Here is a 144179-nt window from a genome sequence, read left to right on the forward strand (position 1 = left end):
TGATTCTCTAAATCAGACCTTCACATAATCAAACTTTTTATACACATATTTCCAAGTAACATTTTCTAAATGCATATCCAAAGAAGTGCCACATTTTCAAAATTGACTTCAACGCATCCAATTATGTTCAGCACAGCATTTCCAGCAGTTATTATTTTCAACACAGTATTTCCAGCTGTTAACGCTTTCTAAATTAAGAGAACATCTCAAATCAGCACAACAATTTTCAACATTAGATTAAACATATCCAATTGGATTCAGCACATACATTTCAGCCAGCATGTGTTTCTCACGGTCCAGACCGGCACTTGTTCTCGGCAATAAGAATGAAAACAACAACTCTATTTACACGTTACAATATTTATCAAAATTATCATTGTGCCCGCTATCAAGCTTAGATAATGTGGCCATTGATGTATCATTAACTCATGATCAATAGTTAACCATAATTAGATATTCTATTCAAAGTTCCCAAGTTGACAGATTTAAATCAGGAAAAAGTGAAAAAGGTAGTAAAAAGAAATATATAGATGCCTCGTAGTAAACATACACATTATTGTGAATTGCCACATGGTTAAAAATATGTCCTCGGCCGGGATCCAAATGGCCAGAATCTCATGAAAACTTACCCTGTCATTTTATAGCTGAGAAGTTTAGTCCAGATCGGTTATAGATAATTAACTTTATAGCGAATAGAAGGTTTCTCTTGCAAGATCTTTTGAAACCGTAGTCATATCTAAAAATTGAAAAAATAGAACCAACCATGTTGTACTGATCTCTCATGTATACATAGAGCTACCAAGCACTGAAGGATCTATGAATGAGTACTCGTGATTCGCTTTTTGATTTCCTCCATACGAGTTACAACAATCAGATTTCCAATTACACTTACCCTATTCTTTTGTCGCTGAAAAAAAATAGCAAGGTAGGTTGTGGGTAAATATTTTATTAACGGTATAAGGTTTCCCTGAGCACACCATATGAAACCGTAATCACATCTAAAACAAGCAATTGCAATGCAATAGGTCTCGCATTTACGCGAGTTTGACCAATTGGCATTGTAAATGACAATGGCTTTTATTTATGTTTCAAAAACCAAAACATAAATAAAAGGCAATGTCATTTACAATAAAAATAGCTCAAACTCTCGCAAATGCGAGACCTATTGCATTGCAAATGCTTGTTGACAAGGTTGGAGATTTAACTAGTCCGGACAGAGCCAATGCAAAATTGTCACGAATCACGTCCCACATTACCCCACAGGTTGAGTTTTAAAATAGGACTGCAGCCAGAGCCTGAAAGGAGAGCATGCAGGCTCTGCAAGGTGGCAGATACAGAACAACAAGGTATGAAAAACAAACAAGTTAATCATTTCGTTCTTTTGGGAGCATGAGGTCAAGAAATAAAGTGAAGTGCTTAAGATGAACAAGGAGAACAATGGAATTCTGAGGGACAAAAGTCAGGTTTTTCTCCAGGATATTGTTTTTGACTGGTTTTAAACAGCAGATCTTTAAGTGGAGCAGTTATAAGTTATACTATCTGAACAAACACTAAGAGGTCTAACATGTCATCATCCTTACAGTGCTTCTTTTTAATTTCACAAGTGCTCCACCTTCTAATCATCTTTCCTCACTGCCTTTGGATGACCCACATACACACGCCCTTGGCAATATTGACAAACTGTATCCAAATATTAGCTTTGTGTGGACTACTCTGTTAAGGTCTTAGCACCTAAAACTAGTCAGTAGCAAGGTCCACCGCGAATATTTTCAAATTGGGGTCATTAATTCCCAATGAAGAAAGTCTGACCTGATGTGTGCGATATATAGAGCAGGGCTTCTGGAATTATGCAATTGTGAGGCCTTTGAGTTTTCTGCATAATTAGGCTATGTTGTCAGAGTGGCCACAATCCATCATCTGCTGCATAATCTGCAGATTTTAAGTAAAAAATAAAATCTTTCTAGCTAAAACGGTTCAAAAGTTACTAAAAAACTGAATCATGTTGAGGTGCAGTGGAAGGTGCTTCGCAAAGGTGGACTAATCACCTTTAGTTGCTTATTGCTATATTTAGCAGTCAGATTGGTACTAAATAGATGAAACCCTTGCCCACATAGTGTTAACATGTGTGAAACTGACAACATTTTGAGAAAATACTGTCACAAAATATGCTGCATTGCGCCGCACAATTTGCCTTTTCTTGCTGCTTAATTTAGTAATCCCAGCCACATAATTTGGCCCTCCCATGCCACATAATTCCAGTGGCCCAGCTATAGAGTAATAGGCGGGTAACAGCGAATACAAAACATTATGTATGGTGTGAATAACCATATACAAATCTGGGTATTCATTGCTGCAGCACAACAGTGGGAAACAGTTGTGATGCCACCAAGTATTCGCTTCTCCTGTGTTCCACAGTGTCACCAAGATCTATGGAGAACTGACAAAGGCATAGAATTGGCGGCTGCCGGGTTCAACTGCTTCACCAAGTGTCCAAGGACCCATGGGAGGCGAAAGAATGCAGTTGTGTGCTGCCTGTGCCAATCACCATATTTCCTTATGAGCAGGTCTTTGCAGAACTGTGCTTACATACACAAAATATCCTTGGTGCAACAACATCAACTGTTAAATGGCTAAACACTTATAAGGTACAAAGTTTAGCCATGTTGTTGCACCAAGGATATTGTGTGCAAAACTAAATACTTATAAGGTCCCTAAAGCGAGACCTATTGGCTATGCCAATGCTTGCTTGGGTAGCATATAACTCTTGTCAATTGCATAATTTGATCTGAATTTCATCCAGGTGTTACTACCCGGCCACAACTGAGTTGCGGCTTAAGGCACTGCGAGTTTCTTTCAGTGCCTTTCAGTAGGGTAAATAGGGTCATTTATTCCTTGGCCTCTCTGCAAAGGCACTGAGCAATGGTCACGTATACTGGCTGCAGTTTTTGTTCAATGCAAATGTTTGGTTAGGCTGGCGTGTTTAAAGTCATATCCTTAATTATGTAGGCCCCATTCCTTTCATGTCTCCCACTTTTTTCAACCCACTTAAAGCCACACGTACAGTAATGAATGAGCGAGATGAACTACAGAAAAGGTCCTAGACAGCAGCCTGCTCTCCTGTGGAGGATGTCGAGCAAGGCGAACACTCGTCTACATAGATCGGCTGCCACCAAGCAGAGACCCCGTTCCACTCATTATGGTGAAAACGCCATCGTACGGGTGCGCATCGTCTCGTAAACTGATAGTTTATGATGAAATCGATAGCAATCGCTGTATTAACGACACATTTGGCAAAAATCATTTAGGTGCCTAAGTCGTAAGAGGCAGTCAAGTGATTCGCTCCTTGTCGCAATAAGCACAGGAACCGCGCTGGGTGGTGAGAATGCCTAACAAATGCAAACACCCATGACTTTCAGTGACCAGTCACGTCTCCTACTCCCAACTGAGTGTCACTTTAGGTCTTTCAGAAGGCTGCAGCACAGCGGGTGTCACTTGTGTTTACACAGGATCGCGAGCAAGAGCTCTCGAGCCTCTGAAGAGGTTGTTTGAGGTAATGATGCATTGTTCATGGTTTGATGGGTTTCTGTACTCGTACAATTGCGCGCACTAAAGCCCCGTGTCTCCAATAATCGCGCGTCACAACCTGCGGCGGCACGAGCTTCAGACATGGTACCGATAAGTGCTGGATGTGTCCCTCGCTTCCTTAACAGCCACAGGAAGAAGATTTTTTTTTTTAGAAACTATGACACGTATTTACTGGGCTCTGTACTGAGGTAACCTTATTTAACACACGCCAGGAAGGAGTCAGCAAATGCCATCGTGCTCACACCTCAAAGGGCTCTGAGGTGACCTCTTGAGCTTCCGACACCACTAATTGAGCAGCGCAGCCTGTTTGTGTAGGTTTTCCAACGTTTTTCCGAGCACTCTCCAGCGCTACCTCGAGTGACTCAACTCAGGGTTTGCTGTGTCACGAGCTTAGTGTTTCAAACGCTCCATTGTTTACCAGCACGCTGGGTTTCCTTTACTGCCCACGCTTCTCTCTATCGTATCGGACTGCGTGTAAACACACCTTACGGACATATGGGGCTCTGCCTCCCGAAGTCTATACCATTCAGGGCTCTGAAGAAATCCAACAGTTCCTTCAACCCCGTTTGTACTTTAAATGGCCCGATCTGCCGCATATTTTCAGTAAAGAGAGGGAGAGATGTGATTTGTCGCTGCTCAAGAAAGCACTAATTTATCAAGCGTACTCTTCTTTCTCGCTGCCTTAATGGAAAGGTTTCGAAACACAAAGAGAATACGCCCCAATCCCTCTCGAGAAGCCGCTGGAAGACGGGGACATTAGGCGCGTAATCAGCACTCTGGTGCCAAGCAGTCTGCATGGGCATTCACAGGGGCGCATGCCAGCTCCTCGAGATAAATACATAAATAGAGAGCTCTTATCTCAGACATGACTGCGGATAATCTGCTTTTAGACAGAGGATGTTTGGAGCGGACCAAGTACCCGCAGAGGGGTCAGTTCTGAAGCTTCGAGTGGTGCGCGTGCGCCACGTGAGCCATATGCTTTCAATTATCGCGAAACCAATAGGCCATGGGCGGAGCAATGCGCCCGCCTTTGGCCTATTGCGTGCTCTGTTTGAAAAATACATGCACTGAAAGCCCAATAGCAGAAGACCAAACAAAAAACACACGCACAAGCGTGTACGATTCCAGGGTCCATTTCAGAACCCCGGACAAAAGGACTCTCGCTGCACGAGCACTGCTGCGCAGTGCATCGCTAGGGGCGAGCCCTAAAAATGAAGACCATGAAACAACTGTGTGAGACCAGTTTTTCCTGCACAACGATTATGCACAAAAAAGAATGGTGAAACATCCTTAACCACAAGGGCTTTTCTATGCATTACGTTTACAACGGTACACTTACCACGTAAACGTCTTTACCACGCGTATGCCGTGAAACGTCTTCATGTTCATCCGGTCCAGTCCTTTTTTAATGTCGGCGAAGACGTGTGTTAAAGGGTACAATTCGAAAAAGGGGGCTCTCCTCCCAAAAATAAAAAATAAATGTGTAAAAAAACCAGTAACGTCGGGAAGTGGAGACAATCGGCATTGTTTTAGTGGAAACGGAATGACGCTTCCTCTTTACGACGTATGACGTCACCAAGGAAGATCGAGGAGAGGACGTGAAGAGGTAAGGGGAATATAAGTTTAAAAAATATATATAGATAGATTGAGGGAAACGGGAAGGGGTAATTATAATAAGGATTGGGGGCTGGGGTGTCACGTAAGGGTACAGGGGAGGGGTATAACCTTTAACAAGAGTATGCCATTACCATGCATGAATTTACAACGAAAATTGTTGTAAAAGTATGCGTGGTAAAGGAATATTCGTGGTAAAGGTTATCCGTGGAAATAGCATTCCATTGAAAAAGCATGCGTGGTAAAGGCATGCGTTGCAACGGAATGCGTTGTAACGACATACAACCAAAAGAATGCTCTTTAGCCCCGTTCTTTTCACTCACATCACAAATTATATCTCCCAACCTCCCAAAATACCCTATGGTGAAACAGCAATCATCAACTCACATTCAAATTTATTAGAATTATTTGACTTTTGTTAGAGGAAACCTATAGATCATTTGAAACTTAAAAGGATAATCATAAGTGGTGTCGGTAGAATGGAAATTGCAGACATTTGAAAAGAAAGGTTATTGTTTGAATTTGAGTCTAGGGGGTTTAGCGACAAGTTTCAACCCTTAATAGATGGAGTTAAATCATGATGCATTGTACTGAATGGTAGCACAATGGTTGATAAGTATTTGTAGACCCGCCTAAATACTGTTCAATCTCAGGCTCAGAGCTTTCAAAATAATAAGAAGTGTGAATAACAATTATTTTGCCTTTGTTAAAGGAAACCTATAGCTAATTTAAAACTCAAATGGATAATTATAAGTGGTGTTGGTAAAATGGAAATTGCAGAGGTTTGAATAGAAAGGTTATATGTCGCACCAGGGTTTGAATTTCAGTCTAAGGCATTCAGCAAATTCAAACATGATATAGTTGTCTTATTTCTGCTCTTGAAATGTTATCATGATGGCGTAAAGCAGCTTGTATATTAAAATGTTCAACCTCAGGTCATATCACTACTGGTCACAATAGAAGCGTGTTGCTCATTTCGGTGCTCAGGGCTCTGTGAATTATGTGTGACTCAAGGTAAACCTCTGCTGGCAGATGTTGAGTTCGAATTCCATTTCAGGTTTCATAATTGGCTCAGGTATATTTTAAAAAAAAAAACGGTTGTTCTTGGTGATTGGAGCAGTAATTGATGACAAGGCCTTTTTACGGGAAGTGTTTGTCCGTGTCTGCTCCGAGCAGTTCGTTTGGGGAAGTCAGGATGGAAATACTCACAATATGTACTTAGGGTGGACAACTGGTAAGAAGGCAAATTCTGCACAGTGACAGTAAAAATTCAGGACAAAGGGTCAAAATTCAGGTCAACAATTCAGGACAAATGGTCATTTTTAGGGACACATTTAAGGACGTTGAGCGATTATAAAATAGACATCTGACAGAAGTACAAGCCAAAATTGGGTTATGTTATTTAGTTTGTATCCCACATTCGAGTGTTGAGCAAACATTTACACATTTCTGGACAGATTTAAAGATGAAAAACTGGTAAACATATACACTCCAAGCAGAATTTGACAACTGACATAAGAGGCAGTTTTAACCATTCTACCCCGTTCCAAGAATGATAGTGCCAGAAGCATTGATCTGTTGCTGAACATAGACTTAGAGTTCACAGGCAGTAGCACTACCAGAGAAACTGTGAAAAAGAGGTAAGTGATGGTGAGAAGGGGGAGAGGACTATATGGTAAGAAAGGAGAGAGGGCTATCTACGGAGAGGGAGAGACAGAAGGTTGGAACAGTGAGTGAACCATGAGAGAAGAGGAAAGCAAGCGAGGGCCTGCCAGCCGAGAGAAAGAACAGATGGTAAATAGAGAAATGATGACAACAGAAGAAGAAAGAACAATTTTCTGGAATTTTATGGTTCATTTTGTGTAGAAACGCTGGGGTTCTTTACAACGGCCACTTAGCATAAAATTGCATCCGTCTAAAATTTGCACCTTTCATTTAAGCAAAGTTAAATTCATTCATCTTATTCCAAGTGGCAATTGGGACCTGAAAATCTTCTTGGAGTGGTGCATACCCCAAGCCTTCTCATAAACTGTTTTAGCCTGATTTTGTCTGAACATTGCGACCCATCCGCTAATAGATCTCCACGTTTTGGATTCTACCAAGTCCTCTGCCAATTCCAGACTTGCATGAATTCTACTAAAATCGAATTCCCTTAAAAAAACATCTCATCTTAATAAAGGACCATTGTAGTGTGTTTTTGTTAAACCTAATACTAGGTTCAGTGTCACTCTTGACTTTCCAAACTTCCACATTCATAAAACTAAAACCGTTATTCTCCCACTTTGAAAGTACATTCTTCTCTATTAGGGGACAGTCCCAGAATAGGGAGGGCCTTCAGCGTGGTCGGAGCCCGAAGCTGGAACGAGCTCCCAACTGAACTCAGACAGACGCAATCATTGATGGAATTCAGAAGGAGCCTTAAGACCTGGCTCTTTCCAGTAGCATGATGCCCCCGACTCTGCCCCCCTCAGTATTAAAACATCTCGTTTGGTCGGAGCGCCTGGATACCCGAAGGGTCACAGTTTTTATGTGCTATATAAATATTTATACATTACATTACATTACAGATATCAGTCAAATGAGTAATGCTGTTAATCATGGGAATACCAAAGTGCCTGAATAACTCTTCTTTGCTTTTTATATACCATTGTAAAGTCTTCTATTTGACCTTTTGTTTGAGGGAAGGGGCTGGCTCATGGACCCACATGATCTGGAGCTGTCCAAGAATCAAATCATTTTGGTGTGAGATTGAGCAGCATTGCTTCCATACTTTAGAACTGACCCAGTCTATTGATGTTCAGACTGCAGTTTTGGGCTATTTACCTGATATTAATATAGGCGTCTTGGAAATAAAAAGAGTATATATTATTGTTTTAATTGCGAGTAATCCCAACATTCCAGCAATGGTGGTCTAATTTATGTAGAACTAAGGACCTGGAAAAAAAGATATGCTTTAAGGTCGGTGCCTTACGCAAAATTTCTCAGGCTCTGGGAGGTATTTGGATAAAAGTATTTTAGTCAAGGTCAAACAAGAAATATGGGGTTGTGTGAAATATACAATCATTTATTGTCTGTATTTCTATGGCCTATTTATACCCAGTTTGTAAATTGCACTATCTTTCTGGTCATATATAATCAAATGAAATATTTTTAATAATCATGACCTTCTGTTTTATGGTGCTTTAATGACTGTTGAACTCTTCCAATAAAAAAATGTAAAAAAACAGAAGGATACAGAGCAGAGAAAGAAGCACAAAAACAGAGACATAAATATGGTGAGGGCGACAAAGAGAATGTTGAAAAGAGGAATAAATGGGAGAGGGGCATAGGAAATGCGAGATAGAGGGAACCCAGAGAAACATGTGGCTGGTGAGAGCCAGAGGCGAATGACTAGGTAGGAGAGAGGATGAAACAGATAGAGAAAAGAAAAACCACGGATGAAGTGGTTGAATAGGAAGAGAACAGAGAGATTATGTGAGGATTCACATTGTAACTTGCATGTCGGACCTTTCAATCTCAATCCTAATGTACCATATCTTTGAAAATATGTTGCTAGTCTACTCTTTCCCTTTCACGCAATGCACCACAACAACTTCACTGAGTGTGCTGTGTTGTGTGAAATGTTAGTAAATATATCCCTCAAAGATTTGGCACAAGTGTCCAGACCTAAATTTTGTCTTTGGCCTTGTACAGTGCTCCGCTGCCCTTTGGCTAGGGTTGCGCTACTGAAACTTCATATACATACATACATGCAGAAAACCTGTTTGTTAAGAAAAGGACATTTTTCAAAGAAAGAGGTAGCAAGCCATCCAAGGTTCCAGCCTGGAGCATTTGTCTGGAACTAGAAGATTCGGGTTTAGAGCACAATGATCACAGGCCTCGCCCACTTACTATGGCAAGTCAGATTTGATCAGGGCGAGCTATATTTAGGGCCTACTCAACTTTTCTGGGGAGCTGACAAACAACTGGGGTTCTGTTCACTCACAAAGTGAAGGAGCATTAAAGAGGCATTTAAATCTTGTTTTTATCTATGCACATTTATTCTGTGTTCAGAAACAGCATTCAAAAGTCAGTTTACATCTACAATTACTTTTCTTTCTCTGATTGCAAATTTGGAGGATTTTGTAATGGGAACTGTCTGACAAACATGCTGTACAAAAAGTGTGAAAGGAAAGGCTGTATGATGTCCTATTTTATTCAAACACATTTAAATAGCTAAAAAGTGAACTGTACGAACATTTCAAAATAATTTCAGTAGTTATGAAAGCCCTTGTTTTGTAATTCTGTTTGATGAAAAAATATTTTAACAGGATAAAAACAAATCAGAACACTTTACTTGGTGATATGCAAATGATAAATATGTTTGCTGAAACCTAATTACCACAGATTATTGTTTATACAATATATAGTTTTACAAGTAAAACTGCATGTTCCTGGAAATATTTCTGGCCATTTCAATGGAAAATGTGCTGTCTGTAAATGACAGTGCACTACCATCTCATGCTTTAGTAATATATTTATCGAAAGTGAGTTTTTAAAGATGAACTGAGAAAAGTTCCATCCCATGCCATGATGGCAATGCTATTAGTGAACGATTAGGCAAGTAAGGGGTCATGAGTACCCTGTATGTGGACTAGATTCTTATTATGCACGGAGCAAACGTTTAGTTTATTAAAACAAACCAAATATTTTTTTTGTACAGCAGGAATGGTTAACTCACATACTGGATAATGCTCTCTAATGTGATAATGAAAAAAAGGTGGCTTTGCAAAATAAAATATTTGCCTAGAACGACATAATGAGACCAGTTTATGGGTCAAGTACACCAAGTAATCCAAAATACTTGAGTAAGTAGGGGAAAGAGCGAGTGGCAGCTCAAGGGGCGAATGCCATCCTTCGTCTTATTTAGCCGGAGTTTGCAAATGCAGATTAGCCTTCGTTACTGCAGCATATTGCATGCACGAGACACATCCTGCCGTTCAAATTTAAAGGAATTTAATATTTGTGTTAAATCAAATAGTAATATGACATGTGGTCTCTTACCTAGAAAGGTCATGTTCATCTAAGTTTAAAGAGAAAGGTCAGTATTTTCTGAGACACCTCTGTATGTCCAAGTACATATTGATTTTGGATCTTGCTGCTAGAACATTGTATAGTATAAAGTATTGCAGTGTGAATTCTCACCAACATTTACGCAGCCTACGTAGGTAGGATGGAAATTTCCATTTGCACTGAAGATCAGGTAGAGAAAAAAACAATCCTTGCACCAGTCAGACAGTGTAAATATCGTTTTTACAAGTGTTGGTCTGTGCAAATGTTTTGCTCTGGCCAATTGGTCCACCTCTCGGTGTCGAGTTGCACTGCACTAGTTTTGCACTATGTGTATTCATTAGGATGCTTTGGGCAACACTATAAATGATATGACTAACAAAGCCTTTTTAATAATATGAGTATAGTCAGTGTAGACAAACCACATCGCATTGGCCTGGCCAATAGGTGTTTAGCAGAGGTTGGCACTTTCAAACTAATCTTAGATGCCTCTTTTTGCATGTCCAACCCCAAAGTTTTGGAATGATGCTGCTGGTTTTGCAACTCCGAGAGCGCACTGAGGCCGGCTAACTGGACCTCAGGGCCAGTGCTCTGACCCTTAGAAGTTTAATGTGTGATTGGCTTATACCAAATGGCATAATGTAAATTACTTATATGTCCCTAGCAAATGGTACCTTGGCTACCCAGGGCCTGTAAGTTAACTTGTTCCTCATGGCAGCAGCATTTATTGTGCCTCCCTGAGTGTGACAAAGTAAAACGTCTCTCAGCCTACCACTACAGATTGGTAGAGCAGTTTTAAAATACTAACACAACTTTGTCATTTAAACTAGTTTCAAAGTCCAGACCTTCCGTCAAAATATATATAAGCATCCCCTACAGCAGGCTAATTAAGTCCTAATGCAAGATGCTGTATATTGAAGAGTAAGACATACATTTCTGTTTCTTTTCACAGTAAAAAAGCCAAATTCTAATTTTTACTTTCGAGAGGCTAGTAGCCCCATTGCCAAGTACTGGGTTACATGCTGATATCTCAGCTGTGCTAACTCCTAAATGGAACCACTAAAGTTGGAACTTCAAGGTAACAAAATAACCGTTACATTAAACATGATGCCCAAGTCGAATTTAATGTAACTTTTAAATATAAGGCAACTTTAGAAAGTCACCACTCTGTTGCCCAAGTTTTTCAGTGGCCATTGGCAGATGCTGGCCACGAGGCAGCCTTCGGCCCTCCTGGGGAGAGGTGTGCACGAATCCCAGGAACGAAAACAATAGATGCCTGCTGTTGGAAGAAGTGTCACCTCTCCCTAGCAGGAAGCCACACAGAGTCTGAGTGTGAGTCCAAAAGACGAGCTTCAAAGGGACAGCTGCCTTTGATGGGTAAATAGTGGACACTCCAAGAGGAACTGCTCTTTAGATCTTGCCTAGCATTGCAGCACATGCGCTACTCGCTCATCGACATTTATTGTTAATGAGGAGTTTGAGAAAAGGGCTTTAAGCCCCGCCCCTTATTTCCATTGGCTGGCATCACCGTTTATGGTAAACGTGGCCTGCCATTGGAAATTAGGTGTTTGGGTTGCCTCCCTTTCGCTTTTTGTGCCGGCCGACCCAGACTGGCTCGCCTGCTTTGTTTCTGTCGCATAGCACTTTCTTATCTTTATTGGGCATGTGTTTCTAATTAGAAACACATGGCCCGATAAAGACAAGAGATCGATGCTTGCTTTTTTATCCTCAGCACGCCATGCGCGCTTTCAGTTTCAGTTGGGCTGCATGCACCACTTGTTGTCTTCTGGAAACGGCTCCTCTGGCTGGGAGCCGTGGAAGGTGAGGCAGTGCGCACTTCCTGGGCGCTGCGGATCTCCCTCGATGCTGTGGCCTCCCTCGTGCAGGCCGCCTCAGTGATACACAGGCCTTGGTCGCAGTTTGTGCAGCGTCTGCCAAGGCCCGTCTCACTGCTCTCTGCCAGTGCGTGTGACTCGCCCCTGTGGCACCGGTTCAAAGCTGGGATCTGTAAATTCGTCGAGGCCTTCTTCCTGCATCCTTTGTTTGTTGGCAAGTGCTCGGCTTCCGTGCAGTGGTGCGGCTTTGTTTCTCAGGGTAGACCCTTGTGCATGTGGAGGTCACAGGAGGTGGTGAGCCCGGGCTCGGCTGTGTCATGGCTGACGGAAGTCGGTGCCTACAGAGGACAACAGAGAGCGGTTACCCATGCCTGGTCTAGCCGTGTCTGCCCTCCATCACCCCAGACGGGGAACAACCTTTACAACGCAACTATTACAACGCACTACACTTACAACGCATTTTTTACAACGCAACATCCACTACAACGCATTCCATTACATTGCATGACACTACAACGCATTTTTAAAAACTACCTTTACAACGCATTCCATTACATCGCATACTACCTTTACAACGCATACCATTACAACGCATAATATTACATTAAAACCCCTACACTATCCAACACTTACCCTACTGTTGCACCCCCTGGAGTTAGAATAGTAATTTTTACCCCCATACTATCCAACACTTACCCTACTGTTGCACCCCCTGGAGTAAGAATAGTAATTTTTACCCCTATACTATCCAACACTTACCCTACTGTTGCACCCCCTGGAGTTAGAATAGTAATTTTTACCCCTATACTATCCAACACTTACCCTACTGTTGCACCCCCTGGAGTTAGAATAGTAATTTTTACCCCTATACTATCCAACACTTACCCTACTGTTGCACCCCCTGGAGTAAGAATAATAATTTTTACCCCTATACTATCCAACACTTACCCTACTGTTGCACCCCCTGGAGCAAGAATAGTAATTTTTACCCCTATACTATCCAACATTTACCTTACTGTTGCACCCCCTGGAGTAAGAATAGTAATTTTTACCCCTATACTATCGAATACTTACCTTAAATGCAATATAATATTATGCGTTGTAATGGTATGCGTTGTAAAGGTAGTATGCGATGTAATGGAATGCGTTGTAAAGGTAGTTTTTAAAAATGCGTTGTAGTGTCATGCGATGTAATGGAATGCGTTGTAGTGGATGTTGCGTTGTAAAAAAGGCGTTGCAAGTGCATGCGTTGTAAAAGTGTGCGTTGTAACGACATACATCCCCCCAGACCCTAGCTGTAATATTTCACCTCAGCCGAAAACTTTTCAAATGCTTTGCGGGGCACCTAAAGTTCTCAACTGTTAGTGCATCTTAATCCTTGCATTTTTAGTACTGTCACCTCTAGCTATAACGCAGCTGTGCACAGGAGCGTAACGAAAGCCCCAGCAGGGAGCCCCCCCTCATTTCATCCAAAGGCCTGTACATGTGTACGGCCTGTGAATGTCAGTGAGATAATTAGCTGCTCAGAGGCCCCTCATCATAATCTGTCGGAGGTGGTGGTGTGTGTGTGAGTGTAGGGGGGCAGTACATTCTGTGGTACGCCATTCCTTGCACTATCGGCCTGACCCATAGCACGTGCCACAGTCGTCCAGTGCGAGGGCCCCCACCCCTTCACACCCTCCGCTGCTGCTCCACTGGGGGATCTCGCCCTGGAGTTTGAACACCTCCGATGCACTGTCGTTTTGGAAACGCATGCCCTAGGTCGGGCCCAGAGAGTGGAGCTCACGCATGACCCGCAGCACCCCCTCTGCCGCTTGAAAAACCTGAATTTCAGGCTCACCGCTGCTGCTACCCCACCTTTCACGGAAAAGGAAAGGGCCGTGGGAATGCGTGTTCTCCGCCTCCTCCATCAACGGGAGCCCGGAAGGGTGATGGAAAAGCATGTCAACTGGAGTCCAACACGACACTGGGACTTGTGGCGTAGCAGGGGCACAGCAAGCCCTAATGCAGGTGAGGTAACTAGGTGACCAACCCCTGGTTTAGGAGAATAGAAAATAGGCCGTATTGGGGTGAAGGGGGCCCCTCACAGTCATGGGCCCCAGTGCCATTGCACCTGCTATGCTGTTGAGAGCTGCTCCTCAGCGGTGGGGGTTTGCGGGATGGGCGAACAGTCATTGGGTGGGGTGATAAAACCACTGATCCAGCGAGAGAGAATGCAGAGTTCTCGTGTTTCCTGGGTACATGGGTGCAATGCTTTCAGTGGAAGAACAGAAGTGTACGTACTTACTATGCTATAGTACCTATGTCCTGTCTGTACCTTGGTGCTACTGAGAACTGCTGCTACTCTCCAGTTGTAAGTATTGCAGTAGTTGTGCTGAAAAGTGCAGGGAGTCTTTCTTTTTAAATTCAAGAAGTGCAGGTAATTAGTACTTACCCATTTAAAGCAGTGCATGTGTGAGAAGCCCACTCAGTCTTTTTTGCTGTGCATTCTGTTACATGTAGTCCTGATTTTATTATGGAATTAACAAAACTACAAGTCCCAAATTACAACGCTGATAGGAGTCATGGATGTGTTTCTCATGTGAGAACCTTCGTCACCAAAAGACACTGCACATGTCTTTTTATCAGGTAGTGAAATATGCCGTTGGTACGAGACTCCCCTGATATACTCCCAGAGAGATAGACTGACATGCGGAGGAACTTTTAGATTTCCTATCAGCCTGACACCACTTATGTCATTCATCTATGTACACAATTGTGGTACTCTTACTAATTCGTTTTTATTTTGTTTTGCTTTATTATGCTCATATCATTTAATGTATCCTTGACATTTTTTTATGTTTATATGAGGACATAAGAATGTTCATCATTGTTCAAGTAATTTTGAAAAAACTTTAAATAAAGAATTGAGGTAAAAACAAAAAAGACGGGCAAGCTGGACTGAGAAAGAGTCAGTAACGGGTCAGTTCGAACCTGACGCGTGATTATCTTCGCCAGCCCCTGCAACCTATGAGATCTTCTCACCCTCCGGACACTCCCCCATGTAAATGAGTCCCAGTGCGAGACTTCGTGTGCTGCCCTTCCCCCTCTTTAAGACTTTAAGGGGCAGATTTATGAGCCTCTTGCGCCACTTTTGCGTCACTTTTCCCATGTTAAAAGTGACGCAAAAGTGGCGCAAGGGGCTTATAAATCTACCCCTAAGACTTTATGCGCCTCCATTCTGGGTCCTATAGAAGACGGTGTAATGCACCAACTGAGGATTCCATCACAACTTTCTTTTCTTTTTACTATGTTGCTCTTGTGCACCAAAAGGCTCCCCCAAGGTGGTGCAACTCAAAATGACTGGGCCACCCCGCAGAATGTGATGAGTGTCCTCCAAATCTTCCATATTTCACAGATATTCGTTGAGTTTTGACTGAATTGCCCCCCTCTTGAGATTTTAGCCCCCTCCTCTTGAGAATTGCCCCCCCCCTCTTGAGATTTGGACCCCCCCCTCTTGAGATTTGGGGCCCCCCTGGAGGGTTGCGCCCCCCGCGCCTCAGGAGCCTGCGTTATGCCCCTGCCAAGGATAGTCTCTGTCTGCCGCTTGCTTGGCTGCTTGACCGCAACACATGAAGGAATACAGTGACAGGGACAGGAACCATGGGGCTCATTTATGAGCCCCTACGTCACTTTTGCGCCACCGGTGCGTCACTTTTTGTGACACACCAGTGGCGTAAAACATGCGCCATGATGCGCCATATTTACAAAGTGACGCATCTACCTAGATGCGTCACTTTGTAAACCCCTGCGCATCATTATACCTGCGTCAGGTATAATGTATGCAGGGTGGGCGTTCCCACGTAAGTAAGCATCGTAGAAGTGACGCAGTGAAATCTACGAGATTTCACTGCGCCACTTCTAGGGTGCAAATGCGTCAATATCTTACGCCTGCCTCACAGCAGGCGTAAGACTGACGCAGGCCCTTTCACATGGGGCTTCCCCATGTGAAAGGACACATTGCTGGAGTTGCGTCACTTTTGTGACACACTCCAGCAATGCGTCACATTTGCGCCTACAGATACGTCAGAAATACTGACGTATCTGTGACTCCTTGTGACATGATGCGTCATACTGTAAATATGACGCATCATTGGAGTCGCAGGGAGGGCGCAGTGAAAAGTGACGCATCACTGTTTTCACGCCGTGATGCGTCACTTTTCATAAATGAGGCCCCATGTGTGTACACAGGCCAACCCTGTGCGCCTGCTTGTTACCAGGACTACTGCTGCTTCCTCAGCCGCCAACTCACCTCCGGTCCCCCACACCCACATGCTGCTTGCAGTTGTGATCGCTTTGCTGGACTTTGGCACATTAAAAGTCCTTTTTTACCAAAACTTTGTGTTGTTAATTGGGCATACCAACATCGGGGCAGATTTATGACAACTGGCGCATCCCTGCATATCAGCAGGGATGCGCCAGTTATTATGCGCCACAGCTGCGCCACCATGGATGCGCCGCATTTATAATGCGGCGCACCATGGGGCAAAAACGGCACAGATGCGTGATGCATCTGTGCCGTAAAAGTGGCGCATTGCTGGAGTTGCGTCGCAAGCGCGACGCAGCTCCAGCAATGCTCTGGGGGGCCCTATCTGTACAATGCTGCGTCAATCCTTACGCCTGCTTCAAGCAGGCGCAGGGTTTTGACGCAGCATGGGCCTAAAAGTGACTGAGTGAAATCTTGTAGATTTCACTCAGCCACTTTTAGGAGGCGTTCCTGCGCCGGAACGCCCCCACCTGCCCTGGAACGCCTACATGTGGCGCAGGGCTTTACAACGTGACCCATCTCCCAGATGCGTCACGTTGTAAATACCCCGCACCATGGCGCAGGATTTGCGTTGCTGCTGCGTCACAAAAGTGACGCAACGGCGGCGCAAAAGTGGCGCAAGTGCAACATAAATCTGCCCCATCATATTTTTCCTCAAAACAGTGTTCAAGGATGCGGCTAATGGTCGCAGAAATCTAACTATTGTGTGGAAGGCAACTATCAGCATAGAATTACTCACAATTTATTATCACATAGATTTTTTTGATTCCCCTCTCCCCCACCCAGAAATGTACAAAATAGTAAAAATAAAATTACATTAAGGTATTGCTGTGAACAATACTTCAACTCCCGGTGGATTCAAGGTCAGGCATTACTTTGCAAAGTACCTGTGACAGACTATAAGTGTCTCTTCAAAACTCGAACCTTTCGTCTCGAACACATTTGGCTGGTAAGCTGGTGTTTTCAGGTTTTTTGCCGCTTTAATGAACATACCATACATTGGTTGAAAATAAACTTTTGGATTGAAACTACTGCAGGTGGTTTTCCTGTGCACCTATGAATACTGTCCTGGAAGGACGACGCCTGTATATCATGTTCCCCTCCAAGCACCTAAAGTAACAGTAAAAGTTCACTCCGGCATTTCTCGTCACAATTCAAGGACCTATCCAAGTTTAGAGTGGTGGTGGTTCTTCCCTTGAGGTGCCATTTAGTTTATCTCTTTGCTTCCAACACTTTCTTTTTTTACATTTGGCAACAATGATTTCTATATTTTGTGAGATGCTCATTAATGGGGTTTCCCTGACATTTTTTACGTGTCGCTGGTATGGCATATTGGCAAAGTAACTAATACAGTGGTGTTTCAAGAAGCAGGCACAGACTAAGAAAGTGAGAAGCCTTATCACTGTAACCTTTTGCCATAACTTCCTGTCTCCAGTAAAAGAGGGCTCCTGTTTTTTGTGATTACCTTTTTTATTGAGTTTTTCGACATATGCAACACAGAGAAATCATATTGCAGCAAAGGTACACGTTTTCCATACAGTTTCATTTGGGTTTGTGTGATATTGTGTGATTACCTTGGTGTAAATATGTTAATCTGTGATTCACCATCCTTCTGGCCCTGGATATATTGCCCGATCCACCCACCCCTGGGAAGTGACGATATGGAGCGTAATCACAAGATGTACATCAGAACCTCAGGAGTTGCTTGTCCTCACCTTGGTGGGCACACCCTCCTCATACATGAAGTGTTTTCCTGTTCTCAACATGACTGCCAGACCACCTCCAACAGGTGCCCATGTTGGAAACTGGTAAACAGTTAACATAAGTAGAGCCCAAAAAGGATACCAAGTTTGGGAATGGCAGTATAGAAGGGCTCCTAATGGGCTGATTTTGATGCAGCACCACATATCGATTTAGCTTTTCCTTCCTATTACATTTTGAGGTCAGGCAGCAGTAAATGGTACTTCCTGGCCATATGTAGTATTAAAAAAAAGTGCCAGCACACACGCGTAAGTAGATATCTGGCATTTTCCCCCTCGGTGAATCAACCTCTAAGTGCCTGTGTTTGTTTTCAGTGACAGCCCAGCACCCAGGCAGTGGAATTGGAATGAGGGAAGTTAGAAGGTGCTGCAGCACACTCATGTACATCTAAGAGTTCATCTGCAGAAAAACCAATTAATAGCCCTGGGTTCTCCAACAATAAACTCCTGGGCTACTTGTAGCTCTCCCGCTACCTGTGAGTAGCTCTCCTGTGTACAGCACAGCCTACTACCCATCTGTTTACTCATCACCACTTTCTCTTGGACGCCTTCACTTGTGCATCTCTGGGCTTTGTTCGGTGTCGTGCGGCTGGCGGGGTGTATTCGGTGTTTCTGAGCATGGAATGAAAGCACAGCTCCGCTAGGATTCCAACCTTACAACACACCCATTAATAAACAACTGAGCTCCCCATATACTCACTCCGCCTGCTGTTCACCACCATTCACACAGAGCCCTGGCTTCAGCCTGTGAGGATTGCAGAGAGCACGCCATAGTGATGCAGCGTGGAATTTGAAATCCTCCCTTCGTCACAGACCAAATATCATACTAGCATATTCACTCAATACATTCATTGGTGGGGCCCATAACACCATCACTCACACATCATTGATCCGTTCCCACGGGAGAGATACATTTTCCAATCGCTGACATGAAAGAATTACTTTTTCACCTAAAGAACCTAATTTACTTGAACATACATTAAGTACCTTTATTAAACTCTGAACCTCGAGATATTCCCTCCATTTAGTCGACAGATCAGTTAGTTGAAATTGGATATTTGGTGACTCAATTCTTTAATCTACATTTAATCTTATTCTAATCTCTCCAAATAACTCATCCGACACATTTGTTTGTTAGAATAATAATTTTGTTTATCTAATCAATTGCAATTTAAAAGATCATAAACCAAACCACCGAACATCATAATTACCTAATCTGGCTATTAGTAGTCCTCTAAGTCAATCAAGTCGTGGAAAAGTCTTTAATTCATCAAAGTCAGGCAGCAATTCAGTCTGTCAAAGATTCAGGATAAACAGCTGTCCAGCAGTGTCACTGTCCTCTCCGTCAGCGTCAGCATTCTCCTTATAATAATGACGAATTCAGCCCTTAACTCACTATTCTACCATCTTTTATAATACATTTTATGTCAAGATGTAACAAAAATCAGTTTTAGACAGTCCTGATTGGAGGATTTGGGGTCGTTTGGTGCGGTTCTCATAGTTTTTCTGTTAAATCATCACGCTTGCTGGTTCTGGTTTTAAAGACAGTCTTTTGTTTAACAATTTTGGCAGCTCTCCCAGTGCGTCCTTGATGGGTACATCTCACATGAGGTCAAGACGAGGCCACTTGTTGCTGGCTGTGGCGCAGGCGCACTTCACCCGAAACCTCGTGGATCAGTGACTAGGCCATAATGTCGAAGTCTGCCATCTTTACGAAGGCCCAAATCGGTCAATTTAAGTAAAACAAACACAAAACGTAATTAAAACATTGAAATGGCTAATAAAATGTTAAACCCTCACTAATACCCCTATGTGTATGTAATTATCTAGCACGACAGAAACATTCAAAACGTTTATATTCACCCAACGATGTCATCTGGTGCAATTTACAATTACATCACAAAAGCAACATATATCATACAATATTCTAATTTTCTACCATTAGTATGCGTACATATATTAGTATACAAATTAGTTCAGCCATGCAAATGCAAATCCCACGTGTAATTCTTTCATTAATATAGTTGGTTAGATATCACTTCAAACAGATTAATAATATTACAATTAATAGATTATTCGGGTTAATAAGAACATACATCAATGGGGGGGGGTATACAAAATGTACTCATATACTCACTCCGCCTGCTGTTCACCACCATTCACACAGAGCCCTGGCTTCAGCCTGTGAGAATTGCAGAGAGCATGCTGTAGAAGTAGCAGTACCCCTAGGCCCGGAGCTCCCTTACAGTACACTGCAGTGTACACTGAGAGCAGGAGGCTGGCGCGTCACTGGGCTGTCAGTGCGTCTGTTCATGAGATGCATAAATCTAAGCTGCTCCGGCGCGGCTTTGCCTCAACCATGATTGTGGACTCCTGCTGTTTTGTCTTTTCTGGATGTGTGTGTGTGCATGTGTGAGACAGCTTGTCTGCTTCATCTGTTACCTTGTTTGCAGTGCAACACTGCACTCCCTAGTTCTGTCCCCCCGTGGCTTCCTAGGTAGGCCCCTCGGCAGACCCGGGGCAGCAGGCAGCCTGTGCCCATTGCTGTTGCCTGTGTCTGCAGTGGGTGCAGTAGAAACAATCCAGCCAATGCTACTTAGAGATGCAGAAGAGCACCAGGGCTTGAATGATGTCTCATGTGGTCAGAGTGGAATAGCAGTGGAGGAACTGGGGGCAGTCGGTGGTAGGAAAGGGCGGGCCTCCAGCTGTAGGAAATAACTGACATATGAGAATTCAAAGCGTTGGAAAACCACGTGCCAGAAATCACATTTGTGGGACTGGTAGAATAAGAAAAATAGGGAGCGTCTGAAATCGAATCCTGGATACGGAAATTCACATTTGTTAAAAATACAAAATCTTCCAACAGGTAGTAGAGTAAAAAGTGGATTGGACGGGCATGTATTTTGTAATAGGAAGTAATTACAAATTACATTTTTGAGGGATGAGTTATTATTTTAAAATTTCTAACACAACCCTAAACAAGCATTGAAAATGCAATAGATCTCGCCTTTGATTAAGTGAAAAACATTTGTTTTGCTAATGGTATTATATAGCAAAGCAAATGGCTTTAACTTAATAAAAGGCGAGACCTATTGCATTTTTAATTATTGTTTTTTCAGGTAGACAGGGTGGCATCAGCACAGAGGGGAAAACAGTTGCTAAATAGATTTCCTGTGGGCCTGCAGCCCTCAGGTAGCCACACCTCTAGGGCGGGCTACCAAGCTCCTTACAGAGAGAGGGGTCCTGCCATCTTGTGAGTGAGCAGAATTATGGACTCTGGGATAGTTAGATGCCACACATCACATGAAGTTGTCATCATGCAGAAAGGGATCTGGTAGCCCATTGGACTAGCAACCTCTGCATCCCCAGGCACCCCTGACCACCAGACCTCGGACCACATTGCACAGGAGAGAGGAAAAAAGAAAGACTGCTTTGCGCTTCCCTGGACCTTACAAGAGAGGATGCACTAACCACTGGACTGCACCTACTGATCCTTGGGATAACAAAGGGAGGACTGCACCTCGGGTGCCTGGCTTGTGGAAAAGTCATCCCTGAACCCCCGACAGAAGAGGTGAATTCAAAGAGTCTGTTGGCTGACTTCCTCTTACAGCTACTGAGCCACAAAAGCTGAAGTAGTCTGCCTGGCAAGTCATTAGCCACAGTCGCTTGACCGCCGATGTGCACCCTTGGCAGCTAAGTTCCAACACTTAAGAGTGGCACCTGAGTCCTCTGGACCCAAGTGAGTAATCGGAATGCAGTTTGGTCTCCCAAGAAGGAAACTAGCCTCCACCAAAGGGAACAGCTGACTTTTGCTGGTCTCACCAGGACATTGACCCCTGTCGTTAAAGTCACCCCACCAAGGCTGTGAACCCCGGAGTAGCCCCAGCAAGCCCCCTTCGATCTTCTCACAGCATCCTTGCATTCCTGTACCCCTTACATCAGAGCTACTCTATTTAAGTCTATGGTGGTTCGCCCATAAAGTCTGGAACTGGACTGAAGACTGCTTTGGTGACAAGTTAACTGTCCTACTGCTCCTTAGTGGCCCGCTTGACCTGCATCCTGCTGGAGTTGGTCACCTAGGTCACCTAAAGCAGGCCTGCATACCCAAACACTACTCTTCAAATGTTTTTCACCAACATCAATGGTTACCAATGCTTGTTGACATTTTGAGTTAAAAGCTGTAATTTACATTTTATTTTGACAGCTATATATCCAGGACCCTCTGGTCAATTCTGTTCATTTTGATTTCTAAAAATTCCCCAAAATAAGATCTATGGGCCTCATGTAGGAAGCCTAATACCGGTCGGTAACGGCCGAATTTCGGTAATTATACCGTTACCGACCGGTATTCAGACAAGTGAGATGTAGGAGTCCAAAAACCACTTTTCGGTAAATATGAGGCGGTAAATACGATTCATAGTTACCGAATTCTAAAATACCGATTCATATTTACCGAATACACAATTAACGAATCGGTAAATATGAAGTGGTAAATATGAAGTGGTAAAAATTTAAAATGACATGTAGGAGCACTCGGTAATTAAGAAATCCAGGAAAATCGGTAAATAAGAGTCGGTAATTAACACGGATTGAAAGCAGGTGGTAACCATCAACAGTGCAGCTAAGCAATCCCAAAATGCAACAGCGTGGACACCCTGGCAGCTATGTACGTCATTGCAAGGCGCCTACGTCTACAGGCAGCAGGACTGAGGGTTTGGCGACGGAAGGAACGCATCCACAGACAGCGCATCACACTATTCCAGCTGACTGATGCAGAGATACATGAGAGGTACAGGCTACACCCCGAAACCATCATGGACTCAATCAGGGACCCGCACCCACTCCTGGACCAGCCAAGAAGAAGGGCGCACGCCATACCCCCACATGTGCAGGTGCTCTGCAGCCCACATCTGCTGGCATCCGGCATTTCTCAGGTGGTGACAGCTGCGGTGGGTGGTGTATCCCAGAGTTGCCTGTCCCGTTCCTTCAGGAATTTCTTCCACCATTATATTGGCTGCATTGATGGGACACACATCCCACTCTGTCCACCAGCTGACACAGAGCACATCTACAGGATCAGGAAGTCCACCCACTCCATCAATGTGCATTCCGAATGGAATGATGTTGTGAATGGTCCCGTGGGTGGCAGAACCAAAAGGTGCGCGTATGCTATTTACAACGAGGTCTGCAAGTTGTCGCACAGTGAGGCGGCTTCCAGACTGAGAGCTATTGACCAAGCAAACATGGAGAAGGCCTAAGCCGTTATAGATATTAGCTCTAGCACTCTCACTTCTAGGATTCATACATGAGACAATAGGCACATGCAAGTACACGGCGCATGCAATGTACAAGCCCCGATTTTGGCGTGCGTCCTACGAGGTATCCCAGTGCCTGTGATTACACCTTCTTTCACTGTGCTTGCAAACAGTATTCATTTAATTATGATTAATGAAGTTTGCTGCGGGATGTGAGTGGTAATCCCGTACATAACTGTCTCGCATGAAGTTGTCTGCTGCAATACTGTTCTTTTTCCACCCCCGCATGGGCGGCGGGATGTTTCCATCTGGCCTTCGATTCCAACCTTGAAAGCAGAGTCCAACAAGTTGAGCAGAATAGAGCGCCATTGTCCCACAAAGAGGTGCCTTTGACTTCCTCTCGTGAAATATTTGTCCTTCACGTTGCTACTACGCGCACTGAGGAACAGGCGCCTCTGAATACTGACCTCCCCCTGCATTTCGGCTCTTTGATCCAAAGTATTATCAATGCCTCGTCCACGACCGGCCTGGCTCAATTTTTTTTAACATGTGGGGCTCGGGTCTCGTGACCTCTTTCCAAACTATTTTTGGTGTAATTCCGGCATTTGTTCATTCACTGTTCTCGAGCATCTTTGGAGGTGTTCCGCTGCTTCTGGCGCTGGTGGCAGGTGTGCTGCTTTAACTTTTCATACTACGGAATGGCTGCTCCTTCTGTGCCACACGAGCACCTGTCCCGTCTGCATCTTCTTCGTGATAGGATGCTTGACTTCTATGGGACTTTGCCATTGGCGACTTTGAGCCTGGCTTATGGATTATCCTTCAGGTATTCCTACTTCACCTGCGTACAACCTGTATTACACTGCCTGGATTGTCCCTTTGAATGGCCTCTGGATTTGTGCTTGACCAACATGGTGTCTCCGGTGCCGGATTTCGATCGACTGATGCGGCCCTTAGTGTCTCACGAGTTGTCCTGTTCTGGTGTCCGGATCATGGCGTGTGGAGCGGGGCATGGTATCCTGGGTAATTGGGACATCTCAGCGGCAGCCTACGACTTCTTGTCCATGAGCTATTTGGAGGAACATTCCGGGTGCCCTCTGATTGTGCTAGAGGCTCCGTTGGTTGGAGAACACGTATGTTCCTTTTCTTTACTCAATTGGATGGCTGAGACTTTTAGTGGCCCTGGAAACGATTGCTTGTTGGAAGCCGTGGCCACATATGCTGCCTATACATTCATGGATTAACTGGATTGTCGTCCATTGCGCCTGTGCTACTGGACAGCACCCTGGCGCAACATTTATTTCTTTTATTCCTCGTTTTTCTCTTCCTGATGGTCTGCTTGAGTTTTTTACTATCCTTGCATTGTGTTTTTTGGAATTGTATGCTGCAATTAATTGGACTGTAGGACTTTGGCGCTGCATTGGTTACGCCCTGTTCTGCTCTGACGAAACTGAACTCTGCGTTCTCTCTTTTCTTGCCTATTACATATTGCTTCGCTCAAGGGGGCGTGTAGTGAGTTCTCCCTGAATACGTACATGCATTGTTCAGTTGGCATAACCACGTTGAATGTTATGTAGCCATATTTGTGTCTTTGCACAGGACACTGCGTTTACATGTTCTTTCTTGAATAAACTGCTGACTCGAGACTTCCTTCAGACGAGTGCATTCTGTTGTTCCCATCCCAAGCTCTGCGCAGCGACCTTGGTCTGTACATGCTGTGACACACAGTCTGGAATTTTACACAATGCATGTTTTCCACTCTAGGTTGTTCGACCCACGATTTAGCCATGGCACACGTGCAGCTGCACATACCTGACAGTTGGTGCTTTTCATATCTCAGACATCATGTTTATTATTCAGACCGAAGACGAGCCTTCCTGCGAGGAGACTCCTGATGCTCCTGTGATGTGATTTCACTGAGCTGATCTTTGAGGTATGGGGTCCCCTATTCATGCCTGAGAGACCTTCTATAATGACATGATTATGATATTGGCTACTTAGTTAAGGGAAGGTGGTAGTATCCTCGGTATTTTCCGATTCGCTAAATACCACCTCGGTATTTACCGATTCGGTGGATACCACCTCGGTATTTTCGGAATCGGTAATTATCACCTCGGTATTTACCGAATCGGTGAATTCCGATTCGTATTTACCGACTGTTACCGAATCGGTAACTGTTACCGAATTTTTACCTACATATAACTTACCGATTCTAATTTACCGATTCGGTACGGCTCGGTATTTAAGAACCGGTAAAATGTATTTACCTACATGAGGCCCTATATCTATAAATTGGTGTCAGACTTCTTTTGTGTTGTGTGAAGTTTGTATTTTGTTGTTTTATTACTTTTAAATGCTTTACACTTGTTCTTTTGACTGCTCAAAGCCACAGCTACTCAGGCTTGAACTAAGGTTTAACAGTATAACTGGACCCAAGATGGTATTGTGAGTGTACTAAACTATGAGGTCACAAAACCACACCAATTCATTACTACTTTCCTCACATTGTTGCCTAGCAGTGCAATCCAGAAGTTGTTGGTTATTATATATAGACAATTAATAAGTTAGGACCCACTGAAAATCCACCAAGTCGACATCTGAGGAAATGTTTTTTAAAGTTTGCCAAGTTTGGTGTCTCCAAGGCATCATTTTTGTGGAGTTAATCAACTTTTCAAAAAGTGTGCATACGTTTTTTAAAGTTTGAAAAAAATAGGTAAAAGTTTGTGAAAGTTACAAAACATTTGGAAAACATGGAGATTGACTTTGCCACCTTGTCCTCACTGACAATCAACGACCTGAGGTGCTCAGCAAGGACAGGAAAGCAGGTTGGGGATAGAAGGAGGACCTGAAAAAGACTCTCACGACGAAGCCTGGAGAACCCAAGCACTCCTTGAAAGTGAAATAATCTGTGACAGTGGGGATGAGGATGATGGGAAAAAGGTCAAGGAGGAAGAGGATGAGGGGGACAACTGGAGCCTGACCCTGCAATCTTTTAAAGGTGCTCCTCCACATCTGGATGTGAGAAGAGCTCGACTTCAGTGAGGGGACCCAAAAACCTTGAGGCTCAACTTAGCCTTCTAGAGATGGAGGGAAGGAGACTGACCATGGAGAGAAGACTGGCCCTGGAGGAAAGAAGGGTCAAGCTGTGTTTGAAAACCTAAGCACATGGTAACAGCAACAGAGACACAAAAGTAATTGCAGGAGATGTCCGTGATCCCAGATTGCCTAAGGGTATTGTTCATGAATATGTTTAGGGGAATTGCATCAATATGTGGCTAGCATCCTATGAGATTACTCTATGGGTGAAGAAAGTGGGTGCTCAACACTGGGGGGTCTCTGATGTCGGAACTAGTTACAGTGGTGGGGAGGGGCAAGCTCTTAACAATTAGAGATGAGTTGACTGAGTCCTATTCACACATGAAAGAGCTTATCACTGAAGAGTACAGACAAAAGAACAGGAACGCACAAAAGGGGGCAACACAGACCTGGATGGACTCTGTGGATGCTTCTGATAAGTCACCGGGGGCTGGATCAAGACTAACAGAGTGAACAGTTATGGAGGCTCTACAATTTGATAGTGAAGGAGCACACACGTACTGTTCCTCAGAGAAGTTACACCAGCACCTTGTATATTCCAAGATATCTAGTTCGAGAGAACTGGGTAACATGGCTGATGAATGGGTACACAATAGGGTGCCAAACAAGTCCCATGGAGGTGATCCTAAAAAAGCAGGGCAGGCCTCCCTTCAAGGAAAAGAAGTGGGCAAGGGAAATAGACACAAACCCCTAAAGAGCCCCTAAACATGCCTAAGAGGGAGCCCAGAGCTATATCCCATTCCAAGGGGAGAGAGTACGTGGGAAAGAATTATGACCCTTCGAAGGCTGTGGTGTGCAATGGCTGTAGACAGCCAGAGCACAATAGGGGAGATACTGTGTGCACCAAAAAGCTGGTGACCATTCCAAAGGCATTGATAAGGTAGGAATGGGGATGGAAGTTGTCCCTGGGAATTCCAAAGGGTACACAGAGTCCTCCGTCTCCCTGGATGGGTGATGGGGATTGAACTCTTGGCTCACTGGCCTCCAAGTTTGGAGAAGTATAGGCAGTGTCTAAGAGTCAACGAGGTTGAAGTGAATGCTCTGAGGGATACAGGTGCCAGCATAATCATGGTCATGGCTAAACTGGTTTTCCCAGACCCAATAATCCCAGATGAGGTGCACTAGATTGTTATCTCTGACAATGTTACAAAGTCCCATCCCTTAGCTGTGGTGGACTTTGAGTGGGGAGGGTTACTGGTCCAAAGAAGGCAGCTGTGTCCCCTGCCATCCCAGTGTAGTGTCTGCTTGTAAATGACCTTGAAGCCTCTGCGTGGACAGAGGTGGAGAGAATGACTCCAGCCGAAATACTGGGTCTCCCTGCCTGGATGTGTGCCTCCACTGGAGCACAAAAAGCCTGGGTGAATGGCTCAGGATACCAGTAACAACAGAAAGGACAAGAAGGCTGATGAGCCAACTTCCCATTGTCCCAATATATAGAAGGAGTCGATACCTGAGGGAGGGGTCCTAGTGTCTGAAGAAGAGGCTAGTTCCTTAGGAAACTGGCCAGAGTTGGCAGTGCTTCAAGGAACAGGAAGTCCCACCAGAAAGGACTTGAACCAGGGACAAAAGACTTGGCCCACTCTTGAAGACCCGAGACACCTGGCCATCAGGCAAGAGCAAGGAGATGCCCGTGGTTCCATAAAGTGTGCTGGGAAGAGGAAATCCTGTACAGTGAGCCAAGGGACCCCAAACCAGGGCAACCAGGAGAGTGGTGGTCCCCCAGCAGTACAGGGAATTCCTTCTTAATCTAGCCCATGACACCCATTTAGCTGGGCATCTGAGTTAGACCAAGACCCTGGAAGGGTAGGCCAACCATTTTTATTGGCCTCAGATTTATGAGAAAGTGAAGGAGTCCTGTTGGTCCTGTGTCATCTGTCAAGCCAGTGGCAAGACAAGGGGCTAGCCAAAGGCTCCCTTGATACCACAACTTGTGGAGGAGACTCCCTATGAGAGGGTGGAAATTGACATTGTTGGTCCCCTAGATCCATACACAGCTTCTGGACAAAGATTCACCCTGGTGGTAGTGCATCATGCCACTCGGCATCCCAAGGCTATACCCCTTAGGACAGTTACTGCTCCTTGGAATCTTCACCAGCGTTAAGTTCATTAAGAAGGATATTTCAGATAGGGGTAGCAACTTTATGTCAGCCTATGTGAAAGCATTGTGGGAAGAGTGTGGTGTAACCTACAAGTTCACCATCCCCAAGGAAATGGTGGTCTTCTGGAGAGGTTCAACATGACCATGAATGGCATGATCATTGGTTTACCTCAAAAGGAGATGCGATGTTCCCCTATCATGTCTCTTTTTGCCTACTGGGACATTCCTCCGAAAGGTTTGGGCTTTTGCCCTTTTGACCTTCTATTTGGACACCCTGTGAGAGGTCCACTAAGTTGCGTGAGAGAGGGATATGAAAGGCCCCTCAAGAAACCTAAGCAAGATATTGTGGATTATGTAGTAGGCCTCCACTCAAGGATGGCAAAGTACATGAAAAAGGCAAACAAAAATGTGGAAGCCAGCCACTAGCTTGTTAAGCACTGGTATGATCAGAAGTCCTCAATTGTAGAGTAACAACCTGGACAGTTGGTGAGGGTTTTAGAGCCTATAGCACCTAAGGCCCTCTAGGATATGTGGACAGGGCCCTATTCCATTTTGGAAAAGAAAGGCGGAGTCACATGTCTGGTAGACCTAGGAACCCCAAACAATCCCACATGGCTATTCATGTTAACAGTCTGTGATTCCACCAGGACAGAGCAGACATTTCCATGCTCATGGGGATAGATGGGGGAGGGTGAAGCTGAAAAGTGAACCTCTACCTGGCTTACTAACAACCAGTGCTAAAGATGGCTCAGTGGAGGGAGTAGTTCCCTCTTCAACCCTAACAGATCAACAGTAGAAAGTTTGTTCTAACTCATTAAGACAGTTTGCTGGTCTGTTCTCATTGACCCCAACTCTGACAACTTGGTGTACCCATGATGTAGACACAGGTGACCGCTTGCCTGTCAAGACTGCTTGCCTGTAAGATTTATTTGTTGCCAGATCATGTCAAAGGTGAGGTTGCAAAGATGATAGAGTTGGTGGTGATAGAGTCCTCTAGTAATCTGGGGGCTAGCCCAGTGGTACTGATACTCAAACCAAATCCCAAAGGAGGGAAACCTGAGAAAAGATTTTGTGTGGACTATAGAGGTCTAAATGCAGTCACCAAAACTGATGCCTATTGTTAGACCTGGCACCAGACCTGGCACCATTGGCGTGGGTCACCCTTCCATTTTTGTCTGTGCCTCAATGTATTTTTGTGCTGGTGTTAGCTGCTCAGGGCCCTGTGCCACTGCCATCCAGTGCCACAGGGCAAGTGCTCCCTATGGGAAAATGTGTTATGTGAATTGACTTCCATGTTTGGCTTATTTGGTTTACTATCAGTCCCTAGTAGAGTGCACCAGGGGTGCCAAGGGCTTATATATCCAAATGCTGCTTGTGGGCTTGCAGCACTGGTTGTGCCACCCACAGAAGCAGCCTGGTAAAATGTGTCTAAGGTCTGCCATTGCAGAACCTGCATGCAGTCTGGTACTGTCATGCTGACTGGGCAAGTGTCCCCACTTGCCAGTCCCTAAACCTTCCCTTACCTTCATGTTAGTCACCCCTATGGTAGGCCCTAGGGCAGGGTGCATTGTAAGGATAAGGTAGGACATGCCCTGAGGTGTGTGGCATGTCCTAATAGTGAATTACAGCCATTTTCGTTTTTCACTATTGTAAGGCTACCTGCTCTCCATAGGCCAGAATGGGCTGCTAGATTATAAGACTCTATAATCCTAGCAGGCTCAGGACGCATGGTAGAAATTCATGTTTAGTATGCCTGAACTCAGAATAATAAAATACATCTTTTAGTAAAGGTTATTTTAATATCCTGGGTTTGCAAATGCTACTTTTAGAAAGTTAGCCTTTGCGTGCCTAACCATTTCAGTCCGCCTCTGGAGGGGAGGGCTATCTTCTTTGTGTGTAGCTTGAGTGACAGGGCTGGGAAGTTCCAGGAGACAGACTGGGGCTGCCAGGTGGTGAATAGAGAGATTATACCAGGATGGGTGGGAGGAGTGCACCTTTACTCTGAATAGGGCAGTGCTCTGCCACCACAATGCTGGCTCTACCCCCTGGGGATCGTCTGATGTCTCTGCCCTGCCTGCTGAAAGAAGAAGCCAGAGTCCCAACAACAAAAGTGCTCCTCACTGAAAAGAACTGGACTGGGATTATGCAAAGGCCCCCCTGGCCTGTAAAGACAAAAGAAACTTGGTATAAATGTAGGAGCCCTGCTCCTAAGAAATCAGATCCTGATTGAACCACGAAGAAACTCTGCCTGACCAGAAGGACCTGGAAAAAGCTGAAGGAGGAGTAACTTTCCCTAACCTGGGGGATTGGCCTGCAGTTGGTGCCTTGCTGAGAAAGGAGAGGAAAAGACTAAAAGAGACTTTGCACTTTGTTTTCAACAATCTCCAAGGGCTTGGAAGAAGAGCTGGCCCCCTGAACTGAGTCCCAGGACCATTGGACTCATCCGCCTTCCAAAACTGAGTTGCCTGGACAATTCTTGCCTGTTTCCCACTGGATTTGGCCCCGGTACGACTCGTACCCCATCCGCTGCGAAGCCGTGTCTTTGCCGCCCGGCACCGTGTGTCTACGCTGATCTAAAAGCGTTAGTACGCGCCGTATCCCTCCCGGCCGCATCGCACCTAACCTTCCCCACCGATGTGAGTCGTACATTCCTGGCCGCCGAATCCTGTACGCCAGACCCAAGCTTCGTTGTCCCGCAGGTACGGTTCGTACGCTGCTAGACGTACTGCACTGTGCCGTACTCAGAGCCGAGAAGCCGCATCACACCGATCCTCCTCATACGCTGTAGGGCTCGCCGAGAAGTGTCGCCGCCTATCCGCACCGAAGGTACGGCTCGAACGCCGAACACCACGGACTCTGCAAGCCGATCCGGGCCACCCGCACGTATCCCTGAAGGTCCCGTACCAACGCCGCGTACCGACGCCGCGACCCGACCAGCATCTGAATACGCTGCAGAGCTACGACCCGGACTCATCGACTTGTCCCGCACTGTCCGTCGCGGACCCCACAACACCAAGGTACTTTGTTCTGTTCGCACCGCAGCGTGCATGCTACGGACCCCGGAGTCCGCAACGATTGTTAGACTCGTACTTCCCTTGTTTTGAATGCCAACGAGTCGCACATCCAGGTACGAACCGCACAGAGCCTTGAACGAAGCGTAATTACCTGAAAGAAGCCTATTTCTTTATTTTAAGCCTTTCTACAAGAACATTGAACTGTAAAATAATACTGTGGTCGTTTTTACTCGTTACTCTGGTCTTGTGCTAAGCCTTAAATAAAGAAAACTATTTTTTTTATACAACCTTGACTGGTGTCCATTTGTGGTGTATCATTGTAGTACTGTATGTGTTCAGAAATGCTTAACCTATGACGCCCTGAGAATAGTCTTGACTGCTTGCGCCACACTATCTAAAGGATGAGCAGGGGTTATTTGAAAGGGTGATCCCCTTATCCTGACTTAGAAGTAAGAGTCCCTGCTTGTCACAAGTGCATACCTGTGCCAACCAGAGATTCCCAATTCTAACACCTATCCTATGCCTTAAGCTGATGAGCTCATTGACAAACTAAGGGTTGCCAAGTACCTAAGCACAATTGACCTGACTTTCGGCTACTGGCAGATAGTCCTCTCACAAGGAGCCAAGGCGAGGTCTGCCTTTTCAACACCAGAAAGCCACTTTTAATTTAAAGTAATGCCCTTTGGTTTGAAAAATGCACAAGCTACCTTCCAGAGGTTGGTGAATAGAGCTCTTTCAGGGTTGTAAAGTGTCAGTGCAGCATATCAAGATGTGATATTGCTGTATTCCAGGTCCACCTCAAAGAAGTGCTTCAGGCCTTGCAACAGACAGGGCTGGCTATCAAGCCAGGCAAGTGCCAGGTAGGGCAAGGTTCAGTTGTGTACTTGGGCCACCAAGTAGGTGGAGGTCATTTACAAGTTCTCCAACCCAAAATTCAGACAATTATAGCCTGGGAGTCTCCTAAGATCCAAAACGAAGTCAGATTGTTTCTTGGCCTATCTGGGTGCTATCTGCGCGTTTGTCGTGACAAATGCGCATGCGCGGGCGCCCGCGCATGCGCATTTGTGAGGAAGTCGTCGGCGAGAGAATGAAGAGGGAGCCCCGGGACGCCGCAGCTCAGGTAAGTTATTTAATTTACTTAAACATAGTTTTTTAAAAGTTTAACATTATACTTAATGTATTTTAAACGCGGGCGGGAGGGAGGCGGGTGGCGGGCATCTCGCTCCGCCGTGGGTGTGCATAGCTTGCATGCCCTACGCCTACTTCACGGATCGCGAAGTAGGCAAAGCTACGCACACTCCGCGGCCGGAGCGTAGCACTGCACCCAGTGTTAGAAATAAGTCAGGGTGCTGCATATTAAAATGTAAGATCTATATTTTAGTATGCCTTCGCTGTAGTAGACCCATTGGCAACTAAGGGTTACCCGCTGACAACTCAGCTGTGGTAACTCCTAAATGGGACTACAGAAGAAAATACTTCAAGGTATCAAAATAATTGTTACAATAAATCCAATGCTGAAGTCGAATTTAATGTAACTTTTAAATATGAGGCAACTTTAGAGAGTTACCACTCTGTTGCCCAAGTTTTCCATTGGCAGATGCTGGCCACAAGACAGCCTCCTGAGGTCCTAGGGAGAGGTGTGAACGACTCAGAGGAAATCAAACAATCGAGGCCAGCTATTGGAAGAGGTGTCACCTCTCCCTGGCAGGACGCCACACAGTGTGTAAGCCCAATAGGTGAGCTTTATAGGGGAAGTTGCTTTTGATGGGCAGATGGTGGACACATACAAGAGGGGCTACTATTTTGTTCTGGAAGACAGGTTGGCATCGCAGACAGAGAGGGGAAAACAGTTGCCAAACCAGATTTCCCATGGACCTGTAGTCCTCAGGTAGCCACACCTCTAGGTTGGGCTACCAAGCTCCACACACTAAGAGAGGGGTTCTGTCGTCTTGGGAGTGGGCAGAATGTTGCATTCCAATATAGCTAGATGCCACGCAGTGCAGGAAGTTGTCATCAGGGAGCCTTCACCTGCTCCCTACCAAGTAGGTCACCCAAAGCAGGCCGGAATACCTGAACACAACTCTTCAAAGGTTTTACAAAGTTTCCACTAGTAGTTACTAATGATTGTTGACATTTCAAGTTAAAAGCTGTGAATTATGTTTTACTTAAGAATCTATGGGCCAGATCTACGACCGTGAAAACAGCGCCTTGCAAATTGCGAGTTTTTTGCGACTTGAAATATGCGAGGCGCTATTTCCAATGTACAACAGTGTTTTTCACACTGTTAGCGATTCCCAATGGGGTCGCAAATAGAGTGGCTCATGAATATTAATGAGCCTCTCGCAATTTGCGACCCCATTGGGAATGGCAGGCCCTCCAAGGTATTGTGGCCTGCTGGGCACAGCAGACTACCATGTCTGGGACTGCTTTTAAATAAAGCAGTTTTTAAAAAAAAATGCAGCCTGTTTTCCTTAAAGGAAAACGGGATACATTTAAAAATAGAAAAAAATGAAACATTTTCGTTTAATTTTTTAAGGGCAAGTAGTGGTCCATGGGACCACTGCCTAATATTTTCCACTGCATTAGCAAAGGAGAAGGGGTCCCCTGGAGACCCCTTCACTTTTGCGACCCCATTTCCACCCTCTTGAAGAGGGTGGTAATTTGCGAGTGTTTTGCACCTGCAATTGTGGACGCAAAACATTCTTACATAGGGTTGCGCTCGCTATTAGGAAGGGAACGCCCCTTTCTAATAGCAAGTTGCAAAACCCTATTTTGCGACTCGCAAAATAGGGTTTGTAAATTCCCCATGCTGTCTTTGCATGCGCAAACGGGTTCGCAAAAATGGTCGTACATCTGGCACTATATCTCCAGAACACATTGGTCAATTTTGTTCGTTTTGGTGTCTAAAAATTCATAGAAATAAGATTAATTTTTATAAATTGGTGTTGAGCTTCTTTCATGTTGTGTGACTTTCTTACTTTATTCTTTTGGTACTTGAAAATGCTTTACACTTGTGTCTTTGTTTAAGACAGACCGTGCTAAGCCACAGCTACCCAAAGTTGAGGTTTAGCAAACGAGACTAAAATGGCCCCAAGACGGCATTGTAAGTGTATTATACTGGGAGGTCACACAAATACAGCATATAAGTATAATACGCCACTTTCTTCACAAGTGAACACAGAAGTTGAGGAAAGGCTTAGTAGCAAATGTCTCAGAAGAGGAAAGAAAAATAAGCGCTTGAAATAACAGGAAAAGTTTAAAAAATCAAAACCCTGTAAAATGTACTGGAATTTAGATCCACCAAAGCACCTCTCTCAAATAACAAACTTGGAACCACTTTGTTTTTTCACCTTGTCTGTGCCTGATAGTTTTTCCAGAAATGCAGGTAACCAAGAAAACTGAATGAACAAATCTGATGCCCAGCCGCAGCACATGCGAAAGAGGAAATCATTCACTTCCCCTTAATCTTTTCCCCTCATAAAGAAATGTGCGGAAACGTTGAAACCAGTCTTTTAAAAATAACATTGATGCTATAAAAGAGGCCCTGTTCCTGTTTCCAAATTATTCCCAGATTGAGGGTACAGTGGAACCAGCAAATGTATTGGGTTCGAAGTAAAATAGGAATATTTGGCGAAGAATTGTGTGTATGATACATACTTCCTCCCTTCTTCCAATCTAAAAAAAAGGTCAGAAGTACCTTTGTTTTCCACCTAATACTAAGATTCTATTGGTTGTAATCATTCAAAAGTTGATGCAGCTCCCTGGAAATAAAAGCATTTATTAGGGGTAGTTTATAAGGCATTTTCATGCATAAATGTGCTCTGACATGGCCCTTTTCTATTTTGGTAAAGGTTGGAAATTTACTCCAGGAATAGGCTGGTTTATCTCGCTCTCAAGAAGAGGAAAAGATCACCTCCAAACTTGGAGGAGATAGCAGAAGAAGGTGAGGAAATAGAAAAAGTGCTAATTCGGCATCATATCCCCAGTCTCTAAGTTTACCCTATATAGGGGCATATCAACAACAACCGGCGATAATTATCGCTGAGCGCACTTAGCGCTCAGATAATTATCGCCGGCTAGCGCCGATTTTTATCGCTGAGATAGCGTGCTATTAGCAACGCTTATCTCATCAGAGATAAAAATCCTAGCGCTAACTGGCTAACGTGAGATTATCGCTGGAAACCCAGCGATAATCTCACGTTAGCTTGTTGATAGGGACTCACAAACTTAGCCATGATATCCTCCTTCCATAGGATATCATGGCTAAGTCAGACCTGAAGCAGGTGTTAGGAAAGTAGCGATAACAGGTGTTATCGCTACTTTTCCTGACACTATGCTTCATAGCGTTAGGCTTGCTGATAGGAGAAATGTCGCTTAGCGACATTTCTCCTGTCATGCCAGGTCAGGAACGCCCACTTTGCATCTCATTAGAGATGCAAAGCTGGGCGTTAGGAATCCTGAAGCTAAAGCAAGGTTTCACGCGTTAGCGTGGCCTTGCTGATTAGGCGATAACATTTTCGGCCGAAAAGCGGCGATAATTTTTTATTGCCTGCTTGTTGATATGCCCCATAGATTTATGCATTGGGGAAACAGCTCGGAAACACGTCACTTCCCAGGAGTAGGACTGGAAACCTGTGCTTGTTGAAGTTTTTTTCGGTGTACGACTCTGGAAATCTGTGACTTCCGAAGATTTTGTAGGAATACTTTTACAAACTGAAGATTTAGGGCCATGTGCATCAACACACCGTTTTGCGATTTCCTAATTGCGAATCATTTCGTTTTGCAATTAGGAAATCGCAAAATGGCTGCATGAAAGTGTGTTGAACACTTTCTGCGATTCCTAGGGGATTGCAAATGACCCACCTCATAAATATTAATGGGGTAGATCGCAATTTGCGACGCCCTAGGAATCACAAAAATGGTCAGCAGACCACCATGTCCCTGATTGCTTTTAAATAAAGCAATCTTTTTTTTTTTGTAAAGCAGCCTGTTTTCCTTAAAGGATGCTTTACAAAAATAAAAATGAAAAGTTTTCCTTTCATTTTTTAAGAGCAGGCAGTGGTCCGTGGGACCACTGCCTGCTCTTAAAAAATGCTTTAACAAACTTTCACGAAGGGGTCACTTCCCATTTGTGAATGGGTTACCACCTACTTGAAGTAGTTGGTAAAATGCGAATGTTTTGTGACCATATTTCGGTTACAAAACATTCCTACATACCGATGCGATTTGGTATTAGGAAGGGGCACCCTAGACACGCCCCTTCCTTCGAATCGCAAACCCATTTTGCAATTTGGTAACAGGTTACCAAATCTCAAAATAGGGTTTGCTACATCGGAAAAGCATTGTTTGTGTTTGCAAACAGGCCGATTCTGCGAATCCGCCCGTTTGCGAACTCAAAAAGGCTTGATACATCTGCCTCTAAATCCCTTTTTTTGCAAATTGATCCCGATTGTTTTTAGGTGTGCGTGTTTTCTGCAATTATTCAGGGGAAAGGAGGGGTGCCAAAATGAAAATACTACATACCTCTTCGCTGCACTCTCCTCTGCTTCTCTGGCGAGTCTGAAACAAGGAAGCACCCTGGCTCCCCTTATCCAATCACAATGCTGCAATGCCGTGTTGCGATTGGTCTGGGGGCATGTTCCCACCATGTTCTCCACCAGGCTGTGCAATGCAGCCTGATGGGGAAAATGCGAAGTGCACATGACTGTTTGGCCGGCCCGAGTCATTCACACTTGGAGTGTGCAAACCACTCCTCTCCCTGTGCCTCCTGCCCCGCCCTGCCCTCACTCAGCCCTGAACCTGTGAAAAATTAACTGATAATAACTGTGTTATCATTTTATTTTTCCTGCTCAAAGTACAGTGAGGCGAGAATCCTCTGCCTTAGTGGAGAAGCCGCCCCTGTGTTTCTTGGTTTCCAGTTCATGACTCTCAAGGTTATATTATGTTATGACATGTAAAAAAAGACTTATGAAGTGCATAGCTGCCCCAGCGACGGGGCTTCCAAGCGCTACACCATAAACATGTAATACCTCACACAATACAACCACAAGGGTGAGTCAAAGTACCTACACATGGAAGCAGCCTAAACTGTAAATAGCCAGCTCTTAAGTAGTTTTCTGAAACTAAGATGGCTCTGTGTTCTCCTTAGATAGAGGGGCATTTTTTTCCATAAGGCAGGGGCCATGGCTCAAAAGCAGCGCCCTCCTAATCTCTTTCTTTTGGTCCGTGGACCAATGGCTAGATTCAGATCAGTCTTACAGAGCGACCTTGTAGGAGAGTATGGCAAATGGAGAACAGAAAGAATGGGAGCCCATTGGTCATACATGATCTTATGTCCTGTGCACATGGATTTAAACTGTACACATTTCTCCATGGGAAGCCAGTGGAGTTTATGGAGGAGCCCAGAGGCTGGAAAGATTTTGGGAAGAGAGAAAAGCCGTCTGGCTCCGGCATTTTGGGCAATCTGAAGCCTCTTTATAACTAATTCAACCGAATGCAGAACATTGAGGTAATCCAGATGAGACAAGATTAGGGATTGAATTATCATCTGCCAGATTGAAGGGTAAAATAAACAATAATAGGTTTAAGTCCTCTCAGAAGACCAAAGCAGGTATCCACTGGAGATCTGACTTGGGGCTTGAAGGAGAGAGTATCATCCATCCATATGCCTAAATTCTTTATGACCGGTTTGCAGTGGTGGCTGCTGCTTAACGGGGGTGGCAGAGGATAAAAAAAGAAGATCCACATACCTACAGGCCAGTCACTGCCTCCTGGTCCTCTTCAGTCGTCGACATGCAGAATGCACACAGGCTCCCCTAGCCAATCATGAGGCTGCTGTCAGCAGTGTTATGATTGGTCTCAGCACCGTGGTTCGGGCGCTCAGACGGGGACTATGAGGCTGTGCATGTTCTCCACCCAGGCTGTGCAATACAGCCGGTGGAGAACATGCAAAGTACACATGACTGTTTGGTCGGCCCAAGACAGTCGGCCAAATCATCATGCACACTTAGAGTGTGCTCACCACTCCTCCCCTGGCCTCTGCTCTGGCCAGCCTAGACCCGTCTGCACCTAAGCAGGAACGGAAAAATAAAATGATAATAACATTGCGTTATTATGATGTTCTTTTTCTTCTTTAAATTGCTTGCAGAGCAGTGGGGCGATGCTCCTCCACCTTAGCGGACGAGCCACCGCTGCAGGTTTGGGCTTGAGAGGAGGCCCAAGACCTTCCGGCCACCAGTAATGTCCCCAATTCTGGGCGTGCTATACAGCGGGAGAATTTCGGTTTTGCTAGCGTATAACTTAAGTAATTACTATTCATCCAACAGAGAGCATATATCTCTTGAAATTGACAATATCTTGCACCTCATCAGCTGGAAGTGAGAAAATAAGTTGGGTATCATCTGCATAAGAACACAGTGAAACCCGAAAGTTTTCACAACCTTAGCTATTGGCTGAACATAAATGTTAAATAGAGTAGGGCTCAGTGAAGAGCCATCGGGGTGCCATGTTTGAGGGTTTGTTGATGCACTGTGAACAGAGGGGACATTACTTGGAAAGCGTGATCGCTCAAGAAGGAAGCGAACCAAGTGAAAGCAGTCCCTTGTGTTCCTGTATGGGGTGTAACCCAAATAAGCGTGTGCATGTGAAATAATGTGAAAAACAGTGGGGAAACGGTGCAAAGGGTTAAAAAAAAAAGGGTTACAAAACAGTATTTTATGCAGTACACAAATGATTCAACTGTTTTATTATGGAACCAGAATGGTGCCAAGAGATGCACTGAATGGTCAACGGCATTTCGACTTGTAATTGCATCTGGCCATCATCAGGAACAGGTTACAGGCGATTCAGGGAGTGCTATACCAAGGAAATTAAAAGGGATAGAATAAGAAAAAGAAGGGACTAGAATGATGACATTGGCAGGCTGGAAACGGTCAATAAGGTCTAGCACAGGTACCTGTGGTTAAAAAATCTGCAAGGTAAGGATGGATTCCTCTGAAGAGGCTGAGGTATGTTAGCTGCCATAAATAAACAGGACAGTCTTCTTTCAAAGTCTTTAAAATTATTTTTCAGAGTGAAGTGACGGGCTGTGAAAAAGCGTGAGGCCTGGTGTATAATACCCTCTCTGGCCCCTTCTAAAAGGCCTGCAACCAGGAGACGCCTGAGTCTTCACTTGACACTCTTTTGTGATCCTGGACAAATCACTTTAACAGAGTGTGACAAAGATACCTAATCTGCCAGCATTATGAGTGAATGTGTGCACTGGCTGTAGTTGTGCCTGCAAGTGGTACAATACAGAAAGGCTACAGTAGTGAGCAGTGCGTGCAGAGGTAATGTATGTGCTGAGTGTCTGTGTGCCTGTGGTGGCACAATACATAGAGGTGACAGTGCAGGACAGTGTGTGTGCTGTGTACATATGCTGAGTGCAAGTGGGCCTGTAATGGTACATTACATGAAAGGCCCTGGGTTCCCCTTTGGAAGTCCCGGGACTGCCAGGTGAAGACATGAGGAGGTAGAGGAATCCAACAGAAAGATTTGTGTATTGCTGCATTCTTGTGAGCTGGGTGGGACACACTGGAGAACGGGGAGTGATGCTCCCATTGGACACTTCAAAGGGTGCTCTTTCATTCAGTGGGAGATCACAAGGAAGGGCCCGAACAAAACTCAGGAACAAGACAGGGCTGATAAAGGAATCATAAAGAGTGGGGCTGGGAGCCTGAGATTAACCTTTTGATGCACGTATCACTGTGGCTGACATCCAGGTGTGAACTCTAGTCATTCTCATAGCTTTTGTTGTTGGACTATCAGCTTTGGAGTCTCTCCTGCTGTGACAGATGGCTTTTGAAGGGCAAGAGGGGTGGAGAAGTATGCACTTCAGAAGAAGCAGAACCCAAACATAACACTTTAAAGGACTGGACCCATAAACAATTTTGGGGTCTGGAAATGGGCTATAAGAAGGGGAGGTTGAGACCTCAAAAATGGTCATCTGCCAAACAGCTAGACGAGCTGTGTGAAGAGATAAAGATCCACAAGACATCTTCCTGTGAGCATGACTGGGGACCAAAACCTGCTAGTCTCCTTGCTGGGTGAGAGGACACCACCCAGGGAAGCCAAGACCACCTGCTCCAGAGCCTGGAGCACCAGCGCCTTTCTGCTTTCCAAGGCTAGTGTGTGGCCTGTGAGAGTATTGCAGGGAGCGAGGTCCCGTGGGGACCCTGTCGAGTAGACTCCTGGTGCAAGGTGTGAGGAGACTGCTGCTGTGCCGATCTGGTCATTGCCTCTGTTCAGGATTGAATCGGCAATCCCCGTGTGCCAGGACAGAGCCGAAGTGAAGATATCCATGTAAAAAGATTTGTGTGCCCTACTTGTAGAAGCTTGTATAGCATCATTGCAGCAACCTCGTGAATTAGGGTGCACCGCAATGGGAAAGACTGCCTTGGGAACTGGCCTGAAGCCTGATTAACACCATAGTGGCCACCCCATATGCCAGAAGGGGTTGCAATGGTAAGGACTGCCATGCAGTAAGAGCCGAAGACTTGTGTGGTAGTGGTGCAGCAACCTTGTATTCCAGGAGAGGCTGGCGGGAATAAATTAGCAGTGGGGATCGGGCGAGAGCCAGTGAACTGTGAGTAGCAGTGACCCGTAGGTCACCAGGAGCAACAGGGACTTCAACTGATCTGACCCCGTGAATCAAGTGAAGATGTCCTGGGAGCATCGCCACCTCAGCGAGTTTGAGATCAGGAGCATTGGAAACACCCCCGATTTGAGAGTATGGAAACTTACCCACACAAGAGGAGCGCGGCAACACCTCTGATTCCTGCTGGAGCATGACCACGTAGGCTAAGAAGAGAGCTAATTCTGCTTTCAGCCCATTCCCCTGAGCAGGACTAGATCTTTTGAGGGTGTTCCCGGATGGGGCATCCTCCAAGATGCTGTACGCATCCTCCCTACCGGAGCTTGTAAAACTTTTTACCGGCCTACCAGGCCTGAGGGACGCGCTGCTGAAAGCGCTGTGGTGCTCAGACACCTTTGGCTGTATTAGAAGAATCAGAGTAAACTCTTGAGATAAGGTCTGCTAGAGTGCATGCCCTGGATGCTGCCTCCAGAGAATGGGAAATAACCCAGATCACAATGCGAGGAACGGGTGGGACAGGAACATGCCAATGAGACACTAGAGCCCCAACCTCAAGGGGGAAAAGTGTTATTGTCTGTGAATGCCGTAATCTTCCTTTGGGTGAGTAGAGTTAGAAATAAAATACTTATTTTTGTTATAAAAGTAAGTATCTGGCCGGATATTCAGTTATTGAAGCTGCATGTTTTTTGAGTAATGAGCTGTGTTTACTAATCTGCACACCTCCACCCAAGTGAGTCTTAGACTGCTCTTTCACGTCTACCACTGAGAGTCAAGTACAAAAGGGATACTTGGCCCAGTTGCTCAGAGTCTATAGTAGGTTGGGCCACAGACATCAGGAGTAAAAGGCCTCCATCACCAAAGTTGGGCACAGTAACCTCTGCGTTCCCTGCGACACTCTGAAAGGGGTTCCGACAGACCTCTTGCAGATATTGTGATCTTCTTCGGATTGTTGCTGATGACATATGTGGCAGATACTTAACTTTTCATTTCTGTGTACCCAAAAGAGGGGAGGAATGTGGGGCAGTTAAGAAACTGTCTGTCATCAGTGCCCAATTTCGAGGAGCTCTAGCTGCTTTTTTATTTATTTTTTAACTTTATATATATCTTTATTCGGTTACATTTAAAACCATAAAAGAAGCATCTAGATCATAAGAAAAGTTCCTAAAAACAATGCAGCCATAAAAAGAGACATTAAAAATGAAACAGCATAATTAGTTTTCGGGGAACTCCTGAGGGTGATAGCAGCTTTTAAAAAACATGCAACATTAAAAAGAATAAACTCATCAGATAAATGGTATAGAAACAGAAAAGCTAGATGAACTTGTAAAAAACCTCTACCTCTGAATAGTAGGACAAAGAAGGTTCTCCTGGGCACAGTATAAAATTTACAGAACATAATAAAATGCATTGTATCCTGCAGAGACCTATTATCGCAGCTGCAGGGATGCAAGGAATTAACGTCACAGTAGACTCTTGGGTAAGCTAATGACAGTTGAAGTAGATTAAATCTAAACATGATGAGCAAAAATCTTTCCCTGTTAATTTTCACCAATGATAAATACGGCTCCATGTCCTGAGTAGGGGTAACCATAACATTCTTACGGAGTGTGATTTCAACAATTCGGACTCCTCTATTAACAGTGTATTCCATTCTAGGTAGTGGTCCTTCACCCATTTATAATCCATCCTCAGTATACCATCGGGGTTATGGAATAACTCCACCCTATCCATCTCCTGAAATGAATCACTACTATAGTTGAACCTGGTAAATTTAATGGCGTGATCATGTGACAGCCAGTCCCTCAATATTAACAGATTCAGGGTAAGATGCTCCTTGGTCCATACCCTAATCCATTCCAACAAGGGGCGTAGGGCTAGCTGGTCACTGGTATACTTGACACCCAATTTATCATGCACCCAAAATGTCGACGTACTTTTGGGGCACACAGCAGGGTCTAAGGAATTTGTTTTCTAAACTTTGGAGATCATTAAGGGCCACATTGCCCCAAATGTCACCTCCATAGGATACCTTAGAGATATTTTTAGCCAGGTAAATCTTAACTAGTGTCTTAAGTGGTCTACTTCCTATTCTTGTTGCAAAACTGAATTTATGGCGGCATTGGTCCTGGTAAACTCATCTTTCTTTTTTACAATTAAGGGTTTCTAAATCATGTTGGAATCAGACAACGCACCCAAATAAGGGAAGACCTTAACCTTCTTGAGGACATGTTTGCTCATACTAAATGTTTGAGATCTTTATGAGTTACATTCCACCACCATAATAAAAGATTTAGTAAGATTAACGGACAGGTCCAGCATATTCATGAAAGCATCAAAAGAGTTCAAAAAGCTTTACAGGTCATTGGCTCTCCTGCCCATTCATACCCCATCATCCATGCATAAAAGTACAGGGAGCAGGTGGGAACCAATGTAGGGACAATCCACCTTAGCTGCCCCTAACGCCAGTTCAAGCCCATTTAAATATAAGGAAAATAAAAAAGGGGCGAACCATCCTCCTGGTTATAAAACTATTAGTACATGTGGATTAATTCATGTATCTAACTGACACTGTCATGTTGGCGTATAGATCCTGTAAATAATAAACAATGTTTGGGGCCACCCCCATTCCCAACAGGATACTCCACAATGTGTGGCAGTTGACTCGGTCCGATGTATGGTCCATAAAGATTGGATGAACTGACTCAGAGTGGGCTACAGTGTATTTATTAGTGATCATATAAAGATTCAAACACTGATCAATTGTGGATTTGCCTGGTCTAAAACCAAATTGTAATTCTGAGATACCATTGTTCTCCTCCACCCAGCAGGATAGTCTATCCAGTTACACCCAACCCAGTACCTTTACAATAGAGTCAATAAGCTGTATGGGCCTGTAACACTGCAGGCTTCTTTGGCACCTTTTTCAAACACAGACACTATTATCGCAGAGGACAAGGAAAGAGGAGGACCAACCCTAACTGCTGCATTTAAGATCACAGTCAATGCGGGGCCCCAAACTTCTGCATCACAGGTTAAAACTTAACAATGGCAAGATGAAGGTAATGAATGGGGGTTATCAGTCCGATCTATGGACCCCAGAATGGTTGCCAGGTGTGTGTCAGTCCTGCGTGAGGCTGTGAAGAATAACTCTGGAGCCATGGGCGTGGCTCAATCGTGAGCTGTATGAGGAATCAACTGATGCGGGCATGCGGGTGTTCTTGTTGTGGTGCTGCCATCACCTGGGTTGCAAGCATCAATGTGTCACTCTGAGCCAAGTCCCACAACATGGCCAACATGGAAGGTACGGGGAATCACTGACCCTACATTCATCCATAGTTCCACACAAGAAAGATGGTGGACATGACACATCTGTGTGGATGTAAATGTTTATTGCACATTCAGTGGAGTATTGCAGATGTAGCAATACAGGGCCATGCAAAGCCAAAATTTCAGTTTTTGGGACATGGAGGGCAGCCAATTAGAGACAAGCTTGTTGTCAGAGTTAGGCTGCGCCAACATATGTACTTATACAATCACTCCGCCAATCCCCACGCACTTATAAATTCACTATACACTCTCCTTGCAGTACTCTACTCATCCAGTCTCTACGTACGTACTTGTACTAGGACCGAGACAAAGTTACATAACCAAAGTTTTCTCCCACTGTCAAAGGTAAGTTGGTTGCATACGCTGTCCAGAGCACAATGTAATGTGGTAGGGCCCAGGGGCAGAATGTTGAATACATAATGAACACACGGACACAGATAGATAGTGGAACTGAGTACGGGCACGTGCGCTCGACTCCTTTTTATTACCAGGGTCACATGTCCAGTGATGTCTGTGCTAGATGCGTGTGGGGTGAGTGTAAGCCAGCCCTCCGGGAATGGTTGGTGCTGGCAGCAAGTACAAAAGTAATAATTGGATCAGACACAGAGATTCAATCATAAAGGGTCAATGATTGTGCTGCACTAAGGTAGGGGCACCAGATGTGAAATAATACACAAAATATTCTATCGTAAAGGGACCATGACTTGTGGTACATTGAGGTAGGGGCACCAGATGTGAAATTATACACAACATATTGTATCATAAAGGGTCCATGAGTTGTGTTGCATTGAGATAGGGGCATTAGAAACATTCAGCATGTGCGCAGCCAGCGATGATGTGTGGTCCGGGCGGGCCGCAATGGGAGCAATGTCTCTAGCCTACTGGACAGCGTCATCTGCAATTGCGACTCAATATGAATTGTGTGCCCTGCAGTCTGCAATGTAGATGGAAGGCAGTAGTCAGCACAGACATCGAGGAATGCTTTTTGTCACTTCCTCTTGACAAAATCTGAGGACATAGAGTACAATTCTGTCTGCAATTCATAAATCATGTTTCAATGTAAATTGTGAGCTCTGCTGACCGTAGTGTAGGTAACAAAAGATGAAATATGTATGGAATACATTGTCAAAATGTGTAGGTTTCGGGGACATTATAGTTAGTTTCCTACTTGACTCTGAAATTAATGAATCAAGACTGAATTCGAACTGTGATCTCTGCTGGCCACAGTGTAGACTGCCATTCAGTGTTCCTTTGGAATTGCAAGATGAATTTGGTCATTGTACTAAAGCTATAATTGATATCAAAAAAGTTCTTGAAGCAAGGATACTAATAGGATATTGTGTAGGTTTCAGGGACGTTGTAGTTAGTTGCCTACTGGACTCTGTAATTAATGAATCAAGACTCAATTTTAATTGTGAGCCACGCTGACCGCAGTGTAGACCAGAGGCAGCGGTCAGCAAGGGCCCACAACCACGTGGCATTGAGTTGAGCTGCACAGTTAGTGGCATCAGAAGCATTAAGCGTGTGCGGAGCCAGCGATGATGCGTAGTCCGGAGAGCCGCACTGGTAGCAATGTCTTATGTCTAATGAATTCTGCCTTAATAAGGCTACGTGGCGATGACTTGTGGTGCAGTGAGTTAGTGGCACCTGAAGCAACCAGCGTGTGCGCACCCTGCGATGATGCGTGATCCGGGCGGGCCGCATTGGTAGCAATGTCTTTTGTCTAATGAATTCTGCCTCAGTAAGGCCACGTGGCGGTAACTTGTGGTGCACTGAGTTAGTGGCACCTGAGGCACTCAGCGTGTGCACACCCTGCAATGATGCATGGTCCGGGCGGGCCGCAGTGGTAGCAATGTCTTGTGTCTAATGATTTCTGCCTTAATAAGGCCATGTGGCATTGACTTGTGGTGCACTGAGTTAGTGGTGCCTCTGGCTCTCAGCGTGTATGCAGCCTGCAATGATGCGTAGTCCGGGTGGGCCGCACTGAGAGTAATGTGTCTTGCCTACTGGACTGCATCTTCTGCAATCGCCACTCCATCTTAATTGTGAGCCCTGCTGTCCGCAGTGGAGTTCGAAGGCAGTAGTTTGTACAGACATAAGTCTGCGGCGCTGTGCTGCTGTGTTCGCAGGGGTCCTGTGTCGAGGAGGCCGGCGGACATGGCAGCAGCCATGTGGCAGGGTGAGGGCCCCTGCTGTGGCAGACGCGTTGGCCTTCACACAAGTGAACCACAACCAGAGCCCCCGCCTATTTATTCACACTTCTACGCTGGAGTGGCATACGTTGGACCTGCCCACTGTGCTTCCACTTACAGGGGACGACGACACAGGTACATGACTGAGATCTTCCCCACTGCCAGAAGTAACATGGTTGTGTCCACTGTCCACAACACTACAAGCACCAGCAGTATCTGTACACATGGAGTGGTTTGTGCTCTGCATAGTGAGGTCTGTCCAGCACATCACCACTACACTTGGTATTGTGTGCATTATTATTGGTGGGTGACTTGCGTCCTTCACACATGTTTGGTTGCCACATCTCGCAACATTCAGCTATTGTGTGGCTGAGGGACCATGCCATTTTTGGAAGGTTCGCTGTCCTGTTGTGCGCTGCCTCGGTGGTAGTAGAGGGGGTGGGGTCTGGGGGGAGGTCCTGAGGGTGGTGGCAGTGATTTTTGTGGCCTTCTTGGGTGTGGGAGGTGCATGATCAGTAGCTCTATGACATGAGTAGGTCTTCAGATGTGATTCTGGGCTGGGCTCCTTTTCACACTGTAGGTAGTCGTCCTACTTTACACCAGTAAAAGGCAGATGTTACATTCCTACTGCTAACGCAGCTTATCGCCTGTTTTATTATTATTATTAGTGTTAGTTGTTGCTCTCATTTGTGGCATTTTTTTTTTTGCAGAAGCTATTGCTGGAAAACTGGCAATATCGGCTGTTTTCACCAGGTTGAAAATGGAAGAATAATTTAAAAACTCGCTGAAAAAACTACAGGTTTAATGATAATTAGAATTAGAATTAGCATTTAAAAAACCTTTGAAATTCACAAAAAAAAACATAGGTTGCAGGGATGTTATAGTTACAAATTAGCATTTAAAAAACCTTTAAAATTCACTGAAAAAAACATAGGTTTCAGGGACGTTATAGTTGGTTGCACATTTCACTCGTACAAAACCATAGAAATTCGTCCGTTATAGTTAGTTGAGCTAACTATAACTCACGCCCCCGCAATGCACTGCTGATGATGTCACATATTACATCATTCATGACATGGTCAGTGACATCACTGATGACATCTCAAATGACATCACTGATGACATCACTGATGACATCATCCACGTGAAAATCTGATGCACCTCCTCATACCTTAATAAAACCTTTGATACACTCACTCTAAAATACAGACTACCATTTTCGAAACAATAGAGACACCAATATCAGTTACTATGTATGCACGCACTGATTCCTAGGTCTACACACACATCCACTCATTCACCCATACAGTCACTCATACATGCAGTGACTCATCAATACAACAATATTATAGGCACTCATACACCTATACAAACACTCACACACCACCACTCATCCAGAGTTACTCACACATCTAGTCAGTCATGAAAAGAATCAATCACACTTCTATTTACTCAGCTATACAGTTATACACACACAACCTCACTTATTCATAGTTATACTAACATATACTTACTCTCTTATACAATCACTGATACAAGTACACACTCAACCATACAGCACTCTCACAATCACTGACTCTCACGTATAGTCATTTATATACTCCAACTCTCTCATGCACTGAGTTTTACATATGTAGTTACTTGGACATGTAGCACTGAGATATCCATTCACTCACCCACCCATACAGCTAATTTCACATGTAGTCTTGAATCCATACATCCAGTGAATAAAGAACTCACACATCTATGCACAAAGTCACACACCTCACACCCACCCACACACACACTCAGGCAACCAATCAATAACCCATATAGACACTCATGAAGCTACTCATCAATCAATACAGCAGCTTACACAGCAATAGACAGACTGATACAGACATTCACACAGTTTCAACACTAACCCATTAATTCAGTAAGACACATTTAATCATTCACTAATACAGTCAGTCACACACCTACTAAATCCTCCATCCACACATTTATACACCCACTCATTCTTCAATATACCTTGGCCAATATATTTATAAAACATAATTAAACTTTACAGAAACACACAGTCACTGGATTATGTCATCAGTGATGTCATCAGTGATGTCATTTGAGATGTCATCAGTGATGTCACTGACCATGTCATGAATGATGTAATATGTGACGTCATCAGCAGTGCATTGCGGGGGCGTGAGTTATAGTTGAGCCAGCCCACTCTATTTCCGCTTACAGGGAAGGACAACATGGCCCAGATTTTCATTGCAGTGATCTGCTGGTCACACCCTAGTTGTCAGCACGCCGCAGCCACTCCTTCAAATCTAGTATACACCCACACCACACCCATCCAGCACAGGCGTCACAGGACAAGTGACCCTCCCAATAAAAAAGACCGGGCGCACGTGCTCGATGCCATTCCCATTTCAGTGTAGGCCTGAGCCATCAAACAGCGTGGCCTCACTGGTCACTGAGTTAGTGGCACCACAAGTGCTGAGCGGGTGTGCAACCTGCGATGATGATGGGTGCACTGGTATGTCCTCTGGCATGGCAAAATCAAGACGCAGCACCAAATGTGAGACCTGTTGGCCTGCGGAGCGGGGCTGCATGATGTGGAGGGTGCCCTGTCCGCAAAAAGGTGAGCAGTGAGACCTGGGTGCACAAGGGCAGGCAGACACCTGTGGGCAGCGGGAGTGGATGGGGTGCAGCAGCCTGGGTGCACAGCGGCAGGACAGTGATTTAGGCGTGCACAGTCGTATATACTCTGCCATTCTGTACTATGTTTCAGATGTGGGAGCTTGAGGGCTCCACTGGGTCCCGGCACGTGGTTGGAGACACAGCGGTGGCATAAAGGTGAGCTGTGAGGGTTTTGTCCACAGCATGGGCACTCACTGTCCCTCTTCATCTCTTCCTTTCTCTCCTTCACACTCTTTCTCTTCTCTTCCTCTCACACTGTTTCTCTCTTTCTCTCTCTCTTCCTCTTTCTCACACTCTTTCTCTCTCTCTCTCTCTTCCTCTCTCTCACTGTTTCTCTCTTCGTCTCTCTCTCTTTCTCTCTGTCTTCCTCTCACTCTTTCTTTCTTTCTCTCTCTCTCTTCTTCTCACTCTCACTGTTTCTCTCTTTCTCTCTGTCTTCCTCCCACTCTTTCTTTCTTTTTCTCTCTGTCTTCCTCTCACTCTTTCTTTCTCTCTCTATCTCTCTTTCTATCGCCTTTGATGGACGCATGACGCACAATCTTATCTTGCTTTTTATCTAACAGGCTGTGATTCACGAATTGAGGGCCCCCAACACGGAACTCCTGCCACTCAGTACCACCAGAGCTGAACTTGTGTGGAACCTGCGATGATGAGTGGCCATCCCGACAATCAACACCCACCCTGAATTGTGAGCTCGGCTTGACCATGTGTACGCAATGGATGAGGAGGTTGCTTCAGCATGTGATGGACCCTCTTACACAAACGCCGGTGGCGGAAGGTGAGCAGAGAGGCTTCTTTCCACAGCAGCGGGCAGTCACCTCTGGGCGGTGGGAGTGGATAGTGTGCAGCAGCCTGTGCGCATAAGAGCGCACAGACACCTCTGACCAGTGGGAGTGGATGGGGTGCAGCAGCCTGAGTGCGCATTGGCAAAACAGAGAACTAGGCGTGTGCAGTTGTATGTACTCTGCAATTACTAATTCTATACTATCTTTCAGATGACTAAACTTGAGGGTGCAGTATGTCCCGGCACATGGTTGGAGACACACCGGTGGCACAAAGGTGAGCTGCGAAGATTTTCTCCAGTGTCAACACTCCCTCTCCCTCTCTTCCTTTCTCTTCTTCACACTTTGTCTCTTTCTCTGTCTCTTCCTCTGTCTCTCATTCATTCTTTCTCTCTCATCCTCTCTCTCACTCTTTCTCTTTCTTTCTTCCTCTCTCTCACACTGTTTCTCTCTCTCTTCCTCTATTACACTGTTTCTCTCTTTCTCTCTTCCTTGTATCTCACTCTTTCTCTCTTTCTCTGTCTTCTTCTCTCTCACTCTTTCTCTCTCTCCCTTTCTCTCAGTCTTTCTCTCTCTCTCTTCCTTTCTCTGACTCTTTCCCTCTCTCTCTTCCTCTCTCTCACTCTTTCTCTCTCTCTTCCTCTCTCTCACTCTTTCTCTATCTTTCAGATGACTATACTTGAGGGTGCACTATGTCCCGGCACGTGGTTGGAGACACACCGGTGGCACAAAGGTTAGCTGAGAAGATTTTTTCCAGTGTCAACACTCCATCTCCCTCTCCATCTCTTCCTTCCTCTCTCTCACTCTTTCTCTCTGTCTTCCTCTCACTCTTTCTTTCTTTTTTCTCTCTCTCTTCCTCTCACTCCCACTGTTTCTCTCTTTCTCTCTGGCTTCCTCTCACTCTTTCTTTCTCTCTCTCTCTCTCTTTCTCTCTCTGATGGACGCATGATGCACAATCTTAACAGGCTGTGATTCACGAATCGACGTCCCTCCCCCAACACCACCACAGCTGAACGCGTGTAGAACCTGCGATGATGCGTGACCATCCTGACAACGCCTGAGAAAGTTGCTTCGGCACGTGGTGGACCCTCTTACACACACGCCGGTAGTGGAAGGTGAGCAGAGAGGCTTCTTTCCGCAGCAGCGGGCTGTCACCTCTGGGCAGTGGGAGTGGATAGTGTGCAGCAGCCTGGGCACGCAAGAGCGCACAGACACCTCCGAGCAGTGGGAGTGGGTGGGCTGTAGCAGCCTGAGTGTGCATTGGCGAAACTGAGAATTAGGCGTGTGCCGTTGTATGTACTCGAGGGTGCACTATGTCCCAGCACATGGTTGGAGACACACCGGTGGCACAAAGGTGAGCTGCGAAGATTTTTTCCAGTGTCAACACTCCCTCTCCCTCTCCATCTCTTCCTTTCTCTCTCTCACACTTTCTCTCTTTCTCTGTCTCTTCCTCTCTCTCACTCTTTCTCTCTCTCTCTTCCTCTCTCTCACACTGTTTTTCTCTCTCTCTTTTCCTTGTATCTTACTCTTTCTCTCTTTCTCTCACTCACTCTTTCTCACTTTCTCTGTCTTCCTCTCTCTCTCACTCTTTCTATGTCTTCCTCTCTCTCACTCTTTCTCTCCTCCTCTCTCTCACTCTTTCTGTCCCTCTTCCTCTTTCTCACTCTTTCTCTCTCTCTTCCTTTCTCTCACTCTTTCTCTCTCTCTCTTCCTCTATCTCACACTGTTTCTCTCTTTCTCTCTTCATTGTATCTCACTCTTTCTCTCTTTCTCACTCGTTCTCTCTTTCTTTGTCTTCCTCTCTCTCTCTCACTCTTTCTTTGTTTCTCTCTCTCTCTCTCTTTTTCTTTTTCTCCTTTGCTGGTTGCATGATGCACCATCTTATCTTTCTTTTTGTCTTGCAGGCTGTGATTCCCAAATGGTTCAGCGATGACATGACATGGCTGTACATAGTTTTTGTTGTTGTTGTTTTGTTAATAAAATGTTTTATATGTTAAATCCATACGTGACTAAGATTCTTATTTGTCCAACCTCACAAGCATCTTCTTATTAATAATTAAACAACACCCAATTTTTTACGTTCCAGATTCCCTAACATGACTGTCACATTTGTTTGTGGGGAGTGGGGCTGAGGGGGGATGGTGGACAAGGAGCTCCTGCTGGGGGATGTCGGAGCAGTGTTGAGTGTCCGACCTGCATGATCGTTGCCTCCATTGCATCTGTTCTCAGAGGCTTATGAGCCGGCGGACTGGCTCATAGATGAAGAGACTCATAGAGGGAGAACCGCGGCCCGTCAGTTCGCAGAGGGAGAGCTGCGGGCCAGCTCACACAGGAACACCTGCGGGCCGACTGGTATAGGGAAAGGTGTGGGCCATCAGCTTCCAAACGGATAGCTGCGGAACAGTGAAGTGGGGAAAGGGACTATGAAGAACGTATTTCGCAGAGAGAGACCTACGATATATTTCCAGTCTGGGCTTCACAGATACAACTGCGGGTCCGAGAACTCGCACCCGAAGAGCTGTGAGTCGACAAGTGGTTCACAGAGGGAAACTTGCGGGCCCAAGCATGTTGTTGGAGGTATGCTGTTGATGGGGGAAAAGGGTGAGTTACCTGCTGATTTAGGGAGACGCAGCGTGAAAGGGGAATCTCGCACAGACAGAGCTCTGGTATATTAAATTGCCCCCGGGACCTTTCTTTTATATTTTCACTCGATGCGAAGCACAAGATGGCTGCTAACTCTTCCTGGTTTGAAGTGTTAGCAACTATCCGAGAACACTTCCTGGATTGAAGTGTTAACAACCAATCAGAGGCAAGCTCGTGCATGGGAGTTAGGCACCGTCCAGATATATATATATATATCTTTTTTTCCTTTAATATCTCAAAAACTACAGAACGGATTTACACCATTTTGACAAAAGCTCGCTTTCTGGACCAAGACCTTTCTCCCTGCCAAATTTGGCGTAATTCCGTTCAGCAGTTTGACCTGTAGCCTTGTCTAAAGTTTCCTATGGAAAATGCATTGAGAAAACACTTTTTTTTCGGACCCCCCCTTTTTTCTCAGCCCCCCCCTTGACCAATGACCCTGTAATATGTCTTCGCAGATGGATGGCTCCGGTCATGGGTGCAAATATCTCGCAATAAACTTGCTTTCAATCAACAACCAAACTTGTATGTCCTCAATACACCCCTAAACTTTCAAGATAGGAGCTGATCAAAAAAGAGAAACTTTTGGGAAAATGTAGTAAATATTCATCAAACGACGCCAAAGTTATAAGCACATGCAGGACTCCAGGAGGGGGGCAGCGCAACCCCCCTCCCAACATGACCGAAGCCCCTGGTGTGTGGGGACGCCAGCGGGCCCCCGCAGCCCCAGCGATCCCCCGCTATTATTTTTTAACAAATGCCCCTGGGAGCTAGCCCACCCCGGGGTCTCATTAAAATAAAAAACGCGAGAAGCCGCGACCCCAGTGCGAATCGCACCGATATATATACTTTTTTTTAAATGCTTTCTTTGGCCCTGAGGGTCCTTCTGGGACCCCCTGAGCAGGCCTAGGGGGTCCGGGTGTTTCTACCCTGCCTCCTTCTCTTGTTTGATATCTTTGTTTCTCTGTTTTCTGGTGACTCGCTTCTACCGAGTCACAAGATGGCTGCCAACACTTACTGGTTGGAGTGTTGACAGCCAATCACAGTGAAGCTTGTGCATGGGACTTAGGTACCGCCCAGATATCGAAACTTTTATTTTTCTAATTTCTCAGCAACTACGGAATGGATTTACACCATTTAAAAAAAAGGTCACTTTCTGATCTAAGCACTACCTTTTTGCCAAATTTAGGGTTATTCCATTCAGTAGTTTCGCCTCTAGCCTTGCACAAAGTTTCCTATGGGAAATTGATTTTTTGACTCTTATTCTTTGAATTTCTCAAAAACTACTGAACGGATTTACACCATTTAAAAAAAAGGTCGCTTTCTGAAACAAGCTCTACCTTTCTGCCAAATTTGGGGTAATTCCGTTGAGCAGTTTGGGCTGTAGCTCGTTGCTAAATTTCCTATGGAAATTAACATGGGGAAAACATGTTTTGGGACCCCCTTTTTTCTCAGCCTTCGCTTTACAAATCACCCCCAAACTTTCAGGATAGGAGCTGACTTGGATGGACTTTTTTTGGGAGAATTTAGCGAAGATTGGTCAAATGATGCCAAAGTTATTAGCAAATCAAAAATGCTTTTCCTACGGAAACTAGGTTGTAACTATAACTACCTATATATATATATATATAGTAGGACCAAGCAGGCTAATAAATTATACACTTTGGCACGTAATTGTGGTCTGTCTCCGTCTATGGCATGAAGCTGAGGATTGACGGTGTGATATGATATATATATATATATATATATATCCAAAACACTTTTCCCAGCTCTTCCCGCTTCCCATCCGGCAAGACAGCGAAGAGAGAGTCACGGACACCCGTTTTCTTTGTGGCAAAATCAGGTCTTTATTCAATTACAGCTTACGACGCGTTTCGGATAACAGAGTATCCTTGTTCACATGCGGAAGTGCAGTCCGCCAACAGTTTTTATACCCAAATGGCTTATTTTTGTGTGAGTGCATTTTTTTACTATTCTGTCACGTGATAATAGACATAAACAACACCTTCATTTAGCGCTGGTTACTTGCCAAACGATTGGCAAGTTCACAATCATAGACATAAATGTAGTTGGAGTCCCAATCGACAAATTAAGTTGTTCACATGTATAAATACATTGCATATGTTGTCAAAAATGGATGCGTAAATGCCTGAAATATAAAACAACATACATAAACATGAATTTTGTATATATGTTGTGTATTGATTCTATGCAAGGATCCAGTAGTGTATGGAATGTTTGAGTTAAAGTGGCTACGTTGGGATAAATCCTCTGCCATATAAAAAATTTTTTTATATAAAAGCCCAAAATTCCATCTTAAAGTTGACTAAAATGGTTTGACAACATGAATGTTGTATCTCAAAACAGACCATAAAAACAAGTTATGCGTACTGGAAAGTTAATGCAATAAACAACCATTTGGTAATCTGCCGGAATTGTGCAAAAATGCATATTTATGTAACCCATTGAGGGCTATCATGACATCTGGATTAGATGTTTTAAAGTGCGAGGCGCTAAAATGGTAAGGTGCTGGAGAATATGTGCAAATAGTGCAAATACTTTGTGGGTTACACAAAGTTTATAGTGCAAAAAAAAGGGAAAAAGGGGAGGAAAAAACCGGGGAAGGGGGGAGATTACATATATTAGCAGCTAAGGAAATGACATCATGTTAAAATATAAAATGACCTAAGAAAATACAATATAAAAACCCACTGTAAAAACCTTCTATAAAAACTCTCTATACAGACTCCTAAAAAGAAGTAAAGAATTATTATAAAACATTCCCACAATAAGTCTTCATATAAAAACATAATGTTGAACAGTACTATAGAAAATTGTGGAGATCTTCAGTGTTGTTGAGCCCATTGGGATGTTTGGTATCGAGTTCAACTATCATTCTAGATTCGAGTTGACGGAGTAGTTTTTCTCGATTGCCTCCTCTTGGGAGGTTTGGGACGGCGGCAATCACAAAGTATTTCAGACATTTAAGGTCATTGCCGTGGACTATTTTAAAATGTCGGGCAACCGGGTACGCTGGATCATTATTAACGATAGCACGTAGATGTTGTAGAATCCTGACATGCACCTGCAATTTCGTGCTGCCTACATATTTGAGGCCACAGGTGCATGTCAGGACATACACAGCGTATTCGGTTTTGCAGTTGTGATTGCCTTTGATCTTGTACTCAATGGGACTGAAAGGAGTCATGTATTTAGTGGTTGTCTCTCCAAATCTACATGCTCGGCATGAAGAGCATTTATAAAACCCTTGTCTTGGTTGTAGCCAGGTGGATTTTTTGGCTATGTATTCTGGACTTTTTCTGACCAGCTGGCATCTCATGGACATCCCTCTCCTATAAGTGATGGTGGGGTTATTGGGGAGGTCAGGGGCTATGACAGCATCAGTTAAAACAATGGGCCAATTGCGTTTAATAATGGACCTGATTTGTCGTTCCTGCTGGTTATAGGTAAGGATCAATCTAGGGGTGTTGGTTTCTAATACTTGCTCAGCTTCAAGATTGTTATTTTCCAACAATGATTCCCTAGATCTCTGGGCGACCTTACTGACTGCTTGTTTAAGAGTGTGTGTGTCATACCCTCTTTGTTTGAATCTTATGAGTGCCTCATTGGTGCATTTCTCTTGTTGTTCCTTGGTGCTGCAAATTCTTTTTAACCTAAGGAGTTCCCCATATGGGATACTTTGTATGAGGTGTTGTGGGTGGGCGCTTGACGCATGTAGCGTCGAGTTCCCTGCCGTCTCCTTTCTGTGTAGGGTAGTGTGAATTGTGCCCTCATGAATAAACAGTTTGACATCAAGGAAATCAATTTCTCTTTCATTTATATGAGAAGTAAATTTAAGGTTTACTTCATTATTGTTGATATTTTCAATAAAAGAAGTGGCCTCCTCCTCATTGCCCTGCCACACGACAAAAACGTCGTCAATGTATCTCAGCCAATATTTAACATGACCTGTATATTGTTGAGCCCAAATTTTCTTGAGGATCTGCTCCTCCCACCGACCAAACAATAAACAGGCATAGCTGGGGGAGAAGCAAGATCCCATTGCTACGCCTCTTGTTTGTTTGTACATTTGAGAACCAAACATGAAGTAATTATTATTGAGACACCACAAGATACATTTGATTATGATTTTGTTATGTTCATAATATTCTGCTTCCCTTGTGTCCAAAAAATGTTTGGTTGCCGCTAGCCCTATGTCATGTTGGATGCAAGTATAAAGGGACTCAATGTCCAGGGTGATAAATCGCATATTAGTTTCCCATTGTATGTCTTTGATTTTGTTGAGGAAATCACCAGTGTCTTTCACATATGTTGGTAAAGTTTTGACTAAATCCTTCAGAAAGTAATCCACATACTGTGAAATGTGTTCGCTCATACTATTGATGGCGGAGATGATCGGTCGTCCTGGAATTGGGTTCGTGTTTTTATGCGTTTTCGGTATGAAATAAATCGATGGAGTAACTGGATGTTCTATCCATAGAAATTTAAATTCATCAGCCGAAATCATACCGTCGCGTTTAAGTTGATGGAGCAATTTGGTCAGTGACTCTTTAGCTTTGTTGTAGTCATTGATACTGGTTTGTTGATAGCATGATGAATCGGATAGTTGACGTTGCGCCTCCTTAATATACTCATTCTGGGGCCAAAGTACGATGTTGCCACCCTTGTCAGATTGTTTAATTATAACTTCGTTGTTTCTTCTCAATTTGTTGATGAGTGCATTGTATTCCACTTCCTTGTTGTGTTTTTTACGTCGTTGGTGTTTGACCCGGTAGTGTAACTGCTTGATGTCTTCCGTCACTCTTTCGTGAAATATATCGATGGCGTTTTTTGGCATTTGGGGAATGAATGTGGATTTCTGTTTGTAGGGGCTACTGCCTGCCCCTCTTTGGCAGATGTCAGCTTGTACTAGCAACTCTTGCGTGGATGTGGTTTCTTGGGAGTTGCTGTCGTTGCCATCAATTGATTCACGCCACATAGATTGAGCTGCCAAAAGGACGGGAACATCCAGAACTTGTAAGGTGTTGCCTTCTTGTTGTCTGAATTTAGAAGGAAGGGCGGAGTTATTTGCAGTTCCGCTTTTAATGGTGTGGAATTTCATTAATTTGAGTTTCCGGATGTAATTGAAAACATCAATTCTGGCTTGAGGGTAGTCAAGGTCATTGGGGGGACAGAAGGAGAGTCCCAACATAAGCACTTGCTTTTCTTTTTCAGTTAGTTTTATAGTAGATAAGTTGATGATAGTTTTATTTTCACTCATGTTGCTTTTTACTTGCGCCAATACCTTCTTTTTGGCCTTGCATTGCCTCTTTTTGCGTCTGTCTCTCCTTTTGGCGTTTCTACGCTTCTTTGAGGCTGTGCTTGTCTCCGCGGTCTCAGGGTATTGCGCCTGTCCTCGACTAAAAAATCAAGTTCCTCCCCAAGGTCTAGCCTTCTTTCATCTCTGGTATTGTCAGTGCTCATGCTGCTATGTTCCGAACCTGTATCACTGGTGAGTGAGTCGATCTCCGATATGGATTCCGGGGCGGGACCAGTTTGGTGCTGCTGGCTTGTGCTGGCCACTGCAGGATTTGTTCTGAGTTTTTTGGCTGTTGCATACTTTCTTGCGAACGTGTAGATCTGGCCTTGTTCATAATCTGCCCGGTCCCGGGCAAATTTAAATATCTTTCGTTGTTTAATTTTTTCTTCATGCTTTACTAGACGTTCTTGTATTTCTTGTCTTGTTTTAGTTATATAGTCATCAGGCTCACGTTTTGCCAGCATTTAATTAATATCATCAATCTCCTTCATTATTTTTACCCGATCAGACTCAGCATATTTAATAAGAATGCGGACCAAATTCATTGAGGCCTCAAGATTGCTTTTACCCCATTCCTTCAACATTGCTGGGTCTGGGCTTTCATAGCTGGGAGCCAAAAGTATTCTGAGCCCCCGAGGTACCCGCCCTGCTTCTTCATATTTTGCGAGTGACTTGTTCTCCCACCATTTTGTAATCTCTGATCTCATACACTTTTCCAGACGTTTCAACAATGTCTTTGCAGTATCATCTGTTTTGGTACTATTAGTATTTTGCGTGTTATTACCCAATACTGTGATATTGGGTGCTTGATTAAATAATTCCTCTGCTGCTGCCTCCCGAATTCGAACAGCTTCCGCTGACATGTTTAGCTGTTGTATACGTCCAACTCCGTACGTGGAGTTGGCGTTGCCTGGCCACACCTCCCAACCGAATGCAGGATCACCGGACACTCACCGTAGTACGTGCGTCGCTGAAGGGTCCTCCGACCCCGCCTCAAACTTCACCTCTGCCGGTTTTCGGTCCGATTGCTGCTATCGGGGGTTGCCGCCAAAAATCCTTACAAGATCCAAATACGAGTGTGGCTGTGGGCGTCTACCTCGTCCTGGGAGGGGGTCCGTTGGCGGAATCAGCCAACTTCCGCTATTAAATCCAAAACACTTTTCCCAGCTCTTCCCGCTTCCCATCCGGCAAGACAGCGAAGAGAGAGTCACGGACACCCGTTTTCTTTGTGGCAAAATCAGGTCTTTATTCAATTACAGCTTACGACGCGTTTCGGATAACAGAGTATCCTTGTTCACATGCGGAAGTGCAGTCCGCCAACAGTTTTTATACCCAAATGGCTTATTTTTGTGTGAGTCCATTTTTTTACTATTCTGTCACGTGATAATAGACATAAACAACACCTTCATTTAGCGCTGGTTACTTGCCAAACGATTGGCAAGTTCACAATCATAGACATAAATGTAGTTGGAGTCCCAATCGACAAATTAAGTTGTTCACATGTATAAATACATTGCATATGTTGTCAAAAATGGATGCGTAAATGCCTGAAATATAAAACAACATACATAAACATGAATTTTGTATATATGTTGTGTATTGATTCTATGCAAGGATCCAGTAGTGTATGGAATGTTTGAGTATATATATATTACCTACTGGCGGTCGCCAGTAGGTAGTTATAGTTAGGACCACGTTTCCATAGGAAATCCGCAACATTCTATTTTGAATAACTTTGGCGCCGGTCGACGAATCCTCGCGAACTTTTCAAAATAGGTGGGGCGCTACGCTCCGCTCCTTCCCTGAAAGTCTCGGGGGGATTCGTCAAGCGGGGGCTGAGATATAAGGGGGGTCCCAAAACGCGTTTTTCCCATGCATTTTTCCATAGGACCTTTAGACAGGGCTACAGCCCGAACGGCTGAACAGAATTACTAGAAATTTTGCAGAGAGGTAGTCCTCAGGTCAAGGAAGTGCCTTTTGTAGGTTTGGTGTAAATCTGTTCAGTAGATTCTGAGAAAATAGCCTTTAAATCAATATATATATCTGAGCCAGCTTACGGTGCGCTTACGGTACGCTTACCGTACGCGTACGGTGGCGTGCGCGAGCGCGATTCTGATTGGCTCTTAGATCTTAGTAAACATTCGAATCGGTCGAAACCAGGAAGCGGCGGCCGCCATTTCGTGTGTTTCACTCAGAAAAAAAAGAGTGATAACAAGAAAAGGGGGCAAGGAGGAGAGTTACAGACCCCCTAACATTTGTAAGGGGGTCAAAGAAGGACAGAAAAGTACAAAGAAAACATTTATTGATTTTAAAAAAATCACGGGGTACGCGTACGGTAAGCGTACGGTAAAAATAAAAATAAAAAAAGAAATGAAAATCAGATTTAAGTGTTTAGATATTAGGGGGCTCTAAAAAGAGCCGTTGTGTTTATGAAGTGATTTTTTTGTGGTACCTACAAGTAAGTACCGATGCAGAGTCTAAGGTTCAAGAGGAAGACTCTGTTCCCTTCATCATTGAAGTGCACACCATCTCCTCTATAAATGTCTTGCATGTCATAACGCAAGTTGTTGTGGTAAATGGAACCCATACCATAGTCACGGAGGAAAGCAGAAACAGATTTGTTGACGTGCTTTCTTGCTTTGTCAATCTGCGGACAGAAATGATTGGACCAGTTCCATTTTTGCCTTTGGCATATGTTAGAAAACACAAAGGCAGTTTTAGGGAAAAGTGAAAACAGTTGTGCAAAGGTGTCCTTCATAAGCATTTCCAGACCTACCCCAGTCAAAGTGCCTAGGTCATTGCCACCACAGTGCACTATTATGAGGTCAGGGTGTTGGATGTGCATGAAGGATTTCACCAATGGCATCAATTGGTGCCACTTTAACCCTCTCTGACCAATCCATTTAATGTCTACATTTGGCAAAGCAAGGTCTCTCACCATACCTGTTTTCTCTGCAAACTTTTCACTCCAGAAGACATAGCTGTGCCCTACAATCCACACTGTGAACATCTTCAAAGGAGAACTGGATGCACTCAGGAGGTGTAATTCAGTAGAATGGCAATATGAAAAGAAAGACAGTTTGGAAATGGAGGCATACATATTTTTTTCATAAAAAAAAGAACTGATTGGCTGTTTCATACCATTCTAGAATAAAAACTAGGCTGTATGTGTAAATTAATAGAAGCATGTTTTGTATTGGTACAGAAAAATGTGTTACCAAAGAACAGTACTATGGATTTGCTGTTAGGTTTGAAAAGTCAAGCACTCTTGCTCTGTGGAATTGAAACATTGTTTGGCGAACTTCTGACCTGACTCCACACAGCAGTGTTCCATGAGCTGTTGCTATGGTAGCAGGCAGAAGTCAAGTTGGGGGAAGGGTACTAGGCAGAAGTCAAGTTGGGGGAAGGGTACTTTTGGAAAAGGGTTGGTTTTCAACCAATAGAAATGTGTGATTACATTTGAAAAAAAGGGGCAAGCACTGAGATTTGAAACTAACATGTATATGTGTGGAAAAAGAGAGGGAAAGTTTGCCATTATCTGGTTCTGCTGAGAGGAGAGAGGTGTAAAGAACAGAGATCCTGGCTCTGATAATCTGCTGTTTGAGTGCCACATTTCTTTCACAACTAACTAATTTTAAAGGTGAGTTTAGAGTTTGAGAGGGGATGTATATGGTAAATTAAGAAATGAATAATAGTAATGCAATTCTTTTTGTTGAAGTTGTGTTTATTATTTTCTGTTTTGGGAGAAATTTAAATGTGAGGAACAAGTAAAATAATACGGACTATGTTTTCACAATAAATTAAGGTGTACTGGTATAATAAAAGAATAGTTTAAGGGTTTGAGGTTGGACTCAGTAATGCAAATACATTCAGCATCACTAAGGCTGGTTGCCCTTGCTGGAGTGTAGGCAGACACCCAGGTTACAAAAGATGCTGGTCTGAAAAAGCAGTTTGGACATGTGCTTTTTAAAAAATCTGAAAAGTGGATTCATAATGTGTCAGTCTGTAAAAGTGTTTATCACTTGCCAAAAAAAAGAGCAGTAAGTGTGCTTTCAAATTGGCAAAGAAATTTCGTTTTGTGACTAATGTGAAAACATGACTCTGTGTGCAAATAGGAATTACAGGCAGAGATTTATTGCGTATTGCTCTGGTGATTTCACAGTTGCATTAGATGGAAAGGGGGAGCCATTTTTTGGTGCAGAAGCAGACTCTTAGCACACAGGTAGCTGCTTACCATGTGTAATCATGCACAGTATTCACAAGCGAGTGGGGTTTGAGGTTTCAGTCAGTAATGCAAATACATTCAGCATCACTAAGGCTGGTTGCCCTTGCTGGAGTGTAGGCAGACACCCAGGTTACAAATGATGCTGGTCTGAAAAAGCAGTTTGGACATGTGCTTTTTAAAAAATCTGAAAAGTGGATTCATAATGTGTCAGTCTGTAAAAGTGTTTATTACTTGCCAAAAAAAAGAGCAGTAAGTGTGCTTTCAAATTGGCAAAGAAATTTCGTTTTGTGACTAATGTGAAAACATGACTCTGTGTGCAAATAGGAATTACAGGCAGAGATTTATTGCGTATTGCTCTGGTGATTTCACAGTTGCATTAGATGGAAAGGGGGAGCCATTTTTTGGTGCAGAAGCAGACTCTTAGCACACAGGTAGCTGCTTACCATGTGGAATCATGCACAGTATTCACAAGCGAGTGGGGTTTGAGGTTTCAGTCAGTAATGCAAATACATTCAGCATCACTAAGGCTGGTTGCCCTTGCTGGAGTGTAGGCAGACACCCAGGTTACAAATGATGCTGGTCTGAAAAAGCAGTTCGGACATGTGCTTTTTAAAAAATCTGAAAAGTGGATTCATAATGTGTCAGTCTGTAAAAGTGTTTATCACTTGCCAAAAAAAAGAGCAGTAAGTGTGCTTTCAAATTGGCAAAGAAATTTCGTTTTGTGACTAATGTGAAAACATGACTCTGTGTGCAAATAGGAATTACAGGCAGAGATTTATTGCGTATTGCTCTGGTGATTTCACAGTTGCATTAGAAGGAAAGGGGGAGCCTTTTTTTGGTGCAGAAGCTGACTCTTAGCACACAGCCAGCTACTTACCATGTGGAATCATGCACAGTATTCACAAGCGAGTAGGGTTTGAGGTTTCAGTCAGTAATGCAAATACATTCAGCATCACTAAGGCTGGTTGCCCTTGCTGGAGTGTAGGCAGACACCCAGGTTACAAATGGTGCTGGTCTGAAAAAGCAGTTTGGACATGTGCTTTTTAAAAAATCTGAAAAGTGGATTCATAATGTGTCAGTCTGTAAAAGTGTTTATCACTTGCCAAAAAAAAGAGCAGTAAGTGTGCTTTCAAATTGGCAAAGAAATTTCGTTTTGTGACTAATGTGAAAACATGACTCTGTGTGCAAATAGGAATTACAGGCAGAGATTTATTGCGTATTGCTCTGGTGATTTCACAGTTGCATTAGATGGAAAGGGGGAGCCATTTTTTGGTGCAGAAGCAGACTCTTAGCACACAGCCAGCTACTTACCATGTGGAATCATGCACAGTATTCACAAGCAAGTGGGGTTTGAGGTTTCAGTCAGTAATGCAAATACATTCAGCATCACTAAGGCTGGTTGCCCTTGCTGGAGTGTAGGCAGACACCCAGGTTACAAATGATGCTGGTCTGAAAAAGCAGTTTGGACATGTGCTTTTTAAAAAATCTGAAAAGTGGATTCATAATGTGTCAGTCTGTAAAAGTGTTTATCACTTGCCAAAAAAAAGAGCATTAAGTGTGCTTTCAAATTGGCAAAGAAATTTCGTTTTGTGACTAATGTGAAAACATGACTCTGTGTGCAAATAGGAATTACAGGCAGAGATTTATTGCGTATTGCTCTGGTGATTTCACAGTTGCATTAGATGGAAAGGGGGAGCCATTTTTTGGTGCAGAAGCTGACTCTTAGCACACAGCCAGCTACTTACCCTGTGGAATCATGCACAGTATTCACAAGCGAGTGGGGTTTGAGGTTTCAGTCAGTAATGCAAATACATTCAGCATCACTAAGGCTGGTTGCCCTTGCTGGAGTGTAGGCAGACACCCAGGTTACAAATGGTGCTGGTCTGAAAAAGCAGTTTGGACATGTGCTTTTTAAAAAATCTGAAAAGTGGATTCATAATGTGTCAGTCTGTAAAAGTGTTTATCACTTGCCAAAAAAAAGAGCAGTAAGTGTGCTTTCAAATTGGCAAAGAAATTTCGTTTTGTGACTAATGTGAAAACATGACTCTGTGTGCAAATAGGAATTACAGGCAGAGATTTATTGCGTATTGCTCTGGTGATTTCACAGTTGCATTAGATGGAAAGGGGGAGCCATTTTTTGGTGCAGAAGCAGACTCTTAGCACACAGCCAGCTACTTACCATGTGGAATCATGCACAGTATTCAGAAGCGAGTGGGGTTTGAGGTTTCAGTCAGTAATGCAAACACATTCAGCATCACTAAGGCTGGTTGCCCTTGCTGGAGTGTAGGCAGACACCCAGGTTACAAATGGTGCTGGTCTGAAAAAGCAGTTTGGACATGTGCTTTTTAAAAAATCTGAAAAGTGGATTCATAATGTGTCGGTCTGTAAAAGTGTTTATCACTTGGCAAAAAAAAGAGCAGTAAGTGTGCTTTCAAATTGGCAAAGAAATTTCGTTTTGTGACTAATGTGAAAACATGACTCTGTGTGCAAATAGGAATTACAGGCAGAGATTTATTGCGTATTGCTCTGGTGATTTCACAGTTGCATTAGATGGAAAGGGGGAGTCATTTTTTGGTGCAGAAGCAGACTCTTAGCACACAGCCAGCTACTTACCATGTGGAATCATGCACAGTATTCACAAGCGAGTGGGGTTTGAGGTTTCAGTCAGTAATGCAAATACATTCAGCATCACTAAGGCTGGTTGCCCTTGCTGGAGTGTAGTCAGTCACCCAGGTTACACATGTTGCTGGTCTCAAAAAGCTGTTTGGACATGTGCTGTTTTCAGAATCTGAAAAGTGGATTCATAATGTGTCAGTCTGTAAAAGTATTTATCACTTGCCAAAAAAAAGAGTAGTAAGTGTGCTTTCAAATTGGCAAAGAAATTTCGTTTTGTGACTAATGTGAAAACATGACTCTGTGTGTAAATAGGAATTACAGGCATAGATTTATTGCGTATTGCTCTGGTGATTTCACAGTTGGATTAGAAGGAAAGGGGGAGCCTTTTTTTGGTGCAGAAGCAGACTCTTAGCACACAGCCAGCTACTTACCATGTGGAATCATGCACAGTATTCACAAGCGAGTGGGGTTTGAGGTTTCAGTCAGTAATGCAAATACATTCAGCATCACTAAGGCTGGTTGCCCTTGCTGGAGTGTAGGCAGTCACCCAGGTTACAAATGGTGATGGTCTGAAAAAGCAGTTTGGACATGTGCTTTTTAAAAAATCTGAAAAGTGGATTCATAATGTCAGTCTGTAAAAGTGTTTATCACTTGCCAAAAAAAAGAGCAGTAAGTGTGCTTTCAAATTGGCAAAGAAATTTCGTTTTGTGACTAATGTGAAAACAAATGTAGTAATATATTTAAATAAAATAAAGGAATTTTTTTTTAGTTTTTTTCAGGTATTGCTGAAGAGCAGTGAACAAAATTTAAGATGCCTACAAAATCCAGAGTAAAAAAAGAGCACAAAAAAAACCTATATTTGAAGACAACTGGAGGACCTAAGTTAGTTGAAGATGCTCATGTTGGGAAGAAGAAAAAATCTTCTGGTAAGCAAACAAAAGATTTTCTAAGGAACATATTCAAAAAAAGGAAAAATGTACAAAATGTCTGTACTGGAAAGAATGATTTCAATCGAAAAGGACAGGAAAAAATTGAGAATTTAGTTAATGCAAATATACCTTCTGCAACTAAAAAGATAAACTTAAACAGAAAAACAGCGTTTAAAGAGATACGTAGAAAAATGTTTCAGAGGAGAGTTATGTCCAATTTGATAAAGGATGTGAAGAAATATAAGCAAAAGGCAAAAATTTATAAGAGAAAAAAAGAAATTGAAGCCATTGCAGCAAAGGCATTAGAATTAAAAAGGAAACTATTCATTTTAATTTTGAATAGGATGCGCACATTAGACAAAATGGTTAATGTACTGAAATCACATAGCACTTTTGTAAAGTGTTTTTAGGAAAATGGATGCATAGTTCAAGTAGTGAACCTTTTTTCAATGAAGAGAGTTATTTTCAAAGTAATAGTTTGCTGCATGCAGTTGACACCAGAGGTCGTGCTTATGAAGTGAAAAATGGTTGCATAATGGAGAAGGAGATAATGGTTCCAAGAGATGAGGTACAAGTGATGGCGGATGAGGCTATGGGGAGACGTCCTAAAGCCCCAGTGTACACTTGGAATTGTAGTAGTATTTGCACTGTGCGTCAGGAATCTATTGATAAATTTCGTGAGTTTCTAAGAGAATATAGCAAAAAAAGTGTGAAACAGAAGATTAAGGTGCTTCAAAGTCTAGATCCATGCAGAGTGAGAGAGAATACTGGTTTGCAGGGTCATTCTCTGGCTTGTCTATCTAGAAAAGTGTGTAATAGTGTTTTCCATCATTTTAGGATGCTGGCTGTTCATCATACTGAAATGAGAAAGTTTGTGAGACGGTTGTATTTTGCTAAAAGTCCAGCAATAAAGTTAGATGAATTGAATAGGGCTCTGTTCCGTGGAACGGTATCAGATGTAGAGAAGGTTGTTGATGAAATTCAGTTTTGTTACTTTGGTCCTGAACAAAACAGTGCAGAGAAGGACACAGTAAATGAGGAAGAAGTGGAAGAAAATGTAGAACCCTCTGTAAGTAAGACATTTAATGATCACATAACAAAATTTGCAATAATCTCCAATGAAAGACCAAATATTACTTGTATTTGTTGCCGCAGAACTCATTATAGAAAACAAACCAGGTATGTTGATCTCTACAGAAAGAGTGAAAATGAAGATAATTATAAGTGGAAGGATTTTGCCACCTATATATTTCTTGAAAATTGTTTTGAATTGGGTGAAGTTCAGCGTATTTGTAAATACTGTTACAACAAGTTAGAGGAAAATAGAATGCCGACCAGAGCTGTACATAATAATTTAGAATTGGATGCTATTCCTGCTGAACTTTCTGAATTAAATACATATGAGTCTATACTCATTCAATGTGTTCATCCGTTCCAGACCATAGTACGTATGGAGCCCAAAACTGGTAAATTACCTCCTTCAGATTTACTGAGAGGTTTAAAAGGTAGAGTGGTGTATTTGCCCTTGGATTTGAAAAAAAATATGGAAACTATTGATGCGGATACTTTGGAAACTGAACCATTAATTATTCTGGTTAATGGTGTACCTACAAAGAATAAGAAGATTTGGCAGGAGCTGGTAGATGTACGGAAAGTACAAAGAGCAAATTTGTATTTGAAAAGGAATAACAAATGGTATGAATCAATTTATATAGAAGAAGAAGAAGAAGAAGATTTACAAGAAGACACAGAAACACCAACTGGACAAATTGAAAAAGTGGACAAGTCAAAGGAAGAAGAAATTTATGAACATTTTAGCATACATCCTCTTCATTCAAAAGAAGTTATGGGAGACAATATTGATCTATTTCAGATGAAGAAAGCAAAAGGAACTCCCGTGAGTGTATGGGAGGAGAGCTTGGAAGCTCGATGTTTTCCCCAGCTGTTTCCTAAAGGAAAAGGAGGACGATACGATGAACGTCCGGAACAGATTCCAGCTTCTGAGTATCGGACTACAAGACTATATGCTGAAGATCCCAGATTTCGACAAAGTATTCCTTATTTGTTCCATCTTTTATTTGAAAGCGACTTGTCTGCACTGTCTTATGCAGTAAATCACATTTTAAAAAGTGGAGTACATTTACAAAATGTGTCTGCTAAGGATTTTATGGAGAAAGTGCAGCACCGAGATGATCATTTGGAAACACAACTGATCAATCTGATGGCTTGTCAGCGTGGGACAAATGAATATTGGTACTGACGCCATGGTGAATTAAAATGCATGTTACGGAATTTAGGAACTCCAACATGGTTCCTTACCCTAAGCTGTGCCGAGTACGCTTGGGATGATTTACTGGATTTTCTACGAGAGGCAAATTCAAACATTAAAAACGTCGAATACAAGACAGCAGGAGAACTGTGCTCATTGGATCCGGTTAATGTTTGCAGATATTTCAATCATAGATTTGAGGCTATGATGTCCTTCATCTGCAATAAAAAAAATCCACCTCTAGGAGAAGTAGTGGATTTCTTTTGGAGAAAAGAGTACCAGGCAAGAGGTGCTCCTCATATTCATATGCTGTTGTGGATCAAGGATGCCCCAAAGTTTGGAACAGATACTGATGAAGCAGTGTTATCTTACATTGAAGAATATGCAACATGTGCTATACCAAAAAGCACAGAAGAGAAAAAGTTAAAGGAGCAAGTTTTACGTTTCCAAAGTCATCGGTGTGGAAAATACTGTCGACGGAAATACAAGAGCAAAGATAAATACTACACTAAATGTCGATTTGGATTTCCTAGACCTGTTCTTTCAAATGGAAGAGTTAACAGTTTTATGTCATCTGTGAGACATACTATCACAAGAAAATCACCTAAGAATACCTACAACCTTAAAAGAAAAGAAGAACCAAAAAATATAAATGACTACAACCCAGTGATTTTATCCATGTGGAACGCTAACATGGATATACAGTATGTAGCTGACAATTCCATTGCTGTTGCTCGATATGTAACGTCTTACATTACGAAATCAGAAAAAACAGAATTGAAGGAAATGTGGGAAGAGATTTCTCACGAGAAAACTGTCAGTAAGAAGCTGTACAGTTTCAGTTTGAAGATGTTATCGCATCGAGAAATTGGATCCTACGAATGTTCAGATAGGTTATCTTCTGCAAGTCTCTACTCGAAATCAAGAAGAATAATTTGGGCAAGTTTAGGCCTTGCAGCAATGAGAAATCGGGTACTGAAATCTGTTGGAGAAATTGAATATTTGGCCGAGAATGACCCAGAAAGTACAGATATTTTGAAATCAAACATGTTGGATACATATTACCCAAAGAGAAGTCGTCATCTGGAGAACATGTGTCTCTATGAAGTGCTGCAGAACTACATTTATTCACGGAAAGCCGCAGAAGACATCAACAATGGAAAATATAAAGTCATTGGTGAGGAAGGATGTTTGGTGAAGCAAACAAAAGGAAGTTTGATAAATCACCGGAAGCTGAGTTGCGACACTACTGACAAAAAGGAATTTTACTACTTGGCTCTTTTACAGCTGTTTAAACCATGGCATACAGAGGATGAACTACTGGGAGAATTTCAAAGCTATGAAGATTCTTTTAATGCTTGCAAAGACAGCATACAATGCAATACATTCACAACTTATCTGCAAATGTTAAATGAAGAAATTGAACAGGAAACTACAATTGCAGCAGAAATAGCTAGAGACAGTTCTCAGGACAGCCAAAGTTCAGGAACACTCAGTCAAGATCCCCTAGGACAACCAATCGTTGAAAATGAAGCATCAATAGCCATGAATGAAGTGGAAACGGCTATGAATCAAGCTCAAGGAGAATTTATAGACTTACAAAATTTGGAAAGACAACTGAACGAAGAGCAGCAACAAATTTATGAAGAGATCAGAAACAAAATTGATCACGGATTTCTACATGAAAAAAAAGAGTGCTCATGCACATCATTTCATCCAATCAGGATGTATGTAAGCGGACAAGCTGGAACTGGAAAAAGTTTCCTAATAAAAGTCATCAGAAGCTACCTACAGCAAAAAACGGATTCTACTTTGTCTTGTGTGGTTACTGCTCCAACTGGGTTAGCAGCATATAACATAAAAGGAATCACTTTACATCGTTTGCTAATGTTACCAGTGGAGCATGAGAACAAAATACAATACAACAAGCTAACTGGAGAAGCATGCTTGGAAGTTTCAAGAGTATTGAAGAAGATGCAAGTTCTCATTATTGATGAGGTGAGCATGGTATCGAACTTAATGCTTGCCTTTGTGCATTTAAGAATGCAGCAAATTCTGAAATCAGACTATGACGTGTTATTTGGAGGAAAACACGTCATAGTTTTTGGAGATCTTTTGCAACTTACTCCAGTTAAAGGACAACCAGTGTTTAATACTGTGACACATGAAGACACGAAGAAGTCATTGGGAAGCATCGGTAATACAAATATTTGGTCCTTCTTTGAGTACAAGGAACTTACAACTAATATGAGGCAAGCAAACGATGAAGAATATGGAAGTATTCTGAAAGATATCAGGATTGGACTACTCACAGAAGCTGGCAAAAAAGCATTACAGACTCGGCTGCTACATAATTTATTTCCAAAGGAAGAAATAGTTGCAGAGAAGATATACAAGAACATTGCAGAAAACAAAAGTGTCATCTGCTTAATGCCAACTCTACGTGAATGCTCAATATTCAATGAGGAGCTTTTGAAATTGGAAAAGGAAGATATCAGGAAATTGGAAGCAGTGGACAAAATTGAGGATGGAAGAATTACTGTCACATTAACAGGCACACTGAAAAATAAATTGGATTCACTAGAGAAGAAGATTTCCAAAACAGCTGGATTAGAAAAAAATCTATATGTTTGCATGAACTGTAGAGTATTTTTAAGGAGAAATTTGGATGTTGAAAAAGGTTTAGTTAATGGAGCTATGGGAAGAGTTGTGGGTTTTATTAATTATCAGAAAAAAGATGGAATTGAATGTTTAAAAATAAAATTTGATCAGATAGAAGAAGTTAAAGATATTTGTCGTTGTACAGTTCGTTTCATGCTTGTGAAAGACTTATATGTACGTAGGAAGCAGTTTCCGTTTTCTCTAGCATATGCTGTAACTATTCACAAGTCTCAAGGATTGACTGTAGATTGTGCATTTGTGAACATTGGTTCAACTGTGTTCAAAGAAGGTATGGCATATGTTGCTTTCTCACGAGTGAAAACATTATCAGGTTTATTCATGATAGACTTTGATGATTCAAAAGTTAGTGCTGATACAAATTGTGTAAAGGAGTATAATAGATTAAGAAGAAGCTATGCTCCTCATTTAGGTCAGTATCCTGTGTTGGAGAAACGTGTAGTTTCTCGTAAAAGGAGAAATGAGAATATCTGTAATGAAGATGTAGAGAGGAGGAAAAAAAAGAGGAGTGATGTAATTGCAAGCAAAAAGAATAAGGAAAATGAAGAACAGGTTGTAGGATGTTATTTTGAAAATAGCTCTGGTGTCAACTGCTACGCGAATGTAGTGCTGAATGTTGCATTTTATCTGGAAAGTTTGCAAGAGCAGATAATAGTAAATCAGGGAAAAAGATTCTGTACTGTGCTGAGTCTCCTTTTTGAAAAGCTGAGTAATGATAAAACTCAAATAGAAAGTGCTACTGAAATTAGAAAAGTTTTAGATGTATGTTCAGGACGAACACAGTTTTCTCAAAATGTACAGCAAGACGCACAGGAATTCTTGATTTATTTTCTTCAGGTACTGGAAGAAGAAGGGGTTAACATTGAAAATGTATTTGGTCTCTCTTATAAATGGGAACATAGTTGTGAAAACTGTTATAATATATGTGGCTCTAATGTTGATTCTGAAAGGTTTATTTATTTAACATTGCCAGAGAGTAAAACAGTCACTTTTGCTAAATTAGTTAAAGATGCTAATCATAGCATGCAATGCGGTGAGTGTAAATCTGACATGTTTTCAACATTAATTTTAAAGGAATACAGACAGTATGTAATTTTAATGATGCAACGATGTAGAGCTGATGGTTCAAAATTGGATACTTTAATAAAGAAGTTTACAGGACAGCAATTATCAATTTCAGGAAAAACTTTTGTAACAGTTGCAATAATTTTCCATGATGGACCTACTGTAACTTCTGGTCATTACACAGTTTATCTTAAATGTGAAAAAGGCTGGACACTGTGTAATGATTCCCAATTGATTTTTAAGCAACGTTTGCCTTTTGATTTAGCAAATTCCTATCTAATCTTCCTGAAACCTAAATTTTAGAGAGATTTGACAACATCTGGAGAAAACAATTTTACCATTTTATTGGATTACCATTTGGAATTTACAAATAAAAAGATTTAACAAATTATCATTTGGCCTAATGGAAAGGTAACCAATTGTAATGTGGAATTTTTCCATTTTTTAAGGAAACTTTGGAAAACCAAAAATTTAGAAAAAACCGGTAACATCTGCACAATTTAAATTTTGGAATGTTATTGGATTGCCATTGGAAATTTTTTCAAAAAAGATTTTTAAAATTACTATTTGGCCATGCGGAAAAGGACACAATTCTATTGTGGACTTATTTAATTATTAATTAATCTATCGGAAACCAAAATGTTACAGAGAATCGGTGACATCTGTACAATTTAAACTTTTGTTTTTTATTGGATTACCATTGGAAATTAAACAAAAAAAGAATTTTAAAATTACTATTTGGCCTAAAGGAAATGGAACCAGATGTATTGTGGAGTTATTTGACATATATTATTGTGATTATACTTCTGAAACAAAAATATCAGACGGTATTTTAAAGAAATAAGTATTGATATTAGATGATATTTTTTAAGAATATTATGCATTTCTTTAAAGTTATGTTTATGGAAAAAGAGATTGTAGGCTTTTTTAAAAACAATCTTTGAGATTGTTAATTTTTTTTTGCCTGCTGTTAAATGATGAATGCAATTGATTTCACAATTTATAGTGAAATGCAATATTTTCTGAAAACAGCAAAAAAAAGGCAAAAATATTTTTTGAAAAATATGTAAATATGTGTACTGTATTATTAAATGTTTTATTATTATTAATACTTTTTTCTTTTTTTTCAGATTGAGATAGAAAATTTTCTAAAACTAGAACCATTTTAAAAGCAATTAAAAATAAATTAAATGAATAAATCTTTTTTTGAGTGGGTATGGTAAGTCAATAATGTCATGGTCCCTTTTTTCCACTTCTCTACAATCACATTTGCAGTTTTTAATTGTAGTCTCTCAAGGACCTTGTAATGTGATAATTGATTTTTTGTGTTTTAAAAAAAAAAAAAAAAAATTACGCGTACCGTACGCGTACGGTAAAAAAATAAATAAAAAAAGTTTTAAAAAAAATATATAAAAAATAGATGAAAGGTAAGGTTGGCTCTTAAAAGAGCCGTTGTGTTCATGCAGGGACAGAGGAAAGAAAGATTGGGAATATTAGACGGTACGACAAGTGTGCTGATCTATTTTACTGTTCACTAGGGAAACACTGGTCTCCCTATAAGTAATTAGATCGTGACAAGTGGCGCACCGTACTTCAACCCTCGCAAACAGAGGGTTAATTTCCAGAGGACCAGAAAAAGGAGATGCTCCCCTCACAGATGAAGGGCTCACCTGACCTGCAGAAGAAGGACTCGGCCTTGCAGATGATGGTCCAGGCTGAGCTGCTGTGGATGTGCTTGGTTGATTTACTGACGGGGTTACCTTCAGTAAGTCGAGCATGTGTCCTTCTGTGTACATCCTTAAGGTGTCTCATCATGGTGTGATTCCCAAAGGAATACTTCCTGTCAGGATTACCTCTTGAAAGTACACGCTTACACAGCTTGCAAGTCACTAAGGGTGCATTTACCTTTTGCTGGCCTTCTGGAAAAGTAAAATAATCCCATACGTAAGAGGTCTTTTGTTTCCTCGCTCTCTGCCTCAAGGTAGTGCTGCTAGCCTCACTCTCAGAAGAGCTCTGCTGTTCTGCCATCGTATCACAAAGACAACCCAGCTCCTTCTCCTAAGGGATCACAAGCAGAAATGAGGGGAATGGGTGTGGTGTAGGAGAGTTCTAGAACTGAAAGTAGTTTCAACCAATCAAAAGTTGTGTTTCATGATCACATGACCTACCGTACGCTTACGGTACGCTTACGGCAAAAGTACGCATGCGCGTAAAAAAGACACGCGCTTGCGCGCATGCGCATAACAGTCACTCCCCGACACTTCCGCGTAACGTGCGCGTGTAGCGTACACGCGTACGCGCCCCACGCGGAGTACGCGCGGCTACGCAAATTGCGTAACTATACGCAAACAGCGTAGATAAATTACGGACATTGCGTAAACCGTACGCTTACCGTAAGCTTACGGTATGCGTACTAAAAAAAAAACATATTGTAGAGTTTTTAAAATTTAACCATAGTCTTTAAAAAAGGATAGAAAATTAAAATAAAAATATGTAAAAAAAAAAAGAAGAAAAAAAAAAAAATTAGCATTTAAAAAACCTTGCAAATTCACTGAAAAAACCATGGGTTTCACACGCGTTATAGTTAGGAATTAGCATTTAAAAAACCTTTGAAATTCACTGAAAAAACCATGGGTTTCACACACGTTATAGTTAGGAATTAGCATTTAAAAAACCTTAGAAATTCAATGAAAAAACCAAAGGTTTCACACATGTTATAGTTAGCTGGAGATTTCACTCGTAAAAAACCAATGAAATTCCCCCGTTATAGTTAGTTCAGCTAACTATAACTCGCGCGCCCGCAATGCACTACTGATGACGTCACATATTACATCACTCATGACATGGTCAGTGACATCACTCATGACATCACTGATGACATCTCATCTATAACATGTGTGAAACCTTTGGTTTTTTCATTGAATTTCTAAGGTTTTTTAAATGCTAATTCCTAACTATAACGTGTGTGAAACCCATGGTTTTTTCAGTGAATATATATATATTTATATATATATATATTCACTGAAAAAACCATGGGTTTCACACACGTTATAGTTAGGAATTAGCATTTAAAAAACCTTAGAAATTCAGTGAAAAAACCATAGGTTTCACACACGTTATAGTTAGGAATTAGCATTTAAAAAACCTTAGAAATTCAGTGAAAAAACCATAGGTTTCACACATGTTATAGTTAGCTGGACATTTTACTCGTAAAAAACCAATGAAATTCCCCCGTTATAGTTAGTTCAGCTAACTATAACTCGCGCGCCCGCAATGCACTGCTGATGACGTCACATATTACATCACTCATGACATGGTCAGTGACATCACTCATGACATCACTGATGACATCTCAAATGACATCACTGATGACCTCACTGATGACATCATCCAGTGAATGTGTGTTTTTCTGAAAATTAAATATGTTTTATATATGTATATCTCAAGGTCGATGGAAGAATAAATGGGTATATTACTGTCTAAATGGATGATTTCTTTTTGAAAAATTGATTGTGTAACTGACTGATTAAGTGTATCATAGTGAATACATGGCTTAGTGAGTAATGTTTAAATATATAAATATCTGTATCAGTCTCTCACTTTGTGTATAAGTGGCTGCATGGGTTGGAGAGTAGCTACATGGGTGTCTATATAGGTTATTCGTTGGTTTTTTGAGTATCAGTATGAGTGTCTGCATGGTTCGGTGGGGGGTATGACGTAGTGCATAGGTGCATGAATGAGTGACTCACTGTTTGTATGTGTTGAACAGAGCATGTGTGCAGGACTGCATGGGTGGATGAGTGTGTGTATGGGTGTGTTAGTGAGTGAATGACTGTCTCAATAGTGTCTTTATGAGTAACTACATATGTTTAAAACTAGTATATGTGACTATTGGTTTATATATGTGAGTATATGTGAGAGTGAGAGATTGAAAGAGTTCCTGTATGAATAAGTATGTATTTCTATAAGTAATTGTTTAAAAGACTAAGTATGTGTAAGTTTCCGTAGAAGTAAGTGTGGTGGTGTGTGTATAACTGTATATGCAAGTAAATGTATGTTTGATTCTTTATTAGCATGAGTGACTATGTGTGTGAGTAGCTCTATGGATGAGTGGCATTGTGTAACAGGATGTATAGGTGTATGAGTACATATGATAAGTGAGTACATGTATGAGTGACTGTATTGGACTGTTGGTGAATGAGTGGATGTGTATGTGGATCTTAGAATTACTGAAGAGGTTGTTGTAACTGTTATTGGTATGTCCATTGTTTTGTAAATTTTAGTCTCTATTTTTGAATGTGTGTATCAAAGGTTTTATTAGGGGAAGAGGAGGTCTGCCACTCTATCACAAGGATGATGTCATCAGTGAGGTCATCAGTGATGTCATTTGAGATGTCATCAGTGATGTCATGAGTGATGTCACTGACCATGTCATGAGTGATGTAATATGTGACGTCATCAGCAGTGCATTGCGGGCGCGCGAGTTATAGTTAGCTGAACTAACTATAACGGGGGAATTTCATTGGTTTTTTACGAGTAAAATGTCCAGCTAACTATAACATGTGTGAAACCTATGGTTTTTTCACTGAATTTCTAAGGTTTTTTAAATGCTAATTCCTAATTATAACGTGTGTGAAACCTATGGTTTTTTCACTGAATTTCTAAGGTTTTTTAAATGCTAATTCCTAACTATAACGTGTGTGAAACCCATGGTTTTTTCAGTGAATTTGCAAGGTTTTTTAAATGCTAATTCCTAACTATAACGTGTGTGAAACCCATGGTTTTTTCAGTGAATTTGCAAGGTTTTTAAATGCTAATTTTTTTTTTTTCTTCTATTTTTTCTAACATATTTTTATTTTAATTTTCTTACCTTTTATAAAGACTATGATTAAATTTTTTAAATTCTTTAATATGTTTTTTTTTATATATTTTTTAAAATAAACATGTAAAATTTATTTGCAGTACTTTTTTTCTATTTTTTTTTTTATTTTTTTAGTACGCGTACCGTAAGCTCACGGTAAGCGTACGGTTTACGCAACGTCCGTAATTTTCCTACGCTGCTTGCGTATAGTTACGCAATTTGCGTAGCCGCGCGTACTCCGCGTGGGACGCGTACGCGTGTACGCTACACGCGCACGTTACGCGGAAGTGCCGGGAGTGACTGTTATGCGCATGCGCGCAAGCGCGTGTCTTTTTTACGCGCATGCGCACTTTTGCCGTAAGCGTACCGTAAGCGTACCGTAAGCGCACGGTAGGTCATGTGATCATGAAACACAACTTTTGATTGGTTGAAACTACTTTCAGTTCTAGAACTCTCCTACACCACACCCATTCCCCTCATTTCTGCTTGTGATCCCTTGGGAGAAGGAGCTGGTTTGTCTTTGGGATACGATGGCAGAACAGCAGAGCTCTTCTGAGAGTGAGGCTAGCACTAGCAGCACTGTCTTGAGGCAGAGATCGAGGAAACAAAAGCCCTCTTATGTATGGGATTATTTTACTTTTCCTGAAGGCCAGCAAAAGGTAAATGCACCCTTAGTGACTTGTAAGCTGTGTAAGCGTGTACTTTCTAGAGGTAATCCTAACAGGAAGTATTCCTTTGGGAATCACACCATGAAGAGACACCTCCAGGATGTACACAGAAGGACACATGGTCATCTTTTTGGAGGTAACTCTTCAGAAAGACAAGCCAGTACATCCACAGCAGCTCAGCCTGGACCATCATCTGCAGGGCTGACTCCTTCTTCTGCAGGTCAGGTGAGCCCTTCATCTGTGGGGGGAGAATCTCCTTTTGCTGGCCCTCTGGAAATTAACCCTCGGTTTGCGAGGGTTGAAGTACGGTGCGCCACTTGTCACGATCTAATTACTTATAGGGAGACCAGTGTTTCCCTAGTGAACAGTAAAATAGATCAGCACACTTGTCGTACCGTCTAATATTCCCAATCTTTCTTTCCTCTGTCCCTGCATGAACACAACGGCTCTTTTAAGAGCCAACCTTACCTTTCATCTATTTTTTATATATGTTTTTAAAAACTTTTTTTTTTTTTTTTACCGTACGCGTACGGTACGCGTAATTTTTTTTTTTTTTTTTTTTTAAAAACACTAAAAATCAATTATCACATTACAAGGTCCTTGAGAGACTACAATTATTATTATTGACTTACCATACTCACTCAAAAAAATATTTATTCATTTGTTTTTTTAAAAAATAGCTTTAAAAATGGTTCTAGTTTTCGAAAATTTTCTATATGAATCTGAAAAAAAAGAAAAAAGTATTAATATTTTTAAAACATTTTATAATACAGTACACATATTTACATTTTTTTCCAAAAAATATTTTTGCCTTATTTTTGCTGTTTTCAGAATATATTGCATTTCACTATAAATTGTGAAAGCAATTGCATTCATCATTTTACAGCGGGCAAAAAAAAAGAACAATCACAAAGATTGTAATAAAAAAGCCCAGAATCTCTTTTTACTTAAACTTAACATTATAGAAATGCATAATATTCTAAAAAAATATCATCTAATACCAATACTTATTTCTTTAAAATACCGTCTGATATGTTTGTTTCAGAAGTATAATCACAATATTATATCTCAAATAACTCCAAAATACATCTGATTTCATTTCCTTTAGACCAAATAGTAATTTTAAATTTTTTTTGGGAATAAATTTCCAACGGTAATCCAATAAAATTCTAAAGTTTAATTTGTCCAGATCTCACCGATTCTCTGTAACATTTTGGTTCACGAAAATTTTTTGAATAATTTATTAAGTCCACAATAGAATTGGTTACTTTTCCGCATGGCCAAATAGTAATTTTTTAAATCATTTTTGAAAAAATTTCCAATGGCAGTCCAATAACATTCCAAAATTTAAAATGTGCAGAAGTTACCGATAATCTCTAAATTATTGGTTTTTCAAAGTTTCATTAAAAATTTAAAAAGTCCACATTACAATTGGTTATCTTTCCATTAGGCCAAATGATAATTTAAAAAATCTTTTTTCTACAAAATTGTAATGGTAATCCAGTAAAATGGTAAAATTATTTTGTCGAGATCTTGCCAAATCTGTCTAAAATTTAGGTTTCAGGAAGATTAGATAGGAATTTGCTAAATCAAAAGGCAAACGTTGTTTGAAAATCAATTGGGAATCATTACACAGTGTCCAGCCTTTTTCACATTTAAGATAAACTGTGTAATGTCCAGAAGTAACAGTAGGTCCATCATGGAAAATTATTGCAACAGTTACAAAAGTTTTTCCTGAAATTGATAATTGCTGTCCTGTAAACTTCTTTATTAAAGTATCCAATTTTGAACCATCAGCTCTACATCGTTGCATCATTAAAATTACATACTGTCCGTATTCCTTTAAAATTAATGTTGAAAACATGTCAGAATTACACTCACTACATTTCATGCTATGATTAGCATCTTTAACTAATTTTGCAAAAGTGACTGTTTTACTCTCTGGCAATGTCAAATAAATAAATCTTTCATTATCAACAATAGAGCCACATATATTATAACAATTATCACAACTATGTTCCCATTTATAAGAGAGACCAAAAAAAATGTCAATGGGAACTCCTTCTTCTTCCACTACCTGAAGAAAATACATCAAAAATTCATGTGCATCTTGCTGTTCATTTTGAGAAAACTGTGTTCGTCCTGAACATACATCTAAAAGTTTTCTAATTTCAGTAGCACTTTCTATTTGAGTTTTATCTTTACTCAGCTTTTGAAAAAGGAGACTCAGCTCTGAACAGAATCTTTTTCCCTGATTTACTATTATCTGCTCTTGCAAACTTTTCAGATAAAATGCAACATTCAGCACTACATTTGCGTAGCAGTTGACACCAGAGCTATTTTCAAAATGACATCCTACAACCTGTTCTTCATTTTCCTTTTTCTTTTTGCTTGCAATTACATCACTCCTCTTTTTTTTCCTCTTCTCTACATCTTCATTACAGATATTCTCATTTTTTCTTTTACGAGAAACTACACGTTTCTCCAACACAGGATACTGACCTAAATGAGGAGCATAGCTTCTTCTTAATCTATTATACTCCTTTACACAGTTTGTATCAGCACTAACTTTTGAGTCATCAAAGTCTATCATGAATAAACCTGATAATGTTTTCACTCGTGACAAAGCTACATATGCCATACCTTCTTTAAACACAGTTGAACCAATGTTCACAAATGCACAATCTACAGTCAATCCTTGAGACTTGTGAATAGTTACAGCATATGCCAGAGAAAACGGAAACTGCTTCCTACGTACATATAAGTCTTTCACAAGCATAAAACGTACTGTACAACGACAAATATCTTTAACTTCTTCTATCTGATCAAATTTTATTTTTAAACATTCAACTCCTTCTTTTTTCTGGTAATTAATAAAACCCACAACTCTTCCCATCGCTCCATTAACTAAACCTTTTTCAACATCCAAATTTCTCCTTAAAAATACTCTACAGTTCATGCAAACATATAGATTTTTTTCTAATCCAGCTGTTTTGGAGATGTTCTTCTCTAGTGAGTCCAATTTATTTTTCAGTTTGCCTGTTACTGTGACACTAATTCTTCCATCCTCAATTTTGTCCACTGCTTCCAATTTCCTGATCTCTTCCTTTTCCAATTTCAAAAGCTCCTCATTGAATATTGAGCATTCACGTAGAGTTGGCATTAAGCAGATGACACTTTTGTTTTCTGCAATGTTCTTGTATATCTTCTCTGCAACTATTTCTTCCTTTGGAAATAAATTATGTAGCAGCCGACTCTGTAATGTTTTTTTGCCAACTTCTGTGAGTAGTCCAATCCTGATATCTTTCAGAATACTTCCATATTCTTCATCGTTTGCTTGCCTCATATTAGTAGTAAGTTCCTTGTACTCAAAGAAGGACCAAATATTTGTATTTCCGATGCTTCCCAATGACTTCTTCGTGTCTTCATGTGTGACAGTATTAAACACTGGTTGTCCTTTAACTGGAGTAAGTTGCAAAAGATCTCCAAAAACTATGACGTGTTTTCCACCAAATAACATGTCATAGTCTGTCTTCAAAATTTGCTGCATTCTTAAATGCACAAAGGCAAGCATTAAGTTTGATACCATGCTCACCTCATCAATAATGAGAACTTGCATCTTCTTCAATACTCTTGAAACTTCCAAGGATGCTTCTCCAGTTAGCTTGTTGAATTGTATTTTGTTCTCATGCTCCACTGGTAACATTAGCAAACGATGTAAAGTGATTCCTTTTATGTTATATGCTGCTAACCCAGTTGGAGCAGTAACCACACAAGACAAAGTAGAATCCGTTTTTTGCTTTAGGTAGCTTCTGATGACTTTTATTAGGAAACTTTTTCCAGTTCCAGCTTGTCCGCTTACATACATCCTGATTGGATGAAATGATGTGCATGAGCACTCTTTTTTTTCATGTAGAAATCCGTGATCAATTTTGTTTTTGATCTCTTCATAAATTTGTTGCTGCTCTTGATTCAGTTGTCTTTCCAAATTTTCTAAGTCTATAAATTCTTCTTGAGCTTGATTCATAGCCGTTTCCACTTCATTCATGGCTATTGATGCTTCATTTTCAATGATTGGTTGTCCTAGGGGATCTTGACTGAGTGTTCCTGAACTTTGGCTGTCCTGAGAACTATCTCTAGCGATTTCTGCTGCAATTGTAGTTTCCTGATCAATTTCTTCATTTAACATTTGCAGATAAGTTGAGAATGTACTGCATTGTATGCTGTCTTTGCAAGCATTAAAAGAATCTTCATAGCTCTGGAATTCTCCCAGTAGTTCATCCTCTGTACGCCATGGTTTAAACAACTGTAAAAGAGCCAAGTAGTAAAATTCCTTCTTGTCAGTAGTGTCGCAACTCAGCTTCCGGTGATTTATCAAACTTCCTTTTGTTTGCTTCACTAAACATCCTTCTTCACCAACGACTTTATATTTTCCATTATTGATGTCTTCTGTGGCTTTCCGTGAATAAATGTAGTTCTGCAGCACTTCATAGAGACACATGTTCTCCAGATGTTGACTTCTCTTGGGATAATATGTGTCCAACATGTTTGTTTTCAAAATATCTGTACTTTCTGGGTCATTCTCGGCCAAATATTCAATTTCTCCTACAGATTTCAGTACCCGATTTCTCATTGCTGCAAGGCCTAAACTTGCCCAAATTATTCTTCTTGACTTCGAGTAGAGACTTGCAGAAGATAACCTATCTGAACATTCGTAGGATCCAATTTCTCGATGCGATAACATCTTCAAACTGAAACTGTACAGCTTCTTACTGACAGTCTTCTCGTGAGAAATCTCTTCCCACATTTCCTTCAATTCTGTTTTTTCTGATTTCGTAATGTAAGACGTTACATATCGAGCAACAGCAATGGAATTGTCAGCTACATACTGTATATCCATGTTAGCGTTCCACATGGATAAAATGACTGGGTTGTAGTCATTTATATTTTTTGATTCTTCTTTTCTTTTTAGGTTGTAGGTATTCTTAGGTGATTTTCTTGTGATAGTATGTCTCACAGCTGACATAAAACTGTTGACTCTTCCATTTGAAAGAACAGGTCTAGGAAATCCAAATCGACATTTAGTGTAGTATTTTTCTTTGCTCTTGTATTTCCGTCGACAGTATTTTCCACACCGATGACTTTGGAAACGTAAAACTTGCTCCTTTAACTTGTTCTCTTCTGTGCTTTTTGGTATAGCACATGTTGCATATTCTTCAATGTAAGATAACACTGCTTCATCAGCATCTGTTCCAAACTTTGGGGCATCCTTGATCCACAACAGCATATGAATATGAGGAGCACCTCTTGCCTGGTACTCTTTTCTCCAAAAGAAATCCACTACTTCTCCAAGGGGTGGATTTTTTTTATTGCAGATGAAGGACATCATAGCCTCAAATCTATGATTGAAATATCTGCAAACATTAACCGGATCCAATGAGCACAGTTCTCCTGCTGTCTTGTATTCGATGTTTTTAATGTTTGAATTGGCCTCTCGTAGAAAATCCAGTAAATCATCCCAAGCGTACTCGGCACAGCTTAGGGTAAGGAACCATGTTGGTGTTCCTAAATTCCGTAACATGCATTTTAGTTCACCATGGCGTCGGTACCAATATTCATTTGTCCCACGCTGACAAGCCATCAGATTGATCAGTTGTGTTTCCAAATGATCATCTCGGTGCTGCACTTTCTCCATAAAATCCTTAGCAGACACATTTTGTAAATGTACTCCACTTTTTAAAATGTGATTTACTGCATAAGACAGTGCAGACAAGTCGCTTTCAAATAAAAGATGGAACAAATAAGGAATACTTTGTCGAAATCTGGGATCTTCAGCATATAGTCTTGTAGTCCGATACTCAGAAGCTGGAATCTGTTCTGGACGTTCATCGTATCGTCCTCCTTTTCCTTTAGGAAACAGCTGGGGAAAACATCGAGCTTCCAAGCTCTCCTCCCATACACTCACGGGAGTTCCTTTTGCTTTCTTCATCTGAAAGAGATCAATATTGTCTCCCATAACTTCTTTCGAATGAAGAGGATGTATGCTAAAATGTTCATAAATTTCTTCTTCCTTTGACTTGTCCACTTTTTCAATTTGTCCAGTTGGTATTTCTGTGTCTTCTTGTAAATCTTCTTCTTCTTCTTCTTCTTCTATATAAATTGATTCATACCATTTGTTATTTTTTTTCAAATACAAATTTGCTCTTTGTACTTTCCGCACATCTACCAGCTCCTGCCAAATCTTCTTATTCTTTGTAGGTACACCATTAACCAGAATAATTAATGGTTCAGTTTCCAAAGTATCCGCATCAATAGTTTCCATATTTTTTTTCAAATCCAAGGGTAAATACACCACTCTACCTTTTAAACCTCTCAGTAAATCTGAAGGAGGTAATTTACCAGTTTTGGGCTCCATACGTACTATGGTCTGGAACGGATGAACACATTGAATGAGTATAGACTCATATGTATTTAATTCAGAAAGTTCAGCAGGAATAGCATCCAATTCTAAATTATTATGTACAGCTCTGGTCGGCATTCTATTTTCCTCTAACTTGTTGTAACAGTATTTACAAATACGCTGATCTTCACCCAATTCAAAACAATTTTCTAGAAATATATATGTGGCAAAATCCTTCCACTTATAATTATCTTCATTTTCACTCTTTCTGTAGAGATCAACATTCCTAGTTTGTTTTCTATAATGAGTTCTGCGGCAACAAATACAAGTAAAATTTGGTCTTTCATTAGAGACTATTGCAAATTTTGTTATGTGATCATTAAATGTGTTACTTACAGAGGGTTCTACATTCTCTTCCACTTCTTCCTCATTTACTGTGTCCTTCTCTGCACTGTTTTGTTCAGGACCAAAGTAACAAAACTGAATTTCATCAACAACCTTCTCTACATCTGATACTGTTCCTCGGAACAGAGCCCTATTCAATTCATTTAACTTTATTGCTGGACTTTTGGCAAAATACAACCGTCTCACAAACTTTCTCATTTCAGTATGATGAACAGCCAGCATCCTAAAATGATGGAAAACACTATTGCACACTTTTCTAGATAGACAAGCCAGAGAATGACCCTGCAAACCAGTATTCTCTCTCACTCTGCATGGATCCAGACTTTGAAGCACCTTAATCTTCTGTTTTACACTTTTTTTACTATATTCTCTTAGAAACTCTCGAAATTTGTCAATAGATTCCTGACGCACAGTGCAAATACTACTACAATTCCAAGTGTACACTGGGGCTTTAGGACGTCTCCCCATTGCCTCATCTGCCATCACTTGTACCTCATCTCTTGGAACCATTATCTCCTTCTCCATTATGCAACCATTTGTTACTTCGTATGAACGACCTCTGGTGTCAACTGCATGCAGCAAACTATTACTTTGAAAATAGCTCTCTTCCTTAAAAAAAGGTTCACTACTTGAACTATGCATCCACTTTCCTAAAAACACTTTACAAAAGTTTGTTCTGTTCACTACTCTTTTCCTTTTGCTATGTGATTTCAGTACATTAACCATTTTGTCTAATGTACGCATCCTATTAATATGAATAGTTTCCTTTTTAATTCTAATGCCTTTGCTGCAATGGCTTCAATTTCTTTTTTTCTCTTGTAATATTTTGCCTTTTGCTTATATTTCTTCACATCCTTTATCAAATTGGACATAACTCTTCTCTGAAACATTTTTCTACGTATCTCTTTAAACGCTGTTTTTCTGTTTATGTAAATCTTTTCAGTTGCAGAAGGTATATTTGCATTAACTAAATTCTCAATTTTTTCCTGTTCTGTTCGTTTCGTAACATTCTTTCCAGTACAGACATTTTGTACATTTTTCCTTGTTTTGAATATATTTTTAAGAAATTGTTTTTTCTGCTTACCAGAAGATTTTTTCTTTTTCCCAACATGAGCATCTTCTACTAACTTTGGTCCTCCAGTTGTCTTCAAATATAGTTTTTTTTTTAGCGTTTTTTGAACTCTGGATTTTGTAGGCATCTTAAATTTTGTTCACTGCTCTTCAGCAATACCTGAAAAAAACTAAAAAAAAATTCCTTTATTGTATTTAAATATATTACTACATTTCTTTTCACAATAGTCACAAAACGAAATTTCTATGCCAATTTGAATGCACACTAACTGCTCTTTTTTTTGGGCAAGTGAAAATCACTTTTACAAACTGTCACATTATGAAACCACTTTTCAGATTTTTTAAAAAGCCCATGTCCAGACTGCTACACTACAGCAAGGGCAACCAGCCTTAGTGATGCTGAATGTATTTGCATTACAGACTGAAACCTGAAAACCCCACTCGCTTGTAAATACTGTGCATGATTATACATGGCAAGCACATGGGTGTGTGCTAAGAGTCTGCTTCTTCCCCCAAAAATTCGCTCCCCCTTTCCATCTAATGCAACTGTGAAATCACCAGAGCAATACGCAATAAATCTCTGCCTATAATTCCTCTCTGCACACAGAGTCATGTTTTCACATTAGTCCCAAAACGAAATTTCTTTGCCAATTTGAAAGCACACTTACTGCTCTTTTTTTTTTCGGGGCAAGTGAAAATCACTTTTACAGACTGACACATTATGAAACCACTTTTTTTGATTTATTTAAATGCACATGTCCAAACTGTTTTTTCAGACCACCACCATGTGTATTCTCGGTGACTGCCTACACTCCAGCAAGGGCAACCAGCCTTAGTGATGCTGAATGTATTTGCATTACAGACTGAAACCTGAAAACCCCACTCGCTTGTAAATACTGTGCATGATTATACATGGCAAGCACATGGGTGTGTGCTAAGAGTCTGCTTCTTCCCCCAAAAATTCGCTCCCCCTTTCCATCTAATGCAACTGTGAAATCACCAGAGCAATACGCAATAAATCTCTGCCTATAATTCCTCTCTGCACACAGAGTCATGTTTTCACATTAGTCCCAAAACGAAATTTCTTTGCCAATTTGAAAGCACACTTACTGCTCTTTTTTTTTTCGGGGCAAGTGAAAATCACTTTTACAGACTGACACATTATGAAACCACTTTTTTTGATTTATTTAAATGCACATGTCCAAACTGTTTTTTCAGACCACCACCATGTGTATTCTCGGTGACTGCCTACACTCCAGCAAGGGCAACCAGCCTTAGTGATGCTGAATGTATTTGCATTACAGACTGAAACCTGAAAACCCCACTCGCTTGTAAATACTGTGCATGATTATACATGGCAAGCACATGGGTGTGTGCTAAGAGTCTGCTTCTTCCCCCAAAAATTCGCTCCCCCTTTCCATCTAATGCAACTGTGAAATCACCAGAGCAATACGCAATACATCTCTGCCTATAAATCCTCTCTGCACACAGAGTCATGTTTTCACATTAGTCCCAAAACGAAATTTCTTTGCCAATTTGAAAGCACACTTACTGCTCTTTTTTTTTTCGGGGCAAGTGAAAATCACTTTTACAGACTGACACATTATGAAACCACTTTTTTTGATTTATTTAAATGCACATGTCCAAACTGTTTTTTCAGACCACCACCATGTGTATTCTCGGTGACTGCCTACACTCCAGCAAGGGCAACCAGCCTTAGTGATGCTGAATGTATTTGCATTACAGACTGAAACCTGAAAACCCCACTCGCTTGTAAATACTGTGCATGATTATACATGGCAAGCACATGGGTGTGTGCTAAGAGTCTGCCTCTTCCCCCAAAAATTCGCTCCCCCTTTCCATCTAATGCAACTGTGAAATCACCAGAGCAATACGCAATAAATCTCTGCGCACATGGGTGTGTGCTAAGAGTCTGCTTCTTCCCCCAAAAATTCGCTCCCCCTTTCCATCTAATGCAACTGTGAAATCACCAGAGCAATACGCAATAAATCTCTGTTTTTTCAGACCACCACCATGTGTATTCTCGGTGACTGCCTACACTCCAGCAAGGGCAACCAGCCTTAGTGATGCTGAATGTATTTGCATTACAGACTGAAACCTGAAAACCCCACTCGCTTGTAAATACTGTGCATGATTATACATGGCAAGCACATGGGTGTGTGCTAAGAGTCTGCTTCTTCCCCCAAAAATTCGCTCCCCCTTTCCATCTAATGCAACTGTGAAATCACCAGAGCAATACGCAATAAATCTCTGCCTATAAATCCTCTCTGCACACAGAGTCATGTTTTCACATTAGTCCCAAAACGAAATTTCTTTGCCAATTTGAAAGCACACTTACTGCTCTTTTTTTTTTCGGGGCAAGTGAAAATCACTTTTACAGACTGACACATTATGAAACCACTTTTTTTGATTTATTTAAATGCACATGTCCAAACTGTTTTTTCAGACCACCACCATGTGTATTCTCGGTGACTGCCTACACTCCAGCAAGGGCAACCAGCCTTAGTGATGCTGAATGTATTTGCATTACAGACTGAAACCTGAAAACCCCACTCGCTTGTAAATACTGTGCATGATTATACATGGCAAGCACATGGGTGTGTGCTAAGAGTCTGCTTCTTCCCCCAAAAATTCGCTCCCCCTTTCCATCTAATGCAACTGTGAAATCACCAGAGCAATACGCAATAAATCTCTGCCTATAATTCCTCTCTGCACACAGAGTCATGTTTTCACATTAGTCCCAAAACGAAATTTCTTTGCCAATTTGAAAGCACACTTACTGCTCTTTTTTTTCGGGGCAAGTGAAAATCACTTTTACAGACTGACACATTATGAAACCACTTTTTTTGATTTATTTAAATGCACATGTCCAAACTGTTTTTTCAGACCACCACCATGTGTATTCTCGGTGACTGCCTACACTCCAGCAAGGGCAACCAGCCTTAGTGATGCTGAATGTATTTGCATTACTGAGTCCAACCTCAAACCCTTAAACTATTCTTTTTTTTTCCAGTACACCTTAATTTATTGTGAAAACATACTCCATATTATTTTACATGTTCCTCACATTTAAATTTCTCCCAAAACAGAAAATGATAAACGCAACTACAACAAAAACAATTTCCATTTCTATTATTCATTTCTTAAGTTACCACATACATCCCCTCTCAAACTGTAAACTCACCTTTAAAATTAGTTAGTTGTGAAAGAAATGTGACACTCAAACAGCAGATTATCAGAGCCAGGATCTCTGTTGTGTTCACCTCTCTCCTCTCAGCAGAACCAGATAATGGCAAACTTTCCCTCTATTTTTCCACACATATACATGTAAGTTTCAAATCTCAGTGCTTCCCCCTTTTTTTCAAATGTAATCACACATTTCTATTGGTTGAAAACCAACCCTTTTCCAAAAGTACCCTTCCCCCAACTTGACTTCTGCCTAGTACCCTTCCCCCAACTTGACTTCTGCCTGCTACCATAGCAACAGCTCATGGAACACTGCTGTGTTGAGTTAGGTCAGAAGTTCGCCAAACAATGTTTCAATTCCACAGAGCAAGAGTGCTTGACTTTTCAAACCTAACAGCAAATCCATAGTACTGTTCTTTGGTTACACATTTTTTTGTACCAATACAAAACATGCTTCTATTAATTTACACATACAGCCTAGTTTTTATTCTAGAATGGTATGAAACAGCCAATCAGTTCTTTTTGTTTTGAAAAAAATATGTATGCCTCCATTTCCAAACTGTCTTTCTTTTCATATTGCCATTCTACTGAAAGACACCTCCTGAGTGCATCCAGATCTCCTTTGAAGATGTTCACAGTGTGGATTGTAGGGCACAGCTATGTCTTCTGGAGTGAAAAGTTTGCAGAGAAAACAGATATGGTGAGAGACCTTGCTTTGCCAAATGTAGACATTAAATGGATTGGTCAGAGAGGGTTAAAGTGGCACCAATTGATGCCATTGGTGAAATCCTTCATGCAAATCCAACACCCTGACCTCATAATAGTGCACTGTGGTGGCAATGACCTAGGCACTTTGACTGGGGTAGGTCTGGAAATGCTTATGAAGGACACCTTTGCACAACTGTTTTCACTTTTCCCTAAAACTGCCTTTGTGTTTTCCAACATATGCCAAAGGCAAAAATGGAACTGGTCCAATCATTTCTGTCCACAGATTGACAAAGCAAGAAAGCACGTCAACAAATCTGTTTCTGCTTTCCTCCGTGACTATGGTATGGGTGCCATTTACCACAACAACTTGCGTTATGACATGCAAGACATTTATAGAGGAGATGGTGTGCACTTCAATGATGAAGGGAACAGAGTCTTCCTTTTGAACCTTAGACTCTGCATCGGTACTTACTTGTAGGTACCACTAAAAAAATGACTTCATAAACACAACAGCTCTTTTTAGAGCTCCCTAATATCTAAACTCTTAAATCTGCTTTTCATTTATTTATTTTTATTTTTTTTACCGTACGCTTACCGTAAGCTTACCGTACGCGTACCCCGTGATTTTTTTAAAAATCAATAAATGTTTTTTTTGTACTTTTCTGTCCTTCTTTGACCCCCTTACAAATGTTAGGGGGTCTGTAACTCTCCTCATTGCCCCCTTTTCTTGTTTTCACTCTTTTTTTTCAGAGTGAAATACACAAAATGGCGGCTGCCGCTTCCTGGTTTCGGCCGATTCGAATGTTTACTAAGATCTAAGAGCCAATCAGAATCGCGCTCGCGCACGCCACCGTACGCTTACGGTAAGCGTACGGTAAGCGTACCGTAAGCGGGCTCAGATATATATATTGATTTAAAAGCTATTTTCTCAGAATCTACTGAACAGATTTACACCAAACCTACAAAAGGCACTTCCTTGACCTAGGGACTACCTCTCTGCCAAATTTCGAGTAATTCTGTTCAGCCGTTCGGGCTGTAGCTCGTTCTAAAGGTCCTATGGAAAAATGCATGGGAAAAACGCGTTTTGGGACGCCCCTTTTATCTCAGCCCCCGCTTGACGGATCCCCCCGAGACTTTCAGGGTAGGAGCGGAGCGTAGCGCCCCACCTATTTTGAGAAATTCGCGAGGATTCATCGACCGGCGCCAAAGTTATTCAAAATAGAATGTTGCGGATTTCCTATGGAAAAGGGGTCCTAACTATAACTACCTACTGGCGACCGCCAGTAGGTAATGGTGCCAGTCCTGGCAACTTCAAACACAGACACTGACCCCGTGGGAATATGGCACAGTAGGTTTATTTCAACGATAACCTAGACGCATTTCGGCGGCGTACCGCCTTGTTCACCACATCGGGCGCCAGTGAAATCCATCACTATATAGTGAGCACTCTCAGTCGGTTGTCAGACTTGTTATAGATTGTATCTATATGAATACAAGATTTATGTGACAAAAGCAATTGTGGTAACAATATGAAATTAATAAATCAAAGTTAGTAAATTATAGCAATAGTTCCAACCGGACCTCGGCTCTGTAGGACATAGCGAGAAGAAAGACTAAATGTACATCAATTTCTTCTTACCCCCATACTTGTGCGTTGGTCTAAAGCACACTGTTGGAATATAGCTAAGGCTTATAAAGTCATTAGAGCTATAGCAAATTAGATAGCAAAGGCTAAGAGTGCCAGAATAACAATCTAAGATGCTTGCATCTACAAAACAAAATATTCAACACATATGGCTCCACAATTCTTGGTTGCATCTAAGACTGGCCTCATATTAAAAACTAAGAGAATATCACCTAAGTGAGCTCATGCAAGAAATCCATCACAGTTTGTGTAGCAGAATACTGCTAGGGGTGAATGAGGGGACTACAGAGTCAAGTATGATCGCGTGTGAAACCTATTACAACTAAAGAGTGTAAAATAATAAACCTAAGTAAAGTGAAAATGGATCTAACAAAAAGGGGCTGGTTAGGGAACGGGACAAGCAGCAATGGACTACAAATGTACAGTTAGAGCCTCATCTGCATCCATTCCGCTCAGGATTTTAGAATTCAATAAGATAATATATCTTGATTCCAACCTCCTAAGGGCCAACTGTCTATTTCCCCTCTCAGATTTTTGGGGACAGTGTTGATCACAAAGAAGGCGAGATCTTTAGCATTGCCCCCATGGCACGAGTTTATATGTATGGCGACTTGGTAGCTATGGTCATCGTTGGTGATGTCCAGTAGATGTTGTAATATACGTACATGTATGGGATGGATGGTGCTGCCAACGTATTGTTTGTTACAAGTACATTGAAGGACGTAGACAGCAAAGTCACTCTTACAAGTGTAGCTACCTTCGATTTCATAAGGCGACTGTCTAAAAGGTGTTTAAACTGTTCTGGTGTTAACGCCATGCCTGCAAGCTTTGCATTTTATGCATCTTTGGAAACCTCTCTGCGAGCTCAACCAATCAGATCCCTTTCTAAATGTTGGTGAGTTACATACAAGCTCTCTCCGCATTGACTTAGCTCTTCTGAAAGATATATGAGGAGCTCGGGTACTTGTAGGGCCGATAACTGGATCACTACGGACTGTCCGCCAGTGTTTGTGTAATATCTTTATCAAGTTTGTGTGATATGTGTTATAGCCTGTAATGAGTCTAGGGGTTCCTATGGAGCTACTGGTATTTTTATTCTCCTTACTTTTGGTGTAATGAAATAGTAAATCCTCCCTTTTACCATTTTTAGTTTTAGCACTTGCGATAGCTAGAGTTTCGGGGCTGTACCCTCTGGACTCTAGTCTTTGAAACAGATCGTCAGTAGATCCCTTCAGACCTGCTTCAGTGCTACAGTTCAGCTTCATTTGGAGGCACTCAGCTTATGGGATGCTCTCCTTGAGTCTAATGGGGTGGAAACTACTGGCGTGAAGAATAGAATTTCCTGATGTAGGCTTTCTATATGTCTTAGAGTGAATCTTATTATTCTCCACAAATATTTCTAGGTCTAAAAAGTGTATGCCCTCTGTACTGGTGTTACATGTGAAGGATAAATTCAGGCTATTAATATTCAATTCCTCAGCAAATTTGCTTACAGCTTCCTGAGAACCCTGCCAAATGATAAAAATGTCTTCTATATATCTTACAAATAGACTGATGTTTTCTGTCAATGCTTGTATCTGTGTTGTCATGAGTACCTGCTCATCCCACCAGCCCATATGCAAATTTGCATAGCTGGGGGCGAAGCAGGTACCCATGTTATGTTAATAGTATTTTTAAAGTGCAGCGGTTACCCATGGGTGTCCATGGCTGTGCTTTGTAGCTGTTTGTAAAAGACTTTATCAAAAACAAAGATGTTGTTGTCAAGGCACCACTTAGCCATTTGTAACAGCATCAAAGTATGTTGGTACAGGTGTATGGGTCTTTTCCCCAAATAGAACCCAATGCATTTAGCCTATCACTGTGTCTGATGCTAGTAAATAGCGTATTGACATTTAGTGTCATCAACACATAGTCCTCTTTCCGAGACCTATTGTAGATTTTCGTCAGGAAGTCTCCTGTGTCCCTGATGTAAGAGGGAAGTTCAATGTCACATGGTTGAAGGAAATGGTCTATGTATCTGGACACGTTTTCAAAGAGTCCTCCTATTGCAGCAATAATGGGTCGACCAGGAGGATCAGTTGCATTTTTATGTATCTTGGGTATCAGATATAACTGTGGTCTCACCAGATAGTCATTTTTTTAAAATTCAAGTTCTTGCTTGGAGATAAGTCCCTCACCCCTCCATTCGTAGAGTGCTTTATGGAACCTCTCCCTGATGCCAAAGATGCTAGTAGGGCGAATGCGGCTGTAGAACTCCCTGTCTTGCAATTGTTTTTGTGCCTCCAAATTGTACTTGTCTTGTGACCAGAGTACCACGTTGCCACCTTTATCTGACCAACACACTACAATGTCTTGTCTTTCTTTAACTTTCTGGATAAGATCATTGTATTGTATCCTCCGATTACTGTCTGTTCGTGTGAAATCTTTGCTTGATAGTGTTGCCAGTTCTTTGAGGTCTTTGACAACATTTTCAGCAAAAATGTCTAGTCCATCTTTTGGTATAATGGGGATGAATACTGATTTTGGCTTATAGGGAGTACGTACACTTCCATATATGTCTAGACCTGTTACACGTGCCAAATCGGTGGGTGATCTCACGTTGATTTGTTCATCAAATCCAAGTTCAGTCAGGTCCTGGAGAAGAGTCATATCTTCTACATTGAGACCACTAGTGATGTTGCTTGTTATTTCCATACCTCCGATGTTTTTAGAGGCATTGAAAAAGTACTTCTGCAGTTTTCACTTCCTAACAAATTGAAAAATGTCCACGCGTGTCGGTACATAATCAAAATTAGTTTTTGCACAAAATGTCACACCTAAAGAAAGGATTTTTTGTTTTTCCTCATTGAGAGCAATATTGGTTAAATTAATCACTGTGCTGTCAATGTTCTTGTTCTGTTCTACTTCCTCCTTCTTCGTCTGTTTGTTTGTTTTGATGCTCTGTTTGTGCTATCCACCCCAGCATCTGTCTTCTCTTCTCCTGTTGTTCGTCCTCTGCCCCTGCCTTTTTGGTCTTGGCGTGGGGGACGTGGTCGGAGATTCATGGTGCGCTCTATGCGTAAAAAAACAAATTCCTGTATTACGGAAGGTGTTTTTCAATTGGCTACACCACTTGCTGTTGTTTCCAGATCTGATTCCACTTCGGAACTGAATTCTGAACTGCTAGGCTCCGCCAATCTCATCTGAGTCTCAGGATTTTGAACAGTTGCTGACGACGGATGTTATCAAATTTCTTTGAGAACGTGTAGATATTGCCGTTTAGATAGCCATTGCGGTCTCTTTGAAATGTTATTGCTTTCCTTTCTATTATGGACTGCTCATACTTAAGCAATCTGTTTTTCATTTCAATTTTGCAGTTTCTTAACCTCGTCTTGGTTTTCAAATTTCTCCAGTTCTTTGTATAAAGAGTTTATTTTAACAAGGATGTTTTCTCGATCACTGGTGGCATACTTAATCAATATCTGCAACATGTGCTTAGAAGACTCTGGACAGTTGCCCACTCATGCAGCATGTTCTGATCTGGACTTCCGTACATTGGGGCCACAAGTATTCTTAGTCCTCTGGGAATGTGCCCCACGTCCAGATACCGTTGGAGCGACTTACATTCCCACCATTTAGAGATTTCGCTTTTCCGTAATTTTTCCAATTCGTGTGCCACTTTCATAATGTCACTGCTGGCAGAGCATGCTCCGGTCTCTGTTGTTATTGCTGCTGTTGAGGTGCCTGTATCGTCATCATCCCGCTCCTTGACCCACTCCGCCATCATTGAAAATATGAACTGTCTGTGTCACTCACTCCCCATATTACATTTTAAGGGACTACCTCTCCCATCAGCCACTTAGACTCACTCGTAATCACCACCCAGTTCACAGTCAGGAGCTTATCTCAGGTTCCGATCGCCCTGCTGATGTCATCAGTGATGTTATTTGAGATGTAATCGGTGATGTCATGAGTGATGTCACTGACCATGTCACGAGTGATGTAATATGTGACGTCATAAGCAGTGCATTGCGGGCGCGTGTGTTTTAGTTAGCTGAACTAACTATAACCGGGGGAATTTCAATGGTTTTGTACGAGAGAAATGTTCTTTGCAAATAGGCAAGAGACGTTTAAGTACAGTAGTTACAGTTGTTGCAATAGGCAACACAATTTCAAACACAATGCAACATTGAGCTCAATGGGAATTTCTAGTTAAATGCAAATAGTTACTTTATGGATTACTTTTCTAACCACAGGACTGGATACTAGATTCAGTCCTGGGACATCTCCTATAAACAGTAGAGTAAAAGCATTTTGGTTACAGTAGTGATTTTTAAGGAATATTATTGTATTTTAAAAGTTGACAGAAACTTTTTCACATTGAATCACCAATGTTATCCTATGGGAGGAAATTCACTTACCAGATGAGTAGTGTTATCGTTACTTTTTCTGACTCAGTGGTGGATCCTGGATCCAGCACTGGTGCATCTCCTGTGAACAGTTAAAAGAATGCGTTTAAGTCATACAGGCGATTTTTAAGGAATATTTGTAGTTTGTGAAAATCTACACTTAGAAACTTTTCTGGTGAAAACCACACAATGGATTCCTATGGAAGGAAATACAAGTTACTGGTAAGTACGGTTAGAATTACTTTTCAGGGTCAGTGCTAGGCTAAAAGATGCAGTACTAAGTTCTCTCATGTTAACAGGTGAGTAAATCGCAATTCGTTGTTCGGATGATTTTAGGTGAATATTTTAAAGTTCCAAAACTCCACACTTAGAAGAATTTCCAAGTGAAAGCAGTCAATGTTAGCCTATGGAAGGAAATTCAAGTTACTGGTAAGTACGGTTAGAATTACTTTTCAGGATCAGTACGGGCTCAAAGAAACAGCACTGAGGTTTCCTGATAACAGGTGAGTAAATTGGAATGCGTAGTTTGGCTGATTTTAGAGGAATATTTGTGTAATTTGCAAAACTCCACACTTAGAAGAATTTCCATGTGAAACCAGTCAATGTTAGCCTATGGAAGGAAATTCAAGTTACTGGTAAGTACGGTTAGAATTACTTTTCAGGATCAGTACGGCTCAAAGAAACAGCACCGAGGTCTCTCCTGATAACAGGTGAATAAATCGGAATTCGTAGTTCAGCTGATTTTAGAGGAATATTTGTGTAATTTGCAAAACTCCACACTTAGAAGAATTTCCATGTGAAACCAGTCAATGTTAGCCTATTGAAGGAAATTCAAGTTACTGGTAAGTACGGTTAGAATTACTTTTCAAGATCAGTACTGGGATCAAAGAAGCAGCACTGAGGTCACTCCTGATAACAGGTGAGTAAATTGGAATTCGTAGTTCGGCTGATTTTAGAGGAATATTTGTACGTTTCAAAAATCGAAACTTAGAAACTTTTTCAGCAAAAAGCAGGCAATGATATCCTATGGAAGTTAATTCAAGTTACTGGTAAGTACGGTTAGAATTACTTTTCAGGATCAGTACTGGGCTCAAAGATGCAGCACTGAGGTCTCTCCTGATAACAGGTGAGTAAATCGGAATTCGTAGTTCGGCTGATTTTAGAGGAATATTTGCACAATAGTGAAGGAAGGGGGCGGGGCCTGAGGTGACATGTGTGCAAACACGCCCTGTGGCGTGTTTTAAGTTGGGGAAAGAATTCCTCTTCAATACTGAGGTCCCCTGGTACCTCCAGTATGCGCCAGGGAGCTGCGTTGCAGAGAGGTGTTCAGAGGCCACACCCCTTTTTACAACACTCTGCAACGCAGCTCCATGGCGCTTAGAGGAGGTACCTGGTGGGCTAGTTTGCCCCCAGGGGACCTCTGGATTGAAGAAGAATTAATTCCCCAACTTAATATGCGCCACAGGGCGTGTTTGCACACATATTACCTCAGGCCCCGCCCCCTCCCTTCACCACTGTGCAAACGCACCCCGTGGCGCGTTTTAAGTTGGGGGATTAACTCCCCTTGAATACTGAGGGTCCCTGGGGTGCAACTAGCCCAACAGCTACCTCCAGTAAGCGCCACAGAGCTGCGTTGCAGAGATGTGTAAAAAGGGGTGTGGCCTCAGAACACCTCTCTGCAACGCAGTTCCCTGGCGCATACTGGAGGTACCTGGTGGGCTAGTTGCACCCCAGGGACCCTCAGTATTCAAGGGAAATTTGTTGTGGTGCAATGAGGGGGCGTGGCCTCCGTCCGCGATCCCATTATTTTAAATGTTCTTTTTTTAAGAAGGGGGGCTGTGTAGCCCCCCTTCTTTTTCTAATTTTTTGCCCTGGGGACCCCATCCCCCAGGTCCTGCCCCCAATTTTTTTTTTTTAATAATCCAAACATTGGGAAGGGGGCCGCGTGGCCCCCGTCCTGAGGCCATAATCTGCCCCGGGGACCCCATCCCCCAGGGCATGGGCCTTTTTTTATTTATTTTTTATTTGGAGGGTGGCTGCCTTGCCCCCCTCCTGTGGCCACTTATGGCCCCGGGACCCCATCCCCCGGGGTCGGCCCTTTTTTATTTTATATAAAAAAAAACACTTCATTTTGGGGAGGGGGGCCCCGTGGCCCGCCTCCCGGGCCACTAATAGCCCCAGGGACCCCATCCCCCGGGGCTGGCCCACTCCGTTGGGGACCATGGGGGGGGTCCCCAATCACCCCAGGGTCCCAGCCGGCTCCCCGCATCCTGCGGGAGCCGGCATTGCTTTTCTACATGGGGAGCAGCGTGCAGCTAACATGCTGCTCCCCATGTGGAAAAGCAATCTGCTTTGCTATTTGGAAGAGAGAGCAGGTTTCCTGCTCTCTCTTCCCAATAGCAAAGCAGTTTGCAATGACAGGGTGGGAGCCGCGAGGCTCCCGCCCTGTCATTGCAAACGGCAGTGTCCTGGGGGTGGGCACCCCGGGACACTGCAAGAGCCGGCCCTGGGGGGTGGTGGTCCCCAGGGCCTGCACAAGGCCCCACAGTTGTAAGAAGCCCCGGGGGTGGTGGCCCCGGGGCTGGGGCTGGGGTGAGGGACCTGGGGAGCTGTCATTCGGCCCACAATAAGAACATCAAGGCTAGCATGGGGTGAAGGGAGCAGACACCGCCCACTAGGGCCAGTGCTTACGTTTTGGTGTCTGCTCCGCACGGACTCAGATTCCTGGGTTCGGGTTTTCCCGTGTATAACAACGCCAGCGGTGCCTCAGCCAATTGCATGTGGGCATGCAGCTTAAAAAGGTGGGCTGGAAAACAATTTGCAAATTATATTGATTATTTTTTGATGCCCTTTGTGCTCAATCTAAGCTCATATTTGAAAGATACCACGGACCTATTGAGACATTTGCAAGAACTACCATGGCAAGCATCCTATATGTTAATCACAATGGACGTAACATCACTATACACAAATATTGAAAACAATATCGGGTTACTAGCATGCAGCTACTTTCTCAAAGAGCGAGACATTAAACTCAAACAGCACAATCAAATGTTAATGGACATGATCCAAATGTGCCTTACCCAAAATGCATTCTTATTTGGTGAGGAACTCTATATACAGACTAAGGGATGTGCAATGGGGTTTTCCTTTAGTCCAGGATACGCCTGTCTCACCATGGGATGGTGGGAACAACAAGTAGCATGGCAGCCAAAAAATGACAAATATGTAAACAAAGTGATGAAATGGCTAAGATACATCGACGACCTCCTAATACTATGGGACGGTACGGTACAGGAATTTGAGGAATATTTCAAAATTCTTAACTCCACAGATGCAAATATAAGATTTACATATAACATCAGCAAAGAAAGAATAATATTCCTGGATACGGAAATTTATATTGTCAACAACAAACTAGAAACCACATTGCACAGAAAAGAGACTTCAATGAATGCAACATTACATGCAACCAGTTTCCATAAATCATCGGTAAACGATAATATCCCATATGGTGAATTCCAGAGACTACGGAGAATCTGCTCGGAACAGAAAGAATGGGAGGAGCACAGTAGAAATACAGCAAAAAGATTCAGGCACCGTGGATACCAAAAAAGAATCATTCAAAAATGTTGGAAACGTGCCAACGAACAGAAAAGACAGGATTTCCTCGATGAAAACTATCAAGGCACAAACAAATCAAAAAATACAACTACAAATCAATCAGAAAATCCAGCAGTACGATTGATCTTGGATCACTCGAAGGAATCGAAACAAATAGTGGATATCCTTCGAAGAAACTGGAAGATCCTACAATTGGATCCGATTGTGAGCGAAATTATGGGCAAACACGCTAACATCACGTTTCGCCGAGCAAAGAATCTGAGAGACAAACTGATACACAGCCTCCATCAAGATCATACCAAAAAGAAAGGAATACAGTGGCTAACAACAAAGGGTTTTAAAAAGTGTCATACGTGCAAGGTTTGTCAAATTGGCAAAAATATGACGGAAGTCAAATTACCAAACAACAAGATATGGCAAATAAAAGAACTAATTACATGCAAAAGCCAATTTGTGGTATACGTAATCGAATGCCCATGTTCATTGAAGTACATAGGGAGCACAAAACGTGAACTAAAAAAGAGAATTCTGGAACACGTCAGAGCAACAGTCAACAAAGACAGGAGCAATGCAGTTGCAAAACATATGGAAACCAGTCACGGAGGAGATTGGAAATCCCTGTGTTTTTATGCTCTGGAAACGATACCCCTACATGAAAGAGGGGGCGATCGTGAAAAAAACTACGTAGAGAATCACGGCAGATTCTGAATTTCAGGACTTTTATGCCATGGGGCCTCAACCAAAGTGAGGAACTGTATGTTCATTTGTAGGAACAGATAACAACCATCTATGTTGCTAATAAAGGTGTTTCCAGACAAAAGGGAAGACGGGTAAATAATTTTTTTTTAAAACACACCAAAAAAAACATAAAAAAATATTTTCAAAATATAAAAAAGCTTTCAAAATTTGGTTTCAAACCACATAGATATAACCTACCTCTAAATGTTAGGGAAGAAAAACCTACAAACCACAATAAAATCTGTGAATGCGAGTTTTTATCCCAATAGAGGGCATCTAAATCAGTTTTGAGGCATTAACCCACTAGAGGGTATTATATATGGTGATGCAATTCGTTGACGGTTGAATTAAATGGATCACGTCAACTTTTCTCGCATTTACGACAAAATTGTCTCCTTTTTTTAAAAACAAAATGGCGAGAACCGGTTCTCCATTGGAACATATAAACTTAAGGAACTCACAATTTAAATGTTAACCAATCTTAAGACCGCTAGAATTAAAGGTTGTGAGTGTAATGACATAGAGTCAATTGGTAATACGCACGCAAACAACATGCACTTAAACAAACACATATCAAAAAATTATGATAACAACTAATAGCGGGTAGCGGATTAGGTTAAAATGTGAAAAGTTTCCACATAAGAGAGACATGTAATTGATTTGTATTTAATCTCGATTGACCATAAATTTGAAGTATTAGGTTGGAATGAAATGTTAACAATATATGGTTTGAAAAACTACAAAGACCAGAATTCCATGTTAAGAGATGTGTGATATCACTAATCACATGACTAATAACAATTGTTTTTATTGGGTAACTGAAATGTGTAAGTGCAACCGTGATCAAGCTATCGGTGGATAGCGAAACGCGTTGGTTTATATTGAGACTGGATACCTGCTTAAAAGAGTAAAGAATTTGGGATAAGTAAAGCAAACTGTGAGCGCGTGCTAAATTGGTTCGCTGCGAAGGGAACCGTTTGATGAATTTATGACGACATGGCTCGGCCACAGCGTCGCACCGGATAAAGACGCGCCATGGGTCCCTTGAACGGAGCTGATTTGTATATATATATATATATATATATATATATATATATATATCAGTGAAAAAACCATAGGTTTCACACATGTTATAGTTAGCTGGACATTTTACTGATAAAAAACCAATGAAATTCCCCTGTTATAGTTAGTGCAGGCAACTATAACTCACGCGACCGCAATCCTCTGCTGATGCTAATACTGTATTTAGACACTTATTTGCCCATGTCTTCTTCCATTACATTTTAGCTATACATATATTACAAATATTTTTTTTTCATAAAGACACATATGTCATCAGCAGAGGATTGCGGTCGCGTGAGTTATAGTTGCCTGCACTAACTATAACGGGGGAATTTCATTGGTTTTTTATCAGTAAAATGTCCAGCTAACTATAACATGTTTGAAACCTATGGTTTTTTCACTGAATTTGCAAGGTTTTTTAAATGCTAATTCCTAACTATAACGTGTGTGAAACCTATGGTTTTTTCAGTGAATTTGTACGGTTTTTTAAATGCTAAGTTACTTTACGCCATTCGTGGCGTGCGCGCCCACTTAACGCAGTTCGTTCCGTGCGCGCACGGTGCGCTTCGCGCACCGTGCGCGCACAGTGAGCACGCGGTGCGCTTCGCGCACCGCGCGCCCACTTTACGCAGTTAGTGCCGTGGATGGGCCATGTACGCACGATGCGCTTCGCGCACCGTGCGCACATGGAGGACATATTATGCGCTTCGCTGTGAAACGTAAGCTTTTACATTTTATATAAATTAGATATGCCATGCACAAATGGTGGCCTTCGGGCACCATTTGCACACGGGGTGGGGAGAGTGGGGATAATTTTTTTTTTTTTTTTTTTTTTTTACCGTACGCGTACGGTAAGCGTAATCGGCGATTTTTCATAAAAAAAAATGAATTTTTGACCTTGGGGGAACTGTGGGGACCCATTAATCAAGGCTAGGTGGTAAGGAGCTGTCTAAACAGCTCTCCTCGTTTCACGTGGTGGTATTACCATTTAGAACTCACGATAATTCCAAGTACCCTGTCGAGAGTTAAGGGTCAGTTGCTGAATATGTAAACAACTTACTGTGCAGTCATGAATGCATAAACAATTCAATATCATTGGTCCGCCCCGTGGACATATGTACAGCCTGATGGGACTATACATATAGTAGCATAGTATCTGAATGTGGGCCACATGAAAGTACTAAGGGTGAGGGGGAACTCAAGACATCAGGATGGGAATTCAGAGTTTCTGAATCTATTATGCTATCGCCAAAGTGGCCTAGTATTAGACTCAAGACATCTACTAGAGGGTCTCAGTACCACTGCCCATACTAAGTACTACAGTCAAAATCTTTGCCACAAAACCAAAACCCTGTAGTCCACAACGGAAATTAAAACATGTGAAAAAAGTGACGTGGTCTGCACTGTTATTTCAACCTAGGATGTCAAGAGAAAGTTCAGTTATGGAAACAAATCTCTCATCTGTCTGGTCTGGCCCTCAAGCGTAATGACTGAAGAAAAGGTTAGGGGCTGGTCCTCTAAGTCGGCCCCTTCCTTTTCTCCTGTGATAAAAGAAAAAATACATCCATGAGATACTCTCACAGTGTGGGTTAAGATCCTATATAAGTCAAAAATAAATATTACTGTAGTGCGTAGCATACATTATTAAGTACTATATACAGTTTAAGGCAAAATACAACAATTGTAAACAAGATAAATGTACACATTATTCATGTAGGTGGATACTCATTTCCTCGTCCTGGTTACGCCCGTCTGGGCCCTTGGTTTGTAAGTTGATTGTGTGCCAAGATTCTTTCTTATGTAGCTGTAAAACTCTATTCCCTCCACTGTGTGTTTGCCCAATCTGTTCTACTGCAAAGAAAGTAAGGAGAGAATTATTGGAGAGATGGTAATCAGCAAAGTGTCTAGCTACTGGGTAATGGGGGTCTTTGTTACTAATGGCCCTCATTTGTTCCAACACTCTTTTCTTGGTGGCTAGTGTGGTGCTGCCTATATACCTCTTCTTACAGGGACATTCAAGGATATAAATAGTGAATATGGTACCACATGTAAGGAATTGTTTGATCATTTTTTCTCCTGTTGGTGTGTGGTATGTTTTCCTCATCGTGCTGTTCCTCCAGGCTTTGCAGTGGCCACAGGGATAAAATCCCTATAGGCCAGTCTGTGTGTTAAGGTGTGAGTTGGTAATGTCCCCTTTCACAAGAAAGTCTCTGAGATTTCTTCCTTTTCTGTATGTTATATGCGGTCTATTCTGTATAGTGTGGCCTATGGTCGGGTCACATGAAAGGATATTCCAATTATGGTTTAGAATTCTCGATATTTTCTTGGATTCTCTATTAAAAGGTTGGAGTGTCTTCCTAAGTGATGGGTTTGTCTATCAGTGTATCCTCTCTTTTGATTTTACTTACTTTTTCTTTTGCCTTAGACAACACCCTTTTGGGATACCCTCTTTCTTTAAACCTGATCATCATGTTTTCTTGTTCAGCTAAGAAATGTTCTTGTGTGCTGCAGTTTCTCCTTGCTCTCAGCTGCTCTCAGCAGCTCACCAAAAGGAATACTCCATTTGAGCGTTTCTGGGTGGTGAAAGCATGGAGAAGGCTGTTCCCTGCTGTGACTTTTCCGTGAAGTTTGGTATTTATTTGATTGTTCCCTATTTCTACTACTGCATCGAGGAATTCGACCTGCTCATGGTGTATGTGAGATTACGTATAATTAGGAGAGGGTGTGACCAGACTTTACATGTTCTTTGCCGCTACAGCATCTGAGGAAGACATTTGAAACGAGTCAGGCATCGCGGCATTGCTGTGAAAGAGTTTGGCTAGCTGGCGACATCTATACCTATTAATAAGACTTTCAGTCGAGTGTGGGTGTTTAAGTGCTTTCTCATAGAAGGGAACACCAAGGAGCATGAATATGTATATTGAAACTGGACAATCTTTGGATGAATATATATATATATATATGGTGCTGAAGCCAATTCACAGTGTCACCGCATTGTTTATTCTTTCAGTGAAGCGTGGAAGCAGAATGAAAAATCTTTCCTTTCCTCTGACGCGTTTCGACACTCACGCCTTAATCATAGTGTTGAAATTCCAGAATGCCCTCACAAAGGCGCTTTAAATCAACTTCACCACATGACCTTGAAGCCAAAACCTTCAAGTCCCAGGATACATCATGAATATTGATGAGGCATGCAATTTGCAACCCCATTGGGAATTGCAAACGGTGTCTGAGACACTGTTGTAAATCGCATTTTGCGAGAAAGCGACGCAATTTGCGAGTTGCAAAATGCAAGCATCGTACATCTGGCCCCTTAGAGCTCGAGATTAGCCTGCCGAGCAACAACTGTTGCTGGCGAAGGACAAATAGATATTATGAATGGGTTGCTTCAAGTAAGCACATCTCTGGCCTTACTGTGAGTAGCAATACATCTGTCTTTAGATCACTGTGCTGTTATCTAAAGGGGCCAACCATATGTAAATCGGCCCACCAAGGACAGTCCACCCTGAAGTGCTAGACGACGCCCCCTTTGAGCAGGATCTAAAGAGAGCATGGACCTCTGCTTAGGACGTCATGGTTTGAGACATCGAGTCGATTGGAGCACGCATTTCAGCTGACTTATGCGCCCCTCTGTTAACATGCATGGATTATTTTAAAATGTCTGTCTTCACCTTGCCATAGTTCCACTTGTGAGGCAGAATAACCTGTGATAATAGGTGCTGTAACGATGTCACAATGATGAGAGCAGAGGATTGGCTCAGATTCCTCACCCTCCCTCAGAATGTCTGGTGGTCTCTGGAATTAGTGAGGCGGGGATCAGGTTTGTGAAACAGAGAGTGTCTCTTTCTTTCAAATCCTTGTTCTCAGGGAGGAGGAGGAGGAATCCGTCAGGCACAAGCACATCTTCCATGACAAAACATGTTCGCTATTGTGCCCATTTCAGCTTCGAAAGGAAAATATTCATCCTTAGCTTGGAAAGAAATTGAGTCTGCTTTGCTTTGTTTTCCCTGGTTTGTATCCTCGCATGTGTTTTTTATGATTCATTGCATTTTAACATAAATGAACTTATTTTTGTGCAAAGCTTTTAGTGGTTGATGAATATGCATGTTCAGCTCGCAGGTTTAATGCCAAAAGAATTGGTCATGACTGGGAAAAGAAAGGAAACCTTAATTCAATCTGTTTTCTTACAAACGTTTTGATAGAGACAAGTAGAAACAATGAAAACAATGAAAGCAGAAACCTTTGCCACTTTTGGTGTTTATGCCAACACAGACAACCCACAGCCATTCAGCAAGCCTTTCATCGGGCGCTTGCATCACAGCATAAACATTTAGATCCTGTAAGGTGTGGCAGAGTCAGCTTGCTACCTTAAAAGGCCCTAGTGATGCTTCTTTTTATGTATTAGGCAACACACATCTCCCACTTTATTGTATTTATTCCTATCATATAAACCACATCACACGTGGCATTAAGATCATGAAAGAGGCACACTGAGCAACAAGGAAACCTGTTTAAACATGAATAGATGTGTAAGTAATTGATTGTTATCATTCATAGTTTTAATAGGCGGGTCAAGAAATTATGGGGCATATTATCAAGCCAGGCGATAAAATGCTCTATGGAATTCCAATTGAAGCCCATGTTAAATGTGAAGGACGTCTAACATGGGCTTCAATTGGAATTCCATAGATCATATTATCAAGCCCATTAGCGCCGTTTTAGCGGCAGTTTTCTGCTGCTAATGCGACGATAATTTTATCGCCTGGCTTGATAATATGCCCCTATGTTAGGGTAGATTGAGCAAGAATGAAATCAACTACTAATCACAAACAAAGTGGAGGAAAGTCAACAACTAATGGTGAGGAAGAAAAAACAAACGTTATAAAAGTGACTGAAATTTGATTTCCACATCAAGCAAAATGGAAATGTAAAAAGTAGAAGTGTCAAGCAACAATAAAAAAGGGATAAGAGAGAAATGTACAAAGGCATAGACACTATACACTGTGATTTGCAGTAATTTACTAATAACCAGAATAGGTGAAAACAACTGTAAAAGTAAAACAAATATCTGACTCACACTACCAGAAAAACTAGCATTAAGATGCATCAAGCTGGAATGCACATCCACACATGACTAATGTGTAAAGTGCGTCAGAATACCAAGAGACAAACTATGTTTTTCTCTGTGAATTTCTGAAGAAGGGCTTTGCACATCTAAAGACAGTCCAACATGCTTCTGCCAGGCTTGATTCAAACTCTCACTATTATGACCACATGGAACTGAGCCTCACATGAAATGTATATCTCTGTGCATGACTATCTGATACCTTTTTCATTTTACCACACTGTACCCAAGGCCCTGGTCGCACTGGCTTATTATGTTCCGACCCCTGCATGGATGCTGAAATAAATCCCGCACCCATTATCAGGTCCGAAGTATCTACTCGTCTTGATTGGAATAAAATGTGTTTGCTTTTTGATTCACCTCTTCTTAACCATATTGAAGCCAGGGCCGGACTGGGAACAGAAACCGGCCCTGGCAAACTGCTCAGCTGCCAACCCCCCCCCCCCCCCCCCCCCCCCCCGGTGAGGGGGAATGCAGCTGAGCAGTTTACGAGGGCCGGTTTCGGCTGATTTTGTTACAGGAGGCCGATTTTGCCGACCCCCGGTAACAAAAACGGCCCCCCAGGGGCCCAATACCGGTCCCCACCCTAGCGGCCTACCGGGGAAACGCCCAGTGCCCGCTATGGCCAGTCCGTCCCTGATTGAGGTCCTCGGTGGCGCTGAATTTCAATACTGTAAAACTTTGTGGGGAGAGGAGTTGGCCTAATGGCTAAGCGGGCGCTCGACCTTGGACCTGGGGAACTGGGTTCGAGTCTCGGTAATGACACTGAACACCCTGTGATTCAACATACATGCCCCGGATAGACTTATGTTTAAGAAGGGTATGCAGTTCCTTGAAAGGATGGTTAGTCAGTCAGGTCAAATCTCAAATCCGTCGTAATTGATTGGACTCAAGACACCTATAGGTAGGGAAGGGGAGTTCCCATATTTGGAACTAATGCCCTCACACACCCAGCAAGCTAGGTGTCATGCTTCATCATCTGGGCCTGCTCCTCGTCGGGCCTGCGGTGCAATGCCCGACGGGCACCCGTGAAGGGGCTCTTTAGCGGAGATCATTTGTTCCTTGCCGTTGAGTGCGTGGGTGTGAGGGGCCTAAAGGGGGTGTAGATGAGTAGAGTGAGTTGAAAACAGGTTGGATAGTCTGTAAAATGTGTTTATTTAGGACAGCTATCCACCTCATTAAAAAGTTAGAGGAAGATGGACAGTAAATATGACTTATATTAGTCTCTAACTGTCTCCTACTCTAGTGGTCGACATGTTTCATGCCCTCATGGCATTTCGTCAGGACCTGTGTGTGTTTCTATCTACAGTGTACAGAGGGTGATACTATCACTATCTGGGTGTGGCTCCACTAGGGTGTGCCAATCGTCACAGTGGAGCAACCTGCGTAGAAGGGAATATCAAAATTCATATCAAAATCATGTTTGCTTATCTACAAGGTTGCAACCGTGCATACCTCAAGCACACCGAACCATCGTGAGGCATATGACATCAATCTAGTGATGTGCCTTTTATTGTCTATGTCAGAGTGCAGATAAAAACCCACAGTGAGTGATCACAACTAGGGGTAGTGATAAAGTCATTCATTCGACTTATAGGTGAAAGACATCACTTTTATTCATCGCATAGGAGGAGGAGTAGCATATGACTATGTTAAGGTGAAACTCACCTAGAGCAACAGGTATTAGTGCTTCAATCAGCTCTTGGCGGTATCACAGGCTAGCCCACTAGCTATCTGTGAAATGAGATAAACGTAAGCCCATGTGTTAAAAGGCAATGGGTTTGGCTATTCAGGTATAGGATGCTGTTAATAATCATGGAATGTCTTGTTGTAGTGTGAGGTTGTGTAGGTAACAAGAAGTCCTAAGCATATAAGTGTTCTCTTAGTTCGTAAGCCAGAACTTTATAAACGGTTGTTACAGCATAGAGGTGTCATGTCTGAGCTATCTTACAGTACAGTGGTTGTATTGTAGCCTGATTGGTAATGCCAAGTGTTATAGCCAAGTATTGGGGCGTAGCCAAGTTTATTGGCCATAGCTGGTGGCTGGGCGGAGGCAAAACTCGCGTGTATTGGCACAATGCGAGCCCAACAGACCGCTTATGAGTCTAGTTCCAAAGGATAATCGGGAGCCCTATTCCCTCGAGTCCTTGTTAAAAACTCATCTGGATATCTTGAGTGCATCCGTGTGTCAGCCAATCGATGAACTAATTGCCACTACTCCCTAAGTACATTACTCATCCCCACAGACATATATTTTATAAAGGTCTAGTGTTTGATGGTCTCTAGTATCATTGATTAACCCATATAAACATATGCATGAATTCAATGTTGGATTGTTATATTCAGTATCGCAGCATAATCGCTAGCAGCCAATTGATACTCACAGTTTTATGTTGCCTGAGGTGGTTCTTAAGCTACCCGTCACCACCAATGCTGGAAACAACGCGTGTGTTGTTCAACTTCCTTAAGTAGTAAGGTACTATGATCTGGATTGGTCTGTGGATCATGACCATGTGATCGAGTTAGAACTCAGAGTTGTCAGCGTTACGGTGGGCGCCATTTTGTAGTGGGTTCACTTACGTGAGTGTGGCTATCTATGTCAGGTGCTGGAGTCTTAAGATGGTAAAATTGTAGGTTATGTATCAATAATTATAATTGTAATATGAACAACTACGGTTGTGATCAGGTTAAAACTCAAAGTTGTCAGCTTTTCGGTGGGCGCCATTTAGTAGTGGGCTTACTTAGGTGAGAATGACTATCTATATACGGTGCTGGAGTCTTATGTTGGTGTCAATGTAGGATTTAGATCATCGTTTATAATTGTATTGACAGCAAATTCGGTAGGGAGTTGAAAAGGGTCAATAAGTTTATATCGACCACTGTTGTCAGGGAAAATCACAGACAGTGCAAGGCCCCTTAGAAATTCAAAAGTTGCTACTGAGTCTATGGGGGTCCGCATACCGTAAGGTATTCATATGAGATTTACCTTAAGCTCACCGATGGGATGTCATCATTAAGCCCAAGGGAATCTGAGGACAAACGGTGTATCTATCTCTGTTCAATTCTGAACAACGCTCGTTGTGTGATGGTAGGGTGAGTTTCAAGGACCAACCACCTCAGTGATTCTGGGGTGTGTTTGTGTTCCTTGTAGTGTGTGTACAGCCTGGTTGTCGTTACTTTTGTGCTCTGTTATTCGTACCCTGACCGCCCTCTGAGTCATCCCTACGTATTCAAGGCCACAAGGGCATTTCATAAGGTAGATGCAGTATGTGGTGTTGCAGTTTGTGTTTCGTCTAAGCTCCCAGGTGAAATTGTCTCTCCAGGTCACTTCTTTGATATTTGTTGTCTGTCCACAAGTGGTACAATTACCACAGGGGAAGTGGCCTTTGACTGGTGGGAGGCCCCATAAAGTACTTTGTGTTACCCTGGCCTCCTTCACTGATCTGGTGTGTATCAGTACGTCTTTTAGATTCTGAGTTCTTTTAAATGCAAATCTAGGCCTAGGTATGGTTAGATCTCCGGTATTTAATATACCCCAGTGTTTGTTGATCACTTTCTTAAGGGAAGATGATGTTGGTGTGTATGAAGTAACACACGTCAGAGTGTCTGTATGTTCTTTTGTCACTACCTGGAGTAGTGTTTCCCGTGGGTTATTCCTAGCCCTCTTCATTGACTTTTTAATCTCTTTTGTGGGGTAACCACGTTGTTCTAGGTTATCAGCCAATGTTTGCGCCTCTTTTTTGTAGTCTTCCAGTGTACTACAATTTCTCCTAATCCTCAGGAATTTACCTACTGGTAAGTTGTTCTTAAGGGTGCCAGGGTGATGACTACTGTAAAGGAGCAAGCTATTCCTATCCGTAGGTTTCCTAAACAGTGTTGTGCTCAGCTCCGAGTTGTCCAGTCTTACCATCAGATCTAAGAATGGTAATTCAGTCGCTGACACTGTATGAGTAAATTTCAGATATGGGTTCTTGGTGTAAATCCATGAGCAAAATGCTTCACATAGGGATCTTTCTCCCTTCCACAGGATGAAGATGTCATCGATGAATCTCCTCCATAGTATGAGATGTTCTCTGAAGAGGTTCTCTGGGATCATGATGACCTCTGACTCAAATGAGGCCATGTAGAGGCAGGCCACACTGGGAGCGAAGGTACTTCCCATGGAAGTACCCTGGGATTGGTGATTTTTTCTGGTACTCAAAGTAATTTTCAGTGAGTGCGAGAGATGCGCATTCCATGATAAAGGACACTGGTGTTGGTGATGTCCACTCCTCTCTTAACAGGGCCGTCTCCATGACTGTTAGGGTTGCTTGTTGAGGTATATTTGTATATAAAGCCTCTACATATAGAGTGATCAAGAGATTTATCTCTTCGGTATGTAAAGCGCTCTGATACCTGATTGGATTCAGGTCCAGTTCACGCTGTATAAAACTCTGCAAAAAAAAAAAAATGGTAGTGAATACTTATTTTCTTTTTAAAACTTTATTCGACAAAAATGTCATAAAATACATTTATTGTATAAATCATTGAGTACAATAAATCCTGAGACATAAAACCTAATTTTCTCTTCATGCAAACATCCCCCTTTGCAAACTTCAAATAAGATGCCATGATGAGATAATTAAAGAGTTTAAAATGTTTAAATTAGTAAACAGGTAAAACTATGATCTCTTACTGACTTGTTTAAGAAAGAAATAGGTTTGATAGAAAAAATTAATGTGATTACTAATAAAATAATTTTTCATAAGCGGTGAGACAAGATTTAAAAGGCTCTGCTTCTGTCCTCAGTTTCAGTCAGTAAATAGATAAAAACTACAGTCTCTTCTTGATTTGTTTGAGATCTGAGGTGGAGATGTTTGATCGTGGAATTTCGTAACATTAACAATAAAAGAATTACTAGATTTTTTTTGCAAAAACAATTTTTATTGCATAATTCAAGCACAATAGCCATCTGCAATGACCAGCATATCATTGGTCTTCTCCTAGTAATATACTCCAGTACATAGTACAGTGCAGACCACTTCCAACTATCAATGCTTTGCCCCCCAACACTCCCCAAACACAAATATTCCCTCCCCCCACCCGCAAGTCAGTGTGCCATAGTCGTAGGTACCGTGAGAAGTCCATCTCGTGAGTGGCCGTGGGAGCGGCCGCGAGCCACCCCCAACCCCCATGATCAGGCGCCAAGCAGCAAGGAGAAGAGGAGCCCTCCCGCCCCCACGTGTGACCCGTCAGTAGCCTTTCCACCGCTACTCTGCTGCAAGCTGCTCCTGTGCGTCAATGCCCTCCTCTGCTTCTGCGCCCCACCCTCGGAGGTCCTCCACTAATGCTTCCCATGCATGTGCCATGGCCAACGCTTTTTCATCATTTCCCCGCAGCGCTAGCTGCAGCCTGAGTGTACCCTCGCTACCCGCCCATTTCGTGAAGGTAGTTCTCCACCTCTCAAAGCTGGGGCCAGCTCTCGATTTCCAGTGCAGGGTAATTTCTCTTTTAGCCATCACCAGCCCTAGGTCGCAAAACTTGCTCGTGACTTTCGTGCGCGGAGTGTGGGGGAACCACAGCAGCAGGCAAACTCCCATTTCCACCCCCAATTCCCGCCCCGTTACGTGGGTCAAGCAATCCATGACCTCCCCCCAATAACCGCAGAGGACGCCACAGGACCAAAACATGTGCTTAAAGTCGGCCCCCTCCTCCCCACAGCGAGGGCACTGCGGAGCGGGACCCCCAAAGTATTGAAATAATTTAGCTGGCGTCAAATAAGCCCTATGCAAGATAAAGTACTGCACCAATTGAAACCTGGCATTGCGGGTGCTCTTCCAGGCCCGTCTCTGTAACCTGGGCCACGTCAAGTCCGGAATGGGCTTCCCAATGTCCAATTCCCATTTATCCTTCAGCGCACTCAAAGGGGCTAGGTGTTCCATCGCCAGTCTCTGATAGAGGCATGTAACGGCCTTAACCGTGCCCGCCGCCATGACCACATACTGACAGCCGGCAGCCGTCTGCGGTTCAGAGAGTCCCGTGTTCCAGTGCTTTTGTAGGGCTGCCACCAGGGCTGCGTGGAGTAGGTAGTCTCCCCTCGGGATCCCGAAGGAATCCTGCAGTCCCTGGAATGGCTGGAGCGCTCCATTGAGGTACAGGTCCCCCACCATCTGTAGCCCTAGGTCTTCCCACCGAGCCAGCCCCGACCAGTCCCCTCCATGGGGGAGGGCCGTGCACATGCCCAATGGGATCTCCGGGGCGTAGGGGTGAACAGTGCCGACCCTCCGCAAGCTGCGGTTCCAACACAACCGGAGCGTCCGCTCCTCAAGCGTCAGTTGCGACAACTCTAGTCGCTGCTGGAAGACAATAAAAGAAAGGACATGCCGCGGGATCACCCTGCCCTGCGGGTCTTCGGGACCTCTAAACTCCCTTGCCACCGCCTGCGTTAGCCATTGCAGCTGGGCCGCCAAATAATACCACTCGAAGTCGGGCACAGCAAGCCCTCCCTCTGCTCTGGGCCGTCGTAGCGTGGCCAACGCCACCCGCCGCCTGCCAGATCCCCAGATAAAACCCGTGATCATGGCTGTGAGCCTGCGGAAGAACGACACCGGCACCCAAATAGGGAGCGTACGGAAAAAATACAACAATCGCGGGAGCGCCACCATCTTTAGTAGCGCTACCCTCCCAGCTACCGAAAGAGGCAGGGTGCTCCAGAATCTAAAACTGCCCGCTAGACCTCTAATCGCCCTACCAACATTCCCCTCCAACAGATCCTGCTGGGTGCGGTAGATATGCACTCCCAGGTACGGCAGACAGCGAGCTTCACAGCGGATAGCCCCGAGGGCGGGGGGGGTCTCCTCCCACTGTGTAACAGGGTATACACAAGTCTTGCCCCAGTTGACCCTCAAGCCCGACAAGTGACCGAAGTCCCTCAGTAACGCTTTGGCACCCTGTAAGGCCCCCTCCGCGTTAGCCAGGAAGAGCAGTAGATCGTCCGCGTAGAGGGAAATATAATGGGTTTCCCCCCGCAATAACAGCCCAGCATATGCGCGTCCCAGTCGGGCATGGGCCGCCAGGGGCTCAACCGCCAGGGCGAACAGCAAAGGTGATAACGAGCAACCCTGCCTCGTACCCCTTCTCACCGGGTAGGAGGCCGATATCGTAGTCCCCGTTCGCACCCTGGCCACCGAGTTAGCGTAAAGCAACCTCGTCCAGCGCACGAACCCATCCCCCAAGCCGAACTCCTGCAAGACCCTAAACAGGTAAGGCCACTCCACGCTATCGAAGGCTTTCTCCATGTCTACTGACAGCGTCAGAGCGGCCGGGTAATCTAGACAATCTACTTCCATAACCCGCAATAGTCTCCGGATACACGTCGACGTGTTCCGTCGGGGGATGAACCCAGCCTGATCAGGGTGTATCAAGGAGGGCATATGTGCCAACAATCGCGTGGCCAGGATTTTGCTCAGGATCTTATAGTCCACGGTGAGCATGGAAAGTGGGCGATACGCTGTCCTGGCACTCGGGTCCCCTCCCTTCTTCAGGAGCGGTATAATCAGCGCCTCACGTGTTGAGGCAGGCAACTGACCCTCCTTCCAGGCCTCCCGGTAGACCGACTGTAACTGTGGGGCAAGTTGGTCCGTATAGGCCACATAAAACTCCACTGGGAGCCCATCTGTGCCCGGGGTCTTCTTGCGCGCCATGTGCTTGATCGCCACACGGATCTCGCCTAGCGAGATATCCCCCCCCAGCACCTCCTTGAGAGTGGGGTCCAGTTTTGGCAAGTGGGCCGCCGTCAGAAAGTCCTCCAGTTCCCCAGGGGCGTCGTGTAGGGTATTAGTATAAAGGGCGGCATAATACGCCAAGAACTGATCATTAATCTCCCTCTGAGAGTGCACCGTCACCCCCTCCCCGGTGGTCAGCGAAAGTATGGGAGAGCCGCGCGCATCTGGATTCGCCAACCAGGCCAAAAGCGACCCGACTTTGTCCCTCTCCGCATGCGCCCTGGCAAGGTATGCCTTATAGTCAAAACAGCGGAGCCGCTCTACCTGCACTGCCACCTGTTCACGCGCCACAACCACCTCATCCTGGGATCGCTCCCCCAAGTGCTGTGCTCTCTCCGTGCCGCGCAGCGCGGCCTCCGCCTTCTCTATATCCCCCAATAACGTTTTCCGGACCCCGGCCGTGGAAGAGATACATATCCCTCTAATAACCGCCTTGAACGAGTCCCATTCCCACGCCCTCTTGGACGCTGTCCCCGAGTTCTCTGTAAAATAATTTGTGATGCCGTCCCGGACCTCCGCATGGAAGACCGAGTCCTCCAGCATCCGCGGGTTCAGGCGCCAGGTGGGTATCGTCTGACGCAGCCTACTCCAGCGCACTATAATCAGACATGGGTTGTGGTCCGATATGGTTCTCGCCAAGTATTCGCTATGGCGAGTCAGAGCCTGTATGCCCGGAGAGCATAATATGCCATCCAGACGCACATGCAGCTCATGTGGGGCAGAGTAAAAAGAGTAGTTCCTCTCCAGTGGGTGGTGCTCCCTCCATGTGTCCACCAGCCCCCATGCAGCCTGCCAGTCCCGCCTACTCCTGGCCATCCGATGTATTGCGGATTGAGTCAGGGGCGGGTGAGAACGATCTAAGTGGACATCAGTGATGGAGTTAAAGTCCCCCCCAAGTATGGTCGGCCCCTTTAAATACTCCGCTAAGGCGCCCGAAACACGCGTGAAGAAGGCCGCTTGCTCTATATTTGGGGCATAAAGGCTGCATAGCGTCACGTCTCTCCCATCCAGCCGGCCCTGGATAAAAGAATTACTAGATGCTGTGAAACAGGATTTTACATACTCTTCAGTTGTCTTCACATTGATTTCTTGAAAATGTTCCCATAAGTACTTCCAAATATCCAGAAGCTACCGGCACAGACAGAGAATGTGCCCTACTGACTCATTAGCCTACATCCCGAAGTTACAGCACAAGTATTTCATGATCCTTCAGATTGGGAAATTGGAATATATAGCAATCTAAATCGATTTTTACATGCACTTCCAAATTTGAACTAATATAGGGTTTCCTTACAGTAGCCTAGGAGTCGAAAATCAAATCTACATGTTTGTATTTCATAGATGCCATGAGATCTTCCTTGCGACATTTGTCCAATACTGAGTTCTTCTTTGTCTCTTCTGAATACCTCGGGCCATTCCACTAAGAATATTTAGTTAGGGTTGTTATAGTGCCGCCATTGTTTTCTTTAGTACAGAGAGGTTCAACCCCACCCCCTTCATGTCTACTTTTGTGTTTAACTCAACAATGTGCTGCTTAAGGAAGTCGATGTTGGCCCTGCTGCAGTCAAAAATAAAGTTTACTTTTCCTGCCGTATGGAGGTCCCATAGTGATGGAATGTTCAATTCAAGACGAGGCATGCTTTTGAGAAGTAGCCAGCTGAAGATTGAACAACGACCTTATCATTTAGTGCGCCTGTCTGTTATTGTTTTGAATGAAAAAACAGTGAACCAGATAACAGTGATAGTATTATTTTTACATTGAAAGTTTTGATTGACTGATCAGTAGCCCTTCTGCCACCGATGATTCAGAACCTTTGGATGAAATTAGTTACTGCTCCCGCTTTCAGTTTCTTTGCTTGGATGGACACACCAAAATACTCATAGCTCCCTACTTTGCCTATTTCTAATAACCCTATTTTCAATGTTATTACCAAAACACATAAACTTTGATTTAGATTGATTAACAAGGAGGAGGTTCTTTGTGTTTTATTCATGTAGTCTTGATAATTTGGTTTGTAGGCCTTTAGCTTGTAATGAAATAACTACCAGGTCATCTGCGTGAGCAAGATATGTTATTGGTTGTTTCCCTAAATTTGTTGGCATACCGCCTGTATGTTGCATATGAGTGTCAAGATCAGAAATATAGCGGGAACACAAGAGAGGAGCCAATATGCAGCCCAGCTTTCAGTCCTTTCTACATATGAATATTAGATGAAAGAAAGTTTCAATCTGATAATTTGATCTGTAGCTATGTATCTACATGCAATGCCTTAATAAAGTGAAGAAGTGAATGATTGATTCCCCAGTTTTGCAGCTTGGACCATAGAAGAGGGCTGTTGACTTTGTCGGATGCCGAGCTGTAATCGATGAAACAGGCTAACAAAGAATTCAAAACCAAAGGAAATGATGGACGGAGTGTTGAACATTGCAAGCACTCACCCCCAGTCAACTGATCTGGGTTTAATCCATCACCGTTCTTTAGCCCGCTCTGCCACCCCAGTAAAGACATGGCCATATGCAAATCAGTCTGACCCTGTGCCTCATGGGAACTGCCAAGCCATTGTTTACCTGGACCGGAAACAAGCTTCCTAGGACCGGTTTCTGGCATTTCAGCCGTCTTCAGCCAGGCTTGCTTGAATCGAGTGGCAAAGTGAGCAAGGGACTCACGTCTGAGCATACCCTGCCAACTTATGCCGAACAAAGCAAAACCAAAGGAAATGGTGTGAGTGTCTGATTGCTTCTGATGCTCCGTCCATCACCACCCCCTTTTGTACCACTTTGTTCGCCATAAGTTGGCAGGGTATGCTCAGACGTGAGTCCCTTGCTCACTTTGCCACTGGATTCAAGCAAGCCTGGCTGAAGACGGCTGAAATGCCAGAAACCGGTCCTAGGAAGCTTGTTTCTGGTCCAGGGAAGGCATGGCTTGGCAGTTCGGGCTGGACTGTTCCCATGAGGCACAGGGTCAGGGCTGATTATGGCCCAGTAGGGTGGGTCGTGTGGCCCCTCCACCTTTTTACATGTATTATGTCCCGGGGAGGCAGCGGTCCCCTGGGCAATCTCAAAACCAGGAGGGGGAGTCCATGCCGCTCCCCTACTATTAGCAAGTCGAGCCCCGGGGAGGTTGCAGCCTCCAGGGCCTTCAAAGGCCTACAGAGGGAGGTTGTGCGGCCTCCCGCTCATAATTTTAGTAGCAAGCCCCGGGAAGGTGGCGATCACCTTGGCACAAACTGGCCTTAGGGAGGAGGTCGACATGCACCCCTCCCCCTTTTTAATGCACCTCCCCCTTTTTAATATTTAATTATGCCCCTGGGACCTGGCCCACCTTGGGACTGAAAGAGAAACAAGCGCAGGAGGCCGCGCTTGTGTTTAGTTTCTTCAAATTTTGCTGTGAATTTGCAGAACCACCCGCCTTTCACTCTGATAATGTTAAAGAAAAATGCTTTTCAGCCCTAGCAGGTTCCCTGGGGGACCCCAGCACCAGGCCTGAGGTTTAGGCTATTCCTACCCTGCCCCCTTTTCTTTATTTTTAACTTTTTGTTGGGGGGACTCGGCCGAGTACAAGTCTGAAAACAGCTGCCAACACTGTTTGGTTGAAATGTTAGCACGCAGTCAGTCAGATTCCAGAATGAGATTGGTTGGATTCGTGGAGGGTCCGCATCCCTAGATATACAAATTCTGTTTTCTTTTATTATCTCAAAAACTACTAAACAGATTTACACCAAATCATAAAAAGCACACTTTCTGGACCAAGATCTAGCTTTCTGCCAAATTTGGTGCAATTCCGTTCAGCAGTTCGGGCTGTAGTCGTGTCTAAAATCTCTATGGGAATCAACATGGAAAGCAAATCTTTTTTTGACCCACTGCCCTTTTTCTCAGCCCCTACTTAACATATTGACCCGAAACTTTAATTGCAGGATTAAAATCTCCGGCACACTTTTTGGGGAAAATTTTGCAAAGATTTGTCAAACGGCACCAAAGATATAGGCAAGTCAAAATATGCTTTCCCTATGGAAACTAGGTCCTAACTGTAACCACACAAATATATATATAAAAATATTATATATATATCTACACTTACCTGAGATATACTTACATTTTCGTTGTAATGGCATGCGTGGTAGAGGAATATGCGTGGTAAAAAATGCATCGTAAATACATATGTGGTTTATTCATTTGTGTCGTAATGGTCGCATTGTAAAGGTCGTATGTGGTAATTACTGCGCTGTAATTGATGTTTCCCTTATTTTAGTAATGTCAATAAAACTTGCTACATTTTTAGCCAAATGCAGCACGCGCCTCTAAAGTCCCTATGACAAGCAACCATTTATCACTGCCTAAGGTAGAAAAACAGTGCTGCTACAGTTCGTCAATATTTAAGACCATAGTGGCTGAGACTGTGTCCTGACTTAGTACCCCCTATGAACACTTTATATGCACAATCAGAGAACCTTGAGAACATTATAGGATGTTCATCTCTTCGAGACCATATTCAAATTCAAGCATAATGCAGTTTAAACTGTTTAGATCCCACCAAAAATTCAAGCATGCAATGTCAGCCCAAAAAATGTGTTTACCTTGCATTTTTAATGAAAGCTGTGCGACCGGCTAGTGATTTGATTTGTTCTAATGACAGGTAGATTGCTTATCCTCTCTCACAAGTCGGAAGAAGACTCAAAGGACTGTAGAGAAGCTTATGTTGCTGACAAATGGAGGAGAGAAGGAAGGAGACTACCTTTAATGCTGAGAACCTGTCTTATCACTTCACAGAGTCAAGGCCCAGTTGCTGGTGTGCTGGTTGAGGATCATTGCCTCAAGTGTGGAGTGTTGCTGAGCCATGAGACCAATGCTCCTTCCCAACCTTACCCAAGATGAATATTGCCAAGAGTTGAAGCAAGGAAAGAGCTCAAGAGCAGCTTGCCTGAGATGTTCTTCATTTCTCTTCAGAGTTTCATGATGCCTATGTGCTGACGAAAATGTAGGACATCATCACAACCCTTGTGCGGTTCTCCATCACCTCCTTTCTCAACACAGAACTCTCTGACCTTGCCTTGGAGGCCAGACAGCACACCTGTTTGACCAAACAACATTGTTCAGCTCTGTTCTCATACTTGAGTGTTAAGGAATGCATAATCTACCGTCTTGCGTAGTAAAGATATATTGTCCCTATTATTAATGTAGGTGGCTATAAAAATATTATATTACTGAGCCATTGAACATGTTTGTGAATAACCTCTTACACTTATTATGAAGTCATAACACTCCCTGGACAATATATTGATTATGTATGGCTCTGATAGATAGCCTCTATCCTTAATTTCTGAGTCTCATGTCTCACTCCTATGACATAGCAATGTTGATAACAAAACTCACTACCCACTCTTGCTATGTCATAAAGGCCTTCAAGGCCAGGTTGACAGGGATGTATGAGAGCCTTTCAGCAAAGTGCTGCTTGTTAGCTTTGAGTGAAAGCAGAAAGCACATTTGCAGGAGGTGTAAGGATGGAGGGGTAAGTGGTGGGGATGGGTGACGCCTGGTAGTAAGGTTTCTTTTACATTAGGGACAGGGATACATAGCAGAGGCCATGTTATGTATGGCTCTCCCATAATGTGTCTGCCACTGCGTAACAGTTGAAAGAAGGGACAGATGTTTTTGTGGGCCATACCTAAGATAAAATTATCGCTAGGTAAAAAGTGAATTATGGGGATGTTTTTCACCTCGGGTCCTGAGTGACATTATAGACAACTCAAGCTTTGCTCTTGTTGACTCTTTGATGGCACTCAGAACCCCTTGTTGAAAAAATATCCCCGAAATTCATTGTTACTCATCTATAATTCTATATATTGCGCACATTTAAAATATTATCTGTACCCCACATTATGTGATTCCCACTTCACCCTTTAAGAGTAATCATTTAACTGATTGCCCTGCTGCCCGCAAGAGATGAGTTATTGTCTGGTTCCTGGGGCTCCTGTGACCGCAGTCGGCCCATGGTCCAAGGATTTTCCATACGTCCCCTTGTTGCCTAGACATGAAGAACTTGGATAACAGCCTGCCTTTTTGCTGAGACAATTCACAATGGATTTATTTCATTGCCAAAAAGCGTCCTCTATTAGACTCAACCCTTTTCACAGCTACAGGTTTAGATCCGTAGTCCATCTAACAACAGGTCAATAAGCCTGCTCTCTTTCCTCGAGCTCTTTGTAGAGAACCAGAAGTAGGATTCAATCTACTCAAGGTTATGGTGGAAGAAGTAGCAATTTTACATAAATTTCTAATTGTAATCATACAGACTCAGACTCACACTAAACAAAACCCTACATTGTTCACACACATTGTTTCAATTGCCACTAAGCCCTATTTTCAAGAGGGCTTCATGCTGAAATTACTAAACAGAGATTAATAATATCCTTGTTGAAAAATAGTCTACACTTGATGGCTAGTTATAATCCTGGTATAATTCTGGTTATGATATCTATGATATCTAAAATTATAGAGGGAGTTAATGCTGGTAAGCTTCAATGTTTTCTTAATTGGAATAGTGTTTTGCCTCCTTTATATTGCACTTTAGAAGTAGAATGAGACTGACTCTGACTTGCTAGGCTTCGTTTGGCTGAGGGAAGGGGTTTTGACCATGAGCTAATTCTAGGGGATTTCTCTGAAAATTGATTTGATCTTTACAAATCATTTCAGTGATGCTATTCACTGGTTGCGTAGATACTGCTGATCTTCTTTGAGAGCATAGCCATGTGCTACATGACAGTGTGTGACTCTCTCTAATCACAACTGCAGTATTGGAATTTATTTGTATCTAAAGATTCCTTCAATTGTTGTGTTTATATTTAACATGTCAATCTGACCTCTACTATTGGGGGCCCTTTCAGGAAGTGGGGCTGAAGATTCTACTTACTCCTTTGTGTGGCCTATGCACATAGAGGTGGAGCACCAAATCCACTAACACTGGGTGTCTTTCGCCGAAAGAATGGCTGGCAGGCATCATGGAGTGCTGGTACTGTTTGGATAGAAGCTGCGCATGCGTTGAAACGAGCGGTGTTGCAGTGTGCTTGCTATGAACTACTATTCCCAGCAGGCCACAAACTCTTGTGTGTCCCTGGGAGAAGGCGGCCATCTTAATTATTCAAGTACACATGCATGGTTATGAGTTCATCATAAATCTCATTCATTTTCAATATTACTGGAAATGCAAACGTGGGAATGTGATACAATACTACAATATTTGTGGCACCGCTTTCAGCTGGGGTGCAGTGTCCTGCAGACCATGGGTTATGCACAATGTGTTCCGGAATGACTGCCTAGCACAAAAGTAGAGGAGAACCACAATCTTAGCTTCACCAAAGTCAATGGCATTGATTTTTGATAGGATATTGAAGTACTGGGAATTTAAAGCCCAGCGGTGCAGGGGAACACACCCTAAGACTTCGGGTTCTTCCTGTTTCAGACCTACAGAAACACAGAGTCTTCTGGGTGAAGTCAAAGATCAATTTATTGGCTGCAGACCAATTACAGGTATCCGAGAAGTACAACACAATGTATGTTCTCAGGAGACTGCTTAAAAACTTACAGAAACGGGCTTCTCCTTAAATACAAAATATCATGCTTCAGGCACACATTCCTTGTTTTACGATATGGTCATTTACATGTATCCATTACAAACGAAAAGGCAGAGTCATGATGACCATCCCACATTCCAGCTAAGCCAGCCCACAATTATTTACCCAGCGAGGCTCAGATCCCACATCAGATATCAACAGGCCCCAATAAACACGGGCATCTCCTGTTTGTAAAACAAGCCATAAAGCAGGAAGAGTCAGGTGTGAAAGAGATTAGCCGGAGGCTTGTGTTCACGAAGAGGCTTTATGGTGTGTCAAACCCTGATGCCAATCACAGGTGGCCGCAGGACGGGCAGCTCGTGGGACCGGACTGACCTGGGGCAGCGGAGCCAAGCTGCACAGGTCAAAGAGAAGTCAAACAGAAAGTACATGTGTTCTAAAGGCCCGTACTTGTTCGTAATGTGTAGCCTATGTGAGGGCAACCATAAGATGGCCACCGCTCTAAGATGGAACCCACGAAGTCAATGTATAATATCGTATACATAGTGCATTTATCAATGAAACGTTATGCAAAGCACTTGTACATACCGCATTGGCCATTCGCGGTTCGCTAATACCGGAATAGACAGGGGTAGGGCCCTGCCTCCCACGCGGTCCCAAATTTCAAAGTACCACAGACCCTCCTTTTGCCCTTACATAGGCAATAACTATACTCATATCAATCCGAGTCTAGGTCAATATTCACGAAGTCATGGAGATGTTGCTGTAGCATCATCCTATTACTTAGCTCGTCCCTCGATATAGGTTTCCTTACACATAATGTAGCACAGAGGCCACATATCTCAGGAGCACACTGTATGCACAGACAGAACAGGAAAAGAATGGCTAAGATCATTCCAATGACCATCAGACTCTTCCAACCCCAGGCAGATATCAGTTCCCAGAACCACCCCATCAGTGACCAATCTCCTTTATCCACGTGTATGGATTCAGATATTTTTTGCAGTTTGGAGATGGCTTGATAAACTGTTGGAGCGTTATCTGGTATGAAAATGCAACAACTAGATTGGATAACCTTACATACCCCACCGCGGTCTGCAAGTATGACGTCTAGAACCATGCGGTTCTGCAAAGTCATGAGGCGATCCGCTTGGAGCTCAGCTGTCAAATTACCAAGGGCACCAGCCGTTACATTAACAGTGGATTCAACCACACGAGTCAGTTGTCTCAGGTTCCTACTATTGACCATTGGTCCCCAAAACGGCAGGAAACCCAAAAAGAAGTCTCCCGCTTCCTGACCGGCAGTATCCTCCTTACTAATGACGCCTCTCACAACTCTGGTCTTGTGATAGTCAGAGGCAGCAGTAAATGTCGGCGGTAGCAGATTTGCAATATAACATGTGCCCGAGAAATCAGGGGGCAACCATGTATATGCTCGGTCGTTGCAGACAAAATATGTACCCTTGACAGCCAAAAACGCAGGGGAAAACTGAGATGGAAAGGTGTACGTTTCAGTACAGTCACTTTTCCCCAGTTGAGCTCTGGATTACCCTGTAAACAGAACCGACCCATGTGGGGTACGACCCAAATTGGGGATGAGATTTTCCGCTGTCTTTCACCCAGACTAATGCTATACCCCGTCGCGTTCCACCCTACATAAGCTCTCAATTCATCCTTAGGAATAGATGAGTATGCGTCGATATCTTTGCTCATATCGGCAACTCCTTTCATTAAGGCCTTATTGTTTGTGCTAGGTCTGATGGAATGCGGTTGTCGCGGGGAGTAGGCATCTAATGCAAAAAGAAACATGGTCTGAAATGCCCATGACGATCCATTGTAACTAAACGGCAGCACTAGATAAGGAATACCTTTGTTAATGGTATGTGGCATTAACCCACACACCCAGCAATTGGTTGTATTCATGACTAGTTGGTGCTGATGCAGGAGCTGAATGAATGAGTTGTTTACAAACTCGGACCGTCTAGCTTGTTCGTGTTCAGGCAGAGGGTGAAAAGAGTGCAAGGAGACAGTAGGAGGAGGTATAGGCTGTTCAGTGGGTGTAAAGGGCTCTTGAGAGGAGAAGAATACAAATCCTACAGTAAACACTATCATACTACATAGTATAAACAGACATAAAAATACAAAACGTTTGCTCTTCATTATTTTACATATTTTCGTTTTAAAGTTCGTTTCCTCAGCAAGTCTCTCCATCTTGAAAAACTCCATCCTCTAATCGTGCCGCTCGCGGCGGGTGAGTATCTTCTGCTAAGGAGTACGCCTGTCAGTCCAGGGAACGCCCTGGACCAACCAGAACCGTTGACCTAACGTCTTCGGCCTGTACCCCAAAGTCTTGGCACCGCGACCCTGCGGCTGAACCCGGATGGTGGTTCGAAAAACAAAAATCAAGAAAGTCCTTCAGATGGGAGAGCTATAATATCGAAAACAAAAAGGTAAGGGAAAGGAATATTTATTTGTCCATAGGCCTTGGTCTCAAGTTGTAGCGGAAACGGCCAGGTACTGTCTGGTCTTGAAACAAGAGTTCAGGCTCTGTGGTGTCCAATCGAATTGACGGTGGCACAGCTTCTTGCAAAATATCGTCACTCTCTTGTGCTGAAGTTGTGCCTCTTACGCGTGCATCACTAAATGGTACAAAACGAGGTACAGTGTCTGTTTCAGAGTCAGCGATACCCTCCTGGACCCACTGGTCATATGGTAGAGGCAAAGGGATCCTCTTGCAGTGGGCCCCGTGAATCCAATTCTTCTTCTCTTTTACTCAAACCGCTGATCTTGTAGACAGAAGTACGAGGTGAGGGCCAATCCAACGGGGCTCATTGTTGCTCTTTCGCTGGAAGTTCTTTATGAGAACCCACGTGCCAGGGTTGATAGGATGTCATGGAGCTTCAGAGGCCTGGGGGAGAGTATCATGCACCCGTTGGTGTAAAACACGCAATTTAGCCGTCAATTCATACAGATAGTCAAGCAGTACTGGATGTTCGATTTCGCTGAATTTCGTCGGTCTTGGCACACCCCATACATTGGCTGGGCGGCCAAAAACCACCTCATATGGACTAAGTCCCACTTGTGAGTGCACGGTCATTTTTGTGGATAGGAGTGCTAAAGGCAGAGCGTCGGGCCATTTAAGACCGGAGCTCGCCTGGATTTTGGCCAGTTTTAGCTTCAGAGTGCCATTGTAGCACTCTACTAATCCAGCTGATTGGGGGTGATTTGCAGCGTGAAAATTTTGCTTCATCCCTAACCCCTCACACACATTCTTCATCACTCGACCCACAAACTCACTCCCATTATCACTCCACACCATTCTTGGCATTCCAAACCTAGGAAAAAATTCTTTCACAAGGGCTTTGGCTGTGGATAAAGCAGTGTTGTCTGTTAGGGGATATGCTTCTATCCATTTTGAAAAAGCGCAAACAACAACCAATACATATTTCAAGTTGTTGCACCTCTCCATGTGGATAAAATCGAGCTGCAAAACTTCAAATGGATATGATGGAGGCGCAAAATGACCAGCTGGAGTTGGGGTTCCCCTACCAGGGTTATATTTCAAACATACCATACAATTCTTGACCACATTCTCTGCACACTTGGGAATTCCAGCATTCTGCCATACTGGAGCCAACAACTTACAGATTCCTTTCATACTGATATGTGCCATTCCATGTGCCATAGTAACCACTGGAAGCACATATGCATCAGGTAACAACCATCGCCGATGTTCTAACAAATCAACCCAACAACCATTCTCATCCAATTTACCCGTGCTTTCTCTCCACTTGCTCAACTCTTTCTCTGTGGCTTCAGCTTGAAGGGACTTCACACTCTCTATCGTGTCTTCACACATTCCAACATCACCAACCCATCTTGCAGGGCCTGCAACATACATTCGAGTCTTCACATCTTTTGCTGTTTCTTTCGCGATTTCATCAGCAAACGCATTACCACGACCAACATCATCAGTGACTTTCTTGTGCGCACTGCATTTCATAATCGCAACTTGTAACGGTAGGGTCAGTGACTCAAGGAGATCATTCACCAACTTGCCATTCTGAATGTTAGCTCCATGCGAAGTCAGGAACCCACGTTCTTTCCACAATCGCCCAAAACTATGAGACACGCCAAAGGCGTTCTGGCTATCAGTATATCTGTTTACTTTCATTCCTTCAGACAACACGCATGCTCTTGTAAGGGCAATCAATTCTGCTGCTTGAGCCGAATTATGTGGCACACGTGCGGTTTCAACAATCATGTGCAAAGTCGTGATAGCATATGCAGAAGTCGTATCACCATTCGGAAGTTTGAAGCACGAACCATCCACCCATAAGGTACCATCACACTCAGTCAGGGGAGTATCTTTAAGATCTATTCTCCCTTTCGTCTCTTCTTCTGTTCTGAACAGACAATCATGTTGCTTAATCTCATCTATGTTTGCTGGAATCGGCAATAATGTAGCTGGGTTCAACGTGTTGCATCTCTTTATGTGTATATGGTTTGCTAACAGTGTCAATTCATATCCTGACAATCGCGCACTAGTTAAGTGCTGTGTCATGGTCCTGTTTAACAATGTGTCCACAGCATGTGGAACCATAACAATCAATGTATTATCCATCACTAGTCCAGCAGACTGTCGAATAGACATAGCTGCTGCGGCTGTAGCTCTCAGACAACTTGGCAATGCCCTCGCTACCGGGACCAAGGTTGACGAAAAATATGCGCATGGACGCGGTCTGTCGCCAAAAGGCTGTGTTAACACCGATAATGCGCAACCGTCCTTTTCGTGAACATACAATGTAAAAGGCTTGCTGTAGTCAGGGGTACCCAACACAGGAGCTGAACATAATGAATTTCGCAATTCCAAAAAACTTTTCTGACACTCTTCAGACCATGGAATAGGATTCGGTGTGTCTTTACATGTAAATGCTAACAAAGGTTTTGCCAGCAAAGAAACATTTGGTATCCAGTGCCTACAGTATGAAGTAATGCCAAAGAAAGCACGCACTTCTCTCTGTGTTCTTGGCACACTCAATTGTGCAATGGCTTGAATTCTTTCTGGGGTCAGTTTCCTTCCCTCCTTCGATAAGAGATGACCTAAGTAGGTCACTTCTTGTCGACAAAATTGCAGTTTTGAGAGAGACACTTTGTGATGGAAGGCAGACAAATGACGCAACAATGACAATGTAGCTTCTTTGCAAATCTTTTCAGTATCCGCGGCGATTAGCAAATCGTCAACGTACTGAATGAGGATAGCGCCACTAGGTAATACAAGTGCATCAAGCTGCGCTTTTAAAGCCTGACTGTATATTGATGGACTTTCACAGTAGCCCTGGGGAGCGCGTTTAAAGCGGAAGCTTCGACCTCCTAAACTGAAGCCAAAAATGTCTCTGCTCTCCTCTGCAATTGGGATGCTAAAGAAAGCATTCTTTAAATCGATCACTGAGAACCATGCAGCGGAGGCTGGAATCATAGTTAACAAGGCAGTTATATCAAGGACAACTGGAAACTGTGGCACAACAATCTTATTAACCACTCTAAGATCAATCACAAATCTGTAAACAGGTGGCTGTGAAGGGTCCGTTTGTTTTAAAACAGGTAAAACAGGACTATTGCAAACGTTGCCTCTTGTCTCTTCAATTACACCCTTTTTAATCAAATCACTGACAATGGCTAACAACGCTTTCTGACCTTCATTGGAGATCTTGTACTGGGGAATGCGTGGCAATCTGACATTGGCTTTTAAAGTGACCACGTATGGCGGTATTTCCAAATGACCCACATCATTGGGACCAGTAGCCCAAAGGACATCCGGAAGGGATGACAATTCAGGTGGCATTGCATTCTTAGACAAATACATTGGGGAAATCACTTTCTTACCTAATGTAAGTTGTAGTCCTGAGGGAGAACAATATAGCGTCGCATGCAATCTTTTTAACAAATCTAATCCTAACAAATTTTCACCACAACCTGTCGTTAGGATGAGGGGTGCGTTTAGCTCACAAGGTCCAACAGAAAGGGGCATAGGACTGGAGATCGGGTTCCTAACTGGGGCGCCAGAAAAACCTACTGAAACATTCATTTCGCCAGACAAAGGCGCGCCAGGGAGTTTTGAATGCATGATTGAACTCTTTGCAGCACCAGTGTCCAGCAGAAAGGGCTCTGTTACACCCGCTGTAGTTACTTTAACATATGGTCCACTCTGATCCACTGGTACTGAAACAACTCCCTCTCTCTGTCTATGGCTGTCCTAGTAATCATTACCTTCCACATTGTCGTCTTCTGCATAATAATCATTATTATAGTACTGAGCTGTATTACCAGTAGCATTGGCTTGCTGATCAAAGCTATTTATGGTATTTTGAGGCGGAAGAGGACGCACGTTCAGGGGAACATTTCCTCGCCCTCTGCCTCTAGGAGCTTGCTGACCACCTCTACCTCTTGCGCCATACATATTACTAGTACGCTGCATCAATTTAGGACAACTATACTTGAAATGACCTTCCTCTCTGCAATATGAACATTGATTGGGGCCTACAGGGATACGTGGTTGATAATACCCATTCATTTGCTGATTATTCTGAAATTGTTGGGGTTGCTGATAGATACCTTGGGTTTGCCTATAATTATTCTGTCCTCCACGTGGCGGATAAGCCTGCTGTAAAAGGACCTTCGTTTTCAGTTCTTTCGTTTTCTTGTCTGTTCTATCTTTCTCATCTTTATCTCTATTTTCATAATACTGTGCAGTAGCCAGTATTTGCGCTGAAGAGGAAACAGCCCAAGAACTTTCTGAATCTTCTAATTTCTTACACAACTCGGGAAGTAGATTCTGCACAAATTTATCCACAAATAACCGTTGGCCACCTTCAGTACTCATGTCTTGACCACTGTGGTCGATAAACGTTTCTTCAAACCTTGTAAAGAAATCGGACACTGTCTCATCTTTCTTCTGCTTACATGCGGATAGTTTATCCCAATTTACGCGCATCGCGGGCATTATAGTTTTCATGTAGGCAATAATTCTACCAGGGAGGTCTGCTACCAAAGGGTCAGGCTTCGCGCCACCAACTTGGCCAGCGTCTGCAGCAATGATATTAGCCCATGTGTTACCCAATTCTGCAGCGTGATCTACATTACGAATGGATCCCCATAAAGGCTGTGGAACCACATTCTCAAACAACATATCTATGTCAGCTAGATTCATGACACACGATTCTGCAGTTTGTGATAACTCCTTATAATATCCTGTAGGGTTTTTACGGGGGTCAGGCAATGTCTGCTTAAGCGCTAACACCTCAGAACGCTTCCATGGGACATGTACCCAAACACGCTGAAAATGAGCTGGGACAGCTGGATTAGCATTTAGATCAGCAGGTCTCCAAACTGGGGGAAACTCACGCATCGGATATTGGCGCGCTTTTACCTTCTTCCCCACAGGGAATTCCTGTTCGAACAATGATTGTTGACAATCGCCATTTCTAAAGGACAGTAAAGTCGCAACTGCTTTATCTACATCGGGACCCACAATTGTACCTGTTTCAAAATACAACCGCACGCGACACAATTCCTGCGGGTTTGGGTTGGAACCATGATCCTCCAATTCCTCACAGAGGAATTCACACATTTTGTCAAAGACATACCGCTGTTTTGGGGCATCCCATTGGTGGAAAACGTTAACAACTGATTCCACATTATAGAGTGAAGGGAAACCAATCCACCTACACGCCAGATGATCTAACACCTCTTTCTCGTCAGAACCAGGCAGCTGACTACGCAATTGCTTACGTTGTAAACCAGGGGTCACACTAGATGACCCAAAGAGAGGCGACATTAAACTAGTAACTACATTAGCTAGACGTTGTCGTGCTGAAGGAGAAGTTGAGGCGAAAACGGGGGGATAGACAGAGGGAAGAAAAGCGGATTCAGATACAGGTACCTGGGTAGTGTAAGAAGGAGCGCCAGGGGAGGCAGCTGACGTACTAGGCAAAGTCGCAGGAAGCGCAGGGGCAACAGGTAGCAAAACTGGCGGCCCTTGAGAGGTCTGTACTGTAGGGATAGGAGCCAGCTGAGGAGGAGCTGGCGGCTGTGGGAAGGCTTGCGGCACATTAACTGGAGGCTGCACATTTACAAGCTGTGGAGGCGCTGTGGCATTTTGCGCATACGGGGGTGGCGAACTTAGCAAATGGGACATTAGGGAATCTTTCTCTTTTGTCTCATCTTGTACAAGGGGTGACAAAACAGGGTAATATTTATCGATCCCTAGTTTGCGCTGTCTATGTAACTGCTCATTCATTTGTTCCTCCTCATTATCTTTAAATTGCACAGCTGCTTGCATCACTGACATACCCTTTTCTCTCTTATTCCTTTTTGCTAGCTTAATTTCCTTCTGTTTGGCTTCCTTTCGCCATAGGCGGAAAGAATCAAACATCGCCGGCCGGGCTTTCATTTTAAATAATTTAACTTCCAAATTATCTAAGATATCTGTATCGAAAATACAATTTTGGGGCCATTTTAAAACACCGTCCTTTCTGGTGTATCGGACCCATACTTCATTATATGCAATGGGGCCCACGCCATGTTTTACATAAAGCTCATAAGTTGGAGTTCCAATTGGAGGAACCGGACACGAATCCTCTAACTGGGAATCCCTTCCACAACCCAAACAAAACAATCTTACAAATACACTAGAACCAGGCATCTTCGCTCACTAGTCTAGTTTCAAACTTCAAAGGATTATCGAATACGATAGTCTCGTGAATACACGAGTCCTCTGGCTTTGGCACTTGCAAGCTCCAAATCAAAATGATCCCGAAGGATACCAAAAATCCCGAAGGATACCAAACAAACTGGGAGACGCTCCACTTATACTTAACTGAATATCGATGATCGATGGCGTCACCAGAAGACTCTCTCAATTGTTTCGCTCTACCAAAATCGTCAAGGGTCCAAAACAGGGCGATTAATCAGGGCAGCAGTCCTTCGTAGCCGTCGGGACGCGGAGAACCTCGCAGAAAAGACTTTCGGACCACGTCGACATGCAGGGGTCGATGAAGTGGCGGCCTTCCTCCAGAATTTCCACACGAAGCTCCTCACGAACCTCTGGCTTGGACTGGTACCGCTGAAATCGCCCAATGTTGGGCGCCAACTGAAGTACTGGGAATTTAAAGCCCAGCGGTGCAGGGGAACACACCCTAAGACTTCGGGTTCTTCCTGTTTCAGACCTACAGAAACACAGAGTCTTCTGGGTGAAGTCAAAGATCAATTTATTGGCTGCAGACCAATTACAGGTATCCGAGAAGTACAACACAATGTATGTTCTCAGGAGACTGCTTAAAAACTTACAGAAATGGGCTTCTCCTTAAATACAAAATATCATGCTTCAGGCACACATTACTTGTTTTACGATATGGTCATTTACATGTATCCATTACAAACGAAAAGGCAGAGTCATGATGACCATCCCACATTCCAGTTAAGCCAGCCCACAATTATTTACCCAGCGAGGCTCAGATCCCACATCAGATATCAACAGGCCCCAATAAACACGGGCATCTCAAGCCATAAAGCAGGAAGAGTCAGGTGTGAAAGAGATTAGCCGGAGGCTTGTGTTCACGAAGAGGCTTTATGGTGTGTCAAACCCTGATGCCAATCACAGGTGGCCGCAGGACGGGCAGCTCGTGGGACCGGACTGACCTGGGGCAGCGGAGCCAAGCTGCACAGGTCAAAGAGAAGTCAAACAGAAAGTACATGTGTTCTAAAGGCCCGTACTTGTTCGTAATGTGTAGCCTATGTGAGGGCAACCATAAGATGGCCACCGCTCTAAGATGAAACCCACGAAGTCAATGTATAATATCGTATACATAGTGCATTTATCAATGAAACGTTATGCAAAGCACTTGTACATACCGCATTGGCCATTCGCGGTTCGCTAATACCGGAATAGACAGGGGTAGGGCCCTGCCTCCCACGCGGTCCCAAATTTCAAAGTACCACAATATTGTTGATGGTGCCACAGCCAGTCCATAATAGATTGTTTCTGCTTCACCATTTGCAAAAATGGTGAGTCATAAACATCCAACTCTTTGAACTCTACTATGTCTTCCACGTGGCACATTATTGCACTGTTCCGTGTCTTGCTCCATCTCGGCTACAGTAAACGTGGCCCATGGCTATATACAGTATGTCATACCTGCTCGCATAGAAGTCAAACGAGGATGCTGGATTATAACACTTTCTACTAAGGAGAGCTATAGAATCCATAATGTATTTAATGAAAACAGGTGTGATGGTGAATTCTGGAATTTTCTCATTTTACGCGCACTGACTATCTGTTGGATTGAGCACAAGGGGAATTTCCCACCAGTGGTGAATGCCATGACACTTTTGGCAATGAGTAAATTGTATGATTTCGAATGGGAAGTTGACAGTTCATTTTAGCATCAGTGGAGTGAAGCAAGACCCATGTTCTGCATGGCGCAGTGAACCAAACATTTATGCTTGGAGTAAAACATACTTGAAATGTGCAAAATAAGAGGCCTGGCTGCATGGATGACGTTTTGAGCTTATTGCAGTTAGAGGCAGTGCACTTCAAACCAAGAGTGAACAGGCTGCTAAGAAGGTCGTGCGACAGAGGGATGAGTTGGCAAGCGTGTATTAGAGTTCATTACAGGCAGACAACCCAAGGAAGAAATGCAGCATCAGTACCAAAGAAAGCAGGCCAAATGGAAGAGAAGAAGTGTAAATACTAGGAGAATGTAAATGTTAATAGCAGGGGACGGAAAACTACTCTCAGAAAGACCCTAAAGGATAATCCTAGTAGTCATCAAATCCCGGCTGTGGCCGTGCTTGGGTATGCCCCCTCCAGGCACTGACCTAGAATCAAGGCATAAATATGTGTGCACTACATGAGAACCGCAGCTTTAAGAAAGGTGAAGGGCTGTCTCCATATGATCTTGGATCATTTCACTCCCCAGCATCCGTTTTATGCACACTCTCCCTGTTCTTGCCGCTCACATGCTCAATTAATTTCTTCCTGACAACAAGGTAGCATGTGAAAATATCAACTGCTGAAACAGGTTACAAAAAATGTAGAACACAAGCTTGGCCAACTTCCAAAAACATCCCCCGAGTCAATCGGGCACACCTAACCCCATCATGTCTTAGAACCCCGATATGGTTGGACTGGAGTTAGCATAATCATTTTACCTGGCTCTGCTAAGCGCTATATAAATGTTACATTGCAATACAATACGATACAATATTAAAAAATGGGATTGGCTTGCACTGAGATTTTTAACAGGTCGAAATCGACGTAGGTGGATATTATTCTCAGGTTTAGTTTTTGCAGTCTACTTTTTGGGGTCTTTTTTTATCTATTCAATTTAAATATATATATATATTGAGATTCTTAGTTAAGACATGATCAAAAGAAACAGCATTGCATGCCTCTAAAATAGTCTGGTGAAAGATGATAAAAAGAATACAATAATAACACTCAGAATAGCAAACATGTGCTTAATCTATGAGGTAATGTGGCAATTTTAACAGCCTAAAATTCTGACAACGAAGCAGAGAAACACAAAAGGGACGGATGGACAAAAGAAATTTAAAAACTTTTCTGAGACCTGTATGAATACTTGTTCAATCATACAATTCACAAATAATTACCCTGCATCCCATTATATTAATCCTTACCGGTTGTTTTAGGGTATATACCATGTTCATATTCAGAGACTGAGTCGAGACCTTGAAAGCAATCTTCTACAGATGGGTGGTTTCAATTTCAAATGTCGAATTGTCATTTTTCTGACCACCCTATAGCCACATTATGCGTCTCTTTTTAGAATCTGTATTTTCAAGTGGAATCTACACACCATGAATTATATGGTTAACTTTAAATTGAAAACAAAATCCCTTCACAATAAATCAGAATGTTTCAAAAGAATTGGATGAAAAGGTCATCGGCAACAAAAAACATATAGCTTACACATTGAAAAGTGCAGAGTGGTTGCAATCAACAATAGAGGATTGAATTTGAATACCACTAAAGAGACGTTCTCAGCATCTGCAATAACAAATCTGAAGCTACTCCTTACATAATCTCTCCCCCAATAGCTGAAAGAGCTGCAGCACTGCATAATATCACAACATAATGTCTCAAGGAGTTCAGCAGTCGAAAAACACTTCAAAAACCTGTGGCCTTATTTAGAGTTTGGCAGATGGGAGAGTCTATCCAAACATGGCGGATATCCTGTCCACCATACTATAAATGCCCTGGACTACAATGCACTTGTAATACAGCAGTTGGGACATCTGTCATGTTTGTGAAGGAGTAACTCATCTGCCAAATAATAAATAAGATCCTTAGTTTGCACGGGATCTCCAAGATGTCAAGAACAGGGAAAATGGCCTCACCCACTCTTTGACTCCCAACAACATTGCAAGTTGGATACTTTCTACCTGCCTGAGCCCTTCAAAAAGCTTCAATTTGCTCTTGAGGAGCTTGGGGAAAGGCAAAGAGTGGAACCAGCAGAAGTAAACACAACTCCTAAGCCTTTATTACGAATTAGCTTGTAATGTCGAATCTAAAGCAAACGAGTTTCCACTCCCGCTTTAATGGCACAAGTTCTGCAAACTTTGCGCACTCCTGAGATTTAGCTAGTCAGGAAATATTTGAGAACTTGCACTAGAAAAATTTGAGAAAGAGAAAAAAATGAGTAATCATGTAAGCAAACTCCATAATTATACCTTATTGTGTGATCAGAACTCAGAATGGGGCAGTAATGCTGCCCCGGGTAATAAGGCAAAGACTGATAACCATTTCACACCAGCGTGAAATTATCAGGGGTAAATAGGACCAATTCGACATGAGTGTCTTTAAGTGCTAAGGGGCATATCATCAAGGCCAGGTGATAATTATTGCTCAGCGCTCTTAGCGCGAGGATAATTATCGCCGGCCAACGCTGAATTTTATCGCGGAGATAGCGTGCTATCAACAATGCTTATCTCCAAAGCGATAAAATTCAGCGCGCAAGCTGCCAACTGTGTGATTATCGCTGGAAATCCAGCGATAATCGCACAACGTTTGGCGATAGCTTGCTGATAGGGCAAGGCAGACTTAGCCATGATATCCACCTTCCATAGGATAGGGCTAAGTCAGTTGAAAAGCAGACGTAAGGAAAGTAGCAATAACCGAGGTTATCGCTACTTTTCTTGTCACTCTGCAGGTTAGCGTGTGGCTAGATAGATGACCTTGCTGATAAGGCGATAAAAATATCACCGCTTTCCGTCCGAAAACGGACGCTAAAGCGGCTATAATTTTATCGCCTGGCCTTGATGATATGCCCCTATGGGGCATATCAGCAACAACCGGCGATAATTATCACTAAGCGCACTTAGCGCTAGGATAACTATCGCCGGCTAGCGTGGATTTTTATCGCTGAGATAGCATGCTATTAGCAATGCTTATCTCAAAAGCAATAAAAATCCTAGCGCTAACTGCCTAACGTGAGATTATCGCTGGAAACCCAGCGATAATCTCACGAAATGTGGCATTAGTTTGTTGATAGGGCCCCACAAACTTAGCCATGATATCCACCTTCCATAGGATATCATGGCTAAGTCAGTCCTGAAGCAGGTGTAAGGAAAGTAGCGATAACAGGGGTTATCGCTACTTTTCTTGCCGCTATGCTTCATTGCGTGGGGCTTGATGATAGGAGAAATGTCGCTTAGCGACATTTCTCCTGTCATGTCAGGTCAGGAACGCCCACTTTGCATCTCATTAGAGATGCAAAGCTGGGCGTTAAGATTTCGTGCGCTAATGCAAGGTTTCACGCATTAGCGTGACCTTGCTAATTAGGCGATAAAATTATCGCCGCTTTTCGGCCGAATGCGGCCGCAAAAGCGGCTATAATTTTCTATCGCCGCCTTGTAAATATGCCCCTATGTTCTTTCATGCTCAGGGTGGTGATTTCATGACTCCTTAGTCCATTGTTCGCAAGGGTAGTGCCAGATGTACCAATGCTTGAGCCAAGCTTGACAGCTACCAATTGACGTCCATGTAAGTTTATCCAGTGTTTGTGCTTAAAAAGAGGTATGGAGGAGGCACGTTTTGTTAGGATTTTGACCTGTAAGCACATGAAACAAAACAAAATCTGTTCTCCTCAATTCTTCAGTAAGAGGCAAACACCTACCAAAATCAGTTTCCCAGGTTTTTTTTTAGCTCGTTCAAAGCCTTGATAGAAGAGGTAAGTACATTTTTGTACTTTATGATCGTGACATATCCATCAAAATGAATAGAATGACTATTAGTGCACGCATGATTTGGTAGACCATGCCCCCGGATGACCTAGTGCGCGCGCTCTGCAAATGTAATTCTCTTTTTCCGGTGCCTATTTCCACATTCCAAGCAAATTCTAAAGGCACTATTGCTTTGTAATTACAGTTGCGCCTGGCAAGATGTAATGGAACAAACTTGCGTGTGTGCAGGGTAGGACAGACTTCATGTAGTATACAGAACAGACAATTCCTGTGATGCACTCATATACGACGCCTTGACCTAAATGTGCGGAAGTACAAATTCATTTATTGCATCCCCGTGAAATCTTTACATAGAATCGACTCTGCCCTTTGGGGGGGTTTGAAGTAAATCCGTTTTTTCGTTTACTAAATATTTGAAGTACAATAACGTATCTGGTGGGCTTGTAGGGAATAATTTTGTTTGTAATTTAAAGTGTTAGTTTTGTTTATCAAACCAAGAGAATCCTGGGATATAATGTTTTGAAAATATTCAAAACTGACTGGATGAGGGAGCATTTCTGTTGTAGATTACAGCCCACAGATCTGAGAAATCTGATTGACTTTCTGTGACCAAACTAATTCCTGTGACAAAGGTTATTTAGAAGAGGCCCATATAATAGTGTCTTCTAAATCCATTCAGTAATTGTTGAGATATTAGTGTGACAAAAAAATTATTGATTAGGCGTTTAAGAGTTAAACTGTTGTATGTTTGGACCATTCATATGTGAATTACCCATATAGTCTGTTCTCTGAAGGATCCAAGGAGGATAAAAATGTCAGGTGTAATCAATAGAATTTACAATTAGAATTGAAGGGGGTGTTTTTCAAATCTGCACTAAAATCTGTAGATTCTTGATCTAAGCAATCAAATTGGTTACCCATGGCAGGAGCATGTTGTTACTTTCCCATTCCATGATATATGCAATCTCTCAACTATGTCTCACCCATGTAACGGTTTTAGGAAAAAAGACAAGGTTGCATTCAGATCTTCTAGACACTTAGTGGCATTTGACCCTTTTCTAGACCTACTATCAAAGTGGAGGCTGACTGGGCCATATCAGCTGCATGACCTTAAGAAAATATTAATTAGTATTATAAACACAGCTCCTCTGAACCTCTTCGGAAAGCTCATGTCCATGCATCTTAAGTAACCTCACTGTTGGTCTTGGCCCTTTTTGCAGGGTCATCCCAGAACTTTTTGCCTTCCTCCTGTATTTATTCTGACCTGTTGTTGGTGGTTTTATGACTCTGGGCACTTTATCACTGCTGATCAGTGCTAAAGTGCATGTGCTCTCTATGGTAAACTTGGTAAGACTGGTCAACACCTCTGTGGCATATTTATTTTACCTATCAGTCCCTTGTACAGTGGTATCTCATATACCCAGGGCCAGTAAATTAAATGCATCAGGTGGGCTTGCAGCACTGCTTGCGCCACCCACCAAAGTAGCCTTTCAAACCTGTCTCAGGCCTATGCCACTGCAGGGCCTGTGCGCGCAGTTTACTGCTGCTGTGACGTGGCACATAAAGTGGTTGCCACTTCTTTGACTCCCCCTTTACTAAATATCAGTCACCCCTAAGGTAGGCCCTAGCTAGCCCTATGGGCGGGGTGCGGTGTAGGTAAAAGGTAGGACATGTGCTCTAACTGTGGCATGTCCTGGTAGTGACAAACAACCTTTTTGGTTTCTCACTGCTGTGAGGCTGCCCTCTCATTGCAATGCATTAGGGATTCCCTGATATGTGATTCTGAGGTAATTCCTGATCTGAGGGGGGTAGCGTGATCAAGTTTGGTATGTATGGAATAGTAGTGATAAATCCTACTTATTGGTGTTAGCGGATTTATTATTACTAATTTAGAAATGCCACCTTTAGAAGTAGACATTTCTGTGTGCTATGTGTCTTTGGTCCTCTGCTAGGATGTGCATTGACTGTCTGGCTTCGAAGTGACATGGGCTGGGGATGAGCAGTGGCTCCAGAGAGTCTGGATGAGTCAGCGCTAGGTTGAATAGGCCTGGTCTGCATTTGGAGTGGTGAGAGGAGTAGCACCTGCACCTGAATAGGGCTGTGTGTGCCTTCCACAATGATGGCTCTGTCCCCCTGTGGTGTGTCTGGGGCCAGGGCTTACACTTACAATGGGGAGCGTTGACCACTGTAAGGATATTTTCAAGTGTCCCCAGAACTGGTTTGGACTGTGCTCAGAGCCCTAGGCCTGGAGAGAACAAAGACTGTAGTGCTATAAGTACTGGGGCTGTGACCCCATGTTTGTTGAGCTTGCTTGAACCTAAGACACTGCGTGGACTGCAGTGAGCCAGAAGGAACTGCCTGTGGGGAACTGACTTGCCACCTGCTGGGTAGCCTGGTGTACTGGCCTTCCTGTGTCCAGCTCTGCCCCAGGCGATTCGGTGAGAAAAGTGCTGCCTGCTCCCTGTTTATGTCTTCAGGTGGGAGACAGGCTGAGCGCTTCATTTGTTTTTGCCCTGTGGTCAACAGTGCATGATAAGCACTGTTAATTTTCACCCAGCATGCTGCGCTGTTGTTTTCCAGCCCCATGGGGCCATTGGCAAATCTCACTTTGGTGCTTCAGTAGCACCGAAACAGTCCTCACATTTCCAACGTTGTTGTAACTTTGCCACATGGCCATGGGCATCTGCACATTTTCTTGATTTTGGGGGTAATTCCGTTCAGTGGCATCCCGGGTCAAGCCCAGTAGGGGCCCCGGATTCGGACGTTGCCACAGTGTTTCCGCACTTCCTAAAGGGGGAGAGCAGAGACTCCTGAAAGTGGAGATTTACTGCCTCACAAGACAGGGTGGGCCCAAATTACTTGCTGTTGATCTTCATATCTTAGGACCTTCTTGTGACTCATGTGTCGTTACAGCTTTTGCCCTGATGTAAATGTGTATGGAGCGTTCTTTTACAAGTGGTGATTCTACTATAATGTGTGCACTACTGCTGATGGTGCTAGTTATTGTTAGGGTGCGCTATGGATAATTATGTTCTGCCTAATGCTTTGAGCTATGTGAAATCCTGCCAGTAGTTACTGGTCACCCTCATGATGTTATGACAGTGGCCCGATTGGCCTAATGATTTATGTAATCCCTGTAAAGTCATGACTAGTGCCTAGTGGCACGGTACTATATGTGATTGTGTTCTAATGTATTTTTATGGATAATAAAAGGCTATTTCTTTATAACCTTGTGTGGAGTTTCTTTTGTGGTGAACCTAGTGTGTCGCTGCTGTGTGAGTGTGTTGCACACACGCTTTACACATTGCCTCTGGGATAAGCCTGACTGCTCTGCCAAGCTACCAAGGCGTTGAGCAGGGGTTATCTTCAGCGTGTAACTCGCTTGCCCTGACTAGAGTGGTGGTTTCTGCCTGGCTTATGCGCATGCCCTAGCCAACCAAAATCCCATTTCTAACAATGGTTGTCAGCAGTGAGGATAGGACTTGCGTTTGCGCAGTACCACAGTGACGCATGGTTGCACCACAGAAACTCTACCTTTAGACAAATCATGTATTTTGGATTTCTCCTGATTTTTTTTTCTCTCCTCAAATTGTCATTTTGGATTGTGCACTCCTGCTTCAGCTCTTACGCCCAGGTCTCTTGTGTTGCACTGTTGGTTGTGTATCTCGCTAGAATGGGGTTAGTCTATATTGAGGATGACCTATGGGAGTACACTGAGGAGGAGTTAAAGGATTTCTGCAGAGAAAGGGGGATATCAGTAGAAGGAATCTTCTGCTGAAACTGTTGCTCTTTGAAGCAATCCATAGGGGAGAAGTCTTAGAGATCATAGGGGACCCTGCGGATTACCCCTCTGCATACCTAAGTGATGGCTTTGAGAGAGATCCTGAAGAGTCTGAAGGGGAGGAAGTAAATGACAGGGCATGGATGCCAGTAGGTAGTGAGTGCCCCTTAGAGAGGGAGGCCCTTACTGGGTCTAGTGCCGGCGGTAGTGCCCCATCCCTTTCTTGGTCCCCAGAGGAGTTGGTGAACAGGCAGAAGGAAAGGTAGCACCAACTGGAGTTAGAGAAGCTCAAATTGGAGCATTACAAGCTGGGTGCAGAGCTAGCTCAGCTAGCGGAGGAGAAGAAAAAGCTAGAGACTGAAAGGGTCCTAGTGCAGGAGAGGATGGCGGAGGCAGAGGGGGCCTTCACCAGAGAGAAGCTAGCTCATGAGGATAGGTTGTCCCCTGAGTGTAGTTTCAATCTTCTGGATTCACCAGTGAGGGTGATGTCCAATGGTGGGAGCAAGGTTGTGTCCAGTGCGGAATTTTCCACTCCCAGATCCAAGAGCATGAGACCTAGTTCCCAGGAGTAGGGTGTCACACCTGGAGGGTCTAGGTTAAGGTTCAGGGGCAGTAGGAAACTGCCTCACCAGTCTTGGGGGGAATGTGTGGATGAATGTTGTGATGCACTGGAAGGCTGGGTGACGGGTAGCACAGTAAACAATTTTGAACGGCTGTTCAACCTTATTGTCAGAGAGCACATGTTCCGTTGTTGTTTTCCAGGGCTACACCAACACCTGTTGGAGTACGAGTTCTCTGATACCAGGGAACTTGCACAGGAGGCAGACCTCTGGGTGAGTGCCAGAGGGTCTAGAAAGGCATTTGGGAGTGACCCCTAAGGGAGTGGCTCAGATATTATCCAACTAAGGGTGGTGGGAAGGGTTCTTGGTAGCCCAGATAGGTCCCGGTGTAGTGGGAGGGGTGTAGGGACTTACGTCCTGTCTCCGCGGAGAAGGAGTGAGAACGGGATGCGTCCTAAGGTGCCCGAAACCCAGTCCCAGGACCTGGGAGGTTCCCTAAGGGAACACCAGGTGGTTAGCCTAGGCTGCTTTGGAAGGCCATCCATTGAGGGGCATCTCCTAGTTTCAGGAGAACTTGGAGGGGTGTCTGTAAGATGCATGTAACTCCCTTGCCCTGACTAGAGTGGTGGTTTCTGCCTGGCTTAAGCGCATTCCCTAGCCAACCAGAAAACCCATTTCTAACACTCACCATAATGCCAAATGCCCTAATAAATGTAACAAGACAGTTGCTCTGTAGTCAGGATTAAATGTCATTAATGTGCACATTTGTGAATTCACCAATGCGATTACCATTCTTATATGTTTAACCAGTTGTTGGTCAGCAGAGGAAAAAAAAACTCCCAATTATACCTATCTTCAGATATGGTCAATAGGAATGAGTGACATGCAATGCCTACTTTTAGACTGAATAAAATGGTGTATTTTCCAGGACAAATTATTAGTAAATGGCTAATTACAAAGAAAACAATCAAATTAGGTAAGAATAACCAAATGTCTGTGCAGATTGTAATTGTGATAATAAACATCATCGGAAATACTTGGAAATTGATCATTTTCATATTTCAAGACTACTTTAAAGATTTGTGTGAATTATTTAATAATTCTTATTGATTAGGGTCTCAATTAGTTCATGTGAACCATGGGGAGATGACAATAGAATTTTCACATTGCTACTTTGCTCTTGTTTATATCATGCACGGAATCAGCATATTATGAGCTCCATTTAAGATAAACATCACACAAATACAATCACTAACCAAAACATGCATCAATCTTTAACCTATACTTATCCTAACACTCCTCCAAAAAATACATTCTTGAAGAAAAAGAGTTAAGGCTGATGAATAAAATGACAATGTCAATGAAACTAAAGTGAAAGACAGCAAAGGAAAACAAATTAAGGTACCTGCTCCATCTTATCTTTTATCACAAACACAACCACTTACATTTGACTCCCAACCATGCCATTCTTCCAATGAAGCACACTGTTTCCAAAATATCCTTTCGAATCAACATCATCAACAAGGCTCAGAACTTATATATTCTGCCCTAGCCTGTTTGCCGGACGGACGGTTATTGATTGGGGGGGGGGACTTTAACTCTATTGTCTCAGATTCCCTGGACCGTTGGCCTCAGAAAGACCTGCCACTATCCCGTAAACGGATCCATAGTTTCTTAGGTGCAATGGGACTGGCGGATGTCTGGAGGTGCCTGTGCTGGAGCGGGTAGTACAAAATTTTGTATACCCCCCCCATTCTGCATGTTTATATTAATCTGAATAATCAATTAATGGTAATATTATTAATCCGTTTGAAGTGATAACTCACTAATTATATTAACAAAAGAATTACACGTGGGATTTGCATTTTGCATGGCTAAACTAATTGTATACTAATATATGTACGCATACTAATTGTAGAAAATTAGAATATTGCATGATATATGTTGCTTTTGTGATGTAATTGTAAGTTGCACCAGATGACATCACTGGGTGAATATAAACGCTTTGAATGTTGCTATTATGCTAGATATTTACTTACACATAGGGGAATTAGTGAGGGTTTAAAATTTATTAGCCAATTCAATGTTTTAATTACGTTTTTGTGTTTGTTTTACTTAAGTTGACCATTTGGGCCTTCGTAAAGATGGCTGACTGAGACACACGACGCGACTGCTACAGTCCCACGAGGTTTTGGGTGAAGTGCGCCTGTGCCACCGCCAGCAACGATGGCCTCGTCCTGACCCCAGGAAAGATGTACCAACCAAGGTTGTACTGGGAGAGTTGCCAGGACTACAAAACAAAGAACTGTCTTTAAAACCGGAACCAGCAAGTGCGATGACTTAATCTAACGGACTATGTGAGAACTTTACCGAATGACCCCAAATCCACCAATCAGGACTGTCCAAAACTCATTCTTGATACATTTTGATGTTAGCTTCATTATAAAAGTGGGTAGACAAAGCGAATTAGGAAGTCCTTCTTTTGAGCAAACTTTCATTTTCCTTATGTTATGCTGACGGAGAGGACGGTGACACTGCTGGACAGCTGTTATCCTGAATCTTTGAGAAACTGAATTGCGGCCTGACTTTGATGAATTTAAACATTTTTCCACGACTTGACTGACTTAGAGGACGACTAATGGCCAGATTAGGTAAATATGATGTTCTGTGGTTTGGACGATGATTTTCTACAATTTGCAATTTAATCAGATAAACGATGCTTTGATTAATAGACAAATGTTTTGTGTGGATTATTTGTATAAATTAGATTAAGAGAAGAACATAAATAAAAGAATTGAATTACCAAATTACAAAACCAACTAACTGATTCATCGCCAAATGAGGGGAATATCACGAGATTTGAAGCTAATAAAGGTAATCAATGTATATTAGGGTTTAGGTGAAAAGATATTCCTTTCATGTCAGCGTATGGAAACTTATCCCTCCTGCGAAAGCAGATCAATGAAGTGTGAGTGTTGGTGTTATGGGCCCCACCAATGAATGTATTTGAGTTAATGTGTTATTGCGATATTTGGTCTGTGACGAAGGGAGGATTTGACATTTCACGCTGCAGGCACCCAGTGGATCTTCAATACACGCATCTATCGGGTCCCCAAGAGACCATGTCACGCATTGAATATGAGCTCACACTCACGCATCATCTACACACCATCAAAGAGATACGACACTTGGCTAGGGGAATATCGGACCACTCCCCAATTCTGTGTAGACTGAAGGTGGGGGAACCCTTGGTCGGCCGGGTGGCGACGATCAATTCGTGGTATCTCACGGCAACCCCCACTAGGGACAAGGTTTTGTCTGAAACTGAATTGTACTTCCACGAAAATCTGGGGTCCGTCAATTCATCTGTCTCACTATGGGAGGCCTATAAGACTGTCATCCGGTGGGTGGTCCTGGGACTAATCGCAGGGCAACGCAACGAGAAGGCTGCCGCTATTACACGTATAGAGGGTGAGATCCTAGAACTGGAACACGCAGTTCGATCGCAAGACTCGGAAGTTGTGCGCCAACAACTCCGCATTAAACCCAAGGAGCTCCTGGACCTGGCCACAGACGCGGCTAAGGCGCAATATTGAGCTACCCTTAGCAGAGTCTATGATGTAGGTGATAAGGTGGGTAAATTGTTGGCCTGGCTGGATCGTAGGGATGGGGCGCGGTGCGTTGTAGTTGAACTTGCCGCTGATTCTAACTTCCGCATCACAGCTCCGCAGGACATTGCAGATGCAAGTGGTAGATATTACCACTCCCTGTACTCTTCTAGTATGACCCATACTGAGGAGGAGGCTTCTTCCCTCCTCCGGGTTATACGGATGCCAGTTATTACAGTGGAGGGGAGTCTCGTCCTGGACCGTGATATCACAGTAACCGAAGTAGAGAGGGCCATCCATGATCTGCGGGGGGGGAGCGTCGGGCCCAAACGGGATCCCTATAAAATTATTTAAGTTAACGGCTGGCACGACCGCCCTTTTTGTCACCGCCATGTATAGAGAAAGTAAAGAATTAGGAATTCTTCCTGAGGATCACAGACTGGCCAATATTATTGTTATCCACAAGGCGGGTAAGCCCGCCGACCTGTGTTCCTCATACAGGCCCATCTCCCTCCTCAATTGTGAGGCCAAAATCCTTGCAAACGTCCTTGCCACACGTCTGTTACAAGTTCTTCCCACTTTGGTACACCCGGACCAGTCCAGGTTCATGCCGGCACGAAACATATCTCTTAACCTTCGTCGACTGCACGCAGTGCTTTGCAGGGCGGATACGATCAGGGAAGATGCTGTGGTGGTATCTCTAGATGCCGCTTCGGCATTTGACACCATTGAATGGCCCCACATGTTCGCGGTGCTTCACAAG

General features: G+C 42.9%; 1 long non-coding RNA gene across 2 annotated transcripts; it reads left to right on the forward strand.

Annotated features, from left to right (window-relative positions):
• Positions 1–13995: 13995 nt before the first annotated feature.
• Positions 13996–52167, forward strand: LOC146821173 (uncharacterized). 2 transcript variants are annotated; one of them, XR_014962672.1, is made up of 6 exons: positions 13996–14093; positions 49533–49597; positions 50005–50219; positions 50437–50500; positions 51189–51338; positions 52128–52167. It is a non-coding gene; the product is annotated as an uncharacterized LOC146821173 (long non-coding RNA). The 2 variants fall into 2 exon arrangements; XR_014962673.1 differs by lacking the exons at positions 51189–51338; positions 52128–52167 and adding an exon at positions 50893–50948.
• The last annotated feature ends 92012 nt before the right edge of the window (positions 52168–144179 follow it).

This window comes from Triturus cristatus, chromosome 6 (assembly GCF_964204655.1).
Source record: "Triturus cristatus chromosome 6, aTriCri1.1, whole genome shotgun sequence".
NCBI lineage: Eukaryota > Metazoa > Chordata > Amphibia > Caudata > Salamandridae > Triturus > Triturus cristatus.